General features: G+C 41.1%; 7 protein-coding genes across 16 annotated transcripts in view; 4 read left to right on the plus strand and 3 right to left on the minus strand.

Moving 5' to 3' along the window:
- The first annotated feature begins 7,900 nt into the window (after positions 1 to 7,900).
- LOC117727726 (glutamic acid-rich protein-like) lies at positions 7,901 to 18,237 on the plus strand. The gene is made up of 3 exons (XM_034528154.1): positions 7,901 to 7,973; positions 9,662 to 9,961; positions 15,179 to 18,237. The coding sequence occupies exons 1-3, from the start codon at positions 7,901 to 7,903 to the stop codon at positions 18,235 to 18,237; spliced, it is 3,432 nt and encodes a 1,143-aa protein (XP_034384045.1).
- Positions 18,238 to 22,905: 4,668 nt separating this feature from the next.
- Positions 22,906 to 30,008, plus strand: blk (BLK proto-oncogene, Src family tyrosine kinase). The gene is made up of 14 exons (XM_034527813.1): positions 22,906 to 23,107; positions 23,559 to 23,645; positions 23,789 to 23,879; positions 24,058 to 24,088; positions 24,584 to 24,674; positions 24,758 to 24,856; positions 24,981 to 25,084; positions 25,184 to 25,333; positions 25,746 to 25,898; positions 25,997 to 26,176; positions 27,163 to 27,239; positions 27,941 to 28,091; positions 29,098 to 29,229; positions 29,342 to 30,008. The coding sequence occupies exons 3-14, from the start codon at positions 23,790 to 23,792 to the stop codon at positions 29,542 to 29,544; spliced, it is 1,461 nt and encodes a 486-aa protein (XP_034383704.1). The 5' UTR covers positions 22,906 to 23,107; positions 23,559 to 23,645; position 23,789; the 3' UTR covers positions 29,545 to 30,008.
- Positions 30,009 to 37,240: 7,232 nt separating this feature from the next.
- Positions 37,241 to 56,295, plus strand: fndc4a (fibronectin type III domain containing 4a). Its single transcript, XM_034527915.1, has 6 exons — positions 37,241 to 37,763; positions 44,445 to 44,560; positions 46,341 to 46,545; positions 51,320 to 51,409; positions 52,910 to 53,043; positions 54,998 to 56,295. Exons 1-6 carry the CDS (start codon positions 37,688 to 37,690, stop codon positions 55,037 to 55,039), a joined length of 663 nt encoding a protein of 220 aa, XP_034383806.1. The 5' UTR covers positions 37,241 to 37,687; the 3' UTR covers positions 55,040 to 56,295.
- A 5,661-nt stretch (positions 56,296 to 61,956) lies between these two features.
- On the minus strand, positions 61,957 to 99,779 carry si:dkey-71h2.2 (low density lipoprotein receptor adapter protein 1). The gene is made up of 9 exons (XM_034527642.1): positions 99,409 to 99,779; positions 81,153 to 81,295; positions 78,846 to 78,958; positions 71,559 to 71,673; positions 71,035 to 71,107; positions 70,196 to 70,282; positions 68,009 to 68,136; positions 66,413 to 66,447; positions 61,957 to 62,990 (listed from the first exon to the last, which is right to left on the minus strand). Exons 1-9 carry the CDS (start codon positions 99,491 to 99,493, stop codon positions 62,885 to 62,887), a joined length of 885 nt encoding a protein of 294 aa, XP_034383533.1. The 5' UTR covers positions 99,494 to 99,779; the 3' UTR covers positions 61,957 to 62,884.
- Positions 99,780 to 102,400: 2,621 nt separating this feature from the next.
- si:ch211-278j3.3 (E3 ubiquitin-protein ligase RNF19B) lies at positions 102,401 to 121,449 on the minus strand. The gene is made up of 11 exons (XM_034527852.1): positions 121,236 to 121,449; positions 114,997 to 115,113; positions 114,490 to 114,669; positions 113,320 to 113,813; positions 109,762 to 109,967; positions 109,485 to 109,632; positions 107,309 to 107,471; positions 106,748 to 106,862; positions 103,882 to 104,013; positions 103,090 to 103,360; positions 102,401 to 102,840 (listed from the first exon to the last, which is right to left on the minus strand). The coding sequence occupies exons 3-11, from the start codon at positions 114,640 to 114,642 to the stop codon at positions 102,564 to 102,566; spliced, it is 1,959 nt and encodes a 652-aa protein (XP_034383743.1). The 5' UTR covers positions 114,643 to 114,669; positions 114,997 to 115,113; positions 121,236 to 121,449; the 3' UTR covers positions 102,401 to 102,563.
- Positions 121,450 to 123,028: 1,579 nt separating this feature from the next.
- Positions 123,029 to 132,851, plus strand: znf513a (zinc finger protein 513a). Of its 7 annotated transcripts, none has more exons than XM_034527724.1 (6): positions 123,283 to 124,126; positions 124,264 to 124,345; positions 124,446 to 124,575; positions 126,332 to 126,466; positions 129,338 to 130,108; positions 130,249 to 132,238. In XM_034527724.1, exons 3-6 carry the CDS (start codon positions 124,536 to 124,538, stop codon positions 131,208 to 131,210), a joined length of 1,908 nt encoding a protein of 635 aa, XP_034383615.1. In that variant the 5' UTR covers positions 123,283 to 124,126; positions 124,264 to 124,345; positions 124,446 to 124,535; the 3' UTR covers positions 131,211 to 132,238. The 7 variants fall into 7 exon arrangements, with proteins under 7 accessions (XP_034383611.1, XP_034383617.1, XP_034383615.1 ...); XM_034527725.1 differs by having other exon boundaries at positions 123,283 to 123,850; XM_034527720.1 differs by lacking the exons at positions 123,283 to 124,126; positions 124,264 to 124,345 and adding an exon at positions 123,029 to 123,255.
- Positions 132,852 to 135,152: 2,301 nt separating this feature from the next.
- The window catches only part of snx17 (sorting nexin 17), a 21,694-nt gene continuing 12,667 nt past the window's right edge, over positions 135,153 to 144,179 (minus strand). For 2 of the 4 annotated variants that reach the window (XM_034527486.1, XM_034527485.1), the window contains 9 exons: positions 143,291 to 143,378; positions 140,653 to 140,722; positions 139,994 to 140,086; positions 139,501 to 139,704; positions 137,036 to 137,164; positions 136,768 to 136,845; positions 136,564 to 136,638; positions 136,422 to 136,463; positions 135,155 to 136,298 (listed from right to left, as the gene is read on the minus strand). In XM_034527486.1, coding sequence (XP_034383377.1) covers positions 136,179 to 136,298; positions 136,422 to 136,463; positions 136,564 to 136,638; positions 136,768 to 136,845; positions 137,036 to 137,164; positions 139,501 to 139,704; positions 139,994 to 140,086; positions 140,653 to 140,722; positions 143,291 to 143,378 — 899 coding nt within the window. In that variant the 3' untranslated portion in view covers positions 135,155 to 136,178. Of the gene's footprint in view, positions 136,299 to 136,421; positions 136,464 to 136,563; positions 136,639 to 136,767; positions 136,846 to 137,035; positions 137,165 to 139,500; positions 139,705 to 139,993; positions 140,087 to 140,652; positions 140,723 to 143,290; positions 143,379 to 144,179 lie in introns of all 4 variants that reach the window. The other 2 variants (XM_034527487.1, XM_034527488.1) reach the window with 2 other exon arrangements.

Raw genomic sequence — 144,179 nt, forward strand, 5'->3', positions numbered from 1 at the left:
TTGTGGGAGTGGGCGCTCCTGTGATGAAGCACTTCTTGAAACTCCCGGCATCATAGGGAGGGATCAGCATGCCTTCTGTGAGCCTCTGATAAGGGTAACCCTTCATGTTTTCTGTGGCAGTTCTTTTGTCCTTGTAAAAAGTGAGCTGACCTCGAGTGATATTTAGATGGGGAAAGTACAGCCTCTAAAACAGCATACAAATGCAGGCGAAACTTGTAGGATGACATGTTTTGGGCCCTGTGTGCATTTCACAACCAACAGTATGAAGAGACTTTGCCAAACAGGCAGCTATGAGGATGTAGGCCAATTAGCCGGGGGCAGTTCCTCTCTCATTAGCAACACAGTGGAATGGAAAATAAATAAATAAGTAAAATGCTGAGCAATGAGATGACTCTTTGTTTCCTGTCTGTGATGATTACACGGCATGACAGGTGTGAAATAGACAATGGACATTTTTGGCTGAATATCACTGGAGAACTTATTCTAACTCACACAGGCTCAGCCCTCTACTGGACTCTATGGGTAATACTCTTCCAATCACAAGCATGCATTCGTCCACTGAACATTTGAATAACCGTAGCCGGCTAATCAGGACGTGCCTACCTGAACACGGAGACCCCAAAGCACATAAAGCTATTATTGATATTATTGGCTAATCCCTAAGGCCACTCTGAAGGAACATACACTGAAGCAGGCAGTTGGCAAACTCACAATATGATGCTAATTCAGCAAGAAAGTCTATAGTTTTACAGAATAAACTGATATTTGACAGGGACTTAAAAGAACAACAAACAAAGAAGAGGCCACTGAAAATCTTGGGGTCATCTTGTTCTCAAGATATTGAAACTTAACACAAGTTATTGTAATAAGAATAATGTTCACTGTTACAAGGCCACTTGGTATATACAAATATTTTTTCATGCACAACTCTGTTCAGACCGCATTATGTAGTGTTGGAGACAAAAAACCAGCATAAACTGCAACCATAATGCCTGAAGGGACTAAAGGTGGCAGGTAAAAGAAGCACCTTTATGCCTTGTCATAGATTGTCTCTGAGCCTTCGACTGCTTTCTAAAAGTGTGTTTGATTCCCTTTATGCAACGCGGAAGTCGAAGTCATGTGTCCAAAGCCTCAGCAGATTTCAGTCCAATCTCAGAGTGATTAGCGAGGCTTTTCATTCTATCCTTAGCTTCCCATGTATGTGATTAGTTGGTAGGCCCGCTTCTGGAGGGAGGCTTTTAAACTGGTTTCTCGCTTCTCTGCTCGCAATACCTCCAAAGTTTCTTTGGGAGTTAGTAGCGTACACGATGTGGCTTTGGGACTATTTATTTTCACTTTGGTTCTTCAATGGTTCTGGATGATGTGAGTATACATACTTGGCTGGTCGACAATGTCTTGTGTACATTAAATGTGATTTGCATGGCAGCAGAAATAGGCACTAATAACTGAAAATACGACACTGGAAATCTGCTCTTGCAAACGATCAAATTAAGAACTAAGAAAGGGTGCAATAATCCATGTTTAACTGGATGAACTCAGGCTGGCCTGTATGCAGGATGTACCTTTTATTTTCCTTTGAACTTGTTTTATTTGCCTCTGTTGGCAAACACGACACCATATGGATGAATGGCATTATTCTAGGGATCCAAGGCCACATACGTTTCCTGGTTATGGTGAATAAAGAAAAAAGAGAAAAGAAGTTTGCATCCATATTCAGCAGTTAGTATTTTACTAACCAGATTATGCAATCTGTAGTCGACAGTACTGCCTTACAGTACGGTTAGTTATCTTTACACACAAATATAAAATGTCCCTGCAACTTTTCTATTATGATCACAAAGCATCCTGTTGCACCTGTAATGTGGTCATCCTGCAAAACAAATCTGTATTATTAGCCATGCATTTCTTTGGGACGTTATGCTTTGGCTTGTTGCCGAGATCATGAAACATACCATGGACAACGTCGGCATCCAATGTCAGAGATGAAAGAATAACTGGTGCACACAGATGATATGATTGATATTATAACATTAGTTAGAAGAATGTTTTCAAATATCAGAATTCAGTTAATTCTCAGATGCAGTATCTGAGACTACCCGTATCCATTTATAGCCTGCACTTTTTTTCCGCGGGCTATAAATGGATACTGTAGGTTCACCCTGAAGACTTAAAGGCTGATGTTGGCAACGCGTATTCACAGCGATCAATTACTCTTCTATTCTCTGGCAAAATGATCAACTAGAGTAAACACTTGCTGCTTTACTTGTCCACACCATTGCTAATACAAAAAAAAAGCCTGTTCTTTATATGTGTCAGTCAAGCTTAGCCTATTTTATAGCCACCGAATTGGACGCATTTGCATTTCATAATGGGCTTGCATGCCTTTCAATCAAGCGACAATGAATTATCTTTACCTCCTAGTATTGTCACAGTAAAAAAATGCATTGTGCTTAGTGCAGATATTGCTGTTTTTTATAGGTAATCCTTGTGTTATTGATTGCAGGAAAAGCTGGCTGAGGATGTATTTCCTTCATTGACAGTGACACTCACCGAGGTAATGTCCACTTTCCCTGGTAACAGGGACTTAAGCTTGTTATTTAAAGTCACTTAGAGGATTTATTTGTGGCTGTGTGCTCATTATCCCTGTCTTCATTAACTCTTTGATCTTCTCAGCAGACTGTACATACAGTATGGAACATACATTTAAAATGATTGTAACAGCTGCTCATCTGTGAATGAATCTATACTTATATATATTTGATTGCTTTGTGTCAAATATAATAACATAGTGGACATAAACATCTATATACACTAAGTATGAAAAGTAAATTAAGTGTATAAAAGCAAGGTCTGTGACCTTATGCCAACAAAATAAGTGTCCACACATGTAATGTCTATATATACTTTCTTAAGAAGTAAATCAATGCCTTCGACTTAGTTAGATAAACGCCGAACAGTATTGTGCTGATTACACCTACAGCCTTAAAGGTGTCTCTTTGGAACGATATTTAGATGAGACTTATGTCAGCCTTCAAACATGCTTGAGTACTAATTTAGACTTAAGGACTGAGGAGCTTGGGTTATCAGGGAAAGCTAAATTGGCTGTGCAAGTTCACGAGTCAAAGGTCATAGGAATTTCCCTTCAATCATTTTTTTAAAACCTTTTGTGTTACATTTATCTTTCAGCCTGGGGTGAGTGGGAGCCACACAGATGTGCGGTGCAACACCTTCCCCTGCGCAGGAGAAACATGACTACCCCCTGACAACCTGCCCTCTTCTTCTGCTCACCTGAGACCACCCTTCAACCAGAGCAGGGAGATTACCCCCTAAAATGTCCTCCCACAAACGCAACTTCGAGTGCTTCAATGCTATAGGTAGTGAAGGCTCACACAAGTCTTCTCTCCCCTTCAAGCATTGCACCGACCGACTCCCCAGGATCCACCACCATGGCATGGTGGCCCACCATGAACCTCTTGAGGAATGCTACCTCTGCTCTCAGTGCAGACATACCCAGGCCCTGGAAGAGATACAATCTCAGGTGACACCTTTGTATCACACTCATACCCCATATCACCACCAGTATGTTCTCAGGGGACCGACCAGGCCTGAGGAGCACCCTGTGGCACACGCAGGCCTCATCCATCATCATAGGTATAATAAGACGGTGGTGCTGGTGAAGAACAGCGACCCCTCATCCAGGAAGACCATCGTCTTGCACCGCAGGAGTCTACGAAGTTTTGGGCTTTTCTTGGAGGAGGTTTCTGAGCTCATGCAGTACCGTGTCAGGAAGTTATGCACTCTGGAGGGCCACAAGGTAAGGTCAACAACACCTGGAACGAGAAGGTTCTGAAAAGGGATGTTTTATTTTTTAACTTGAAATTCTCTCACACAACCTACAGAGTTTGGGAGTACAGGGGTTGTATTAGATTGTATTTTATTATGTGATCAGGAAACTTATTTTTCCAATAAGAATTTCTGTTTAGGACACAAACATAAATTCTGTCCATTATGCTTTCCTGAAATTAAAGGATGGCTGATTCTGAAACGGACCGTAGTAATATGAGTTGGGTTTGGCTCTAAAAAAGTACTACAGGAAATATGTTTGTTTAAAGTGCTGCTACACATTTATGGCTGAGATTGAAAACCAGAGTGAAAGAGAGGCCTCTAGTGACGGGACTGATTCCCTACTCAATCCCAGCTGAGAGCTTTGGAAACTATTGATTTCCCAAAAAATTGCTTAATGGCAACATTCAATTAAAAAAAACACATCTCTTATTTTAATATACTGAGTGTTTTTATACACATTCCAAATCATATATAAACACATTTCCCTTTTTATTTTCTATTTAGGCTTTCTTTGAAATATTTTGCCATCTATCCCATACTGCAAAGAAATTATTTATGAGATAGGAGAGTCTACCCCATGCACTAAAATCTCCATGAAATGTATGGAAACATCCAACAACGGATGTTACCATCCAAATCAACAGGATATTCTGTTTTATTTTAATTTCACCGAGGCTAGCACTGTCTCCTCACAGCGAGAGGAACCTGGGTTTGATCCCTTCTGTGAGGAGTTTGCGTGTTCTCCCAATGTCAGCGTGGGTTCCCTCCGGGTTCTCTGGCTTCCTCCCACAGGCCAAAGAATGCAGCTTAGGTTAATTGATGACGCTACATTGCGGTGTGGATGTGAGTGTGAATGGTTGTCTGTCTTTGTGAGTCAGCCCTGCGATAGTCTGGCGGCCTGTTCAGGGTGAATCCTGCCTTTGACTAATGTCAGCTTATGGATAATTGTTCAGTTTCTTTTATCAGAATAATTTCATCTCGGAGAAAGACTGCTGTAACTAATGTGCAATTGCTTGACATTTACACAACAGATATATTACAATATCCGTTTAAGTTGCTTTAGATTTAATAGTTTGTTATAATCTAAGTCCAGTGGAATAAATATTTTGAGTGTGTGCATGAGAGAATGAAACGAGGATATTCCCTCACACATACATTCATCAGATTGTGTGTATTTCTCCAAACCTCATTAATCTTGGTCACATCAGAGCTATTTTTGAGAGAGGGAGGAAAAACAGGTCAACGTTGAAACTCCACTCCCCTACTTTAATACCAGAGGTGTCTCAGAAATGTGTCTTCCACAGTGGCAATTAATTATCTTCACCTGGGCTATGTGTGACCACGGATGAAGCCATTCATCTGCCTTCACCAACATCGGATTCAAATTCAAAAATGCACTGCTTACTAGCAAAATAAAATCAACAAAACCCTCACATTTTTAGTCTATGTTTCTCTAAATTACCTAGCTGTCAGTAGTGAACAGAAGCAGCGGTATTCAATATTATTTATCATGAAAACGCAAAAGCACACTTAGTAACAAAAACAAATTGGGATGCAGTATTTTATACTATCTTTTTGCTACTTCACCACACGATAGATACAAATATGCAATAGAAATTATACATATATATATATATATATATATATATATATATATATATATATAAATAAATAAATTTAATACAGTATTATCTGTGTTTCATTGTGTTTTTAAGATAGAGAATATGATAAGTAAGTTGTACCTTTTTAACCTCAGTGAAAAACAGTGGTTCATTAGTAATTAGTACTTTTGCATGCTTGGGAAAACAGGTCAATACACACTCACCCTCAAGATTAGCATTCAGCCATGGAGGCTAATCACCTGTGAGACAAGTGACTCATATTTTAATTCACCCCACTGTCATGATGAAGATGATTAGCATTCATGACATCAGCCATCCACTTTTGTCAATCACGTTGCAATACCAGCGGGCATAAAGAGAGACTGTTACATTATACATTTTATTCGGAGGACGTCTCCTAAAGCAAAGTAAATCAAAGTAATGATGTTGCATTCATAAAATGTTTCCCTATAGATATATAATTTGAGTAAAAGAACAGGCATTCACTAAAATCATAATTACAAACTAACATCAGTTGAACAATGTTTAAAACATGGTTACTGGACACTTTTGATATTAAACAAAAAACCCAATGACCACAGTCTCATATATGCATTAAGTTGCACGGTTACAAATGATCCACCCAATGGCATATTATAGATTATATAAGAAACACAAGGCAACAGTAAACATGTGGTCCCTGTTATTGCAGGAGGCCTCTTTACAGGTACAATAGTAGGTGCTAAAGTTGTAAAACTCTGCACTCTTTACACCTTATTCTTACTCTGCATTTAGTTTGCTCAAACCTACAGTGCCTATGAAGCTGACCCTATATCCCGAAAAAAACACACACAAAAAAAGCCTGAAATCTACTTGGTGAAATTCCCCATCTACTTCAAATTATGGCTTGCCTATGGCATTTAATTCAAAATGTTTCAAATCAAACATGCTTGTAATCTCTCTGTCTATTAGTTGTTGTTTTAAACTGTATTCAGTAAACAGGTTCACTCTCAACTTATATACTTCCTGTTCTTCTGTTTTAGATTGACAATGTTCAGAGTCTCATGCAGTGCCCCAGTGTGCTTGTCTGTGTGGGACGTGAGCCTTCTCACCAGTCCATTGTGGAGAATTGTCAGAAAACATCTGATGACAAACCTTCGAGTGTGAGGTCACGCTCCAGCGGCTGCAGAGAAAAACATGGCGGTAGGAGAAAGAGTTCATTGTCACTGACTTCAGTTCTGAATTATGTTTTTAAAGGAATTACTAAATACACTCTAAGCAGTGTTTCATTGGCGAAGGATCTACAATATACAGTACAATCGTTTTACACACTGCTATGTCATTTATTCTTTTGTCTGTCTTTTTTTGGGTCTTGATTGGAAACCAAGGACTTCCAACAAAGAAAAGTATCACCAATCAACAACTGGAAACAGACAAGTCTACCAGGCAATCTGCGCCATATGACAAGTCGTTACCAGATGGAACCGACTCTCCGGAAAATGTGGACTCTTACCTGCACAGTGGTGATGAAATGAGAGATGATGATATAGAGAAACGGGTTCGTGTCAATAAAGATGGCAGTTTGTCCATGGAAATGAAAGTGCGCTTCCGGCTTCCAAACGACGAAACAATACATTGGTCGACAGAAGTAAGAAAGACTACAGGTGGGACAGGTGAATTCCTACAAAGACACAATAACCCCTGTTTTGCACAGGTCAGTGATAAGAGCTATTCAGAATCTGAAAACATCTCTACTGGTGAGCAAGATGAGGCTTACATCCCAAGGCACTATCAAAGACATACAGAGGAGCCTCACTGTCCTCACTGTTGCAGTCACTGCCAGGATTATGACATCTGGAAAAACGTCACAGGAACACAAGGGGCAACTCGCTGCATTCGAACATCCAGCTCAAGTGCATCCTCACATACAATGGTCTCTAGAAAGACAGTGGTTGAAAGGCAAACTAGTGAAGAGCATATAGAACAAGTAGTACAGAGAGACACTTGTGTGGAGCAGACTGTTGAGGCAGCGGAAATTGTAGAGTACTGCACCATCCGGAGTAGGACTTGCTCACCAAAGTGCAAGATGCCATCCTCCACACCGGACAACTGTGAGGTGTGTGTTGACAGTTCCCCAAATGATCAGGTAAATGTCAAAACTGCTCAAATACCAGAGCAAAAAGAACAAACCGAATCTTCTTGTGCTTCCTCTGAAGTTTTAACTGACAATGAGGAGCATGTTCCACTGAGTGCTTCAAGAGCATCTTCTCAGAATAGTAAACCTGAAAGTGAAGAGACCACTGGAGGGTTAGGGTTAGATACAGCATCATCAATGCAACATTCATCGCTGAGCCCTACGGATAGAACATCAAATGCTTCAGGACACTCAAGCAAGTCAAGAAAATCCACAAGATCCCACACTTGTAATTGCGGAGTGTCTAAAGGTCTTGAAGATGACTCAACACGACAAATCAATGCCCAATCTGATGAGGAAGGTGGGATACAAAGAGATCAACCAAGTGCCAAGTCTGTCAAATCAAATACCTCTCGCAAATCAAATGAATCTGAAGAAATACAGGATTCAGAGTCTGAAGACGTAGAGGAGAAAAGATCCCAAAGTGCCATGTCAGTTTGTTCAAATGCCTCTACAAAATCCGATGTTTTAGACGCAACGGCTGAAGAAATGCCAGCACATGATGACCAAGAAACCCAAGAAAGACCATTAAGCAGAAGGTCTGTAAAATCCTCTAAAAAGGAAAAATCAATTAAGTCAGAAGTGGCGGCTGAAAAACATAAATCGGAGGCGGAGGAGGATGAGAAGGATGAGAAGGAGGAGGAGGAGGGGGAGGGGGAGGGGGAGGGGGAGGGGGAGGGGGAGGGGGAGGAGGAAGAAACTGTGGAGAGAGCTCCAAGTACCATGTCAGAAAAATCCATTAGGTCAAATGCATCCGCGAGATCCAGAAACTCAAATGTATCTGAACTATCAATAGTGTCTAATCTTTCACCTGAAGAAAAACAGGCTGAAATTAAAGAAAGAGCATTGAGTGCAATGTCAGCCAGGTCTTTCAAGTCAAATGTATCAGCAGCATCTAGAAAGTCAAAAGGCTCTGGAGGAATGAAAAGAGTAAATGCTGAAGAGCCAATGAAGAGAGCAACTAGTGCTATGTCAGCTAAGTCTAATGCAGAAGAGGAAAGTGAAGGGAGACCACAAAGCACAACGTCATTAAATTCAGCAAAGTCAAACATTTCTGCAAAATCCAGCAAATCTAAATCTTCTGAAGTTCCGAATATAGAAAGTGATGACAATCATGAGAATGGAAATGATGAAGAGCTGACTGAAGATGATGAAGCTGAAGCGAGAACATCTAGTGCCATGTCAGAAAGATCCGTCAAGTCCAAATCATCTGCAATATCCAGTAGCTCAAAAGCCTTTAAAGATCGGTCTGAGGAAAACAGCAATGATGACAACATTGCAGAAAGAGCACCGAGTGGAATGTCAGCAAAATCTGTCAAGTCAAATGCCTCAGCCATATCTATAACATCATATTTGTCAGCCAAAGCAGCCAAATCACGACAGTCAAATATTTCTTCCGAATCCAATATGTCAGAACATGGAGAAAGAGCTCCAAGCAATTGTTCAACTAAATCTGCACGGTCAAATGTTTCGGCAATGTCTATGAAATCGAGAGGTTCTGCAGTTCCGTCTGAAAACGGTGGTGATGCTCCAGAAGAAAGTGTTGTTGAAGAGGAGGCTGAAGGGAGATCAGTGACCTCAATGTCAGGACAGTCAGGTGAGACCAGCATTTCTGCGAGATCAAATAGGTCAAAAGTGTCTGCTCATGTTCCAGCTGAAGAAGGCTCTGAGTCTTCTGAGGATGTAAATGACAAAGAGCAAACTGAAGAAAGAGCAGCGAGCAGCATGTCAGCCGAATCAGTCCAGTCACACGTTTCTGACATATCTAAAAGTTCTGCAAAGAGAGCACCAAGCAATTTGTCAATCAGGTCTGCAAAATCAGCAAAGTCAAACGTTTCTGCAAAATCTAGAAGATCAAAAAATTCTGAAGTTCCCTTGGAAGACGGTGTTGACAGTCCTGAGGAAAGAGTTGTTGAAGGGGAGAGTGAAGGGAGAGCACTGAGCTCAATGTCAGCACAGTCTGTTCAATCAAATATTTCTGTGAGATCAAATAGGTCCAAATGTTCTGCTCATGTTCCAGCTGAAGAAAGCTCTGAGAGCCCTCATGAAGAAAATGACAAAGAGCAAACTGACGAAAGAGCAGCAAGCAGCATGTCAGCCGAATCAGTCCAGTCACACGTTTCTGACATATCTCTAAAGTCTGCAGAGAGAGCACCAAGTGCTTTGTCAGCTAAATCAGCAAAGTCAGATGTTTCTACTAAATCAAAAGCTTCTGAAGTTCATTCTGTAAAAACCTATGGCACTCCCGATGAAGGTGATGATGAAGAGGAAGCTCCAGAACGACCACAGAGTGCCATGTCCACAAAAACGGCAAAGTCAAGTATTTCTGCAAAATCAACAAAGTCAAGAGGACTGAATGGTCCAGCTGAGGAACATTTATCTGATCATGAGGAACATGCAGAGAGAGCTCCAAGCCACATATCAGTCAGATCAGCAAAATCAGCAAAGTCAAACGTTTCTGCAAAATCTAGACAATCAAAAGTTTCTGAAGTTCCCTTGGAAGACAGTGTTGACAGTCCTGAGGAAAGAGTTGTTGAAGGGGAGAGTGAAGGGAGAGCACTGAGCTCAATGTCTGTCCAGTCAGTTCAATCAAATATTTCTGTGAGATCAAATAGATCAAAATGTTCCGCTTATGTTCCAGCTGAAGAAAGTTCTGATGAAGAAAATGACAAAGAGCAAACTGAAGAAAGAGCAGCAAGCAGCATGTCAGCCGAATCAGTCCAGTCACACGTTTCTGACATATCTCTAAAGTCTGCAGAGAGAGCACCAAGTGCTTTGTCAGCTAAATCAGCAAAGTCACAAGTTTCTATGAAATCTACAAAATCAAAAGCTTCTGAGGTTCATTCTGTCAAAACATATGGCACTCCTGATGAAGGTGATGATGAAGAGGAAGCTCCAGAAAGAGCACAGAGTGCCATGTCCACAAAAACGGCAAAGTCAAGTATTTCTGCAAAATCAGCAAAGTCAAACGTTTCAGCAAAATCTAGAAGATCAAAAGTGTCTGAAGTTTCTGAAGTTTCCTTGGAGGACAGTGTTGACAGTCCTGAGGAAAGAGTTGTTGAAGGGGAGAGTGAAGGGAGAGCACTGAGCTCAATGTCTGTCCAGTCAGTTCAATCAAATATTTCTGTGAGATCAAATAGGTCCAAATGTTCTGCTCATGTTCCAGCTGAAGAAAGCTCTGAGAGCCCTCATGAAGAAAATGACAAAGAGCAAACTGACGAAAGAGCAGCAAGCAGCATGTCAACCGAATCAGTCCAGTCACATATTTCTGAAATATCTATAAAGTCTGCAGAGAGAGCACCAAGTGCTTTGTCAGCTAAATCAGCAAAGTCAGATGTTTCTACAAAAACAGCTAAATCAAAAGCTTCTGGAGTTCGGTCTGTCAAAACCTATGACATTACCGATGAAGAAGATGATGAAGAGCAAGCTCAAGAGAGAGCACAGAGTGCCATGTCAACGAAAACTGCAAAGTCAACTATTTCTGCAAAATCGACAAAGTCAAGAGGACTGAATGGTCCAGCTGAGGGAAATATATCTGATCATGAGAAACATGCAGAGAGAGCTCCGAGCCACATATCAGTCAGATCAGCAAAATCAGCAAAGTCAAACGTTTCAGCAAAATCTAAGAAATCAAAAGCCCCTGACATCCCTACTTCACACAGAGCTGCAATCACTGACACAGAGGTTGAAGGGAGAGTGAGCTCAATGTCAGCTAAGTCGGTCAAGTCAAATATGTCTTCCAGATCAAAAGAGTTCAAATGTTCCGACGTTGAAGCTGAAGAAAGCTTTGCGAGCGCTGATGACGAGAATGACAAAGAACAAACTGAAGAAAGGGCAGCGAGCTGCATTTCAGTCAGATCGGCTCAGTCTTGTATTTCTGAACGATCCGTTAGGTCTCAAGCCTCTCGGGTTACGACTGATGATGTGGAGGAACACGAGAAAAGTACAGAGAGAGCCCCGAGCGCCTTGTCAGCTAAATCAGCTAAATCATATGCCTCTGCAAAATCTATGAAATCGAATGCTTCTGAAGTGTGTTCAGTCACAACTATTGGCATTTCTGATGAAGGGAATGGTGAAGAGGAAGCTCAAGAGAGAACGCAGAGCGCAATGTCAGCCAAGACCATGCAGTCAACAGTGTCTGTAAAATCAAGTAAGGCAAAAGTCTGTAAAGTTCCTTCCGAAGAAAACATGTCAAATGATGAGGAAACTCTACAAAGACCACCACGCACAGAATCAGCCAGATCTGCCAAATCAACAGACGCAAATATTTCTGCAAAGTCTAAGAAGTCAAAAGCCTCTAATAATCGAGAGGAGAGTATGGAGCGAGCACCGAGCAGTATCTCCATCAAATCAGCAAAATCGAGAAATTCAAACGCTTCAGAGGTATCAAAGAAACCAAAAGCTGCTGATGACGGCGCTTACACTGCGGATGAAAACACCGAAGAAGATACCGAGGCAAGAGCAATTAGCTCAATGTCTGTCAAATCAGTGAGGACAAATGTAACATCAATATCTACAAAATCAAGAGCTTCTCATGGTCTTCAAAATGCAAACGGAGAAGACGAAGTTGAAACAATTTCAAATAAATCGATTTCTTTAATAGCCACTGAAATTCCAGCAGATGAAAATGTGGCTGATTGCGAGGAAACTGAAGAGAGAATTCCAAGTCCCATATCAATAAAATCATCAAGGTCAGATGTGTCCCTGAGGTCAAGGAAATCAAACGTTTCGCAATGGACAGCTGAGACACATGCCGAAGAGGCGGATCCAACAGAGAGGACTTCAAGTGTTTTGTCAATGAAATCAAATGTTTCCGTAAGAACCACGAAGTCCAACGTGTCTGAATCGACCCGTAGTGAAATGACTGCACATGATGAAGTCAGAGCACTGAGTGAAATGTCAATTAAATCAGCAAAATCCAATAAATCAAACAAAGTGAGAGTTTTTGAAGTTCCTACCATAGAATGGTCGGACACTTCTCGTGAAGGAAATGCTCAAGAGAAATCTGAGAGAGCGCCAAGTGCCATGTCAGCAAAGTCAAACGTGTCAGTGAGATCAAGGCAATCAAAAGTATCTGATGTTCCCGCTTATCCAGAAAGGTTGGGCACATCTGAAATCCCTGCTCTGACAGTTGAGGAAAGTGAAGACAGAGCCCCCACAGCCATGTCATCAAAGTCTAAGGTTTCCGCACGTTCAAATAAGTCAACAGCATCTCAAGAAAAGAAAAAGGAAGGGCGGACAAAAAGTTCTTTATCTGTCAAGTCAAATCGCTCTGTGAGATCTCGAAAATCTAAAGCAACTGATATTGTAAAAGCTGAGTCTGTGGAGTCTGTTCATGTTCCTGCTGAGGAGAAGACAAGTGTTTCTCCAATAACTGCAGGGGAAGACCAGAGTAAGCCCCCATCTAGTTTGCATGAGGAAGTGAAACCAGATACAGTTGATAAAAGGAGTTGTAACTCTATGACAAGCAAGTCAAGCAGGCTAGACACGAAGCATAAAACTGCAGAGGTTACTCCCAAACCTGCAACATCCTCTGTGTCCGAAACCCATCAAACAAGAGGAAATAAACGTAGAGTGGTGTGTCACGCAGAGTCAGAAGAAAGTGATTTGTCACAAACTCTGTCCAGTTCAGATATGGTCAAGGAGATGGTTGAAATCCCAGCATCCGGAGAATCTAAATCCCATATTTCTAAGAGAATGACAAATGGTCAACTGGAAGCCGCAGACATTGGGAGCGCCAAGGAAAACACAAGTGACAAAAGCAGCAAATGCAAACACAAGAACACAAATGCTGATGACTTTGATCTGGGCCCATCTAGCCTTCCAAATGCATCTTCCACTGAGGTTGTGAGCGAATGGCTGAATTCAATACCGGAAGACGGCGATGCGTGTATGTACGACGTGGACGAATTTAATGAGAACTGTGATGGACAAAACAATGTTCACACAGCAGAGGAAATTAACAGAATGGACGATAATGAAAATAATGACTCTGCAGCTGCGACTACAAAAGACACAAATGAAGGAGCTATGATGAACAATGTCCCGACTGATGACATCCAAACAAGCCCAGAGGCACCGAATGCAGATACTGTCTGTACTCAGAGAGATGAAGCCTCAAAAGTATTCAACTCGTCCGTACAGGTGATGAAAGTACTTTTAAATCCAAAGCTCGACAGATGTAACAGTTTGCCAGAAATTTCTTCAGTGTGTGGACGTAAACTAAGCACTTCAGCTCGAGGCCTTTTGGATTGCCTTGTGAAGTTGCAGTTGATAGACCACACCCCCGAAAACGCAAACGAAAAGAATGAAAGATACCAAGAGCTCATGAATATTCTTAAATCTCTTTGGCTTTGTGAAACTCCAGAAAATGAACAGAAAATTTTAAAGAAGGGTGATCACCGTTCTGTGGATGACGAATTCAATCACACCTCATCCTCTGGGGTGGATGTCAACAGTGGCTCTACGGGCTCCGGGAACAGTAGCGACAGTGTGAATGCTAACGTGGCTAAACCACAAACAAGAACAAATACGGTAGGAAAAGTACAAGAAGTCTGTGAAGATGAAGATGAAGCAGAAGAAGAAGCCAAAACTCAGTGGACATCTGAGCAAGATGTGGTAGGAATGCATGAGGAAAAACAAAAGGAAGATGATCCGGCATCAGACGACACCATTAGAAGCAATGGTAGTCCAAGAGAACTATCTGAAACACCGCCCTCCTCAGACAAGGGTTCGGGAAATGACAGCAAAAGTATTTCTCAAACTCCAGATCCTGCTTGGGTCTTAACCTTATTAACTAAAATAGAAAAGCAGTTCATGGCACACTATATTGAAGCAATGAGCGAGTTCAAAGTCAGATGGAACTTGGATAGTAATGAGCAGATTGACCAGATGATAAGTGAGCTTAAAAACGAGGTCCAAAAAAGAATCCAAACAAGTATAAACAGGGAACTGAAGAAAATTCAAGGTCAAGCAGGCGCACCGAGACCCCCTAAAGAAGCGATGTCCCGTGGTTCAGCCACACGAACCGAAGGGAGAAGACGGAGGCTGAAAGTTATCTTCAAACCATCCATTGAGCCCCAGGAAGAAAAAAGGGACGATTCAACGACATGCACTTCTTACAGTGACCAGCGCACTGAGAACGAAGATGAACATTGTCCATGTGATACATGCATTAAGATAGACATTTCATCTCGGCCACCACTTCCCGCAGAAGTTATGAATGTTGCACCTATCTTTATGGACTTTGACCTGAGGAGGATTCTGGTGATGAAGAATGGTGATCCTGGCAATACATCTGCAATCACCTGTACATCTCACTCTGACAATGAGACTGAAACAAAGGCAGCAGAAACATTTGTAGAAAACATTATTGTTAAAGCTATAAGAGAAGTGGAAAGAGATGAGATACACCTTGATACTAAATATGATTCAGCAGAGGATTTGAGCCAAGATGCAGGTCAAGAAGATGAGTCAGAAAACCAGGAAGCAGAAGAAGCTGTCAATGAATTGACTCAACCGATTGTTTTTCTTGTAGATAACATTGAGGAAATAAGCAAAACAGAAGACGAAGGGGCAGAAAATGAAATTGTGGACATGGGTACAGTTGAAGATGAATCCATTGTAAATAAGAGATGGTTGTCGAAACAGAAGAGATTGCTGCCAACAATTAAGCTCATTCTGCAAGGGAGAAAGACGACACAGCAGCTGAAGACAGATGAGGACGACGCCACATCAACAGCGGAGGAATTGTCAAAGGAAGAAGCAGAAAATGAAGAGGAGACTGACGTGGAAAGAGAGATTGGAGCAGATGAGTCGAAGGAAGAGACTGATGAAGAAAAACATGCAGAAGAGGATGATGTGGCGGCCACAACTGAAAACGAATCTGTGGAAGCAGAGATGGTTGATCGTGACGAAGAGATTCCTGCCACGAGTGCAGATGAGTCGGAGGATGAGAACGATGCCATGACTGATGCATCAACAAAAGAACCAGCTGAAATAGCAACAACTGAAGATGAGCTCGTGGTAGAAAAGGAGATTGCTGTCACAAGTGAGGACGAGCTTAAGGAAGAGGCCGCTGTGGTAGAAACTGAAAATGAGTCTGACAGTGAAGACGCTGGGGAAGAAGACATTCTGGCCACCACCGCTGATGAGTCTGCAGATGATACCACGGCCATAGCTGATCATGAATTGTCTCAGGAAACTGAAAGAGCAGAAATTGAAGGTGAGATTTCTGTTGAAAAGGAAGTTGCTGGCACAAGTGAAGAAGAATCAAATGAAGAGGCGGCTGAAGATGAAAATGCAGAGGAAACCACGGTGGCAAGTGAACATGAATCTGACAACGATAAGGCTGTGGAAGAAGGGGCAGTTGATGATGATGAGGATATTGCTGCCACAAGCGCAGATGAGTCTGCAGATGACAACAACGACACAGTGGACGAATCGTCAAAAGAGCCGGCTGAAGAAGTCGAAACTGGAGACGAGACTGCTGTAGAAAAAGAGATCACGAGTGAAGATGAATCGAAGGGAAAGATTGCAGAAGATGACATTTCGGCAGAAGAGACTGCTGAAAAGGAATCTGATGACGAGGAAGATGTGGAAGAAGAGTCCAAGATAGAGCTCGCAGAAGCCGAAGATACCGCAGATGACTCTCATGTGGTTGCCACAACTGAAGATGAACCCGACGAGGATGAATCTGCCACAAACGATGGAAACGAAAGTGCAGGTAGTGCAACAGCTGAGGAGGAAAGTGTTGTAGAAAAAGATGTTAATGTCACAAGTGACGCTGAAGATAACAGTGCAGCAGAAGAGGCAGATATCGAAGCTACAACTGAACATGAATCTGACAACGATGACGCTGCGGAAGCCACCAGTGCGGACGAAACCGGGTCCGATGAGAAGGAAAACGCTGACAAAGCAACAAGTGAAGATGAGATTGCTGAAGAAAACGAGATTGCTGTCACCAGTGGAGATGACATGAAGGAAGAAGCTGGTGAGGCCATGAGGGCTGAAGAGGAAAATGCAGCGGATGATGTGTCCGTTACAAGTGAACATGAATCTGACAAAGAAGAGGCCGTGGAAGCAGGGACAATTGAAGATGAGGCTCCCTCAGACGAGGGTGACACCAAGGAGGAGCATGCTGAAGTAGTCACAGAAGATGTAGATGAAAAAGAAATCAGTGATGCTGATAATGAACCGAATGAAGAGGAGTCGGAAGAAACCACAGACCTTGTGGAAAAGGATGAGAACGTAGCAGCTGAACCTGCAATAGAAGAAAGCTCCAAAGCTGTGACTGAAAATGAGTCAGAGGAAGAGAGCGATGAATCAGCCACAGATGAAAATGAATCAGTACATAACACCACAACAGATGCCAATGAGAGTGCAGGAGAAGAGGAGCATTTAAAAGTTACAAATGGCAATGAGTCAAGAGAGGAACATTCAGAAACCAAGCCCGAGGATGAGAATGTAGATGAGAGTGCAGGAGAAGATGAAAATGCAGAAGAGGATAAAGAGGCTGGAAATGAAAATGAGACTCTGAGTGAGGCAGAACATGCTGAAGGGGCCTCAGCTGGAGAGCTCCATGACACAGTGTCGGATGTTATTCAAGAAGAAGAAGAACAATGTGAGGAGGACGGCAAAGGTAGGGAAGACAAGGAACTAGACAAAGGGGAAACACCTGGAGAAGAATCGGAAGAGTCTGGAAGTGACGGCGATGAGTGCGCTGGAAGTGAAAGCGCTAAAGAGTCTGGAGCTACATGTGAAGATTGCACAGAGGCCGCAACCACAACAGGAGATGATATCGAAGAACGTGACACAGCGGAAGAAGAATCGGGAGAGCTCGAAAGGACAGGGAACGAGATGACTGAAAGTGACGGTGGAGTAGAAGGTGGAGCAGAAGGTGCATCTGCAGGAGGGGAGGTTGGGGAAGTCCAAACAGGAAAGGAAGATGACAGTGAAAATGAATCTGCAGAAGATAGCGGACAGCAACTTACAGAAGGAGAAGAAGAAAGTGACGTGACTGAAGAGCATCGAGAAGATGCTATTATCGAGACAAATGGTGAAACAGCGGGGCCCGATGATGTGGTGGAGCTGAGGCCAGAGGAGGATGGGGAGGAGTTATCAGAAAACAATGGCGAAAACGATGTAGAGGAAGATACTGCGGAACAAGGAACACACGTCACACAATGTGAACGCATTAACGTCACAAATGATAAAGACGAAGACGTCGGAGCCTCCGAAAAAGAGGAGGAGGAAACTGAGGCAGCCAACGAAGACTGGAGAGGAAACCAGGGAGATTCGGCTGACGGAGAAGACGAAGCAGAGGAAGACGAAGCAGAGGAAGATGAAACGGAGGAAGATTCAGACAAACCGGGGGAAGAAACTGATCGTAGAAAGCAGGATTTTGTTCCAAACATGGCAGAGCGTCAAGACGCAGTTACGAGAGCAGCTAAGGAAATGGCATCAATCCCACTTGATACTTTGATCAAAGGGAACACAGAATCTGAGGATGGCGCTTATGCTGATGTTGAAGATTCTGAGACTGAAATAAACAGCCAAGAAGACGCGAGAAGCCTCGAGTCAAAGACTAAGGAGTGAGATGCAGGAGTAAAACTAGGAGTCCGTAAACTGTAAAGTGAAGAAAGCAAACGGATTGTTCTGGATTGTTCCCATTTTATCTTCTAGTTTTTCCTGTTTAGAAAGCACTAAAGAATAAAGCACTTTGTTCCAGCATATCTAATGATGCGACTGAACACATGCACAACCAGTACTGATCATGCAGTTGTATGAAAAAGGAATAATTAAAACTTGAATGTATATATTACACTATGTAGGTAGGATGTTTGTATAGTCTTAATGCAAAACTAAATGGGTCTTACGCACATGTACTGTAGTTTTTCTTAAAATTACTGCAGTATATTTACACAATGTTCGCTGCTATACATTAATTTGTGGAATTTAGCAAGTCTCTGAATGTATTTCATTTTAACCAAGAGTATTCTTAGAAGATTTTTGGTTCTAAAATTAAGATTACATATATATTTTTCTAGTTTATATTTCTGGAAAGCCAGAAAATGCTGATAATATTTATGTTGAATGTATAACTTACTATTGTGCATATATATATGCTGTTCACTGCAGTATTTTAGCGTTGGCTTTAGCAAAACTTGATGAACATCAGTTTAAAGTATCTTCACAATTCCATTCGGTGTTATAGCTTTAAATTGACTTCTTTAGCAAATGAACAGGAACATCTGGAAAGTAACAAATGGCAGGCTTTTATGCATCATGACCGGCTCTCCTATTGTTCCTTATTTTAGACCATTCAACAGTGTTTATCAGTAAGAAAGTGCACTATTATTTGTGGTACAGAGGTTACTACCATGGCTGAATGTATGGTACGTATTGTCTCTGAAATAAAAATAAATAATTAAAAGTTATTATTGCTAGTCGTTTGTATGACACAATTCCCCCAAAAAATCAAACTGAAGCGGCACACTTTGTATGGAAACATCTTAATTTCTAATTATTAAAAATCTATTTATGTATTGAGAGTCACTGAGTAAGTACAACGTGTTAGTGTTTTAATATTTTTTGAAAGATCATATTGAATGCTACTATAAAAAAAGAAACTTGTTGTAATATGGTGAGAGATGTGCAGAATTACAACCACATCATGATGGTTGATCGTAATCAGTGAAAACTTGATACTTATTTTACACCACATGTTCCATTGTTTGAAATGGCCTGTCACCACAATCACAAATATTTCCATCCAAAATGAAATTGTGTGTTAAATTAAATAAAATTGTAATTATCAATATCTGCTGCAGAATTGACATCAACAGTGTCATCCAGAGGGACTTTCTGCACCCTATATTTGTGACAATCAGTGAAGCGCTAACTTCGTGGGCTCGGCTTCTTTCGGGGTGCTGTAAGATAGTTGAAAACATAATATATATTCAACACAAGTATGATCAGCTTCTGTGGAAAGGCATACTGAATGAGTGTGTGAGGCGGCGTTCACACTCTCCTTCTGCTGTGAGCGCCATTAGACACAGCTGATGGATGTGCCTCTCTCACAGATCCCATTTGCAGTCTCTTGGGGTCATGTGACATACATAATTGGTGTCACTCTGATTGACTGCATAACATCACAGTCAGGGGCACGTGAAGATCTTCTTTTTTTTCCGACTTTACCAGCTACTAACTAACGCGTCAACAATGTGAAATTGTTCCTCAACCAGGAAGTGTGACAGTAACAGTAAGACGTGTGTTAACAGTGACACTATTCCTCTCCTCGATATCTATCATTACCTCTTTCATATAGCAATGCTGCATTCATGTTTGACTTGATGAGATGAAACCAATCTTCAAATCTTCTGGAAAAGCAGTGTTTTTTTTTGTTTTGTTGAGGAAGCACCTGCTTGCTGGCACAGAGCTATTTCCACGGTACACACTGGAAGAGTGAGGAACGCCATCCGGAGCACAATAATAAGGGGCTTTCCCTCAGCCACATGTTTACCTCAGAGCAACCTGCTCCTGGAACAGCTGCACAGACTGTCTCCCGTACTGCAGTACTGCAGTCGTGTGTCTTTTAAACTACGACTATGACAGCTACTGTACACATGAAAGTTAACAATTACAAGAACTCATGAAATAATAAATACATTTAGCACATTTTTCCTGCCTTTGAAATGTGCAGTGTGCTGACGAACGGAGGAAAAGCATCAGGACAAGTGAAGCTCTTCCAAAACCCATCAGAACATCCCAGAGGAACAGTGGCTGGTAAATGCATAAGGGAGATCAATTGTTCCGTGTTTATTGACAACCACTTTGCCTTTTTAAGGCAAGAGCGAGACCTTCTGTCACTGCATGTGTGACAAGAGGACAGAAATGGTTCCCACACAGACAGGAAGTCAGAGAGGGGCCTCCTGTGATGTGGAGGGGGATCAAAATATTTAAAGAAATGTGTGTCTGTGTGTGTGTGTGTGTGTGTGTGTGTGTGTGTGTGTGTGTGCTTGCGGGTGTGTGTATATATGTATATATGTGTGTGCGCGTGTGAATGAATCAAAGCTTGATAAACACTGACTGAGCACTTCTAGTAAATATTCTATGTACAATCAATACTTTATATCATGAATGTCGAGTTTGACCACACACTATCACGCACATCTGCATGGAGAGACATTTTCAGACGCACGCACAGCGCGCTCACATTGATGACGGGAATTAAAGCGCTCATCGGCAGCCTTCACAGCTTTTGGCCAGGACGGCGCTATAGTGAAGGAGACCTACGCTCCCTTTCTTTCCCACCGTTGTTCAGGTTATCCTGTGGGGCCACTTATGACCCTTCTACAGGCAGGATGCAATGTCTGGGGACCCCAACAAGGCTGTGCACAAGCATCCGCCAAGCCCTGGGAAGAAAACAAGGGCTGATGGAAAACCAGAAGAAGTTAAGTAACCAGGACGCACTCAATAACACTTGCCATGCACCTGCAGCCTGTGTGTGTGTGTGTGTGTGTGTGTGTGTGTGTGTGTGCATTTGTGTGTGTGTGTGCAGTGAACTACAGCACAGCACAGTCCCCACACACAGCACAGGTGGTCCAAACAAAAACCTGTGAAGTGTTGGCCAGAGAGTAATATCCCACATTGCGTGTTGTATAAAGCCCCCCATAGGAAACAAATACTTCCGGTGCTGTAAGATTTATTGTTCCCCGCACTTATAGGTCACAACATACTCTGAATGATATCTTCCTCACACGGCTCTTTGATTCATCCTTAATAGCATTTAATAGTCATTTAGCAGGCAAAGCAGAAACAATAGGGGCATAATTACCGCTAGATAACTCAAGGACATATTGTTTTGTGTTTATTGTTTTCATCCCTGAAGAAGAGGGGTGAATTCCCTCTTCGGGGCATTGTGTGGTGAGAAAAGGAAAGAGCTGGTTAACAGAGCTGTATGGTGTGAAAACCAAAAGCATTGTTATACTTTGATAGATTGACCGCACATCAGTTTGCGATTTTTTTTCTCTCCCAATGCCACTGACTTTGCATCTGTATTATTCACATCCGCACACCTTCCTCTGCACCAGATACAGATACACAATCATTACGCAACAGAAGCCCCCGAAGTTCAACACTCTATTGAATCATTTCCACATAGGAGGTCAGTGTGAGGGTTATCTATTAATAGAAATGGCATGAATCTTGGGAAAAGATGCAAAAGTGCCTTGAAATGGACCTACTTTAATAGTCAGGCTTTAAAAGAAGACTATCGACGCCCTCTAGTGTCGACGTCGGGGAACATCAACAAGCAAACCACAAAGTATGGTCAAATCTGTAGACTTTAAAGACATTTTACTTTGCTAATTTAGTGTTTATAGGTAGTTTATTGCTCATGTGTCTAGTCTTTCTCCGGTTACATGCACACTCTTCTTGGTGCTTTTTGCCTCTGCTGCTGTTGAGTTTATAAACACACACACACACACACACACACACACACACACACACACACACACACACACACACAATCACCTCACAGAATTCACACCATACACATTTGTAATTCAGCATTAAACGGTCTTGTATGTTCACCTGCATTTGACTAACAGAGTGACTAACAGAGAATAGTAACAAACAATACCTAAGGGTAAAATTAAAAACAATTAAAAATGGTAATACGAATATATTCAGGAGTAGCCTATTAACCATGTCTTCACCGTAGAATGGCTGTCCTCTGCCTGACAGTACATTAGGCAATAGTGGTAAAAAGAGGGTTGTAGGGAGAGAAGGACACTTTCGTTTAAAATGTGTGCAGGTATTCCAATATCGTTGCTCAATTAGAGGGTTTCAATATCAGTTCACCAGTCCACCTTGTGGCAAGAATGCGTACTGCTTTACAAAAGTACCGAACAATAAACAATACAGTGGATAACACCACAAGAGAAATGTTTCATTCGTCAATATGTATTACATACATATTACATATTTTGTAACAACTGTTAAAAACTGTTTGTTTACAACTGTAAACGTCCTTCTCTCTGTAATTTGACCTCTTTTGTGGTGCATTTGTGAGTCTGAAGACCGACAATGAATTGCCTTCATCCACTTCATTCATTAACTAATCGAAGTTTAATCTGCGAGTGAGGTGATCTTTGTGCTGTTTCGTTAGAGGATACACGCTGCAGAAGGAGGGAGGGAATTATGGGACAGAAATAAACACACAAACTGTTATCTATTTACGGTAAACTCAATTAAGTCCTCCCAGGGGAGGCCCTGGTCTTCACTGAGAGAGAGAGAGAGACACAGAGAAAGAGAAAGAGAAAAGAAAACAGAGAGAGAGAGAGAGAGAGAGAGAGAGAGAGAGAGAGAGAGAGAGACTTACAGACGAGCAAGTGAGAGGGAAATTGAAGACATTTTGCATCTGGAGTACTTTTGAAGACACCAGCCAGGGGATAAGTGCAAGGTATTTATCTGCTTTATGATTATCTCACAACACAGAATGCTAACAATAGTGCAGGCAATGAACGTGTGTATCAAAACGTGTCACATTTTGAATGAATCAACTGTTAAAATGTTTTAAATGGAAGAAAATTGAAAGGTTGAAATAATAGAACAGCTAACATTAGGGGACAAAAACATATAATTGATCACACAAGCAGTTATAAACAACATTGCGGCATCATACATGAAATTAAATGTAGACTGATAAAAATACAATTCCTAGTGTGTGTGGAGAAAGTGTGCTGAAAGTATTCGTATGGTAGGGAAATGTTGCTATGTTCTATATTTAACTCGGACATGTTCATAAACTGTACATGCAAATGATAACAGATGAAAAACATGTTTTCCACTTCCTGTTATGAGAAGCAATTTGTTTTGAGCTCATTTGAGTCCAAACCTAATTTTTGTTTCAGCACTGGGCATGAACTCACACAGCGGGCCCGGCAGTGGGAGAAGAGGAGAAGGAAAACAGTTCCAATAAGACTCACCTGCTCCGTCAGGTGAGAGCACAGCAATGACCGCCATGCTGTCACTATGCGGAGCAGCCACTGCTGCTATTCGATCGCTGCGCTGCGTTGTATTGTAAGTACATTTAGTTAGTAGTATGCAGAATTACTGAAGAAGATTGTCATTACGAATGCAGGATGGGCTGCGCTTGCAGTGGCCAGAAACAAGTAAACGAGTTCCACAAAGGAAAACACAACTCTGAGGCCTCCAACTCGTCGAGTCACACAGTAAGCAGACAATTTAAAGGGAGAGCTTTCCTAACTTGATCTAAGATGAAAGTGTAGTCATTTACTGTGATTTGACATGAATCTATCTTTATTACCTTGATGTATTTGCCAGTGTTTTTCATTGACTTACTGTACATTCTGAATATTAAAAAACTTTATATGTTTTTCTGTTCTTTAGGCACGAAGTAGAAACACCTATTTGGATAACGGTAATCACTGAACACAAAGCATACAACAAACTTTCTACAAACATATCAGGCCTGTGCTCATGCACATGAGCTAGAGAGACATTACTTGAGTCCGAGGCGGCTACATTTAGAGATTGAAATCTCGGTTGTGTTTCCTCTGTTCTCTTCTGGGGGGGGGAGATGAGATTGTAAACGTAAGACATGCAATGTAAAAACTCTGCTGTACTGATGCTCTGTGCTTCCACTATATTAACTCATGTGTCAAAAGTAGTAACCCAAAAAGAACAGCGGAAAAAACTAAATGTCGTGTTCTCATGAGCAGATCCCATTTTCTTACCATACGTAACAATGAGACACTGTTCCTTTTCACTTACATTCAGAGATATTCATGAATAGCGTAAGTAGCGTGATGAAGGTCTATCAACCAAAACATTGGAACGCACGTGAAGAGGACAGTGTGTGAGGCTCTTTATTGTTAACCATAATTATTCTGCTATCCTCTAAATGAACTTTCAGATGAAGTGTTTGTGGCACAACACGACTTCAAAGGGACCAACGACAGCGACCTACCTTTCAAAAAGGGAGACAAACTCAAGGTGCTGCAAGAGTAAGTAGCCTCGTCCTGCAGTCCCCAGAATGCAAGGCGCATCCAGCCGAGTAAGAAATGTAAATGCTGTGCACTGTTTGTAGAAACGGAGAATGGTGGGTGGCTAAATCGCTGGCGACTGGACAAGAGGGCTTAATACCGTGGAACTATGTAGCCAGAGCAGATACACTGGAAGTGGAAAAGTGAGAGACTATTTCATACATACTCCACAAATTCAAAAATGGTTACAAAAAAATGTTCAATACATTTTGTGTAGGTTTTGAATTGGTTACATTAAGTGTGTTTTGTGATTTATCTCTTCTGCAGATGGTTTTTCAGGGACATGAGTAGAAGAGAGACTGATCGACTGCTCTTAGCCCCCGGGAATAAACCGGGTGCCTTTGTCGTTCGAGAGAGTGAGACCTGTAAAGGTGACTGCCATCAGACCACAAATCAGACCTTTAGTGGCAACTTGAAAAATATTGTGGATATGTACCATAATTATTGCATATAATATATTTCCCGCTTAGGTTCCTTGTCACTGTCAGTCAGAGATTATGTACCAGAACAAGGAGACGTGGTAAAACACTACAAGATCCGCTGTTTGGACAAAGGTGGATACTACATCTCTCCCTCCAACACGTTCCCATCCCTACAGGAGCTGGTCAAATATTACACTCGTGAGTAAAATACTGCATCATTTCAAAAGAAGCAGATCTGGATACGCATAGGTTTTAAAATTAAATGTATTAGACAGCTAATTAGTAATGCTAAAAAATGGTAAAGTTAAGTTAAGTTCAGTTCAGTTCCCTGATAATGGCAATATTGCATTGACTTTGAATTGAAGGGGTGAAGTTAGACCCTTGTGATAAGTTGTTAATTTCCTGTGTGAGATGAGTGATACTCTTTCCACTCATGTGACTAAACCACAAGATGAGAAGGTCAAATCTCTAGAATGGCTACCAATGCACAGCAACTCATACAAAAAAAGGAGTACATATATTCAAGGGAACAAGAGCTCATCAGTCACTATATTTAGGAGGCAAAAAAAATTGTGTTTATGACTTCCGCATGTTTCTTGTTTGTGTGCAGGTACGGCAGACGGTTTGTGTCAGCGGCTGTATGCCCCTTGTAAAGGGAGGGCGCCCGAGCAGCCCTGGGCACAAGATGAATGGGAGATTCCCAGAGATACCCTGAAAATGGTGAAGAAACTTGGGGCCGGGCAGTTTGGAGAAGTGTGGATGGGTGAGAGAAAGCTAACAAGTTCATCGCGTGATCGATAACTTTATAGAAGTCGCGATCGGTAGAGGACAACGAGTTTAATGTTTTAATTTCTACTGCAGGTTATTATAAGAACACCCAGAAGGTTGCTATTAAGACCTTGAAGGAGGGAACGATGGAGCCTGCGGCCTTCCTGCAGGAGGCCAACCTGATGAAGCAGCTGCAGCATGAACGACTGGTGCGCCTCCACGCTGTGGTTACCATGGAGCCCATCCTCATCGTCACCGAGTTCATGATCAATGGTGAGGCAACCAGCGAGAGGGGAGATTTCTTTATGGTTGAGTCACTTCAGTGAAGGGTGATGGATTGCGCTACAAATATATGATGATGAGGATCGTATAAGAATCAGAATCAGAATCAGAATCAGAATCAGCTTTATTGGCCATGTACGTGTGCACGTACATGGAATTTGACTACGGTTACACGTACGCTCTCATCGTACAACATATTTAAAATACAATTACAGGTGAAAGGGTAAATATAAAAGAGACATTAAAGACAACAATATCAACATGTATGTACAATATAAACAACAAGAATATAAGAAGAATTATCACATTAGAGGAGCTGGGACCAGAGAACATATTTGTAATTTAGCTTGAAAAAAAATGTAACTTTGAATTGATCATCAGAATATTTTTCGTACCGTCGATTGGCCAATTAACTAAATTGATTAATCGTGGCAGCTATAGCTCCGCTTCAATTTTTTTTTTATGTGGGCAAACCATTTACTCAATACATTTACTTTGACTTCTTTCAAAACAATTATATGGAGTCACCATAAAATAACTAAACAAGCCAAGGAATAAAAAAAAGTGTGAAGCTTACAATATTAAATGCTACTTTAATTCATATGGTCCATTTTGAGTACACGACATGAGGTATTGAATTATATTAAGATTTGTTGTGGAGAGAACAAACAAATAAAAAAAACCATAAAAGTAAATAATGACCTAAAAACTCTTTATTTCAGAGTTGTTGAATTGTATCTGGCTGGTTTTATTATTGTATATAAAAGCAATGATCGTACCCTTATCACTTCCTTATGTCACACTCAATGTGCAGCAGCACCACACACACATGGTTGCTTCCAGTTTGGTATCCGTCTTTCTGTGTGACTTGTTTTGAGTTGTGAGCTTCTACCAAACAACAATATGTCTTTGAAAATGATGTCTTTAATTTATGATTCATGGTGATACAGTTATCCTTCCCCTTTTCTCCTTTGCAGGATGTCTTCTGGACTTTCTGAAATCAGACAAAGGAAAGACTCTAAAGCTAAATAAGCTGATAGACATGTCAGCGCAGGTGGGACACACAATTTCAACAATATGATCTCTGTGAATATTCAGAATTGCATCTGGTACGCAGCCTTTTCATAACCCACACCTCTCAATAATACAATGAAAGCATTTTCAATGCTTTTTTTAATTTATTTTTAAATTTCATAAATACAGGAACTTTATTCTTCATTTTGCTTTTGTATTGTTAACGTCGGAACATTTAATTTTTACTGCTGGTAGTTCAACAACATGATCTTAGTATTTGAAAACGGAAGCTCTCAAGGGCTATTAATACGCACAAGCTTCTCTTATGAACGTCTGTTATAGAATGGTGCTATGACACACGAGGAAACTTTAGGCCTTAGCTGTGTGGTTTCTGTGGTGGAGCTTTTGCTCATCTAGCTTGAAAAGCCTCATGCTACGTCAATTATTAACATCCGGACAGGAAATCGTGCAATTTATTTGTTTCCATTTACAGTAAGCTCCCTCAGAACTCTTTTGCTTCCCCCCCAAAAAAAAGCCTTTTGACTTCCTGAGAGTTGCCGCATCCTGTTAACCCCTCTTTGCTGCCATTAAAATACATGCAAACACAACTAGTCACACGCAGACAAATTGAAACACACATCTTTCAAATTGTTTTATTCTTTCGGACAAACTTTTATCTGGTAATTCCTTTAAGAAGCTTTTTTTCCACCAATATTTATCTCTTCCTTCTGCATATGACAGATAGCTGAAGGCATGGCGTACATCGAAACGAAGAACTACATCCACCGAGACGTGCGTGCAGCCAACATTCTGGTCAGTGACAGCCTGCACTGCAAGGTAGCAGACTTTGGCCTGGCCAGGATCACCGAGTCAGAATACACAGCTCAAGAAGGTGCAGTATGTGCAGTGTTTCCCCACTTTTTAGAGTTTTAGAAGTACTGAGGTCACAAGCTAAAGCCCACAATGCATCCCCTTCCCCACTAAAAAAGTGTTGTTTTTTTTGCATTGTATTGATAGAGTTTTGATTAAATTGCACTTGTTTTGGTAAAGTTAGCCCTATCCTGGAAAAATGAAGGTATACATTACATTACATTTAATTTGGCTTACGGTTTTGTCCAAAGGGAATAAGGGCCCTCAAACTCCAGAGATACAAATATATTTAAATGCAACCATCTTGAATTTAAAGCTAAAAAGTCTTTTTATTTATTTATTCAGAAGAGCTAGCATGTGGCATAGTCATGCAATACTGTAACATGTTTTAAAGTTTTTTCTAGACTGCCTGAAATAAGGCCTTGAGTCTTGAAATACTTCGACAAGCCCAAACACCCAACATGTGCAACCTTTTACTGTGGAATGTTAACCCTCCCCAGGTTGCTAAAACAATTCACAGAATACAAATATCAAAGACCTCAGTGTCCTCAATAGTGGTCCTGAATGCATCATTAATAATAATAATATGCACATTATCTCAACTATTATTCTGACAAAATGCTCTGATTCTCATGCAAACATCTTTCTAATGCTAAAGTATAGATACACAGCAGAGGATGATATGGATAAACTATCCCATCACAGTATATGTAATTTTATACTTTCATAGCAATGTACATATTTGAGAAATATATTTGAGAAAACTGTTTTTGTAGATACTGATCATATCAATCATTGCCAGAAAAGCACAAATGCAACCAGAGAAGATAAAGACATTTTCACCTCAGCATAAATATTAGTCATATCTCTATCTGTATTTCAATCGTTATCATGTTGTCATATTACGCCACAATAAGAGGAATAAACACATATTCAGTCACTCACACCCACACACACGCACCTACTTTTCTCTGCAGTTCAGTAAAACTATTTATTCCGCTTTTTTTAACCCTCTTTCTGTCTACTAGGTGCCAAATTTCCCATCAAATGGACGGCTCCTGAAGCCATCAACTTTGGCACATTTAGCATCAAATCGGATGTGTGGTCTTTTGGCATCCTGCTCACAGAGATAGTCACCTATGGAAGAATACCTTACCCAGGTACGAGAAATTAGATGAAAAATGAAGGAAAAAATAGGAAATTACCTATGTGATGACAAAAAAAGTAATTGTATTCTTATATGATATTCTAAATATTATTTTTCTTAATCAGGGATGACCAACCCAGAGGTGATCAGGAGCCTGGACAAGTCGTACAGGATGCCGTGTCCGGACGGCTGCCCCGAGGAACTCTATGACATCATGCACATGTGCTGGAAGCAGAGGCCAGAGGAACGACCGACTTTTGAATTTCTGCAGAATATTCTCAACGACTTCTTTATCGCCACGGAGGGACAATATGAGATGCAGCCGTGATGAAATAAAAGGTTTCCTGTTGATAATCAAAAGACAGCTTAATATTCTAAACAGAGATGTGGGACTTGAACGGATAGCGGATGAAGACCAACGGTTTAAACAGACAATATGTTAAGGGTTTCTTTTGAATGACTGTAAAAGCTCTTCATGGCTTCTTCTGTCTCTAGCAGCTAAAAACATCTGAAACACTTTAAAATCAGAAAGACGTTTTGATCAGGACTGATGTACGATGGTACGGAACATGGAAGTACAATTTCAGTACATGCATGACGTAAAACGGACTTTGGACCTGAGGAAGTCGGCTCAGGTGAAGTCACAGATGAAACATTTGCTTGGTACAGAAACAAGCAGGCTGAGATTATATGCACAATATTTTGCACTTTTTAAGAAATAGGCTTTTTTCATGAGAATATATATATATATACACATACATGCTCTTTGTAAATAAAAAAGTATTTACGTTACTTAGAACTTTGGTTTGTTATTTTATTTCAATCCACTTAGTTTTTAAAGTGCTTCAAAATATTTTCCAAATGCATTTCAAATCAAAGTTTTAGAGATTACAATAACTTAACATATCGTAACATAAAAACTTTGCAAGGAGAGAAATGTTTTTGCTTTAGCACGGTCACATTAAAAAGAAGATGGCACTCTGAGTGAGACTTTGCACGCACAGGATGTCCCATACAAAGACATTAATCACAAAATTAAAGTCTGGGATTTAAATTTTAGTTTTAGTTTAATTCTTTGGAAAATGTGTGAATGGAGGAAAATGCAAGCGTTGTGTGATAAGAACTAAAAGGTGTAACATTAACTTTATGACACGTTTGTGTGAGAGACGAGTGCTGCCTCAATGGAGCCTTTAAAAGCAACAGACTCTAAACTGCGTTGGTTTTGACCCTCGGGCTAAACCATCTGTTGGGGCCCCGGACAGTCTCTTGAAGATAAGACATAAGTGGAATGGCCGCAGCAGCCAGAAGTAAAACCCTGCCACTTCCTGAGTGGACAGGAAACAGGAAGTGTGAGTCAGCATTCCTTAAATGCCACACAGATACAACACCCTCACATGCCACATTGGTCTTCACATTTCTGTGTAAACACATTTGTTTGGTATTTGGTGGTTGAGTAACATACTTTTTTAAATTTTATAATCATAATATAATATCTACTGCAAATATTATAAATATTCACCGACTCTCATTAATCAAAAGTAACACACAAGATGCACCATCATCACGTTAAGTGCTGTCTGTATAGAAATATCATAACTTATACTATATCATCATCATTACAGCGTGACTTCATATTCATGACACTGGCCAGCTTGAACAGTCTGTAGCGGTGACAGCAAAGGCTTTTAAAAATGATACATAAACTTTAGAGTTTCCATCTGATACAACAATAGGAGAGCTCTGAATCAGCAGCATCCATTCCAAAAACTGCATGCGAGCATCAACTAGCTGCCACATTGGCAGTTTATTTATTATCAATCTTTCTTATGCAAGAAAAGACCATGTAATGGCAGTTTGAGCTGTGTAACACCAGCAGTCTTACTGCAGGATGTTTAGCTTCATTCATTATGGAAAGTAACAATTCCCCTTAGTCATGTGGTTATTTTTATTTTTCTGATAAATAAACAAGTTTAAATGCATACACATTAGTAAAATAAAGTGGAACATTTGAAAAGTAGAAAGTTAGTGATTGCTATACTTTTGTCCACCTGCAGAGGTCAGTGTCACATAGTTTAACATGGTGTAAGTCAGAGACAGTTGTACCACGAAAGATGTATGAAGGCAGTAGAATACTGGTCAGTTCTTTATTTCATTCAAAATAATCTGTAAAATGATCATTCAATTTATATGTCAGCACTGTGTCTCATATTTAAAATTATTTTGTGTCATCATGTTTTGTGTATTTTTATGGAATTACATGCAGTCAAGCCCCGAGGCAGATAACAACTATTTTCCTTAAATGCAGTGTTTTCATTGATTTCATAAATAAAAAAATGTTGTTAACCTGGAAGGCTCAAACTGGATTATTATAATGATATAAGTATTATTTCTTGTTGAACAATTGCATTAGCCTGTTTGTCACATCTTTATTAATTTATTGCATTTTTCTTTTCTAATTCTGCTGTTTAACCAAATATAACGGTGGTTGATTATCCAATAATAATGCTAAGAATCCATCTGTTGAGCATCAGCTGAAATATTTTTTAATTCAGTGCAAAATACTGTAGATATTATGGGACGCAGCAATACTATTTGTTCATAGTTCCTAAAAAGAACATTGCAGATCATTATAACATTATTCTGTCAGCGTATGAACTGAGAGGAACTACCATTCATCACGTCTCACGCTGCCATATGATTGATAAGCAGCCTCACCTTGAAATGAGCCATGATGCTAACACAAGATGACAAGACATGTGGGGTAAAGGTCGGGGGGGCCTAATCACTCTCTCCCCTCCTTTCGTCAGTGCTGCTCGAGAGGAATGATGACGGGAAACGGCGGCTCATCCACAGATTGATGAGTGATCTCTGCAGAAGGCGACACGTCATTAGCATCCTCTGAGGGGAACCCGGCGCTGCCCTCTGGGAGAGAGAGGCGAGCGCATCAAGAGATGTGCTTTCATCTTCCAATAAGGCCGTTGTTTTCCATGGCGTTCAATTGGCTCCTCATAAACATCTTTTTCTCTCCTGGGCTTTGATGTCATTATGTTAATGTAATCCATCAGTCAAAAGTGTCTTGTCCGATGATGACAGAAGATGCATTTCGGAAACAATTTGCAAAATGAGCATTCGTAACATAACACAAAGAGATGGATTTTGAGAGGGAAACTCGGGCTTTTAAACTCACGTACAAAACATTGAAGGGTCACACAATTCACAGATTTAATTTATTACATGTAGTCTTGTGTAAACACAATTAAATTACCTTTTCTCTGACTTAGACTAAGAAAAAAAGAGCTAAAATTATTACTGTTGTAACTTACTTTGCAAAAAATGCCCAACTTCATCAGCTCATTTGCACTAAATATAAAGTTTTGTTTGCATAACTTTTAAAATTGACAAACAATTCAAACAAATTGTACTTCTACACCTCATCTGTTAAGACTGTCAACAAACACAAAAATAGCTCTATGTCAGTCGTGAGCGCTCAATGCTGAACATAAAACAAAGGAAAATGATGAAGAGGCCACTTTATTTAATGTTATTATTATACTTATGGTGTACATAGATACACAGTTGGCTGATTTCTTTTTTTTTCTCACCAAAGTGAAGTCTTGTGGAAGCCATTCTTACTAATGGCATTCACTTTGGTGAGGCCAAACTAAAGCACACACAGGCGTACTTTCTGGAGACCGATTTCCTTTTGTGTCAGGCTGATTGGGAAAGATTTAGGAAACCATCTTGATTGATATTTTCTCTGATTTACGAGTCTATGTCAATTAATTTACTTTAGGAACCCTTAAAGCCATGAGGTAATTGACCACTGTAGTTGAGCTCAATGATAAACCAAGGGCACCAGTGATTACAAGGAAATGTAATTATATGTGTTTGTGCAGTAACACGTACTGAAGGATAGCTCTGGCCTCCACTATGTGGGCTGAAATGTAACCATTTAATAGTCTCTTAGACGTTCAAGTCTTTGAGAACAAAATGATTTGATTCGTTTGAAGAGAATATTAAGTATCAGACTAATAAATAAATTATGGTACGAGTGCGAGCGTCATCTAAATCAACTTTACACAACTGCATAAACCTTTCACATTTCACACAGCTGTGGACTTACATAATATCTGGTACCTTGTGTCATGGACATATGAGTTTATAGTAAGCTCACCGACAAGTCACCTCATCATCCCTGATCGGTATGCAGCACTGCACTCCGGCCCAGTTTGAAGAGCCCTGCTGTCACTACATCCCTTCACCCGGTGGTCTGTGCACCAAATGTCAACGTAAATATTCATGTCTATGGCTTTGACCTTGTGTGGCCGTCTCTCCCACTATGCTTTCTCTTTGCCGTTTTTTTTTTACATCCAGTGTCATAAAGAGAAGAATCAAGAAGGATACGTTGTACAAGTGGAGTTGAGATATTTTGCCAATGGGATCTGGACATTTTCAATGATTTCCATTTTGTAAACTGTGTTTCGATCTTCTTTTTGTCTTCTTTAAAGCTGCTCTGAGCATATATGGCGTCCACGTGGCTCTCAACATGATGACGGTTGAGCCGGCGGCTAGCAGCTAACATTGTTAATGTTGCTAATATTGGTTATGTTGGGGAAACAGAGATTGGGCGTGATGCTTAAAAGCATACTTTACTCTTTTATCCTGTCATGACATTTTACTTAATGGTGACTGATAGCGAACTTCTTCATCTTCGAGCCAGAAAACCTTTTGGACCTTGGAAAGTGTCGGGGTGGGGCGACTGTGGATTAGTGTGAGAGCAGGGTTGTCCTTCAATCAGAGGATCGGTGGTTCGATCCCTGGCTCCGCTAGTCCATTAGGATGTGTGAGGCAAGACACCTAACTCCAAATTGATCCTTCAGAATAGTTAGATAGAGTCCTGAAGGGTCAAGTACAAGTCCACTTACCATCCTGCATAGTGATTAAAATCGTATTCTGTAACAACCTGAGAGTCATCAGGAGAATGAACAAAATGAACTATAAAAAGTCTCAGTCTGCAGTCACTTACATCTTTGTCATCTTTCTGCGTTCTCATTACTAATAAAGTTATTTTACTGCACACTAAACACCAAGCAATTAACATTTTGGGCCTCTCCTCCTGCCAGGTGAAGTTATCTTTTACTATTTTTAACCTTTCATCTTGTTAGAACATAAATTAAATGAAATGATGACTGGGGAATTCTGATAAAAATGTGATGTAAAAGCAGGTGGGGTGGGGGGGGGGGGGGGGGGTCAAGGATGAAGACGGTTCAAACCCCCAGAAGAAGTTTGAAGGTGACCTCTCTCTTTCAAAAGGTCTCCTGCACGTTTACTTGCATAATTTATTCATTAAAGACGAGCTCTTTAAGACACCTGCAGGAAATCATTCTCATGATGTTTGAGATTAATCGGACAGGCCTGCAATAGGAAGGCGACGCATTCCTTCCAGATGTGTGTCGTTCACATGTTTACACATAACCACTAAACATTCTATGTTAAAATAATTTATATAATCAACAGTGGTAAGTAACAACACCTTGACGTACACCCCCAAACTGCTATCATGATAGAACTCCACCATGTCTACTTTTAAAGTACTTGACAGCAACGAGATTGACGTCGACAAACCGCTCGCCTTTGTCTATGAAAAACAAAATGTAAAGCAAAAGCAGCTGACATCTGACTCTGAGTGTAAAGATTACACATCAGTTATGATAAGTAAAACAACGCAAGCATAAACTTTGGTGCACCTGAGACATCAGCTGCTTGCAGGGCAGAGTGTCTTTAATTTCCAGATACAGAACTACACAGACAATTATAAATAAATGCTCTGTTTCAATATTCCAAACCCTGCATGGTGTATGTGTTTATAGGAGTGTAACTCTGATACGGTATCACACAAATAATCGGTCACAAATGGTCGATCCCCCACAGAGAGAGAAAACTGCTTGTTTTTGCACAGCGCCTGAATACAATGAGCAGAACTCTGTGTTTTACCCAAATTACACACAACATGAACAAATACTCTCTCTGAATGCAGTAAGCTGAGCAACAGGGGCCACTGGTGCAGTCAAACAATTATGACGAAAACAAACAGCTCAACCCAAAATTAGAATGAAGCGGAATTGAAGTGCAGGACGTGTTTCGAGCTGCTGTGCTGCAAAACCTAAAAACCATAAATAAGCCTCGAGTGCAGCTTGTATGGATCGCTTTGGCTCCATTGTGAGCCGTTCATTACAATTCCTTGATTAAAGCACACTTTCCAGAGTGATTGACGCTTTTGTTATCGTTCCGACATTCTCTCGTTTCTTTCATTGCTGCTATGAATCATTCCCGATGATCATCTACACCACTTTGATCAATTGTGAAATATTTGTACTTGAAATATTAAGAGGTACCTCTAACTCCCACTTAATTCTATTGACTAAGCAGCTCGTTCTTCTGACTGCTTTTTCATTACAGTGGACTCTGATGCAACTGCAGAGAAAGTTCTCTTATGGCTGCAAGATTTATGTTCGATCAAGAGAAATATTAAGCAGAAAGATGCTCCCTCCATTTCTGCTCTTGGCATTGCTCAATATGTTGATTTGTGTTAAACAATGAATATGTTGTCTGTTGCCTGTTCCCAGTGATATAGTAGATGCTCTTTACTGATGGAGTTGTTTTTAAAAAAAAGAAGAAGCTTTTTATAGGTTGTCAGTAACTTACATCAAGTATTGACATCCTCTAATACTTGATGGTTAAAGTATTACAAGAACTGCTGCTCAGACTTTGCATACACTTTGGCTCATGATGGATTGTGGGGCTAGTACATTACTCTATGTTTGCCTAATGTGGGATCCCAGGATGGCTAACATCTTACAGGACTGAAAAGAGATCGCAAGAGGATTTATTTGGGGAGTGAACTGAAAACCTCTAAACTTTAAAATTACATTTACACCAAGAACATTACGTTGGATTTTGTCTTACAGAGGAACTCAATAAATAACTGGAAGGAGGATAAATCTTCCTTAATACACACAGTGAATAGAAGGTTTTGGAGCCTCGTTTTCACAATTGAACCTCTATCATACTCAACTCGACAGCTGCCATGGTAATTCCAATATCTAAAATCTGGCTTTTTAAAAGCAAAACTGTGTCACAGAGGACCCTGGTGAGCACATAGAAACCATGGCAACGCCACACAGAAAGGGAAACGATCTTTTCTTCACTGTGCATTAAAAGGTTTTGAGTGGTAAATGGAAAAAAGAAAGGGGCAACAACACTCATGTCTTCTGGGTTACTTTACTTTTATTTATTTTTTATTTTTATAACAGTCATAAAATGGGATTCCAATATCTTCCGATTCACAATTCTCCCAAAAGTCTCCAACACATTTGATGACTTCTTCATTGTGCTATTAATAAAGACTGCAGGAACCTGCGTGTGCTGTCAGATTCCCAATAGACAAGCACTCTGATGTGAAACGCTCGTCCTGTGCACAATGCACTCAGCTTATCAACATGATTCACCTTATTGATAACAAACATGGTGTGTCTCAGGAAGGGGGGGAGGTGGGGGGGCAGCTGCTGCCTGCTGGGGTTGTATACAGAACACAGGCGGAAATAGGGCTGAATAGAAAAGATTAATGCTCATTAGATTTATCACCACAAGTTCATCATGCACTATTTATTGAATGTTTAATGGTCTTTTCTGGTAGCCATAAACACTCTGGGTCCCTCAAATGTCACTGTCATTCCACACAACACGAACACACTCAAATATATGAACACGTCACCTTGTTGGGATACATATTATCTTCGGGTGTCGCAAGTGGAACATTATTAGAGCAGCATGTATTCCAGGATAAAGGCGCATGCACTGCTGTAACGCTGCTGACACGTGGGACATGAATCACGGAATGCTGCTGCGCGTGCACTCGAGGTGAAAGGCAAAGTGTTAGAAACCCGAGGGTCTGGTGGGCTGCTTTAGGGAGGGGGGGTTACCGGAAGAAGAAAAAAAAAGGAGTGAATAAACACGTAAACACTGAGCTGCGGAGCACGAGGGCAGTCTGACAACTTCAGGCGCTGTCCGTGGTGCTGGATCGCCGCGCGGCGTCCCCCTCGGTCCGTGAGGGGACCGACGAGCCACGTGAGCGTCATCTCATCCACGACCTGTTCATATACCTGAGCTCCCGCGGGGATGATGGACGTCTCCAGTGTTCAGACCGCACATTGAACTCGGGACACCAGGATGAGGGACTTGTGGATTTAAAAAAAAAAAAAAACCTAAATGAAGAATCCGGACTCGACAACATGTGTGTGAGGACGTCGTTTGTCGCGTACTTTCACTGGTTATCTGTTTAGTGACCAGCTCGAGTCCGATTCATCCGGGAATTCATCAACATCTTATGAAGATGAACTGATGTTTATTTAGTTGCCCTTCGAGCAGATCTGCGTTATAATCTTAAGAAGAGCAACGACACCCACGGAGACATGGCTCGCCTGCTTGTTTTGGTCAACTCCGTGGTCCTGTTGCTTTTTGGCAGCGACGTGTTCTTGGTGGCAGCAAGTGAGTATGAGCCTCTTTAGCCGAGGAGCCAACCCAATTACTGTCCACTTTGTAGCCTTGTATCATGCGCCATTAGCCACGCTCAATGTGTGTTTGATGGTCGAACGAGGCTTTTTGTAGGATTTTAACCACCCAGTGATGCACTTAATTCCACCTTTCTTTCATAAACATCAAACAAGACATATCACCTACTATCACTCATCCAGGAACACATGCATAAAAGGGGATTATAATCATGTTTAGGTTCAAGATGGGCTGTTATACCTTGACTTTCATGTCTATTTTAAAATACGCAGTATATTTTACATTTAGCTATACGATAACTGAGACCTTGGCAGTTTGCACTCAGTGATGCACTTAATTCCACCTTTCTTTCATAAACATCAAACAAGACATATCACCTACTATCACTCATCCAGAAACACATGCATAAAAGGGGATTATAATCATGTTTCGGTTCAAGATGGGCTGTTATACCTTTACTTTCATGTCTATTTTAAAATACCCTGTACGTTTTACATTTAGCTATATGATAACTGAGAGTAACCTTGGCAGTTTGCACTCAATCGTGCTTGAATAAAGAAATAATATGTCATTCTTAAATCACGGCACCACTGAATAATGTAAAAATATGTAAAAGCTCTCGGAGGTGACCGACATATATGGGTATTCACTTTTCTATCATGATGAACCATCGAAAAACTATTTGCAAAACAAACACCGTCTTCAGTGAGATCAAATATGAGAGGGTATTCAACTGTAGGTGGTCTCATTTACAACAGTGCATATACTCCCATAATAATGTATCTTTCTTTCCATTGCCCGCTCAGCTTCAGGCTTAATGTGAATGAATCTTTCCTATTGTTTCTCTATCTGCTTCTGCATGATGTGCATCTCCAGTATCTCTGTCCTTCTATCAACCTGTCTACCTCTATCACTTCCCCCATCGCCTCTCAAGGGAACCGAGTCTTGCATGTGATAGCGCCTGACTGAAAATCAGACTGGTACTTCACTGCATCCGTGGGCGCGTGCACCGTCTGATACACATACCCGGAGCTTTTGTCATGTTTTGCGCTGACATGTGATACGTGAAGGCATCTCTGATCTCAGTGGAGTTCTTGTGCATGGGGCTGCCAAGAGCAGGAAAAGACACTTCAAATAATAAACGTGACACTCATCAATATAAATGTGGCTGTTGCGAAGAGCTTCAAAGGAAAATTAAATAAATGCTGTATTCATTACTGCCAGCTTCATGCATGCTATGAGACTATATATGCACAGTGACATTCAGATGCAGCTCGACATTAATAGTAAGCTTTTTTGGTTCAAATTTCCACGGAGCAGGAAAAGGTAACTTTTCAGTCAAGTCTCTCTTTTCAAATTCAATAAGTGGAATTTGCTTAAATAAGATGCTTTTCAACATGACATTTGCTCCAGATGATCATGCATTTATGTCAGAATTTAGCTTCCAATATGTAGAGAACAATTCTAGCGTGATGCAATCTGCCCAAGAAAAACAGTGTAAACCCACACAAAGGTTATTGTTTTTTCAAACCTGTCAAAAAAAATATTTGCATGCGGGAAACAATATTTACACTCACACAGTCTGAAAACGAGAATGCTCGAAAATAAATCCCAAACAACCATGAGCTTCAGGCACACGACACACGTGACTTAGAAGTTATTGGATTCATTTGGATGGCCGGGCTCATATCATTCTTGAAATTGGCAATCTGCTCTTCCTATACCTCGTGACACATTCTTGACAAATAGACGTTCTGCATTAGAGCGGAATCCATCAGCGCGAGAGCCGACGTTTGCTGACGTTGTCATCAGTGCATCTGCGGTCACATAGAAGACCCTTTTACACACAAGCAGAAAATACAGACCATAGTGTGTGGGGGAAAAATGGATTTAGTTCAACCCTAAACACTTGTTGGTGTCTCGTAGAACCAGTGAATATACCACTATAGACAATAAAATGAAATATGCTACTGCATGCTAGTCGTTACAGTTTTGGCATGAAGGAATGTTGCTGCTGGAAAGCATTGGGCTTTGGCCAGTGATTACATTAACCTTAGACTGGCACCTGGTCCCGTCTTGTTGCCGTTTCGCAGCCTTTGAGTGAGTGAGAAAGAAATCAGAGTGTACCCAAAGGGAGGGATAGTCAGCGCCTCGACTGTAGAGAGCCTCTGAAATGTAAGAAAAAGCATCGGCCTTTGCTACGACTGGCTGGACAAATCCATCCATCTTTATCTATCTATCTCAGAAGCTACTTCATACTGCGGTTGCTGCACTAGATAGATAGTAGTGAAGTACAGTAAGATGTTTATTCACAGATCACATGAAGTCACTCCGCCCACACGAATAGATATGTGAAAGAAAGGCAGGATCTCAGAAGGGAAAGGAGTTCGAGATGAAACAAGGAAAATGATCTTAAATAAGGTAATATGGGGCCAGAGAGCGCCGAGGGTGTGATACAACCAGCACAACATTGCTTAAGAGCTCTGCTACCAGACAATGTGCAGCACTTGGGCCGGCGAGGAGCTGTGTAACAACCTCCTGCTGGGCAGAGAACATTTAGACTGAAACACATCCAAATGAAGCCGTTTGAAGATTCACTGGACAACACATCAAAATTCACGATACTTGTTATGAGGTATTGCCTTTATGTATAAGATGCCGGTGAACATATTATCTCTCAATGGACTGAGGCATTATACAGTTTAGAAAAGGATTACAGCTCTTCAACCTGCCACCAGCTCAGAGCTAATTGAGACTGAAATCTGATCAATATCACAGTCCGCAAGTGTTTGAAGCAATATTAATTAGGCACTTTTGAGTTTAGTGTGCGATTACTCATTTGGAACACTAATTGTGAAATAATGAGCCGAGCACTAATTTCTGTCATTGGTATTGTTTGTAAAATGAAGAAGTAGCAAAGCAGACATGCATGAATAAAACACAAATAGGCAGATTTATTGCTTTTTGCATCGGCCCTGCATTTCCACCGTATTGCTTTTCTTCAGGCGAAATTAAGGGGATGACATGTCATCTGTCAAATTTAGTTCCCGGTGAATCCATTTGTCTACTCGCATCAAATCTTTTTTCTGTTTCATCAATGCGTCATGGTAATCCAAGGTGGCGTTTGATCAAAAGCTGCACAGGTTGTTATCCCTTATTGGGATGAATCAAAACATTGTATTGTTTGACCATAAAAAATCCGGTGCATATACAGTATAAGCAACCAATAAACTAATCATGTGTACTGTAAATCAGGATATATTGAGCAATTGTGCTTCGCAAGCAAATATAGAGGGCAAAATATGAGATAGCTCACTCTAACTGATCGAAATGGGCTCTTTTTCCACGAGGCTCGTCAGCCATTCAGAGATTCAACCGGCACTTTCACTATCTCGCTGCGGCGTCGGGCTCTGGCTTTACGCTACGATTCATCCTGGCACTGCGCCCACACCCAAAGAGGGTCTTACCATTTGTTTGCACAGACGCACGCCTCGGCTGTTGTGACCTATTGCTGTTTGATCTCAGCTTTTACATAACGCAGTGTGAAGTGGGGCTTACTCGGGACACGTAACACATATTGAATTTCCCACGGTGACACTCGTCACTGCAGAAGGGAACATCAAACAAGCTGGAAGGGAACACGGGGAAGAGGATCGGACTATTGGACTTCACATCAATACAAATATTTACATCAGAAAATCACGTCACCATGTTTTCTGCTCTTTTCATTTTTTCTGCGCATCTAACAAATAAAATGAATGAATACAACAATGCTAGTATTAGTTGACTTCATCTTATAAATGTTAAGATTGTACAGTGCAAAAAGTCGCTTCACCCAGTTAAAAAATATACTTGTCCTACTCAACTGCCTGCAATGGCATCTTATATGAAGGAGGCACTTATATATTAGTGATGATTCATGGTCTGCCTCAACTGAAGCGTCACTTCCTCCATCACCAGTAAATGAGCTGCTGACAATGCATCATGGTCACTGGCTGCTTAATGTTTGCCCATGCGTGGCTGTCTGTCACCCCCATTACCGAAAAGACAACAGGCTTCAGGAGAAATGAATGTGTCGTGTCTTAGATAAACGTTACACCTGATTCTGAAGTGTGTGCACTCCAAGACACGTGCACGTCGGCAATGTAAGCTTCATATTGTGTACCCGTCGAGGTGTCGGACTTTATCCAATAAATAGCCTTGTTATTTTTAGTAATGCAGTTGCAAAAATAAAAAAATAAGCTTCTGTGTGGCTTTTAGAAATGCAATGCTGTCCATCGTGGGCATTTTGAAATGAGATATGAAGACACAAATCTAATCCTGGTGAGTCAAAGCCATATGCAAATACTGAGCGGGGATTTATTGATTATCTTTTTTAGATTTCAGCAAGTTATTGTGACAGCATGTTGTGATGTAAATGTACGGACAACGGATTCAATTATAAGATCATTGGCATGATCTTCACACGTTCATGGTACAACATATGAAATACTTTGGAAACAAGGACAAAGAAGCCTTTATTGTAAATACATGTATGACTCATTCTCATAGCTCTCCAAAGATCAAGGACAATATATAATATACGTGACTTTCCCTCTTAACCTTCTGTACGTCTATCACACACATTACTACCAGCTCCATAAATACCCTTCTCATTAAATGGACAAAATGAGACAGAGGTGACCTCTTAACCTCTTGATACCATCAGCCAACCCCTCTTCTCCCCCCACTCTCTCGACAGTTAGAAAATTAATTTCCTCTTGTCCTCCCTACTGCAGGCTAAGCTATAGTCTGGCCTTTTGTTCATCTCATTCACTCCCATTCTCAAACCAATCTTTGAGTGTGTCATGAGCACCAGGAACTGGGCTTCATGCCTGTGTTTGACCTTGACCCCCTCCTGTGGTTCCTAATGCCACAAGGGCCGAGGCAGGAAGAACGATAACCTCGTCCGACCGGAGGGTCTTACGATATTCCTCAATGTCACCTTTTGCACCCAAGACACAGGCCATCATTGATTGTTTTTCCGAGATAAAAACAGACACAAGTGCAAGAAGGGCAAGAGAGAGCGAGGGAGAGATAAAAGGGGAGACATTGGTAGATAAGAACAGTGGGATGTAAGAGGGAGCTAGAAAATGGCAAATCATTTGAAATGGCTCTCAGTTTCATCATCTGGTGTTTCGTCTTTCTTTCTCAAGTGCACTTTTTGGACGACATATTGTGTAGAGCAGATGCCTTTCGCTGTCATCTGAAGATAACTGTGATACGGGTTGTTACGCCCACGCTACATGGGTTTGATGGAAGCGGTTACACGTTGACTGGACAACTGTGAAGTAACACTTGTATGTCGTGAATTGCAAGAGAAAGCTGTGACTAAAAATCGTACCATCGATGAGCAGCTGTGATAATGTTACATCTCATTAGGAAAAGCATTTAGGTGTTTTAGTATTTATTGTGTCCTCTGATGCATCCCCATAGGAAACTATTATTCTTGTCATTATTGTTCACATAATAGCTCAAGATATTTGCAAACACTTGACCGTCTCAACATCGCTTCAGTTGCTTTTTGCAACAACACGTGAAGTCCATTAACACATTCCCTGGGTATGGCCTCTAGGTCCCAATCTACCCGGCCAATCCCATCTTCCCCCGAGCGATTGCTTGGAGACTGAAGCTGTACAATGCTCTCTATTAGATCTGTCGCAATCCGTTTCTCCTGCCCTTTTGCTTCTCGGGCTTTTGTCCCATTTTGCAATCAACGCTTCCACCGACATCCAAATCATGATAGATGGCTGCAAAGTGACGGGGTGAAGGAGGAGGGAGCTGGACCTGAAATAGAGACTGTGGTTGCTGTGTGGTCGGGCTGTTAAGAGACGACGAGGAAAAACATGAAACATGTTTACATATCTGGTGTACATGTCTTTTGTTACTATGGGGTTTTCTACTATTTGTGCAGGTTCACAATAACATGCACGCATGCAGTTTATTTAAACATGCAGTGACTAGATAACTGAGTTGTTACCGTTAATATACTCATTTGTAATCTAATTGTTTGGTCAGAGGAGTTGAGACAGTAATGTGTTGTTATCAATGGCTGGCCTTTCCTTAAAAATACATGTTATTGGCCTATTTCCAAAGAGTTCTAATTAAAAAAATATGTTTTATTGGCCTTAGAAAACAGTTTTATGACAGTATGAATGTCTGTTTGTTTAAATGTGAGAGCTAGCTAGAATCCAGTAGCATCGGATAAGAAAGTAATAACAGTGACGCTGCTGCACAAAGCCCCTGAGGTGGTTTATCGGTCTGAGGGTCATAAAACATTGACAGTGGTATCTGGAGACGAAAGGAATAACAGGAATGCACCTGAGTGAAATTCGTCCTTGATCGCATTGAGTCCCTCCAGTTTATTGAAGATTACACAACCAGCCTGGTTTGCCAGAGTGCTGCTGCATTTTCCTGTTTCCTAATTCATCTACAAACATGAGAACATACGTTTTAATACTTCACTTTTAATTAAAAAGAGACACCATGTGGTGAGCTCAGAGTGCCAACACAATAGTTGAGACTTTCCAGGTGCAGTGTGGACACATATGGCTTGGATGATTTAATATGTAGCGGGTGGATTAACAGACCTGTCTATTTCTGTTTCCGTTCCTTCAGACCGGCCACCGGCTCCCGTCAATGTGTCGGTCATGCACCTGCGCGCTGACTCGGCAACGGTTTCCTGGGAGGTTCCAGAGGGAGATATAATAATTGGTTTCTCAATCTCGCAACAGGTAAGTCCCCCCCCCCCATGTATTAAATGCATTATAATCTTCTTATAGCGCAGTATAATACAAGTTCTAAACATTAATAGCAATAATCATAACACGTTATAAAGCAGTATATTATGACATATAAGGTCAAGTATCAAAATACTTTTTATGGAAGGGTCATTTTAATTACTGTTATAATGCATTATAATGTGATTATAAGTTACTCATATATTCACTGTTTGTTTTATGTGAAGTAAAAAAATATTTTTAGATTCTAAATATTGTACAATAAATGTGTACTTCATGCATTATAGAAAGATTATAATGTATATCAACTATGAAAGTTATAATACACAATGATCCTTGCAAAAATACAGTCAGTGAGTTGCCAACAATTATGATGTATAATTATACTTGACCTAAGAAGTGCAATGGGTATTCTGAAAGTATTATGAATATTAATGAGTGCTTATAAATTATAATTATACAGTGCTCCAAGCATTAAGTATAGTGTAGTTATAATGTATTATAGACATGGGAATCATACAAAGTGTTACAGAAAAGTGCATTTGTTTTATTTTTGGCTTTTGCCCTTTATGGTTTGGCATCGATTCGTCATGTCCTGTTGAAATGTTGTCGCACCACGAAGCCGGTATGATCCATTTTCTACCGTGTCACACGGTTGCGATGGCCCGTCGAACACGTTGGGATCAAATGGTTTGGAACGACAATTTTTTGAAAAGATAAAATATTCACGGATTGAAGTCCGTAGAGGGTTTTTGTGTGTTCAGCAAACGCTTCGTATCTTGAGTTTGTCCAACATACTGAGTACTGTACACACAAGTTCCGGGGAGAATAAAGAATTCATGTTTTTGTCTGGATGCATAATCTTTGGAAGCCTTCAAAGCTTTGCTTAGCATGCTGCAAGGTTGACTGAATATTGCCTTCAAGCCCCAAATCAGAATAAAACAAATTGTCAAGAGAAAACAAGAGGTGCAGCTGGACTATGTGAAGCTGCCAAAAGGCTTTGATTTTTTTGGAGGCTAAAACGATTTCAATAAATGCTAATCCTGAATGGTTAAATGGCATATGGTGCCATACGTTTATGCAACTCAAAACAGTCATCATCATGCAGCCATTTAACTCTGCTATTAACTCGGTGCGACTGATGGACTATTTACGACACCTCAACGGCTGTTCGTCACGATATGCAGCTGAATCTGAACACGTTTGGTATGGCGGTTTACGAATGACATGATTCAATGTTCACGGAGAATAACAAGTTGTTTTTATCAGATCTTTCAGTCAAACAGCGCCATAAAACACAGACATCTGGCCCAAAGCCACTTAAAGTGCAGATAAGAGTGAGGGCTCACATAGAGAGGAGCTCTGCATGCAAGCAGGAGGGATAACTTTCAAAGCTTTGGGTCTTTATTGCTCCAATAACGATCAAAGACAAAGTCTGAGGCTCTGAATGTTTGTGGTTCAAGGCACTTGCAGTCTAAATTAATAAAAATATTGACTCCACAGTCAAGACTCCATATGGTGAGACAAAATTGGCAACTGTTAATGTGATAAAGTACCCAGCATGTTGCTCTCCAACACCTTGAATATTTTCTGGTTGGTCACCTCTGTCTAACATTAGCACGGCCCAAAAATAGGTAGGCTACATAATCGTTATTAGCTTTTTGTTTAATGCTATAAAGATTTAATTTATACTACGAGACCCTTTCCTTAGGGACACATTGCAGGGCAATCACACCATTGACCAATGTATCGATTATTATTATCTGATCCCCAGAGACAGGAAGGACACACGCAGCGATTCATCCGTGAAGTCAACACCACCAGCCGCTCTTGTGTCCTTTGGGACCTCGAGGAGGAGACAGACTACATCATACAGGTGCAGTCGATCGGCCTCTATGGGGAAAGCCAAGCCAGCAAGAAGGTCCATTTTCGCACCCTCAAGAAGACAGACCTCTTCCCCTCCAACAGCTCCAATCAAGGTGAGCTGCTCTGAGATGCAGGGAATGAAAATCACCTGGCGAAGTTCAATTGAAAGAAATGGTCTCCGTGTGTGATCAAGGACAAAAATAAAGCGTTATTCCTGTTTCCTCAAATACTACTAATCTAATACACTTTTAATGATTTTATCTAGTCCTTTGACAACACTAAAACCAACAATTGTTGTGCAGTCAGAGATGCAGTTTATAGCCCCTTGTCATGGTACTCTTTAAGCTACATGCTAAGTCAGCATGCTACCAACGACAATTATAACACGCTAATGTTCAGTCGGTGATATTTACTGGGTGCTCCATCTATTTGGTAATTTGCACTAAACGCAAAACGGCATGAATGTCACATGTTGCCAAAAATATTGAGCAAATGAAAACGATGATGGCGCGACGTGTATGAAAAGTCAAGAGATAACCAAGGCTATGAGGATTCATCCACTGGAGACCATGAATGTCGGTAGCCAGATTCATGGAGATCCGTAGCTGCTGAGATATATTTGTTTGGATATCGTGAGATATGCAGCTAGCGTGACCAAAAACGAAGGCTGCACAGAGTAACATTTATCATATCAAAAGTGCAACTAACATTTTTATTTGAATGAAGAAATACATATTTGACCGAGTGCAGTGGTGTGGTTCTGTTATGTGTTTTTAATAGTTTTCATAATGATAATGTATAGTTCCATGGCAAAGATAGGCTTTAGATACACCGACAATACTTCTTAGTAGGATAAAATATTTTTTAGTGTCTACAAAATGGCAATTTAACTGCCAGATATTGTTTTAGTTTGTTAGTTTTTTGTTTCAAGTCTCACCTCAAGTCAACTAGATGCTATGAAGTTTGTCAAAATGCTGTATAATGGACGAGGTCACAAACTGGTCACCGCAGCATCCGTTCACAGTGTTGCATCTCACTGTGTTATGGAAGGCGACGCTTTGCTGTTCGTTCTACAGCGCACGGTGCAGCCGTGGGCCTCTTCTCCCCCCCAAGGCACAGACAGGAGCAGCCGATTACAGATGCAGTTCTGCTGTTGCTCTAAAGCTTCCTCTGGCTGTTGAATGCTTTCACATTAATAATAAAAGGTAGAGTAAAGGCGAGGGCAAGTAACCTGAAGCCTCTCGCGGCGTCTCTCTGAGGGGGCTTTATGCAGGTTTATTTCCTCCAAAAACCCATTCATTATTGACACACTCTTCAAGCACGGCTGCAGGCAAGCTCCTCTGAATTTCTGCAACAGGATCCGGATCCACTCTGAAGTACTTTGGATTCAGTCTCCATGCTCATGGGCTTGGGGAAATATGACCATCACCAATAAAGAATAGGTTAATTTTCTAACAACGCAGACGAGGAAAGGGTGAGAAAAAGGCTCTTTGCTTTATATTGTCAGCAGTTGGGAAAAGTTTACATTTCTTTGGATATATTCTCCATGATTATGGGATGGGCCAAATACATCAACAATAATGGCAGCTTACATTTGACGTTGGTCTAGAAACAGGTCTGTACAGGGTCCATTAAGTTAATACAGACTCTGACATTATGCTGGAAATGTTTCTGTACTTATATTTGAAATTGAAAATCAATGGACTTCAGAAACCTATCTAACCATCAACATGAATCAAATCCTGATTAATGTTGCACAGTGACGTTTTTGACTAATGGTCATTGCCAAGACTCTTGGAAAAGATTCAATGTGCAACATTAATGAGGATGTGACCGAGTTATCCAAGTGCTTTATTTGTAGGTGTTTTTGTTTTTGTAAGAGTATAAACAATCAGTGTCAGCTTTCCATAAATCTAATGCCCCAGTTTAAAAGTCTAATCACATTTTATTTACGTGCCTCTTGTCAAGTTTGGTACTCAACTTCTCTCTTCATGACACTGTGTCGTCGTAAACTTGGACTCGGATGCTGTCTGCAAAAGAAACCTGATTAATGATGTGAATTGACCCCACTAGTGCAGTCAGTAAAATAACATAAAGAAGTAAAGTGCAGTAAGTAGATCAGCCACACATAACTAACCTCAGAGGTAGAGACATGTTCTAAAGCAAAGCTTTCAATTACACAAATTAAATTCTCCTCCATCCGTGTTTGAAAACCCTTTTTTGAGCCAAAATATTGATTCCCAACCCCTGAAAACGAATTTCCTTTGTTTTATGAAAATGTCATTTGTTTCTTAAAGAGCCTTTTCCACTTTCTGAAAGGATGTTTTCAAAGCTTCCTCCTATAATAGCAATATATGTATTCGTCATAAAACGTAATGTAGTATGGCATTTTTGTTCAGCATCTTACCGTTGACCATTGTTCCTTAAAAGGTCTTTTTAATCTAGTTGGCAACACTAAAACCAACACGGAGCCATTCCAGAGATCCTTTGCCACAGCCAAGTGCCTCCGATTGAAACTAAATCGATGTGCGGCATATCACAGGTATTCCCAAGAGATAGCGCTATGATATCCACGAATCGATGTTGCTTCTTCTTTTTTTCCACAATGCAATTCTCTTTGATAATGTGATTACATATTAGTGCCACTATGCCACTGACTGTTCACCTGGGCCGAACTAGATTCAGAACCAATCTTTTTCATATGATTTATTTCCTGCCAGGATATATGCCACATGTTACTGTGATTTTTTTTATTTTCCCAGGATCAATATGTCTTTCCAATGTCTACTTCAATTTCATTTGTTCCACAGGAAGCTTTTAATCAGAGTATATATGTGTGTGTGCTTTGACTGCCCTTCAAAAGTGAGGAGCAGGGTTTCTTTAAGATCAATGTATGTCAGCAGTTTATTAGTATCCCACTAATTGAAGCACTGGCTTTGTATTACATTTGCAAGCTAAACATATTTTGAAGAACTCAGATAGAATTAATTTCATTGAGGTTTGATTCCAGCATAGTGAAGGGACTTTTATAAGCGAGTTACAATGTCAGATTAATTATACTGAAAGGGATTCTCTTTTGCTTACAGACGGAGATCTGTGATTAAAGGGGGTGGGGTGGGGGGGGGGGGGGGACGGACGCTGTATTCATTAGCATGAACAGTGATGCGACAGTGAGTGCATACAAAAACATACCTCAAATAAAAGGCGGTATAAATGCTGCCCGCTGTCACTGAGCCGTCAAACGGTTTCACTCAGAAAGAGATGGATGCCTTGAGCAGTCAAATCTAACTATAGGTCGTCCCTATAGACACAATTACTGTGTGATACTCCACCTAGGCTCCCCCATTAACGGCTCTGAAACAACAGGTACGTTACACGCAGAATATTCTTTTGACTTTGACTGATACTCACAACTCATCTGTTGTTCTTGTTTTATATGCACATACAATACGACTGCACAGTATTCAACGGTAGTTTAAATCACGTTGTTAAATTGCTCAGCTTGCAGGGAGACGTAATGCCAGAGGAAGTCACGTTTTTGCATCTCTGTGACACCAGTACTGCACGCCCCTGGTGTGTTGTCACAGGGTTTCCCGACACACTTCACAGCCACTAACAACACTGGGGGATTTTGGGGAGAGCCGAAGAAAGGCCAACTAATGATCTCAAAACAAACTCTTTGGTGAACCGACAGCACTCGGTTACAGCAGTTAGAATCACACGGCGTATCCGAGTGTGGCGCCACAACATAAAAATATGTATGATTTCAGCAGCAGGACATTATGTTCACTCACTCTGTGGTAGGAAATACTGCATATCAGCATTCATATGAGCATTTATTTTCAACATGAAGTAGTGTCATTATCTCAAATCGCAAATGGTAAACAAGAGCAATAAGTTTGGTCGGAGAGTGTTGCAGAATACAGACGCCCCAAAGAGTAAATGATTTACTCAAACAGCCTCCAACAGTGGTTTCTCTACGCATGCATGTAGAAATACTTTATGTTTCAGTTGGTTAGGTTCAGACAGAGAGAAGAGATGTGGGATTAATAAAGTGGGGAGCAAGTCGCCGGAGGCACCAGTCATACTTTGCGCTCACTTGAGTCCAGACCGGGCATTTAAGTCTGACTTTAACTTTGGAGATCACAATCAATCAATCCTCCGTCCTGACCTAAAGATAAACGTTTGTCGAGTGAAATAATTCATGTAAAACAATATGTGATAAGTTGTGAGAGTCTTGCGCTGCTTGCCTGACAATTTTTTTTTACAGATAAAAATCAAGGATGTTTCTGTAATTTGAAGCTGTGATGTTCTTCTTCCCTCTCTCCGCTCACATTCCCATACACACGACAACCAGGACTTAGAAAAACACAACAGCATTAAACCCAATTCATAATAGCCATCATGTGACGAGAGATGAGAGTCTGGCATTCGGGGGCCAGTTTCTTGACAACTTGATTCACTAAAAGAGGCAATTGGGAAGAGTGGCGCTCTGGAAGAGTTCCATACAGAAGAGATATTAAGAGATAGTTTGGAGGGAGGAAATGGGCCCACAGCAAATCCACTTAAAGGAGGATTAATGCAGGACTTATTTGTGGTAATGCCCACCACATTTAGGAATTTTCTTTGTGAAATGGCATAACATGGTTTTAGATCTGACATTATTAGGAAATTCAGTAAAGAGCCATGCGACTAATACTACTTTGGCAAAGGGCAATGTTCAGTCTTTACTGACAGCATGTCAGGGTGTTATTTAAATTCTTGTTTGTGATTGTGGTCAACTGGACTGCATGTCAATGTATTTCATATGTTGTCATATGAACAATATGTTCTCGTGGCATTTAGAGGGAGTCTGTGTTGACTGTACCTGTCTGTGCTCTCTCATAGATGACCCCACTGTGCAGGGTCTGGACAAGGCCCGTCACCTACAGATGGGAGAGATGATCATAATTGTGGTGGTCTTGGTCATGTGGGCAGGTAGGTTTGCAGACCGAGTGTGGTAATTAATGATTGAGAGGAAAAACACACACACACACACAGTATATGATAACTTAAGATAACAGAAGTGCAATGTTATTGTCAGCCTGAATGATATAGACTAATGGTGCTCACCTGACAGAGCTTTCACACTGTTTATTATCTCGTAGTACGCATCTAATACATTGACACACCAATCAATAAGACAATTAATGGACAGTCATCCAGAACAAAACCTATAGGACCCCTGTGAAGTGGAAAATAAATCTGCCAACTCTGCGTGTCTTGTCCTTTGCAGGCTTTTTAAAAAAAAAATTGCAGTGGCGATGTCAAAACAACATCACGCTTTACTGAGCACCGAGTACCGAGCTCTCCATCCATGTCGGAGTTTCTACTCCTTTGAGGAAGTGTGTGCCGATTAATGAAGTGTTGAGGGAGAATGAGAAGTGGCATATCTGACAGGCTGCCAGGAGCCGGGTTTCCCAACCTTGAGCACCAGAGTGAGATGTTAAATAATACTAATGAGAGTAACCAGAGTAACAGGCTGTGCGGAGTGGGAGTGCATGAATAAAAACACCTCGTGTGGAGCATTCATCATGGACCGCTCATTTGCAGCCAGTCCAGTTTAAAGTCAGCTTTTTCCCCTGAAACATTCACAATCTACAAAAGATAGTTGTTTACATCTGCATTTATTCTTGTATTTGCTAATTCCTTTTCTCATTCAATTTATTTTTTATATTTGTGTCCTTTTATCTTTTATATTTGTGTTACCTGTCCAGGAATAAAAAAGTACACCATGCAATCTCATCTGCTATATTGTATACTGTGTCTGTGTAGCAATGTTCTGTTGGTTTCTAGAAGTGCTTAAAATGTTGTGAAGACCTTATGAAACATCCCCGAATTGGCAAAGCAGCCGACGTTTTTCGCTGAAACTTTGACAAAAGTGTCTCATTAAAACAACATTACAATAAACGTCAATGTAAACGTCACAAACGCTGCTGTATTATAACCACCAAACAAACCAGTGGAAATGTGGAGATGCCTACCACGAATGTCTCTCAATGACATGGAGCTGCAATATTGCAAGGGTGCTCACGAGATGCCTGAATAAATAATGAAAAGAATAACTTTTATTTCTCACAGCTCCATAGTTTTTATTACAGTAACCCCTATATCAGCTTTTGAATAAATAATGATATAGCCTTCTCATAGAATTCCATAACCTCGGTGAAGCGGGGAAGCTTATTGTGAGCACACAGTAAACTGGAGGCACAACTGCATTTGGCATATTGTAGCAAAGCAAACTCCACGGAGAAGCTTTCAGATAAAGGCCCCGCCATCACTCTCCCTAGGGAGCAACATTCCATTATCAACTTGGCCTTTCAACGTGCTCAGTTAGAAGAAGCGGTGACGTGTCTGTGAGTGACAGTTGCCACCCCAGCACTGAATTCCCATCCTCATTTGTGTGTGTGTGTGTGTGTGTTACACATCTCCCCACAGCCGTTATTGCCCTGTTCTGCCGGCAGTATGACATCATCAAGGATAACGACTCCAGCAACAATAAGGAGAAGGCTAAGCCGTCGTCAGAAAGGAGCACTCCGGAGCACCACAGTGAAGGGCTGCTGAGGAGCAAGGTGAGCCTGAAAAGAGAGCCACATAAAGGCTCTTTCAAGCTACTGTGTACGTAAACACACTCTGAGTGACAGCGAGCCAGCACACACAAACACCTCGACCCTGAAACTCAAGCAGCTCGATGGGGTTAATGGTTTTATTTTTATTTTACTTTTTATTTTGCGTCTAAGGAATTCCTTTTCTTTTGACTGAGAAATGTCAAAATGTCTTCCGTGTTGTGCACCTTTCTGCAGAAACAATTTCTTCCAGTGAATAACATTAATGTCATGCAATATTTGTGCTCAGCGGACTCCCACTGCTGTCGAGTGCCCACCTCTTTGGCACTTTACAGATGCAAATGTAGGCATTAACATGATTACTGTAGTTTTGTAGGAAACATTTGGTTCTACTGTACAGGCTGGAAGACAAAGAGCTCAACTATGCCATGATTAATGGTGGATTTATTGGGAGATGATGCTTGATCAATAACAACAATATCGCCCTGTGAAGCTGTAGCAGGTCCACACATACTTCTACGAGAACCATCTCTCTTGTGCTTTACTCGTCAACACATTCTCACATAAAATAGATTAACAGCCAGCAGCAAGCTGTTGCCTGGATTAAAATGCAAAACATGAACTGACATTTGATTAACAAATGCGATTTGCATGCGGAGAATACGTGTGTATGATTCATTAGGAAAGAGGTTTTCCTATTAAAGGAACAAACCAAGGACAATAAATGGTTATTGTTTTCACAGGTAGCAATACAAAATATATTTCTAATTTCCTTCAGTGACATACATCTGTTCTATTACTTTATGGTATATCATTTGTAGAGTGATCAATAAAATTAACGATTGAAACTTCACCTTACTTTAGTTTAATCCTTGAATTTACCGTTACTGTACATAAACACATCGCAACCATATTTGTTAAGCTTAACCTTTTATACTGTATTGCAATTCCTTTAATCCATTTCAAAGAAGAAAAACTCTTATATATACTGTTGTAATTCTATAAAATGCAACCTTCCTCTTCAAATAATAATCCTCCCGGGAAAGAAATACATCTAGAATTCAAAACAGCACCCTAATTGGAAAACAGGATATTTACTACAGATGTAATCACAGTAATCTCCAAACCACAGTATGTGCACCGCTATCTGCTCACTGTTATCTGCTGCAGTCACAGCTCAGTAATGAGGCCGGAGCTGATCGATAATCAAGGTCATTTGCATTGCGAGTGTTGACCTCTGGCTGGAATTTAATGGTGCAACATGTTGAGTTTAAATCTAAGTTAGCTGACAGTCATTGTGGGGTTCCTCATTGTGTTGGCTTATCTCTTCTTCTTCATTCGGTGGCCGGAGTTTGATGCAAAGCTTCTGTCAGAGAAGTTCTGGTGAGGACTTCAGAAACTCTCTCTCGTATCAGTCAATAGTGTACACGACTCAGCAAACGTCCTGAAGGTGTTCAGTCTGCGGCAGAGGGGACGCAGGGAGGCAGATCGGGGTCATTTGAATAAATATATTCATGAAAAAAAACAATAATAAGGTGTCACGATATTAGATTTTCCTTTCAATATTATCTAGGCAAAAATAATTCACAATAACAAAATTATCGCAGTAACTATAGAACATTTTAAAAATAAAAATTGCTGTCAAATTAGTCAAACTCATCTTTAACTTTGTTTATTGTTCATTTTGACACTTTTCTGACAACTAAATTACACTCCAAATAAGAGTGTAGGTAGGTGGAGAAAGAGTATGTGAACATAACGGTTAATAAGCGTTAATATTTAGATGACATATGTAGCTAAGAGATACACATATGCTCTATATCTTTAAACGTGATGAATTTGAATACAAAAAAGTAGTTTAAATTTCCAATGTTCTTCAATTCATCCAAAAAGTATGTCTTTACTGTGAAGGAGAAAGTAAAAGAGTAATTATGATTTGTACTTATCTTCTCGGTTGCAGTTTCATCCTTCCGTGCCGTCTATCAACATCATCGAAGTTTAAGAAGAAGGACGCCACACTCTGTCCTCTCTTCTATCATCAATGCATTTAACGCCTTTCTCGCTGACGAGGAAGAAAGCTGGAAAGAATGTGTTTGTTTCTGTGGGTCATCGTCGGTGAGGCTGTCTTTGCAAAAGACATACATGCATGTACATAGCATTTGTAGGAAAACTCTAAAGTGCAGGGTACACACCGATCCACATGACCCAACACACACTACATACCCTAATACACACACACACACACACACACACACCACATACCCTAATATACACACACACACACACACACACTACATACCCTAATATACACACACACACACACACCACATACCCTAATATACACACACACACACACTACATACCCTAATATACACACACACACACACTACATACCCTAATATACACACACACACACACACACACTACATACCCTAATATACACACACACACACACACTACATACCCTAATATACACACACACACACACACACACTACATACCCTAACACACACTACACTACAGTGTAGTAGCTAACAGAAACCTATTCCTGCAGGTTGATAGTACATAAACTAATGTTAACCCATGGTGCAGTTAACATGAAATGTAACGTAACATCGATGACTTTCAAAAACACGCAATCGTCTCTGGGATGCCGGTCTTCGTGACTTTAAATTCAAAGTGTATTTTTTACATTGGCATGTGCAATCAGACACCACGTTCACCTGTTATATAGGCAACTCAAGCTCGAAATAATCAAAACATGTTTCTTTTTCCAAATAGTGTTAATATATTACTTCATCACGAATGTCTATATTATATGACTCCCGTGGGGAGAAAGCAAATTAATGTCTTCATTTGTAAAACCCGCCCCAACGACATGTTTTAATGTTTAATGATAGTCTTAAAGTGCCATTTTCTGGATAACATTGTATTTTTTCATAGTTCATAAAATACAAACACGTCTGTACATTAAACATTCATTTAATAAAGTTGCATGCAGGTCCTTTGCCTGTAGAATAGCAATAGATGTGCATTCTAAGTTAGATGCCAAAAAATGGAGAAATAAAACATGATTGCAGTGCTGTGAAGAAGCTGTTTATGTTTTCGTCCATTCGGCCTGCTTTTAGAACGGGGCATTGTCTTTTATCATCCAGCGTTTAATATCACATCTTGCACATTCCCTGACAATTGTATTTCTGGAAGTGTAAAATAAACCTTCTGTAGAACTATACCCATCATGAAGTTGCAGCTAATGTAATGGAGTTTCTGTGTATAACTCATTTCCACTGCGCACAAAAAGCACTTTCACACACACACTGTCACAAAGATGCATTTGGTGCATTATATGCTGACCTGAAACTTACAGTACTGTAGAAAATTGCACTTCGTGGACAGAATGCTGGCCAAGTAGTCACAAAAAAGCGTTTTTAACGTAGGTAATACTTCAAAGTGGTACCGATAAATTTTGGTAATAAAACTATCATCACTCCTTTTATTCTGAGGGAAAGAAATGCAGAGAAGTGACACATTAAATCCTGACAATTGCTAAATTTATCCACACAATGAAGGGGAAGTTACGAGACGAGGCTTTGTGCTGCAGTACCAATTTAAATAAGCCATTTCACCTGGCCTTTAAACTAGAACGTTCCTAATCAAACATGCAATTACACGTACCTAATAATACAGCTCATCCTAAAATAGAAAGTAATTGCAGCCTCCTGGGGATTAATAGGTAATGCTGTAAACGTCGCTTTTATTCCCCACCTAAACTTTATTGCCGCAGACTTCTTTCCATTAGTTGTTGAGGTGATTTATGGGATGTTGTTACGGCTGAGATAAGCTTCAGTTCGAAGGGATTCAGAGATCCAAGTATATGCTGCATCTAAATAAATGGATTTATAAATATATAAAGTTTGCATTCCAGTCCATACTTGAATTATTGTACTCAGTCCCAATGTGCAGCAATATTAAGTACTTCACCTGGAGAAGCAATGGATTAACAAGAAGTCCTGGTATTCAAATAGGCGTCAACATTAACATAATTATACATTTGCTAAGAAAAACAACATATTACTGTTAATGTTTAATGAGTTTCAGAGGTTACGGTTTGTTTATGTTGTTTATAGACAATTAGCAATTAATTAATTAATTCCTATAGGAGAGGCAGCAGTATACAATGTTCATGCACATACTACGTTTACACTGAAAATATATCACACAAATAGCAGAAACTAGACGGATGCGTCACTGCTGTGCATTAAATAACCTGCAGTGATATCTCTAACTGTAATGGGAAAACCTGGAACAATATGGAAGTTATTTCCTTCCATCCCAGATGAAGTAATTCAGACTTTAATTCACGTGACCTCCACAAGCCAGTCTCAATAGATTCTCAATATAAATGGTACGACCACTGCCAACACAACACTACGCCGTTAAAGAAGAGTCAAACATCTTATCAGTAGTAACTCAAAATAGTATTAAATAGACAATTAGCAATTAATTACAGTTATGAATAAATGAGCGGTTCATTCGCAGATCCTAGGGCACGGACACATTCAATTAGTAAAGAACAGATTGCCCCAAAGTTAAACAAAAAAAAAATCCTAAAATAGAATCTAATGAATTATTAATCAGTTGTATCGTGAGAATATTCTTGTAATAGAGCAATATCGTGTTTTCAGTGAGCTGAGAAAATATCATCAGAAAGAGCAGTAACCTGCTGAAAAGGCAGGAAGCAGATCATCATGGACTCACCGTCTCCTTTCAACAAAGCCAAATATCAAAAGCATTTGAAAAAAGCTAAAATTGTGAATTGGTGTCGCCACGCAGATGTATTAATGCCACGGAGCGAAATGAAGCAGCAAACAAGCAGCAACGGTGCCGTGGTTGTAACACTGAGTAGCTCTGAAAATATCAAAGTGCTCTTTTTCTACAGCTTTTCTTTGGTGCTCACTGCCGGCTGATGTCCCTCCTGGAGACCTGCTGCTCCACAGAGCCTTGGTTCAACCACAGGGGGCTCACATTGAGCTTCCAGACCAGCCTTCCAGGAGTATAAATCAAACTGTTAAGGGCAAGAGTCCTGCAGAGGCTGCAACCACAGTCTGGTACAAGTGGACAGGTTGATAAATGGGATATAAATAATGTACGTTTAAACATATTGTTATTTCATTAGGCATTTGTATGGACCACAAGTGATCCTACAGATACAGATTGCAGACTGATACTTTTCAAACCCCTGTGTTGGTGCTGTGGAGCCTGACAACGAGATTGAAGGCATATGCCATGATGTAGCCTCCGTGTCTAATGTTTGCATTCCTCTCCAAACATTCATCAGACTAAACAAACACTCTGAGATTACTGCCATCTCACAGAACAGGCACACAAGTTTGAGTTGATTGAGGTTTACACCTACAAAATACGAGTAATATATCTGAACCAGACGGCAATCTCCGGTTCTGACGAGCGAAGCCAATGCAGGCGTCTTGTATTCTCTCTACTGGCCAGCAGGGGGTGACTCCTCTAGTGGTAAAAAGAAGTCTGATTGTATAGGAGTCTATGAGGAAAATGACCCTCCTCCTTACTTGATTTATTACCTCAGTAAACATTGTAGACATGAGTTTATAGTCTGAATTGCTAGTTTCAAGTATTTTAAATACAGCATAATGCAAATATGATACATTTCCATTCACTGGTTGCAAATACTTCTGTTCAGAACCAAAGTCCATATGATCGTTTTTTTTTTCTGATTGAGAGAACAGAAGACATATTGTTGCTTTGCACATGGTATGCATTATTTTAGTTTTCAACCACGAGCCGTGGGCAGAATGAAGACACGTCGATGTGCTGGTGTCAGTCAGACGGGCAAAACAAGAGGCTGCCTTTGCATCGACCAGTCAGCCGCGAAGTGTTTGAGAGAGAAACAATATGGATTAAAACTCTATTTTTAAACTAAAATGTTCTGGATAGATCACGATAAAGAGAGCGCTAGTCGGCACAGTGAGCTGTTGTGGTTTAATTGGTTCTTTTTCAAGCCGAGTAGTTGAAACTCATTATTGATCAAATTATAGAGCAATTCTGGAATCAAATTGATTCGCTGAAGGCCGAACTACTCTGTCAACTTTACTGCGAATGAGAGAAGAAGCTTTTTGACAAAAGATCCGCTTTTTCAAATGCTATTCTAGATTCGAAAAACCACAATTGAGTGCAATGAATTATTTGTACAAAGTATTTTATTATGCAGAAGTATGTAACAAACCATAACAATTTCCAAATGCTGTACTCTTTTCTTTTTAAAAAATTTGAAATAGTTTTTTTACACAGTTTAGGACAACTGCGCGTGGTTTATAAACACATAGCTGTTATCATAATAACACAACACTATTGAAAACCCACTAATTGCATAGATAGAAATGAAGCACCTTCTTTGAAAGGTAAACCGATACAATGTAAACATCAGTGGTTCATTTGGGCAAGAATAGCTTTTCTGAAAGTTTCTGGAACCCTCAAATGTTTTCTGGCCTCAAGCCTTCAGTCTGATTTGTATTCAGGGCACTTCATACTCAAAGTGGTATGTTATACCTCCAAGAGCAGGTCGGTCTGACATCCCCCCCCCCCCCCCCCCCCCCTCCCTCCTCCTGCTGTGCACAGAATACTAGATACATGAAAGAAAACAATTTAGTCCAGCAGATCAATCCCCTCCATGGTGCAATGTATACATGGATAGATCAATTCTACATAATAACCCAGAGGGATTTGGCTGCAAAATGTAATCATATCACACTGATTTCTTTCCATGAAAATCTATTTAAAAAGGGCAAAGTCTAGGTGGAGACTATATGTGTGACCCGTATAGGTCTCTGCATTGGGTTGCTTGTGGTTGGAGCTGTGCAGAAGCAACTCTAGATTTGGTCCTTTTAGTAAATGTGGTTCAAAACTCTGTTGGTTGGTGGTCGTTATTGAAAACCATTATTGAGCCCCGAGAGCTCCTGGACAGCAGCCCATCTCCAAATATCACTCAATAGCACTGAATCAGCTGATACTGAAGCTCCCGCACATGAATCAGTCAATGATGGAGCAGAGGTGGTGAGAAAATGTGCAAAAATCATTTCTATACGTGATGAAAGATGAGAAAGTTAAGATCAAAATGACGATGTTGCGTTTTGACGGTGCACTCTGTATAAATTATATTAAAATGCAAACGTGGCTTGACAGATCTTCCATAGGCGAGCTGGAGGCTTTTCATGACAACCGAAACAGTAAAGAACTCACTTTTAAAGATGTAATGGAGGCGCTATTTTAGCCGAAACAATCCAATTAAGCTTCATGGCGTCACCTGATGAAGCCATCCAATTATTCTGCAGCGGGTGTCATGACAACGACACTGAGCCCCCCTGCTGCCTCCGCCTCATTCGTAACCCATGAATACAGAAAGAAGGACAACTTCAGACGGACTGGGGAAAAGTATAATATCCTCCCGACAGAGAACTGAGAGTCATCTAAAAATGAATTCGCTGAGTCTTAGCAGAGCAATAATTCATATATAACAAGATTTTAGGACGAAGGATGTTTTTTGTGGCACGCACTGCAGTTAAGAGAGAAAAATGTTAAATGCGTCAATCAATGTGAGAGGTGATTACTCAATTGAGGAGAGGATTTAGACTTAATAATTGAATACTGTACATGGGTTACTGACGGCTATATTGAAAAAATAAAGCAATTCCTGCAGTGATGAAATCCACATACGATTATATTTGTACAAATTGTCTAACCTAATGCAAAACATACAGCCATCTACACATTCACATGATAATTATTAAAAACAACCTTTGTGAAGCCCTGAATCTATTCATCCTACTTCTTCTATAATGATACCATATGCATACATAAATTACACAGCTTTGACATTGAAAAAATACAGAATAAGGAAATAGGTTTCTTTTATTTGGCCACACACTTGTCCTCCTAACCTTACATCATCGCTACTTTTTAACGGTAACATCATCTTCACGTTCAGTGGCAGCTGACTGATTGAGGAGACGGAAGAATGTAAAATAGTCAATGTATTTTGGTCACATAAGCCATATTCATATAGAGGGTGTTGAACATATTGTCTACAGGAAAGTCCACATGTTTCTGAGGGAGAAAGGTCTGCTGTTGTGCTGTGTTTTCTGTACATTGCAAACACAATCTATTGACATTGTTAACATAAAGCAAGCAAGCAAGCACATAGGAATACAACAGAATATCAGTTTTGATCACTGATAATAAACATTTCTCACAATAGTAAGGTTGTTTTTGTGTGTGTTTTTGGAGGATTCCACATTTTTTAAACCACATTAAGATGCATTTACCTCAAAAGGGCATTCTATTGATTTTACACACCAAGTTCAGTTGGTACGTCATGATTATTACTATTCTAAGACTGTGACAACAGTTTTATTAGGTCTTAACACTTAAATCTGGGGAAATAGCCCTGATGACGTCACTATGACATAATTAGGAGCATCTTCATGTTGACTCACAGCCTGTCTTTCAATCTGGGTGAAGCTCGGCATTTGTGGGTGTTTACCAGGCAGGTGAGGCTCTCATAAAAGAAACAAACTGCATTATGAAATATATATAGGATCCAGTGGTTTTGGAGCTTGGCCCATAGAAGGGAGAACCTTGGCCTCAGCTGCTTCCGTTATGATCATTCTTCTTATAAATCGCTCTCTTTTGAATCACCCAACATTATGGAAGTGCAATACTAAATTGGGTAGATCACTGAGACTAAATGTGTGACTCTATTTTCGCAACTTCTCATAGCCTTCACCAGCAGATAAAGTTGCTCTGTTGTCATGGCGATTGGTCAGTTTGTTATCACACAACCTAATAGATCTTTAATTTATTATTTATTTCTCTGTTTTTTATATTGTTTGATGCCACCCACCACCCCGATGCATATATGACCACCACTAAACCATCTTCATGACAACTGAGCAAATCAATCTGCTGAAGAAGACCAAGATATGTTGGTTTAAAGTCCCGGATACACAAAGTAAGCAGCAGTCCTGTGTTTGATGTCTGTGTTTCATGTGATGGTAATTAAATATATACATTGTATCACATTCTGTAAATGTCACATGTATGCCCCATATTTCCAAGGTGGATTCTGGTCTTTTCTTTAAGACACATTTATGTTCCAAACAATAAAAAGAGGACATATGGGGTATAGGTCGCCCGTGTCAAGTTACTTTATCACATGCCGTCTCATTATTCAAAGAACCTGAAAGGATGAATACGTAACGCATAAAATATCATGACTGAAGACGTGTGCCAGCTTTGCTTCCAGTGACGGCTGAGACTGGCAACTGTTACTTTGTTTAAGCAAACGACGAGATCAGAGCTTTCACATTTTCAGAAAGACACGCTGCTTTTATGTACACGCATCTCGAAACTACTTGATGCCGAGAATATCTTCATCCAAATTCCACTTATGCAAGTGTCGTTGAAAGTGTTTTTACAAGTTCAGATTTTTTAAAAAAAGACAGACTCCCATCTTCTCACAACCTAGAAATATGTAATGTGTTTCTTGCAGTGCTGCGTTGCATTTCATCCGGCAGTTTGAGAGAGTAGGAATATGGTGGAAGATGGCATGGCAGTTTATAATATCAATGCATCCATTCTGACTTCTCCTCCTCCGCAGCCACAGGAAATCAAGCAGAGCCTCAGCGATTCGGGTTGTGCACCGGGAAGCGTGATATGTTTTGCTGTCGGCTCAAGTGATGCGTGCCGTTTTGTGTTTGAGATCCCTTCTATTTTCTGTGGTCGCTCTTAAATCGGGCAGCTATATTTTCGGCGCGTGTTATTCAAACTCATTGTTGGAGACAGACCACAGATTCTCGCAGGAGACCTCCCGGGGACTCAGAGCTGCATTGTTAGAGCCGGGTTCGGAGCCGGACTCGGCCAGTCTGACAGAGACAGAACAGAGAGGAAGAGAGAAAAGTAATATTGCTACAGAGATCAAAAGGCAGGAAATATGTATTCATCCAAGGAGTTCACAGGACAGAATGTGTAATGATTGGAATGACTGTAAATGAGTGTGCACACAAACAGAGAGCCATTAGTGGCAGATAGGGAGGATATTTACAAGATCACCCATAGAATTACAATCAGCCATTTTACTATTAAAACTAGAATTCTTTGAGATATTAAGAGAAAAAAAAACGTAAAAACCCAGACACGTACAAATATCTTCTCCAAAGTTTGCAGGAAAAAAAAAGTCTAGCTTTCTTTGTTTTCATTCCCGATGTATTCACAGTCTGGAAATTAGTAGTATTCTGAACACAAGGCCTCATGCAACATGTCAAACATGCAAATAACATGCCGGTCACGTCACTTACCGGTGTCCATCTCCTCTACTTCCATGTTACTGCATGAGTGAAGAAAAAGGAAATCATGACTATGTGACTATAATAGTATGTTATACTAAAATGTGTTAAAACACTCGTAATGTGCCGTAATGTCAAGAAGCTTAAAATGAAATAAAATTGTAATAACTCATCACATTTCGATGAGGTTAAACAATGATTAAAATAATTAAATTGCTTCATTCCCATGCTGCAAATAAGGGTCAACTCCAAGGTCGACAAAGAATGAAGATATCTTATATAGAAATTAAAGCATTTAAAATAAACCTATTTGATCGGAAGTTGATGTCAATATTTGAATATGCTTGAAAAACAATTTAGTATTCTTACAATCAGATTTTTTTTTTCAGAGGCTTTAACCCTGACCTGTGTTGTTACAGTTAATTAAAAGCAATGATTTGGCAAGTTAGAGGAGTGATAGAGCACTGCAAGTGACCCCTGCATACAAATAAAATGGAATAAAGTAATTTAAGTGAACCACCAACTGGCCCCCAATGCCATCTTTCTTGAAGAGGCTAGGCATGACATTAGCTAAAGAGGCCTGGTGGTAATGGCTTTCTGTACAGGAGAGGTAGTCGACAAAAAAAAGGATAAAAATGACCCCTCTTTAACCTTCCTTTTTAAATGTTTGATGTTAAAAACTACACAAAGCTCTGAAAATGGAAAGAGCAGTTGAGGGCCAAACAGCTCACGGCTGTGGGAACAAAATGTAAACAAGAGATAGGCAGTGACAAGTTCTTAAATCTTTCAGTGTGTCAAACGCTGGCATGCTTCTTCGTAACCAGAGCAACAGCTAAATGTTTGCATATTAGCTGGATTAGATTTAAAAGTGTGATCTCTGAACATTTGGAAAGGTGCCCCGAAGAGCAGCGAACACAAGGAGGTGTGACAGCCATGACAAGTCAATGTGACTCAGAGTCTTCCACATCTCAGGGCACGTCTCATCCACCAGTCTTCTACCGCCTCAGCAGAGCCTGACATCCTTGTTGACCTCTACAGGGGAGGTCCGCTCTAGCATTCCTGCATTCATTCAGCATTTCCTGTAGGATGTTGAATCTAGATCCAAGTGTCACACCTTCCTCCATTCCACACTTGAGGTCAGTATTTCCTCGACCCCGCTCAGAACAGCCTCAGGGATGACCTGCCTTCCTCTTCTGATCCCCCTTCACACCCGACCACACTTATCATATATACCTCTCATTTACCCATTTGCTTGAAGCAAAACGTTGCATGCTCCAAAACAACAAATGTATATTAGCCACTTAATGAGCTGCGGCCTCTTTAACGTGTGAAGCTGCTCTTCTCTCTTTATGGATGGACAAAACAGTACCGCAGGACACATACACACATATCAGCTGGTAATATGAGGACCGTTTGGCCTTTATATTCCTAACAGTTTGTTGTGCACGGAGGCACATCATCAAAGAGGGACCACGTGCATGATGTTGTACGCGTTGATATACATCATGTTTTGTGTCTTTGCAAGTCTCAGAAGCAAGATTGATATGAAACAAAGTCGTATAGTCACATTTTAGTCTTTCTTCAGACTGTAGTTACCAACTTTAACTAATGTAATTACATTACATTTCATTTAGCTGACGGTTTTATCCAAAACGACTTACTTATACACCGTAGACACAGCTACAGGGAGCAATTCAGGGTTAAGCGTCTTGCTCAAGGACACACCGACTAGGGCGGGGATCGAACCGCCGATCCCCTGATTGAAAGACGGACCTGCTAACCACTGACCCACAATAATTTTAGATCTTACGTGTTGACTTATTCTTTCTATTGGTACTACAGGCTTTTCTTAGAGTTAGGAGGCGGCGACCTCCGTCAAATTCCGTCCCGCCTCCAGTTTTTTTCCTCAATACATTTTCTTTAAAAGTGTTGCATTTGGTGGATTTATGCCTTCTGTAAGGTCAGCAGCATTACGCCGATGTCGTGGCACTGTATCGTAATCAGCATAGTGAACCGGGGAAGGCGCTGCCAAAACTGCCAAAGAGGAAGAAAACAACCGTCTGCTTGAAGCTGGACGGCAGCAAAGCAGGAACCAGCCCTATAAATGTGGAAGTCTGTCACTGACTGACTGACTGAGTGCTCCGGCGGAAGCACTCAGACGGTAACGTCTTTGCCACCACAGCACATTCCCGCAATCAATCGGCACATGGAAAGCCAATGAGGTCATTATTAGTCTCCCATTCCAATGTGTTTATGACAATTTTGTACAGCTGGTGTTAATGTGTGCCTGAACTACAACGCCAGTGTGCGTCTGTTTACACCAGGGAAATAAGGAAATAAAGTCATTTTCTTAATGTTTGATCAACTTTTTACCATTTTATAGAATACAATAGTTCAAACAGACATCTGTGGGTCAAATTACAATATATCTGAGAACATCTGATATATCTGAGAAGTGGCTCTTATGACAATTTTGGTTAAAAAAAGATTTAGCCAGTAGCAAGATTCTTATTTTCTTAGTATTTGTGGCCATATTCTCGGTGTCTAAAAGCTGTCGTCAACACCTCACCGGTCAATGATGACTTGAACAAATAACTTTTAGGACACCAAATGAAGTTACCACACAATTATGATGTGCATCCTTTCTGTATCAGCTCATTGCCATGGGTGTAATGCCATCTTTTAACACCGTTACCTGAGAAAAGGAGACTATTGCATATCCCAGGCTGTGTCTGTGAATTTCAATACATATTTGTGTCAATCAATCTGTCCTTTTTCTTATTTAAAAGAGTCAGAACGGTTACTGACAGCTGACCATCACTCTCAGTGCAACTGTCAAAATGACTCGACAGCATTCAAATGGTGATCTACTGCATTTCTGTTTGGAACTGGAATCAACATAACATTTGTTTCATATTTTGTTTGCCAGAACAATCCCATCTCTTTTCCTAAATAAAAGAATAAATGGCCTGTGTTCAGCAGTAGTCATATCCAAAGGTTACCTTGAGAACGCATCATCGAGGCCATCGTCCACGTCCTGTTGGGAAATGAAGAATATGAATCAATACACACTATACACAATCAAATTACCTATTCCTGCTGCTCCTGTGGATCTTTACTGAGTCAGCTGTTTGTCATAACATATTTTATCCAAGTGATACACAAATTAATTTATGAGCTAAAGAATCAAATACTGCACAAGGCAGGTTTTTGTTTCAATCACGGACTGAAAGGCAATATTGCACAACTAAAATATTATAGTCTGGACACATATGGATAAGGATGCTCTACATTATCTGCAAAAGGTTTGGGAATGCAAGGGATCCAGCCAATTTAAATGCATTGTTTTAATTTATGAGATGCTAATAAATATCATTAAATAAATATCAACCTGTCCAATTTACACTGAAAATAATAAACAAATTAACCTGATGTAAGGCAAACATGGAGGGATTATAAACAGCACAACACAGAGAGAGGAATAAAGGTCAAGTTGGACTAGCTGATGAAATCTGACTCAATTAAAGAATTATTTATACCAATGAGAAGTCCCATAAAAAGGGAAAATATGCAACAAAGAATACAGATGAATTTGTGAAATCAGCCTTTAAGAGAGACATTCAAATGAATATGGTGCCACCTAGTGTTAAGAATCAGGAAGTGATCACCAGGATGGTGACTGATGGTGAGCCTCTGTAGCATAAACATTACACAAGTTTGACATGTCACTACATGTAACTACTCCAATGATGATCAGTGTCAGAAATCATGTGTAATTATAGGTATCTTCCCCATGAAACACAATAAAAACAATTGTTGAATTTTGTATTTAATTGAAAATTAAAAAATTAATTAAAGTAAAATAGCATTGGTACCGTTTTATGGTCAGGTTGAGCATATTACTTTACTGTGCTCCATCAGCCTGGCTAAAAAAAACGATATTAAACATTGCAAACTGACTCAGTCTGTTCAAACTGCACGGACAACCCTTTGCAGTGGCTTATGTCGTCTCTTCAAGTCATCTTGCTCGAGAATCATGTCAAGTTTTATTTGTCAATATTTTGTTTGCCAATGGACAACCCTGCTCTCCATACATAACCCCTTACTTTGGAATTCATACTACAAGCCAACACAAGGACTATTTTTAAATATTTGTAATTTAAAACTTAACGTAATAAACAGTTTTAGATATTGTATATCTAAAACTAATTAATTGATTTAATTACAGAAAGACAGGTTTTAAGTCAGTGGTTTGAATAAAAGGAGAGAAAGGAAATGAAGGTGGGATTTACAAAAACACAAATACAAGACGCAGTAATCCGATACACTGGACTGGTATTGACACAAATATTGACCAAATGAAGCTTATGTGAAAACATGTGACGGCCTCATGTTAGCGTGCATACAAAGTATTCTTATACTAGTGAGGTGTACAAATTTAAACTCTAGCATAGGACCTACCCCTGAGTTGCTGTCTCGCATTTCAGTATCAGGAGAGAAGAAGTTGGACAGGTGCCTCTCTGTCTACAACCACTTTAACCTTTTGTTTCGGCCCAATCTGACCAATCAGCAGTCGGGAAGCAGATGGCGTGACCTACCCAAGAGTCGTGTTTGATTGGTCGCCTTCGAGTGGGGTTGCTGCGAGGCGAGGGCGAGCTGAGTAAAGCAGAGAAGAAGGGCCTCCGGAGCTTCTCCTCCAACCCGACGGGCTTTCGTGCCTCTGGATCTGAGGGAGGTGGCAGGTGTGGACGAGAGTTTGACAGGGACACGGGAGGTGAGACGGAGGAGGACAGAACAACGGGAAAAGACAACAAGAAAAGAGAGAAAGAGGAATTGCTCTTCTTCCTTTACTGTCTCTTTAAATCTCCCAGTCTGCAGCACAGACGTGAAGCGTCAACCGCCCGTGGCATTCACAGTTTTCTCTGCAACGGGCAGAATTTAATTAACCTCCAAAACTTTCAGACGGTTCTCTGTGCCGAGTTAGTCCCTAAGTCCTTGAGGCTTTCACAACACATTTTTCTCACTGGGCCACTAGAGCTGGAAGTAGAGACACTTTTAATTGGAAGAAGCTGGGAAAGCCAGCCATTATCTAACAACAAGCTGAATGGATGATTAAGTCTCATTTAGCAGAGCCTTTGACCCCCCCGAGGAGTGGAAAACATTTTGACCTATAAATGTCACGGCTAAGGGATAGTACTTAAAAACTCACTCCCCTGAATTACTAAATAAGTGGCGTATAATTAGGAGATTTGTTCTCAGTGAGAAGTGATTGACAGCAGTTGTTAACTGTTAACATACTATCTTCCGGAGGTTGTAGGGGGCCTAAGTTGTATACGCAGCTAGAAGATGCTGGATGTATATGGAACTGAAAAACCTAAATAATTGATCGCTACCAAGGGAAACACTGTCATGTTGAGTTTCGAAAAAGTCGCCTTGACCCTAAGGGCTGAATGAAAATGGATTCTATGGATACTCACAAGTCTCTCCTTTCCAGAAATGCCCACTTTATGCTAATCCGAAGCAGTTTGGGGTGAAGAACTAAGCTGTTTTTTGCATGCAGTATAGAGTTTGAGGATAAGAGGTTAAATGTGTGTGTGGGAGGGTTCTTTACGAAATTACAAGGCTCCTTGTTGTGTACCAACTCACACAAGAAAGATCATTTCAAAGTCATTAAGCCAGTGTCGACTACAGAAGCATTTACTTCATCATGTTCACTGGAAACTGTTGCGTTTGGGAGGATTATGAAAAGCCTCAAATCTAAAGGAATTTGTTCTTTACTCACTCTAAATCTGCATCTACTTACCGTCTCATTTTAGTGACTGCGATATAATACAGTTGTAATTTTTACAAAACTAAAATCAGGTCATCGTAATCTCATCAGCGACAGGCAGTTTTATTTCTCACCAGGCTCATGCGGTAGGTTGAAATAACACAATCTTTATCCTCATCTTCCTAGAAAATACAACACCTGGATTATCCCAGGCCAGTTCCCAGTGTAACGTTAACCCCTGCAGCAGCAAACACCCACCAAGAAGCGTGTCAAATGTGAAGTATATTTCTGTAATTATGAAGAGATAAATACAGCATCATTTAAGGAAACAGCTTAAGGAAAACGGTTTGAAGAAACTCAAGAGGAAACTCTCATGTCTGTGTGATAAATAAAAAACTAAAGACAACACATTGTGTTAATCAGACAAGCCACCAGGAAGAACGCTGGGCTGAAGGCAAATGTTACATTGTGGCCAAAAGGTAGAATTACAATTTCCAGGACCGTAATGTGATGGCTAAAAAGATGATTTTATTTGAGATAAATCAACTTCCCAGTACAAACACCTGAATAACTCATTCTTAAATAATTCAGTCCTAAAAGTTGTAAAATACACTTATAACCAAATCCAGAGTTATTTTCCTTCCTCCATTCATTTGAATGTGGTGGATAACGAGGCTGGACCGAGGGCTGTGAGGCGGGGTTAAAGTTAACGCTATGGACCAAAGGATCCTGGTAAATTTGCTTCTTGCGACCACGATGAACCTTTATAGTTATGAACAGGGTAGTAAGTAAGTAAGTATTTCACAAAAAAGTTCCAGTCAAATCACCTGAAGAATGATGAAAAAAAGGTTAACGTTTGTCTGGAAATAAAGATTCATCTTGTCTTGTATTATTTATCAGCAAGACCTTCTGCTGAGTCCAGATAAATTGTTCACCCTTTTGAAAATAAATACATAATTAAATAATTGATAAGCATGAATGCACTGTGGATGAGGACACAATGAAATGAACTCACCTGCAGGAACACACTGAGTGTCTGTCGCCTGTGTCTGCCCTTTGCTGGCTGCACAAGAACAGCAGGTCCTGGCTTTTTTGTTTTTGTCTGCAGATAAAGAAGAAGAAAAAAAAATGCTAAATGCAAAAAGTAAGCCCAAAAAGAAATATGTGATGTTTGAAAAAAATGTTGTTGGTATTTTTACTTTTGGTTGTAATGAAAGTTCTGTGGCAATTTTACATGCAAGTGCAGTAGTGTGACATTCGAAAAGCTCAGAGGAGACGGTGGAGGTCAGAAAAGTGCAGCAGCAATGACGTATTTTTGGAGACAAACCCGGAAAATAAACTTTGCACCGGTTCCCTCTGTAAAAATACTTTGGGATTGTTGGGGAAGATGAGCTCTGTGGCAGACACAAGTTCATGACACTCACGCGTTTTAATAAAGCCGATAATAATTTTCACAAATTAACTTTTTTGTAGCCCGAATACAAAATCGGCAAAAATCTATACGGTAGCCTTAAAAACAAACTACAGCAGTTTATTGAGTCACTTCTTAGCAACCACCTTTTTTTTAAAACATAAGAGGGGTATTTAATGATGTATATTTTACAATATTTTAATCTTGTGTAATCCACAGAGCTTATTTCAGGCTTCTAACCAGAGTTGAAACTGACTCATTTCTGGATTTGAGGACTTATAGCTGCAGCGCATTAATCTCGGTTATTTTGATTGTTGAACATATTCAATAGCTGCCCCCGAACTTAGCTTACAACCCAAAAGGATTCTTCATCCCAGACTCGATGTACAGCCTCTCTTTACTCATACCCGGGTTCAAACCTTCTTCCTGTTCAGGGAACTTACCTTCCTGCGCGATCTCCCACAGATCGAGGGCTACTTTAAAGGCCTGGGCCACCGTTAATGTCACAGCCTGAGCCTGAAGAGGAAAGAAAAGAGGACAACACTCATGATGAAACATTCATTGTGGAAATATAAAACATATGGAATAGTTGTGATTCAATTTGGTGCTCAAGAAAATGTTTTTCTAAAGCATCTTTAGTCTGATTATTTAACCATCCAAGGTGATAATACGTTTAAAAAATAAAAAAAAGATTCTATCAAACTATTTATATTTCTAAATATCTCCAAATACAGACTGATGAGCGTGGAGGTTTCCAGCCACAAGATGGAGCCATACTCCATCTACATTTGAGCCACTTGCTTCCCCAAGTGAACTCGATATATACGCACTCATTCCTCAAACAATCTGACTCTAGGACCTGCTAAAGTCCAAGAGCATGTATACTCTTGGACTTACTGTATAATGTCAAGCTAAATCCAGACAAACACAGGTACACGCGACAAAATGACAAGCGATGCACACTTACAATCTTCTTCTTTTGGCAGAGAAATGCATGGCACTCCAGGGTCTCATTGAACGGACTCTGAGAGACATATGCGAAGACCTTATCCTGAGTTTTATCTGCTGTGCAGTACGAGATTCTGGGAGAAGAGAGACAGAACACAAAAAACACTGTTCTTAATTTTACTGACACTGTCAATTCTCCTGATAAAAGTGCATTTATGTCGATAAATGAGCACTTGCACCAATAAGGAACCAATTTACGAGATGAATGAATGAATAAAGTGTATTGCAGGTTTTAACCTTTTGGCCTTACACATGTCTGTGTGAAAGGGTTTATTCTCATCTACCCTTTTTTTTTTTTTTTTTTTAACAAAATCAACCAAAATGGTAACAATAAGGATATTGTTCCAGTTTTGGTTAATTTTGTAAAAAAAAAAACACCAAAGTATGGTTAAAATATTGCACTACCTTTTTTTTGGCCCGTGCCTTCATCATTCCATCTGTTAGTTGTAAATAGAAATGCGACTTCACCGAAAAATGTAATTAGAAATAGAGTTGTGGGTTTTAACCTTCTATATATTCGGTTTCTGGTAAACATAGACGAGCTTAGACAAAGGTCACGATGTGCAGACAAACTGCTGGCTGTTAGTTTAAGGGAGAGAACCGAGGGCGTTTGATGATGTTTGTGATGAAGTATTGGTGTCTGAACTTCTTTTCTCCTCATTTCAAACATGCTTTTTAAATCCCATGATCACACATGCGGAACAAAGGGACATCATGCTGTTGGCCTACAGTCACAATCAAACCTCATTCATCAAAGTAAGCTACAGGAAATGCATACATGTCAATTGAGGCCACGACATTGCTTTTTCTCTCAACCTTTTCCATATTCATAAGCAAACCAATAATAGCGGAGATGAGAGCGCGTTGGTTTCGAATATTATGCTGATTAAGTCCCACAGCTGGGAGAATGGTAGACAAGCAGGAGACAAATGAGCAGCGTTGTCGTCCGTGAGAGATGCTTGGAGCGCTTCGATACTTCATATTTTCAACTAAATGCCGATTCAAAGTTTCCATGCAAGGCTCAGATGTTAATTGAGCCCACATTGCTTTAGTTAAGCGTTGTGCTAATGAAGCTGCAGGGACAACCTGTGCATATTTTGTGTTGAGGCATTTGTTGAATTTACTGTAACTTGTATGCTATTCCTCAGAGTTTGGTTTTATTTGTCTCTTAAGAATATCGACCAATCTAGAAAGGCATGTGAAACTGCCGGAAATCTGATAAAAAAAAATAAAAAAATTATATAACCTCTTGATGTATTGCAACTTGTTGAAACATCTGAATTTCTACCTTCTTTCTACCTCTAAGTCTTGGATTACAAACCGCTCTCTGCTGCGACTATATTGCGCATGAGACCTCATTCCCAACAGTCCCACTGAATCTCTACTGAGCTTATATCTGGTTTTCAAGAAATCCAATTGCCCGCAAATCCAGTGGCAGCCACAGCCAGTTATTTTCAATGGTAATCTAAAACCAATCTAGACAAAAGTCCACCGAGCCCTTCGGCTCCCCCACAACAGCTCGCACAGGTTTACTGGAGCGACGGACACAAAACCGATGGATTTGTTTTTGTCAGATTTTGTGCAGGCTATTAGAAGCCGTATCGATTGAGAGTCACCCCCCTGTGTCTATCTGGGGTTGTTAGCTAAACCAGCAGAGTGCGTCATGTCCATTGCTTTGAATATATGTGTGAAAGAGCCACCGTGAGTGACACTTGTCACTATAATTAAATATAAAACCTACATCATAAACTGCACAAGAACCACATTGGATGCTTTCACACGCATACTGCAGGAATAGAACTCTACAGACCAAAGTTGCTGGTTTTTTTCTTCCGAATAGAACACAATTTAGATACTCGGGGTCACTCAATGCATGTCCTCGTCGTCGGTATGGAGGACGCCACACAACTGCGACTGCCGTCTCTGCAGTAACTTGTAAACTGTAAACAAAAAAGGGATCTGCAGCTAACAGCCGCTCATTTGCTGCACCGCTTCAAGGGGAGCACTAAAAATAAAAAGTAATTTATTCGGTCAAACAACAAGCATGAAAATCACCAGCGCTCGGATCTCCCTCTCAGATTGTTTGCTGGCTTGCTCCGCTGATGATGACCCACATTGCAATGCCCATGACACCCAGCTCAGTAGTTCCCCATCTTCTCCGTCCTCCAACATATATTTGGGCCTTAATTGCAGGGGGGTGGGGGGTGTGGGGGGGTTTGGTTTCCAAATGAATTATCATCTTATTGACACATTATGTACTTTCTGCCTAGAATATCTGCCGCAATCTGATTTCACTCATTTCTGGGGGCTTTTATAGTTTGAGCCTCCACAAATTTGCATTAATAACTGAATACATTATTGATAATAAAGTAATGCATTATACACTGCACAATGATTCATACTGATGCTTTGTCAGCAGCACTACAGTAGCAGCATTATCAAAATATATAGCTATGAAATCAGTTTGTGTGGTCATAGTAAAGCAGTGTTCTTGTCATTTAGGCAATCAGCCTTAGCATAGGTTATTCTTTTAAACATTTTTTCCACGCAGTTGAAATAAAGGTTTACAATCATCATGGGCAGTCAGATGAGGTCTGAAGCCTGAAGATCCAAAGTCTGCAAACTGGAACTCATCATTCCTCTCTCTTATCTGATACTCTGGTAGAAACTCAGTTCTGAGACAGAGTTTTGTTCACAAGATGGTGTTAAAATGTTCAGCAGTAAACATACGCAAGATGAGCAAATAGGTCAGTGTGCATACCCGGCCTGTCTGACGAGCCAAGATCCCCAAATAAATAGCAGCAAGAATCTAGGGCTGAAATTTGAGAATTGAGCAGTGTACAACTCCTCTCAACAATAGCAACTATTTCACAATCCATCCATCCATCTGTGATGCTGAGAACAGCCTGCGGTAGGCCCTGCTTTCCCTTCATGAGCCGTCGGATGGTTTGCCAGAACCTCCTTGAGGCCAACCAAAAGTCCTTCTCCATGGCCTCCCCAAACTCCTCCCATGCCCTAGTTTAAGCATCCGCAACCACCGCAGCTGCAGCCCTTCTGGCCTGCTGGTACCTGTCAGTTGCTTCAGGAGACCCCTGGGCAAACCAGGCCTGAAAGGCCTCCTTCAGCTTGACGGCTTCCCTTACCCCCGGTGTCCACCACCGGGTTCTCGCCACGACAGGCACCGATGACCTTCCGACCACAGAACCTAGCGGCCACATCCACAATGAACATGACCAAATTTGAACATGGTCCACTTGGATTCCATGTCCCCAACCTCCCTCGGGATGTGTGAGAAGTTCTTCCGGAGGTGGGAGTTGAAGACCTCCCGGACAGGATCCTCCGCCAGACGTTCCCAGTTCACCCTCACGACACGTTTGGGCTTGCCAAGTCTTTCTAGCCAGCCACCCCGCCATCTGATCCAACTCACCTTCAGGTGGTGATCAGTTGACAGCTCTGCTCCTCTCTTCACCCGAGTGTCCAAGACATACGGCCGTAGATCAGATGCTACGATTACAAAGTCGATCATTGATCTCCGGCCTAAGGTGTTCTGGTACCAGGTACACTTATGAGCCACCTTATGCTCGAACATGGTGTTCGTTATGGACAAACCGTGGCTAGCACAGAAGTCCAATAATGAAACACCGCTCGAGTTCAGATCGGGCAAGACGTTCCTCCCAATCACCTCCCGCCAGGTTTCTCTGTCATTGCCCACGTGAGCGTTGAAGTCTCCCAGGAGAACTATGGAGTCGGCTGGAGGCGCCCTTTCCAGGACCCCTCCCACCGACTCCAAGAAGGCCGGATACTCCAAACTGCTGTTCGGTACATAAGCACAAACAGTCAGCACCTTACTCCCCGCAACCCGTAGGCGCAGGGAGGCAACCCTCTCGTTCTCTGGGAAAAACACCAACACAGTTATTTCTTCGGGCTGAGCCCGACCGGGCCCAAAGGGCGAAGGCCCGGCCACCAGACGCTCGCCGGCGAGCTCCCCTACCGGCTCTGGCTCCGGGAGGGTGCCTCGGTTTCCCTTGTCCAGGCGAGGTAGCTGAAGTCCGTGGACCGCTATCCATCAAGGTTTTTTCACAATGTATGTATTTATCATGCAGTATGGCAAACAAAGAAAAATGTTAATTATAATATATCATCCATGTGCAAATAACGTGAATCTCTAAACATACAAATCTCATTGGAGTGAATACACATTTAAGATTCAATCTTTTGGCAAAGAGACACAAGCCTCATTTACAGTCACTTCTATTGTGATGAAACAAAGGTCTCTTAAAAACCCTTGTGCATGCACATTTCATTTTATATAAAAACGTTTTAATAAATACAAAATAAGTTTAATTACTGCCACCAATGTGCCACAAAGTGGATTGTATTCACAAAACTAGCCTTCATCTTAAAACAACAACAACAACAGGAAAGAAAATAATTGACAGCATCACATAATTTTAACTAAGCTTGAACAGCAGAAGCTGAGCTGTCAGTCTGCATCATATCTCCAAAGGGGCTTCGTGGACCGCAAGCCTTTGATCTCCTCACTGCGTAGAGCCCCGGTGTTTGTGAGGCAGAGAGGGAATATCAATGGAAATATTAAAATATTTACAGTACAAAGCGTGAATGGAACTTCAAACACCAAAGCTGCGAATTCTCTACGTACACTGAATAAAGCAGGTACACTAGTCAACACAACAACGTACTACTTTTGTTCAACTTTTTAACCGGACATGAGTGCATTAATGAAACACTGAATTTTGCTTTTGCTGTGGGGAAGCGGGTATCAACCATTTTTGTGTGTGTGTGTGTGCAAAATGCTGTAAAGAATTCAACAAAAAGAAAATGGCAAAAAATATATTCATGTACGGGAGAGAAAAGATAGAACATTGTTCATGGGAACCGACGGACACATCTCAAAAATCCAATGGTGTGTCAGAACAGCGTGCATCATTAACAGGTGGAGTGCCAGTTATGGTTTCTGACCGGTATGGTTTTGCTCATTGATATGCTGGTCGGCCTCTGAGAGCTCCCGTCAGAATATGAATCGGTAACAACCGTACAGGTGGAAGCTGAACACCTCACAACGCTTGCTGGGAGAGGCAAGTTATACAGTCTGTATGTTGTTGTTGTTTTTATTTAGGAATAGTTTATGTATGATCCAACATTTTCTGACTTAAACGAATATTTTGGCAATTTGGGAACTACACTTATTCACAAGAGTCAGATGAGAATAAAAGATATCACATTCATTACATGACATTAGATATCACTGGGGAGTTCGGCCATCCTAATAAACTTGTTACAGCTGAACTTAATTTGAAACTTTATTGATTGTTGTTGGGGGAAAAAACTCCAGTGGCTTACATCAAATATTGTCCTATGTGGTTTAGTCCTTGACATAATACCCGCCAGCAGTTAGACCTGCAGCAGCACTATAAGGCAGACTTGATCATGTTAGAAGATCAAGCTCATGATAATATAATCTGAGTGGCTGATACTGCAAATTAGATGCACTGTAAAAATGGGCTGCCAGGAACTGAGGGACTGTCAAGGCTGCTGAATTCAATATCAGTTTGAAAAATTAAATGTCACTGATACGGGATGAGATTCATTGTTTGTGTCAGTGTGTGTGTGTGTGTGCGTGGGTGGATGGATGGGGGGGGGTGGGTGGGTCATGGCTGTGAGGATATCTTATTTCCGATGCGATGGCACGATGCCTTCCCGTTTGTTTTCTATTCCTCACTAAGCTTGGCCCGAGGGAAGCAGCCCGGCCTCCAGTAAGTGTGAATACACAATTAACTCGACAAACACACACATTTACATACACACTTGCTGCGTGAGGTGTACACTCAAATGCTCATATGTCCATCTATGGACACATTGACACGGGCCTTTTGTATTTACCTCTTTTCTTCCTTACTTGTTATGCACAACAAACACACATTTGATCCATGCCCTTTACATCTACACTTACTTTCACACTTGACTTGCTGTCTTGGCCAATAAGTGGATTATGTGCAACTAAAATAAGACATAGGAAAGGAGAGGGAAGAGGGGGAATGGGGCTGTAGGGAGGTGGGGGTGGGGGTCTCATGAGGGGGATAAACCAACCCTCGGCCAACCCAAGCGCTGCATGTGGCCCTTCTCTCCTGTATCATTACTGGAGAGTATTGGCAAAGACTGGCAGCGCGAGTTTCAAAGTGGGCAATTAGTCGTGGGGTATTCCTGCATTCAGAGCTCTGTTTATGTTAATATGTGCAGAAGAGAAAGATTTCTTTCCAGACATTATAAAAAATGAAAGGCAGGGAGGAGAGAAGGGGGAGATAAGGAGGGAAGAGGAGGAGATCAAAGACGAGGCTGATTCCCCTGGCCTATGGTCTGTTACAGCTGATAAGGTGGATCAGGAACGGATGCAGACCAACACACACCAACCACGCACAGACACACCAACCACGCACGCACACGCACACGCACACACTTTATCACAGCCTGTTCTGTAAGTACAATACAACCATATGATATTTAGACTGTAATCCTCAATGACACACGGACAAGTCAATATTACAGGATGCTATCCAGAGAGGGGAAGCCAGCCCGCAAATCACACACACACACAACTACACACACACAACCAGACACATAGTTCACTGATTCGGGAGACTAAAAGAGGTTAGCTCTCATTGACAGAGAGAGACAGTATCAGACGACCCCCACCTGCCCTCCCATTATTGCTTTACCAGTGAATTGATCAAAAATTAGACTGAGCAGGAAACTGCTCGGTTTAATCCTACGAAAGGAGTCCGAGCAATGGACTGAGAGCAAAGTGACCTAGATAGAGAAGATCAGTTTTTTCATGTATCAGATGAAGCCACTTAGCATCAACAGCATCGTTATGCTTAGATGATGACACAAAATCCAATATGGAATAGCAATACTTTAGTTTATGAACCGTCCATTGCATATAATAATGCACGCCCATCCCTATGAAGTCAGACATATTCTCTCACACTTCTGCTTGCAGTCCATTGAATTCTTAATGTTTTGCAAGATGTATCCAGTAGCTCAAAATGAGGTGTAGAAGCACACTTATTACATTACATAATAATTCTATAGAAAAAGTATGACATAATGACAATCTAAAAATACTTATATTGAATGGTAATCTAAACAAATCTTGAACAGGTCAAAGGTGTCACTCATCCCAGCCACAGAGCAGGTTTCCCTTTGAAATCAGTATTTTTTTATTTACCTGTATATGGAGACATTTTCTATGAGGTCTGTCGTCTCTGTGTCTGTCATGATGATGCCCTTCGGTGAGACCGTCAATGTTACTTTACGAAACTTCTTAGCACTGGCCCTGGCCTGTGAACACGAAATATAAAAAAATACATTTACATCAAATAGAGAAACCATCTTGCCACAGAGCTACCCCGTCACTCTGACATAAACATAAGATGATCTTACTTCTGATGCAACACCAAAAAAAAAAAACTCAAACGCTTCAGTGGCTGCCGAGCAAAATTAGGCAGCGTGCATAAAGTTGTCCCAGAAATATGGGGGAATTTATAAAAAGGTGACAGAGCTTGCGAGAGGAAAGCGGCAATGTGTTGCCCAGAATCAAGGCTACACATTGCAACTCGAGGTTGGGCTGGCAGCCTCTCACTCCCCCCCGCCGCTCCGCTCCATCTGGAGTTTCAGAAAATACGGCCATAGTGCCGAGCTTGCGGTCTGTGAGAGCGCCATTCGACAATGACAGTGACCTCCTTAACATGCAATTAGCAAGCAAATGAAAGCAAGTTTCACATCCAAATGATATCAGGTTAAGAATCAGTAGAGTGACATTGAATGAAAACAGAAGGGGAAGAAGAAAGAAGTTATTTCATTGTCAGACTGCACATTTCTACATTCACCCTGCACGGGAACCCTTTCATTTCAGAAGGTGAAATAAAGGCCAACGGGGGAAAAAGAAGCCGAGGATGAAAAGAAGTGGGATCTTTGCTTCGACCGAAGGACTTCTGAAGGACAGCAGGATCTGTGCCGTGGCTAGCTGTGGGAGCCTAAATGCCCTGGAGATGGTTACAAGGAAGAAGCACATTCATAAAACTACAGTATTGGGAAACTTATAATAGAGAGAGAACGATCGCCGCGGCAGACTGCGGCAGCTCCTTCGTGTAGGAAGTGCTAACAACCACATTTTCTTCGGTCATGTTACTCGTGTCGTGCCACAAGGCAGAAACCAATCTGTCAGCTTGAGATACGCCAAGTTCAGCCGTTCTCTATTCGTTTGGTCCCTCTGTCTTGTCTTATCACGCCTGAAGGAAGCATGAGGCAAATGGAAAAGTCACAAATGTATTCAGCAATCCCATTCAGGTTGATTGGTTTCCAAGGGAACAGACGGAGACAACCGAGTTGCTTTTCCTGTCCTGGTATAAATCAATTGAATCTTAATCCTGCCATTAGGTTTGGTTCAGTCTCTAATTGAGAAGTCGGGGGTTTATGATGAGGCCTGGCTTTTCTTTCTGTAGAGAAAGCCTTCCGGCAGATTAGACGTTCTTATTGTTGGCAGCGCTCGGTGAGAAGGTGTGCAAGTGTGTGAGCGTGTAAGAAAAATGGGAAAAAGGGAATAAAATGTGAGCGAGTTTGTGTTCACAAAAAACATGGCAATTAGTCTTTTGTGTGTCTACAAACTCGGCGGTTGAAATGCAACAGTTTGTTCACAACAGACAGGATTCAGAATTGATGTTCAGAAATCCCCCGTGTGGCTCAGTGTTGTTAAGTAAACATCATATCGCTGATTTGACTGCTCCACATGTGCAACCACTGATAATCCTGGATTAGCAGCGATGTTGCTGACCTTGGTATAAACTTGACTCAACTACGACATGCCAAGAGACTTACAGAAAGTTAAAAAGGGGAATGACACCGATTGTGCAGTTCAAAAAAGTCATTCTGCTGTTCAATTCAATATTTTACAGAACTTTTAAATGTTTCCTTTTTCTTGTTTGTCCATCAGGCTAAATTGAAATGCAACATTGAATTGGATGATTATGATTATCCACAATGGTTTTCTTGCCACGAGAGAACATTTGCTGAGGTGGGAGGGACTTCTGTTGTCGTGGTACCCCAAGTGGTATTATAATGTAGAGAGGGTGCAATAATTTACCAATTTATATGTGAGCATACTGACAAAATATTGTCCTGCATTATCAGAATAACATGCATGACAATCTACATTTGACAAGTACTCGTTCAGATAATATGTATTTCAGTTTGAGGCGGTAATTTCATAAATCCCCAAGAGGGTGTCTATAAAAAGCGGCGGCGTAATTGAAATCTTCACAATGTCACTCCTGAAAGTTCACGTTGCTATTGAAGTTCCTGACATTGCTTACAGATTAATATGCAACACTGTTTGCAAACATCAGAATCAGCACTGTCATGTGTGTACTGTATTCTGTAAACACAATGAAATTGAAGTATAGTGCGTCAGATTTGCATGCAAGCGTGTACGTTCCATTATAAGGTTGTATGAGTCAGAAGGAGACCAGTGACTCACCGTGGCAACAATTCTGCGAATGGCAGGCGAGGCCATCTCCTCTCCTTTGGGCTGGCCCACCAGAGTCATACCCAGGTACTTCACATTGAACACCATCCCCTCCAACAGAGTCTCCTTGGTGTCCGTCCAGTTCTCTGGCAGCTCTGGTTGGACAAAAACGCAAAGGACATCGGGAAATCACAAAAAAGTAGTGGAACAAGGTTATATGAGTAAAAATAATGTGAAATGTGCTTTAGTAAATATAAGACCCAGAAAGATATACAGAACAATTATCAGCTCAAACTGTTGTGAATGGCTGCTTGCTAACGATAGCTGAACATGTCACATAATCCATTTTGTCATGCGACTCCGTGCATGGGATTAAATTCAAGAAATATATTTTAAAAATGGGAATTTACATGTTAGGAAAGATTACACTTGCGCTCTGCAATATGTTTTCTATTAGACTTGTAGAAGTAGAACATCATGTGTGCAGTGGAAGATACAATTAAAATAATAGAATATAACATGGCTTATGGTTTACTTTGTCTATGAAACCATCCATAAGTGATTCTGCCGTTCCACACCATGCTTACATTTTCGGAATTTGATCACATCCTATTCAACTAACATCTGTTATCATTGTCTTCTCAGAGAAGGAGTGCTGCACAGGCCCCAACAAACCCAGTATCAGCGGCGCTGCGGGAGATTGAATGGCTGCAATGTCTTGCTGTTGCCATGACTTCCAACAGGTAACACAAAGCTGGAGGGAGACTGTGTCCATGCAGAGAGCTGGAAATATCTCCCAAAGACACCTGGACAACCCGCAGCGGAGCATCAGGAGACGGACAACTTACAAAACTAGACAACCGACCACATTCTGTGATAAATGTAATGCGGCGATAAGTGAAACCAGTTCCAGATTTTAAAGCAGTCTTTTTTAACACCAATGTTGCTGCGATAAAGACAACCACACAACGCATGCGTAACCATCTGATAGTCATATAGAACTCGCGCTTCCCTTCTCCAGAGGTATTTATGATCAAACACACACACACATACACACAATATAAAATGATTGTGACTTTTAAAAAGAGAGAGAAAGAAAGATAAAAGGGACACAAACACAATGGCTGTCTAACACTCTACTGGGCTTTACTGGCAAATTCTCCAAATGGGCCGAGCCATCTGTCACTGGCAGGCCCCATGCAGCTGTGAAGGCAGAGAACACCATCCTCTTACAACGCTTCCAACAGCTCTGAATTATTAACTAATTTTCGAATCATACTATGGGGGCTGCTTCAAAACTAGTGAGCGCATTTCATGTTATTAAATGGTATCGCTTTGACGGTGGGCAACGTGGTTGTTTGCTTTCCACCTGTTCTGGATGAGAGGTGTGTGATGATTAAAAGTCTCATAGAAATTGTGACTAATACTTAAAACAGTTCATGGTTCGGAGCCTGAAGGTTCACACCATTTAAGGACGGGTCTTTAATGTGCTTTGGATCCATCAGGGAGAAATTCATCTTTTCTCTTTCCCCTCTCCACAGGAGCTCGGAGGTCAGGGTTGGTTACTGAAGACAGTGGGTTTCAGTTACGGCTCTGTGATTTCCGCAATGCGGAAAACACAAGACAGGACCGTGGAAACTGACGATTAAGATGGAATCAGCTGCGAAACACGGAAAATCGTAACATTTGATGATAGTTTTTGGAGCTTTCTAACTCTTAATTAATAAAGAAATTAACATTATTCAATTCACATCTACTGTATTGTGGTGTCAGCTAAGTGGATATTTTACAAACAAAATCAAAACTATCTGCACTTTTAAGATGCGAGTGTAAACGCTGTGGAATCTTTCAGCTTTTGACAGGTAGATATAAAAGAACACAATGCAATGAACATATAGAAAATAAAAATGGAATAACCAGGCACCACAGACCAGGATTTAGCCTTTTCCAAACCCATAAATGCAAAAGTGTAACAAATGGATTAAACAGTATGTATATGTGATTACCATAAGCTACAAACACTAGCTAGCTAACATTACCATCTACATTTATACCCTAGTTGGAACATCTGCCAACATCAGTTTTCTCCTGATGTTTATTTGTTTTGGGAAAACTCTATTTAAAAAGCAACCGCAGTGTAATGTGTGTGGCTGGTGCAAGGCCTGTGTGCGTGTGTGTTTTCTCCCCTCCCCCCTTGTTTTTCCCTTCAGGTGCCAATTAGGTGATTGGTTGCCACCGGTGCAGGCCAGTCATGCTGCACCTGGGTTCCTCAGAATTGGCCAATCAGCAGAGTGGGGCCCAGTTGAAAAGGAGGAAGCCTGAAGAGTTCGGTGGCCCCTATTTGTTAAGTGCATTTGAATATCAGGAAATGGAAGTATACACAGATATATACGGATGGTGCTACGAAACCTGAGACAGGAGTGACAGGATTTGGGGTGGCAATACCAGACAAAGGAATAGGAATCAACAGAAGATCATCTGATAGTCTAGGGGTCCACACAGTGGAGATGGTGGCAGTGTTGGTTGCACTACGGTGTGTAGAAAAGGCAAGACAGGAAAAGGTGTTAATACGCTCCGACTCATCTTCAGTGCTAGCAAGCTTAAGATCTTTTCATTCAAACAGTCGTCAAGACATACTGTCTGAAGTCCTTCAGTCAGTCAGGGAGGTCAGGTTAAATTCCTGTGGGTTCCAGCACATGTAGGGAGGGGTGAGTGGGAATGAGAGGGCGGACAACTTGGCAAAGAGAGCTTTAAAGAAAGTAAACAGCAATTAAGATTAGTATCAGTAAGGCAGAGGCCAAGTGTATCAACTGGGAAAATATCAACCAAATGTGGCAAAATAGGTGGGACAGAGAGGAGAAAGGGAGACATTTAAATCATGTTCCGCATGTGCACTAAACAAAACACTGAAAATGATGATAGGGAAAAACCAGACAGGGTTGTGTGAAGGATGTGGAGAAGAGGCGTCCGTTGAGCATGTAGTGGTGAGTTGTAACTGGCGTATGAGACGCAGAGAGAGATGATGAGGAATAATCTGAAGGAATTAGGGGTACATGAATGTACACTGAAAGGAGTACTGAGCATGGGTGAGAGAGCACAGGTTAGAGTACTAGCGTTCTTAAAAGAAACACAGGGGTTTATTATAGGGTCTGATTGAAATGTAGGGATATGGTACAGGGGTTATTTATTTATTTTATTTTGGGGTAAAGAGTGTAAGTCTATTGTCTGATCCATATTCCGGAGCAGAAGGTGTAAGTAAACTGACACCGAGGTTGCTAAGAGTGAAGGTTTTTGCAACATTGTAATTTGCATTTAGAAACATTAGGTTTATTGGTTGGTGCCCCCTCTGTATTTGTTTTGGTAAAGCATTAGCATGTGTTCTCAGAGGTAGGGAGCCAGGCCTAGTTTTGTTATGTTGATTTAATTAAATTAAATGGCCATGAGTGACAATAAATCTTCGTTGAACATTACTTCTTTTGTTTTGTCACTTTGGCTGTCATGTGTTCATCGTAACAGCAGTCAAACTCATTGGTTGTTCCTCATCATAATTCAGTATTTTGGTATGTGCATGCAGTATTTAAATACCCTTTTACATTGTAATGGTTTTAAAATGAGTCAACTGCAAAAGTCCACTGACGCTAGGGCTAAGTCCTGGAGTTGATTGAAAACAGCACCTAAGGATGGTGGGACTTAAAGTATCAATTCCAAACAATTAAAAATATGCTGCAACATTACTTCAGTATAGTTGGGGTCGGCCCAAGCTGTGATACAGCAACTCTTGGCCAAAAGATTTTATCTTTAAAATGTCACATCAATGCAATGCTGAAGTGCTACAGTCCATGTTGTGTCTTCAGCAGGCTACACACGTGAATTATTAAAAAGGGCTTCATGTTGATGCTGCAGGGTTTCCAATGCATCATCCCCCTAAAAGAGGATTGCCTAAATTTTTAATAAATCCTGTGTGAGTCTATAGAGGGACTGCTGATAAGATTGACAGGCGCACAGCAGTGGGAGGCTAATTGGATTTTAACATGTTTCGGAAAATAATGAGGGGGATTGAACAGTGCAATTTTAACTTTTATTTTCCTTTATGCTACATTTGCCATCTGTGCGACTGTCTAGATCTAATTTAAAGAGCACAAAACAAGATTAGTGAGGGCGAGGCCATGGTGGTGCACTGATCACGTTTACATCTTTATTAAACGGATGCCTTGGCAACACTTTCACACCCAGGCTGTTGCAGCAATTGCACTGAATCCATGATGTTCACACAAAAGCCTCTCAGTTGGGACACGCACTGAAGGAATCAATGCATTACAATGAAGGCACCGAGCAATTTGATGACATTTTGCTGTACTGGGCCTTAAGTGTATTCACATAAAAGTTACGATAAGAGTTATAATGCCATCGCCCGGAGATGTTGAACGCTGTAAAACATATTCAGCTCTTTTGAACGAACAACTGACAAGTATAGCCATTTCATAGCCGAGCTGACTGCCGTAGCATAATAATAGGTACCGGGTGCTCTGTGCGCCTTCAGCTACATGCAGTGATCACCAGCTGTTTCCTTAAGCTCCACGCTTAGTAATTGAATTTGTGAATTCTGCTCTGGATGAACACACTGACGGTTAATTAAAAACACAAACAGTGGCGCACAGATATGAACACAGGCACGACATAGCAAGTAAGAGCAAATGCACACACACACACACAAAATAAAGCAAGGAATCTCTGTCCGAGTATGGTCTTTGCATATCTCAAGAACCGTCCATGCGATCAATTTGACACTTGGCGGTACGTGCGGTGTCAAATTTGGACACTCGACATGTTCTATCAGTGACCTTTGAATAAACAATTGAACAGTGCTCTGTTCAGCATTCAGAGGTGGGGGTCCGGGGTCTTCATATCACTGTGGACCAAGAGTCAAGCGCGTCGTCTGCAGCGTGCAAACCGCGGTTTATAGACTGCAGCTCACTTTTGCTGCTGGATGCTGGATTTACTTAGGCTACAACTGAACTCTCCTTCACTGCGCTGGAATCAACGAGCAAAAGGAGCAGTTCTCGCCGCAAGCAGCACATCCGGGAGCCGAGCAATCCGCCCACACCGACTACGACCACCCGCTCTAAACGGGCACCCCCCACATCTGACAGTGGTGCAAGCAGCAATACCGGAATCCGAACTATCAGCCTGTTACGAACTCTTGGAATAGTTGGTGTGTGCTCCAGGGTCAAAATAACAAAAGCATTCCCTGTTTACGATTTCCCTACAGGTCAGTGAGTAGGCCGTCTTTCTCACAGCATCTTGGTTTAAATCCAATGAAATAAGTACAATACCAATATGTGAGAAAGGAAACATTCATTTTGCTTTTTAGACCCAAGTGACACCCCCATCCACATTCTCATAACATAATCCCTTTGCCTTACTGTTTTACTCATCCGATAGAACTTTGAATCTAGGACACCACCTTGACAGAGAAAATAGGCCGCACATTCAGGGAAGATGGTGGGCTGAGAGGGTGTGTGTGAGTGTCTGTGTGTGTGTGTGTGTGTGTGGGAGGAGGGGGTGTAACTGGTTTCCTGATTCTGCCTTGAGGGGGAACAGAGTAAAGCTTAGTCCTTCCTTTCAAACTCTCGCTCTTCTCACCATTTTCTTAATTCTATCCCTCCACTCACCTATCTCACCCAGTGCATCTTATTTTTAACTTCCTCTGGCTGTAATTGAACCCACACAATAAAAAAAAATTGTAAATCCCCCTCTTCACATATAAGAGACTTCTGATTATCAATCAGAGATACAGTACAAGCCACTTTTGGTTCTTCTCGTCAACAACAAAGATGGAGTCATGGGATCAAACAGCCAATGTTGCTGAGCAACCGCTGATTCCATCACTAACAACCCGGCAGCAACATGGAGGTGGTACCTGCACATTACATTACTGATTACCTTGGCAAGGTATCAAAGGAAGTGTACAAACCACATTAAAGTGCTCGGATGAGGTGGAATTACCTCGCGCAGTACATCAAACTCCCAACTCTGAAATGTAATATTACACATCCAATGGGCTCAAAAACAAAACCCACGTCAAGCTATTTCAAAATCCTAACACCTCAACTTTACAATAGTGAAAATCACTACCATCAGATTGCAGCTACCCACAGATTGTGAAACGGTCACCGTTTTAAACACATGGTTAATGTTGTGAATTCGTAAAAAAAAAAAGAACAAAGAAATGTGAATCTGTTGTATAACTTGCATCGTGTCACAAAACAAAAAGGATAGTTTAGGGAGATTTGGGGAAATAAGCTCATTTGCTTTCTTGGAAGAAGTTACATGAGACGATTGATAACACTTTCATGTCTGAACAATAATACGCTGCTATGAGCAAGACTCAAAACGGACAGAAACAGCTAGCTTGGTTCTGTCAAAAGAGAACAAAGTTGACCACCTCTAAATCTCACTAAATGACATGTTACATGTTGTTTGTTTAAACTGTACAAAGTGTGAAAAGAACATGTATGATTGTATTTAGGGTCAGGACAGAGCTAGGCTAAAGCTGTTTCTCCCAATTCTGGACTTTGCTAGCTAGCTGCTAGCTGCAGCTTAATATTTAGCACAAATTACAAGCTTTTTCTTGAACTACACCAAAAAGTGTTGGTAAAATAAACGGAGTTGTGTCATTTTTTTATCCATCCATCCATCCATTATCACCCGCTTATCCGGGGTCGGGTCGCGGTGGCAGCAGGTTCAGCAGGCCGACCCAGGCTTCCCTCTCACCCGCAGCACTTTCCAGCTCATTCTGGGGGATCCCGAGGCGTTCCAAGGCCAGCCGGGAGATATAATCCCTCCAGCGTGTCCTCGGTCTTCCCCGGGGCCTCCTACCTGTCATTTTTTTATGTGATAAGAAAATCAGCTTTCAGCTGTTAAGGGTGCCTGGAAGCATGAAAGACACAATGTGATAAGTAAGTTATAACAAACTTTTCAGACGCAGCAGACCCAGAGAAACAGACTTCTAAAATAATAGATTTGAAACAAGAACTCTATTATTCTTTAAGCCTGTATCAGCCTGAAGAAAATACACCTTAATCAACAGGTCACTTGCACTTTTGCATTTAAAAAAAATCTTATTTGAAGTGGTTTCAATTTTTTATTTTCTTTGACTTCACCCTTTATGCTGTCTCATTCTGAACATGGTCAAATGGGTTTTATTTGAGTATGTTGTGATCTTATTGTGTACTTTATGGTATTGGTTGTATTACGTTTATTGTAGACTCTTTATTGGAGCACTGAACCAAACACATTTACCTGTGTGGAATAATACAATGTATCTGAATATGAAACCAGCTTATGTTTTCTTGCCATGGGACCTCTATACATTGAACCACATGGTTTCTGTTAACTATGACCACAATCCTCTACATGTATTGTATATCTTTATACTTTTAACCATTTTTATTCACCCACTGAGGGGCACTTCTCCACCTGGTGACCCGATTTGCCATCGTATGGAACCAGCAGATCGCCAGCAATGAATATGACTGACAAAAACCTAAGCAGCGTTGAGCCCGTTTACAACCTCAAGGGGAAAACATATGAGTAAGACACTGATGAGCAGAGGCATGGGACCATTGTATTATTCCCCCACCCCTAAGGCCGAACCAGCATCCTTTTAATATCTTGTTTAGTTCCGAGTGGATTAGTTATGTATTATTTTACATGTGGCACCGCACTACACCTCGGGATGTAGACCGCCTCCCTTTTGACCTAACCGTGAACCGTCTTTTTAGTTGCCTAATTTTGCCAAAACCATAACAGTGTTGAGGTCTGACGGCTTGATGGCCCGTCCTTTGTTAAATGAGGGCTTTATTCAGTAAAGCTTGTGAAAAGCTATTTAAAAGCTAATTTTTCTGCGTCACCACGAGCCAATTAATCAAACACAACACTGCCAGAGGAGAGATTGCTTGTTACACAGACTGTTTACAATCTCTTGACAGTTATAGTTTATCATTGACCAAAGGGCATTACATAGGGAGGCGACGCACACAGTAAATGTCCATTTAAAGTACCTTCGATAATTTTTTATGGAGTGACACAGCTGTTACTGTTTTTCTATGTTAAACATGTAGACTGCGGCTCGCTGTTAAATTAATACTTTTGAGATTTCCATATTGACCTTTATGAGGCCATTCTATTGCTAGGGCAACAACGTTGGTCAAAGTTTACTTCCTGTCAGCAGCTGCAATAACAAACACTGCAACAGGAAATACAAAGGGGCCCATTTCTAATGTTTACGTTGTCAAGGGTCTAAGTATGAAGCACCAAGGTACATTTTACTACCCAGTGACCTCAAATCTGTTTCTATGGGTAAAAATGGGAATTTTAGACACTAAACCACTGAGGGAACAAAAATATATGGTCATGTATGAAAAGAAAAAAGGTTCCTATTGACATCTAAATTATGATATTTCAATACAGCATGTACTGAAATACACACAGAAAGACTAAAATCATGCCAAAATAATGTAACCCCATTAACAATGCAGATACTGAAGGAAATCTTTCCTCGCAGCTATTTATTCATAAAGCATAATTGCTCAAAACCGTAGAAGGATTGTTTTCATTAGCAACTCAAACAGGGTATGATTCTCTCTTTGCTGATACAGATCTTTTCCCCCTGGAGTCTGCTGACTCCCTTTCAACATTTTCATCAACTATAAATAGCTCCCTCGACAGAAATCCATTCATGGAACAATAGGTTTACTTTTTATATTTTGTTTTCTATTCAAAAGGGTAGAGCTGTGACTTGTAAAAGAAAAAGAAAATCCCAAGGTTTCCCAGTCGTGATCTCAAGCTGAGTGCTAGGAAAACACCACTTTGCCTGTGCAATCATATAGCTTGCCCATCCATTATCACAGCAAAGCAAAACAAGTCACCTTCAAGAGCTGCTAATCTCATTTATTTATCTGTGCCCCTTTCACAGATGAGGGCTTCCCAAGGGAATCCCCTCTAATGCGCTAGATCACTTTAGACCCTTCCAGCTGAGTGATGGATGCTGGTCTGACAAAGCCAGATACCTCCTGGAGTATCAAAGGTGATAAAGGGGCAATCGATGTGAGTGTTTGAGCTGTACCGTACAGTTGGGATATGGCTTTTTCTAACTAATGTATACATGTTTTCTTTATATACTGTATTGTTGCCTTTACTTAAAAAAGGTGCATAATATGAGATAAGGAGCATTTAGATTGTCTCTCATCGGCTCTCACCATTGTGATTTGATAGTTGTTGAGATTGAGAACAATGTGGTGGACAGACTGTATATGTGTACAAATAACATTGCGTTCTGTTTCTTTAACAGAGACCTCTACATTTAAAAAACACAGAAAAGGTAAAAGTGCTTTTATCAGCTTTTCCAGCCTGTCAAACATTGCCTGACAGGTCATACCCAGGGCAAATACAGTTTGTAAATCACCCCAGCATTCCCAGTGGAAATTAGACCCCTGTATGAATGGTATGACCTTATCCAACTTATCCAACGGCACCTACATTTTATTTTTATGTAAAATACAAAAATGATAAATAAAAATAATTCATAAGGCAACAAAAGAGCAGCAGCAGATGTTTCCGTCATTTGCTTCATAATTAATATTTAATGAATCATATAATCATTCAAAGGAAACCGTTAAAAAGGTAATTCACGAAACTCAGCTGGTTTGAGCATCATGAGCTCATCTCAAATCGTTCGACAACCAAGTACATCAAGAGAACTTCTACTGGGCTTTCTGGGTTTTAACCACAATAGCATGCACACTACTCAGGACTACAAAAGTTCTCCATTTTCACTTTGACGGTACAAAGTTATATTTAGGAGTGGGTACACCTCGGCTCTCGGTGCCGAGCTCAGACGGGGACATGATGTGTCAGAAATGGTGAAGGGAGTTTGAATTTTTCAGAGGAACAGAACACGGAGATGGGATTTAGCACCACAGTGGGGAAGCAGGTTCAGCCGAAACACACGCACACGCACATCAATACTTAATCTCTCTTTCTCTCACACACTCCCACAGAATGACAATAGAAAACCTGCTCAGAAAAAAACTCTTACACCGGAGTGACAGCATATCCCACTTCACAGACAGCCGCCACGGAAATCAAACAGAAAGAGGACTCGGGTGTTAGGACTTTACTCTGAACACTGAACAGGATGGTGTGTGTGTGTGTGTGTGTGTGTGTGTGTGTGTGTGTGTGTGTGTGTGTGTGTGTGTGTGTGTGTGTGTGTGTGTGTGTGTGTGTGTGTGTGTGTGTGCGTGCGTGCGTGTGCGTTGCAGCACCTCTCCCAAGATAGGGTCTCTCAGTTTCCTCGCGTTGCATAATTCACTATACTTCGGGCCGGGGAACCTTGTTGGTGCTAAAAACACTCCAGAGAGACGGCACAGAGCAGAATAATAATGAGCTGCATATAGGACACTAAAACCGTGGAGTGATTACAGGTGTCGGTGTTTATGGAGGTGAAACAAGGAGCCAGACATGAACTTAATCTGTGTTTAGACTGAAGGAGTGAAGGATGCCCTTTGCTGTCAATGTTAAATTGGCTAAGTGAAAAACATGTAGTCTTAGATAACCTCGAAGACTTTAAAAGAAAAACAGATGAGTTACCAAACATAACCACTTACAGCACGCATATATATATATATATATATATATATATATATATATATATATACACACACATACATACATACATGCATACATACATACAGTCTCGCTAAGAAAATCAATAAAGAATATGATGTGGAGCAGTTTTTAATAACATGAGGTTGAGGCTTTAAAAATCAATATTTGTGGAGTGCAACAGTAAAGAAAATATACTTGCAGCTTCAAATGTAACAGGCGCAAGCATGTGATTCTGTATACATGAGGCTGAAAATGATCCTCCAATAACTCAATTTCAACTAAATCAATATGGCAGTTGTTTTTCCTGACAGACACATTTTAAGTAACATGTGCAGCGACCTTTCCAACAAAATGAAAAATAGGCTTTAAAAGATGCAACCAAAGCCCCTGATAATATAGTCAGCGCAGCACAAACACGCACATCTCGTTAGATCCTTCTTACATCCTTATTCCAAAGCGTCCTGTTATCCTTCAACCACAAGGAAGAATTAAGGTGACTCTCCTTGGCACATTGGGGATTTAAGGTATTAATACAGAAATTATACTTGTGGAATAAAGCTCAAAAGGACTCCCACTAAGCTTTGATTAAACCCAGACAGGACAGAAAAAGAACGAGACATTTTTCAATTTCAAAATACCCAAAGCGAGCGAAAGGATTAAAACATGAGCAGAGAAGTTGGACAGGAGGAGCATCAAGTGTGGCGAAAGCACTTCACCAAGCACACAACCCGGTGTCGGGTTATTCAGCCTTGTTCTCACCCGCCCCGAATAAACCACAGCTTCATTTGACAACAAAAAAGCCCCTTTTGTAAACCGAACCGGATTCATAACAGGTGATGGAAACAAGACATTTAGGTTTTCGCGATAATAAACTCACACAAAAGTCTACATGCTAGCAGTACTGTGAGATTGTAACGGATACAATCATTACCATGTTCATCATCTAAGTTTAGCGTGTTTCCATGACAATATCTGTCATTTAGCACAAAAAAACAAAGTACAGCTAATGGACAAAGTGAAATGATGACCTGATGATGAGGTTAGATAAAAAGTCAGGGTCTCAGTAAAGTTATTACAATTCATCCCGAGAGGAGACATCTGATTAGTTAATATTTCAGGCTTTCTACAAAAATTTAAAAAACAAGTGTGTGTGTGTGGGGGGGGGGAAGAGTCACAAAGGTCACGCACCTACATAAAACTCAATTTTAACATCATGTTCACTGAGCCAAATTGCGTATGGGAAAAGAGAGATGGCTGTGAAGAACCTTTTGAAGGGAAAAATGTTTATTAAATCTGGTTCAGACTGATAAGTCTTTTTATCTTAATTGTGAGCTTTTGGGAGTCACGCATTCTCAGGACCTTGAGGAATACACACTGTGTTTAAATAACTTGAATCTTCAACGATAACCTGTTTAATTGATTTCCTATTTCAAAGCTCGTTCCATGAAAACCCATTAGCAGGCCTTCCTCATCTTATCTATCCTCAGTCTGCGACTGGTGAGACTGATGAGTGTGCGAGCATGAATTATGCAGCGTATAGGTGGGAAATCTGCTCAGTTAAATCATCATCCGATACACTGAAACTCAGCTAAGAGCACATATTGACTTTATTTGGTCTTATAAATGACTGGAGGTATACACACTATATAGCATGTAGTGACTGCAAGACGAAATAGCTGAGTGTTTCTCTTTTAAGATAGAAAACTTAGTTTTTTTTTTTTTAAATCTTCAAAGTGGTTGATGGTATTTTACTTTTACAAAGGTTATCCTGTATTGGCTCCAGACGTGATGCCTTTATTGACCCTCAATAAAACCATCATAGGAAATCCTGTACTGTGACTAATATAGCCAAGATTTCCCATTTTACTGTTTTGGCGCATCAGTTGCATGGAATATTCTGGAAAGCCACTTTAAAAAATGAAAAGAAGAAGCCAGTCTTTGTATCCTTGCTTTTTGTTTCGTATCATCGTCTGTTTTGTGTGTGTGCGTGTGTGTGTGTGTGTGTGTGTGTGTGTGTGTGTGTGTGTGTGTGTGTGTGAGAGATATATATATATATATATATATATATATATATATATATATATATATATATACAGGGGATTGCTGTAAAAGGTCATGTACTGTATGCAAATTGAACCTTTCCTGTAGGCATGTAAAATAAATCCAGGACCCATCCACAGAAATTATCGCATTCAGGGGATGCAAAGATAATGCAAATTAGTTCCACTGTAAAAAAAAATAATTTCAAAGCAAAGTTTTAGTATTGTAATGTATTGTGGTGGCAGTGGGAAACTAAGAAAACGTACGTCTCAGACAACAACAGATAATGGGCGGATACTAACTAAGTGTGTGGTGGGAAAATGGGTTTTCTGTGACTTGGGGGTAAAATACTCTTTTTTTCCTTGTCTCCACATTCAGTACTCAGAGAAGCATTGATGACTGCATCAGAACACCAATACAAATGATTGATTGATAGAGATAGATAGCTAGATACTTTATTCATCCCCAAGGGGAAATTTGTTTGTAGCAGCAGCAAGCGAAGTTACAATATATACACAATACAATAAAATAGCAGAGCAGGACATTTTTTTTTTATATTTGAGAAAATTAAATAATAAAGAAAATGAAAAGTATGTATAGCGTATATGAAGTGAAAGCGGTGCGAGGGTTATCGATGTTTATTCAATGCTCCATCAGCCCACCACATTCATCAACACAAATTAATATAATTTTTTTCACATTCAATTTTTCACATTAATATTCAATTAAAAGCAGAGGCATCTGCTGTAATGTGCTCCGCACTAACCATACCACTCATCCCTCTCTGTCCTACTGTATTGTTGACGTTCCCTCAGTCATTATCCTGTATGTTCCATTCCCTCCCATTGTTCTGCTCTCTCTCTCTCTCTCCACTGGTGTGTTCCTGACTCAATGGTTACTGAGTCTTAACGAGCCATTGAGAGATAATTGCTCCTCGAGGGTCAGTGCTAACTGACACCGCTGACTCCTGCAAGTCTTTCAGTCGAGCCCCTGTCAGCTGTAATAGAACTGCAGGCTCTACTCGCTGACAGAGTTTCCAACCAGTCGAAGTCGAGTCCACCAACTTCAGATCAAGCTCTTCTCTGGACTGCACAGCAATACACTTTCCCTCCGTGCAATAAAACACACTTGAAATATGTATTCAAGAATTAAAAGAAGCTACTTATTTTTCTCCTTTGATATTGATAACACAGCCGTGCAGCAGAAGCAAGCTTTGATATTTACACCACGAAAAGAAACGAGCCTAGACCCATGAATACAGCCTGACTGGATTCAACTCGGTGTGTCCCACATCCTCGCGATTCTAAACTGAGGCAGACTGTCCAGCACGGACATCCTTGGTGCCAAGGGCAAATATATGTATATGTGTGTGTGTGTGTGTGTGTGTGTGTGTGTGTGTGTGTGTGTGTGTGTGTGTGTGTGTGTGTGTGTGTGTGTGTGTGTGTGTGTGTGTGTGTGCGTGTGCGTGTGCGTGTCCTGAGATACGGAAAGGTCTGCACTGCTTATACATGATGTGATCCAAAGGGAAGGCTTGTACTCCGGGCACATGCTGTGTCCTCTTCCCTCCTGCCAGTGGCTTTGACCTCAACAGATGACAACGGACGACCACGAGGGGCGACGGGGACGTGTGCTACGTGTCAGCTTTGTGTTGGCAAAAGAACTGAAGACTGGCTTCATGCATGTCCATAAATAGATTTTTTAATGTTGGTGAGGTAGAGTGGAAATTTAATTATTCAGTCTTCAGGTGCCTCTTGACGTCGGTGGTGTAACTTAATGTAGCAACGGATCGTCATGGACGTGACTTTATTTCTCATGACTAATCCAGAGGTGGGACGCATACAGAAGAAAAGATTTGGGTGGAATAATTCTCTCAGGTGCTAATTATTTTTGTCAGACTTGCACACGGTCAGCAGCAAAAATGCACATTAGGAATGCCACATCCCTGGTGACGGTACTTCAGAACCGAACATGGCATTTCGAATCGTTTTTCAATTTTAATTCTTCACAGACAGGAAATACAAAACATTGCTGGCCTTGCCTTCTATGTAAATTGCTTTTGGTCATTCAGACATACGTGGCCGTTACCTAAATAATCCTTATAGCTTTCTGCTTGCAGGACCTTCACAAAGAAAGACAATGCTTGCATAATGTTGTATCACCCACTGCAGAAGAGAGAAAGCTGTGAAACTGCAGGAAGAAAAGTGTTTTTTGTTTAAATCACAGGCTTCATCAGCGTTGCATGTCAAAAGTTATTTTCCTGTTCAAGCCTTAAATCAAGAGCGTTGTGTGCGTGACAGACACTCATCTCCTCCTGAATATATTTTCTCAGCAATTTCACCAATTTATTTCACAGCACATGACTACCAGAGAAACAACAATATGTGAAGTTGGGACTTGTAATATCCGTTCGGTCACATGATGCATGCGAAGCAATTGGCTGGATATTCATCGTTTCTTACATGACTTAGGGAGGGAGTGCTGATCTGATTATTACTGTGGCTGGAGCCTCTTTTGCTCCACACAAAAAGGGAAAATAATTTGGTTTTAAGACTCATTTCAAGAACTTGCTCAACAACAACATAGCATTGGCTCATTAGCAGTGTTTTCCAGTTCATCAACCCACTTGTTGTTTTCTTTAAGTGATGAATTCATTATACGGGCAAACAAGACTTGCATTTAGTACCTTGCTGCTGCAGCCTTTAAGTTGACCTGATGACATTGAATTCAGTCTTGTGCTGTATTGGATGTGTTACTTGGTGATCGTTATTATGGCTTTAAAATGTAACGCACTCTGGTGCTCAAACAGATGACATGTAAAATGTCCATTAATCTAATAAGGTGCGCTGCGTGTCTGAAAGGGCCTTTGGAGACACATCTGTCAAGGGGAAAGTTTGACCTTACAGTGATGTCAGCAGAAAGGTCGGGCGGCAACCAAATTAATCACGTCGGTATATTTAGCTTTTTTCCGTGACTTTTGGCTGCCCCACCTAAAAATTCAACACCCAAGTCATCATCGTCCTATCAAACGCTTCTGTCTCATTTAACCTTCACACTACACTGTCACAATGAAGCACGCATAGTAATGCTTCACCACGTGAACTTTCAACAGAAACTCAAAAGTCGTTGATGACAGTTACAATGTATCGTGATATTCATTTCCCCAGCATGCTCTCCTGAAGGTTTCTTCCCTTTTTTCCCTGTGAAATGTTATTTTTGGGGAGTTTTTCCTGATCCGATGTGAGGTCCTGGGACAGGGATGTCATATGTGTACAGATTGTAAAGCCCTCTGAGGCAAATTTGTGATATTTGGCTATACAAAATAAACTGAATTGAATTGAATCATTCGATGAAGCGAGTTTATTATGTCTCCATATCATTGCTCTATGAAACAAAGTTTTAAAAAAAAAGCAAGGCACAGTTATTGCCAGAATTTCCCACAAATTAACTGTATATTTTCATTCGATGTGGTAATTTAACTAAGTTGACCGCTCCTCCCATCCACAGACACATGCCACATGCATGTCTAAATCGCAACTATTTGCGTGGCTGTGCCAAGCAGCTGCAATGTTTCCTCATTTGCATTCCGACAGGCAGCTTTGACACATCGCCACACGCTGGCACACAGACGCTGTCCTCTCTCCAAATGTCCTGCTAAGTAGCTCGTGGACATCAGCAGTCTGGACTGTCTGTCTGTCTGCGAGTGCCATGTTCACATTTTTTCCAGCCTGATTCCTCTGGTGAATTCCTCTCAAAAACACAACCTGCTTCTCTCATCAGGTGCTGAAATACAGCTGAATTCTGCTCCAACAATATAATATGGTCTCCCCCCCCCCCCCCTCTCTCTCTCTCTGACAAAAACAACAATAAGAGAAGAAAAAAGCACAATGCAGAGGCTCCTCCCAATAATGTGACACCGACAATGTATTTTCAGTATCAGATGTTGACGGTTTGTTTGTCAGTTCTTGTCATCATAAAGTCGCCATGGTAATGATGAAGAATATGGTGGCGTTGGGGGGGAAATAACAACTCCCATCCACTGATGTTTGTACAAAACCCAAGATCAGAAGTTTTAGTCCAACAGCCATCAGCAGCCAACATCCTAACCATGTAAGACAACCTCATTAAAGCCCTCATCCAATGAGAACACTTTGAAATCCTAACCTCAACATCAAATATTCAATAATTGATGTAGAACATAGAGAGTACAGATATCAAGGTTGTGAAATTAATCAGCCACATTTAATTAAAGCTGGCATGGGCTGCCAATTATTCACAACGCATGAATCCACGATAAGGTAAGAAAAAAAAGGGAAAAAAAGCAACAGCATGCTAGCATTTAAGGCAGCGAGAAGCTCACAGGCGTTGTTGTGGCTGCAGGGAGGGAGCATTCAAGACAACACTTCACACATCGGGGAGACAGCAGAGCTGCAGGCCCCTCGCTCTGCCCTCACCAATGGTGTGAGGGGGTTTGTTGCTCTGACCCGTCACTCAGCACTCGCAGCCTCTTGCACTTTATTACACTGTCATGCATGGCTGAGGTGCAACCTTGCACATGAACACTTTCTGAAAAATCTATTGTTTTGCTACATGTAGAGGGGGTTTGTTTAAGATGCCTCATTGTTGTGTGCTATAGGAGATAAAGGAAGTAGCAACCGGACCAATAAATCACTGTAGACTCAAATCTGGATTACACTCCAATGTATTCAGTACAGTCTGAAACTGTTATTATCTATCTATTGTTGTAGGATTTTATTGTACAAATCGCCTGATTATTAGTATGTATAGTATTTAATTTTAGGGCTGCAACAACGGATAATTTTAATGATCAATTGATCTGTAATGTATTTAATTGGTGATGTGTTATATTCTCTATGACGTGAAAAAGAGAAAGAAAAATGCTCATCACAAGTTCTAAAATGATGCGTTCAATTGTCGTGGTGTTCGACCGAAAGGTCCAAACCCCAGAAATATTAAATATTTAAAAAACAATTATATTTAAAGAAAACACTCACATCCGAGAAGCTGCAACCCAAACAAAATGTAAGTAATTTTAGCATGATTAAACAGAACGACTGATCAAATATAAAAAACTTTTGTATTTGTGGATCGACCACGGGCTCGACGTGCTCGACTATTCACCACATTTCCGGGATCGGTTTCGAACGAGCTCGTTTTAATTCATGCTCCAGTTAGCCCAGCTGTGTTTTTGGAGGTCAAAGACAGTTGACAGTGGGACTATAACCAGAAGGAAGTAAAGCAATTACAACTGAGACTTGAACTACACAACAGTCTGCAGCTTGTGATCACTACACTACATGCAGCTCCGCTACAAATTGTCAACAAGACAAACAAAAGCTCCCCATCCCTGAAACACAACAGTCCATCAGAGGCACACATTGCTGCCCCCCTCATCTCTTTGACTGCCTTTGCTCCGGTCGCCAAGACCTTCACAGCCCTGTACCAAACCCAAACACACACACGCACACACACACACACACACTCTCACACACACACACACACACACACACACACACACACACACACGCGCTGCCTGACTCACTTTCGTGCTTCGAAGTTCCCCATGTGTGTCGCGGAACTCCGGGGCTCTTGATAATCGCTCTGCCGGCGGATTTCAGGGCATCCATCCCGAAAGGTGCGTCTGATCTCCGGCAGGTGGATTCCCCAGTCTCCGAGTCCGGACCACGGAGGGAGGAGGGTACAATACAGCAGGCGGGGCTCGACCCAGAGGGATGCGCCAAAGAGGGGAGAAAGAAGAAGAAGAAGAAGAAGAAGAAGATGAAGAAGAAGAAGAAGAAAAAGAAAAAAAGAGAGAGCCGACTGATAGAAGTTCCCACCCCTGAATCGCGCTGGTTCTCTTCACCCCCCTCACGGAGACTCACTCTGGTGACCAGCTGAGGGCGAGCACGCGCACCTACTGCACCGTCTCCAAAGTTAAGGGCGTGTCCCGACAACCTTGATGAGCTGCTGGTCCTGAGTGCTCCAGTTTGAAGGCGCGTCCTTGAGGAGATCCATCAGTGCTGTTGCAGTGTGACGGACTCATATTAATGAGTTCGTGGCTAATGAGCGTATTCGTGCTCTGTTTCTCTCAAAGGGGGATTTTCTGTGGTTATTGGACCTGCGATGGATGCTCTGGTACGCCGAGGTGTGTTCTGAAGGAAGTGCTTGTTATCCTTTCAACGCGTGTTATTAAAAAAAAACAATACGCTGTTGTTGGTTTACAGCAATGTAAATATTGGATCAATTCGTGATGGACTATGTCAAATGTATGTATCCCATTCTTCACTTTATCCAGGCTTCGTTACATCAATTTAATTTGATTAAAAAAAAACAATGTTTGAATAACACAATATATTTTGGGCATGGATGATAAACTATAAAACTACGCTTCTTTTTTTAAGGAAATGCTTGCATATTTGTTTGTATGTTGGCGCCCTCTTTTGATTACAACCAGTTATTACAGCGTGGCTGTCACCCTTCTTTAGCGTGGTCATATTTGTGGATATCAGTACTGGTAGCTGTTTTTACAAAATAAACTATAAATTGATTCTTGAATCATCCGTTTAAAAAATAGATAATTATTGGCTCCCTGGTAACCTAAGACAATATTTGCAAGAGATGAATCTAAAGATGTATTTGTCACAAGGTGATTACCAGTAGAGGAAAGCAGAAAACTATACACATTTCAGCCACACAAAGTTATGTTTATCTTTTTTAGATTTTCTTTCAATATCCAAATAGCGTAACGTAAATCTAGAATTACACAACTTCCTGCTGCATTCCTCTGCCAACCAGTCAAGTTGCAGTTTACGTCCATGTTTGTCCAAAATTCATCATTCATCTTATTAGACGTTTGTTAGAAATTGTCATAATTGTCATAATTAATTCTTGAGTTATGGCCTCAAAATGTTTTTGTAATAAATTATCATCAGTTCATCCTTAAGTGCAAGGGACGTTTGTGCTAAATTTAGTAGTAATATTCAAGGTGTTCCTGAGACACAGTGACCTTGACCTTTGACCTCCAAATTGTAACCAGTTTGAATTCCCTCCTGGCGTTCCTGAGCTATTGCATTTACGAGAATGAAGCGGGTGGAAGTACACAGACGAGCCGTAAACCTGATGCCTCTGGCCGTGGCTGTTGGCATGGGAACATAATCTGCAACATCCCCAGTTAAATATTCTTTGTATGACCTTTGCTTTCTCCAAAACTTCCTGTCCGTTTACTGTAAAGCTCTACCATTGAGGCAAAATGCCCCCAAAGAACAAGTGTGCCATATTAGGAAACAGGAAACTCTCCACTTTTTTCTCCACAATTTCCACAGAAGAAGAAAATCTATTTGTGACAGACACAAAATATTTGTTTTTGTCCTTCATGGTGAAATCTTTATTTAATTTCTCTCCAAAACCCATCAGCACAGGTTATCATTTCACATCAGAGTTCGTCTCTCACAAGTATTTCACACTCAGGAAGCTAAGCAGAGCATGTCAAGTCATGTATGTCTCATAGATCATCTAGTGGGGGTTATGGAGTTTATGGAGGTGGCATGCTGCGGTTGTAATTTTGGTGCTCTGTGATAATTTGAGAGGGTCTTTACTTTATATTTAATACTCTCAGCAGCGCACACTACAGCAATTACACTGACTGCTGTGTGTGTACGTGTGTGTGTGTGTGTACGTGTGTGTCGTCCTGAGTACACAGCAGGTAGTAGAATCATGCAGCTAATTTTAAAATGTAAGTCTTTTTCGAAAAAAAGACTGCAGTTTAAAAGGAAATTGAAGGCTCTGCACTAAAATGATGCAATAGTGACATTGCCTCCTGTCTGCTTCCATTGAAGAGCCCAGTTTTGAGAACAATAGTTATAATTAATGTTATTTAAAAGCCATCCAGTCAATCGAATCGCTACCATAATGTCACAGAGCACTTTTTTCTCCAATAGAGAGCAGCAGTTACAGGCGTCAACAGTGTTCAGATGTCATCTTCAACTGGTTCACAAAAGAGTAACAGTGCAGCATGCATCATCTGTTTAAAGTTGTCCAATTTAGGTGTGACCAATGCATCTTAAAATGCTGGAGGTATTCTTTAAAACAAAAAAAAGGTAGAAGAAGAAAAAAAATCAGCCCTACTTTTCTGCAATTTGGCCTGGGAAGCATGTGATATGTACTCACCGACACAACAGTTGTTAGATTCTTAATCCCCCATGAAACAAATCATGCTTTTGGGTGTCTCTTTATTTGTAAAGGGAGAGGGATGTGAGGTCCCTAAAAGAAGTGAAGTACAGCCAAAGAGAGAGTCTCATGAAATAGATTTATGACAGATGTGGTGTAAGGTAGACTCTTTCAGCAAGGACAACAAAGAAAGAAAAAAACATGCTCCCAGTCAATTATGCAATGATGTATGCTATCCTGTCTGCTTTACAGTCTATCCCCCTCCAATGCTTATGTCGTAGTCTCATGCTATTTGTCTCATTCACACACACACACACACACACACACACACACACGTTTTCATTTGCTCTCTCTAAACCCGCGTTTCCTTAGAGGCTGGAGCTAGAAGGCAACTGGTGGGAGGGCCGGCCTTGGAAGCAGGAGGTGGCCTTGGCCAACCATTTAAAAGGTCAATCCAGTGACATGTCAGCTCATGGATTTCTTTATTTCCATAAAATCTCCAACCAAGTACAAAGCCTGCATTGGAGGACCTCATACACCGTCTACTTCAAAGACCGGGAAAACCGTCCCTTCATCTCCTCCCGCTTCCCCTCCTGGTTTCTCTCTTCCCTCCTGCTCCTCTCCTCCTTCCCCGTCTCGACTTCCTTCCAGTTCTGAGGCACACAGGTAGTCTTGGGACTGGGACTGCGAGTGTCCCAGGGACTCCACTGACAAGCTTCGGCTAGACAGGATGCTACTTAGGCTGGACTGGCGGGCGCCTCTGGGATGGGTTTCAATTTCCACACGGACCTCAAAATTGGTTCCTTCCCTGTGGCGACAGCAGAAAGACAAAGAAATCAATATGAAGTTGCCAGGCAATGGAAATTGAAAACGGAAATATGTGCAAAGAATGCCTCGATTGTGAAAATCTGCTAAAGTCAAATGATAGAGCAACAGCAGGATTATATGCTCAAAAAGCAGGTATACTGTTTACGAAGTTCACCATCTTAGTTTAGGGCTAAATAGCACTTAACACAAAGTACAGTAGAAACAGAGAATAGACAGAGGCTACATTTACCTCAAAGGAAATGCTTGTGTGTCATCGAGCTTGCTGTCAGGCACAATAACCACCTGGCAGTCTGATTGGCTGTCCTGCTGGGTGTATCCGAGGTGTTTTGTGGCTTCATCCAATTCCTCATAGCTGTCTAACTCCGGGGGCGTGGTGCTTGTACTGGGGAGGACGCCCACTTCCTGTACACTGACTCGGACTTCCTGGACACTAGTGTCGCTGGGCGTTGGCTTGTTCTGACCCGTCCAGTGGTCACTGACTACATGAGAGAATAGAAGATCTATAAGAGAAGTTGAAACTTCATCAGATCAGGTCGTGCTTTGGAGCAAGAATCACAATGCACCTGTATTGATGTCAAGAGTCCTTCATTTAGGTAAATTACAAAGTTAGAAAAGGAATAGTTCTATAATTTGGGATACGTGCGCATTAACTTTCGTTATTATATATGAAGCTAAAGCCAGGAGATGATTCCCTCCGCTTCGCATCAAGACTGGAAACAGCTAATCTGGCTCTCACCAAAAGTTAAAAAACATGCCGACCAGCTTTTCTAAAGCATAGACACATTGAATCTTGTTTGTTTGAACAACACACACAAACAGTAACAGTTGCTTTCTTGAGCTGGTTCCCGCTGCTTCCAGTCTTTATGCTAAGAAAATCAAAGCTAAGCTATTTGCTTACTGGCGTTCATGGTTAACGTAGAAAAATAAGAGCGGTAGCCATTTTCTCATCCAAGTCTTGGCAAGAAAGCGAATGAGCGTGTTTCCCAAATTGTCAAACTGTTCCTTTAAATTCTGTACTCACAGCTGGCTAAGTCCTCCAGTTGGATTTTGTGTGTTTCGGGCGGCTCACTCTGCGGTCGACACCAACCGTTCCTACAGAGCGACATGGGGACGACCCCATAGACATAAGTCAGCATTAGCGGCACACCCACACCTGCAGGAAAAACAGAAAAGTATAAAGAAACAATTCATAACACATTTCTCATTATGATTGGTCTTGAGTTGATGCCAAAGAAATGAATATCATACAAATTGTTAAAAAAGTACTCTTGCAATTTAGTATTGCACTTCAATAAAGTAGGAGGGGAGGGACTTGCAAGAGAAAATGGTCAAAACCAAAGCAGCAGATGTAAAAATATCCAGGTGTGTAGTCTCTGGTATAGATCAGGCTCCAAAGACACTGGATTCTAGACTTCCCACAATGCAACAGGACACTATCTTTTGGTAGGCCCTCCAATGCCCAATACATCCTCCACATTCCCAAAGTGTCAAGCAGTCTGTTCTGTTTTTATGTTTTAGTCTCTTAGCCAAAACTAAGATGTAACTTGAGCAATTGACAGACTTGCACATCTGATATAATAGTACTTCCTGTGACTGATAAATACATTTCATGTGAATGGCTTTAACATTTTACTTCATGTTAAATTGATGGACTTTAAACAGTTTTATCATCATACTATTTCTGCAATACCCCAAATAAACACAAGAGTGATCCCCGCCTGCTTCTCTGTACACAATAAAGTTTCTGGAACACACTGATCTATAAAGCTTTTCTGCATCATGGCCTCTATATCAATGCAACTGCATCTTTTCAAATACTGGGAGATATTGCTTATGCTCTGGGAAGTTATGTCTTCTTTCAGGAACCGATTTCCTTGCACGCTTATGAATCCATTCTCTTTTAATTGGATGCAAGCCGATCATGCATTTTATGTTTTAATTTTAATCTGCTGCATATCTAAATGGTTTGGTGTATTTGTTGCCGTTATTAATCATTCTCATTTCATGCCTTTGATCTTATGGGATTTGTGAATCTTGATTATTCTCTTTATATTTAATTAAAATCCTTTTAAGTCAGTGTTATCTGTTTTAAAATGTGGTGTGTTCAATGAGATGTTGTTATGCTGTCCTGGACAATTCAAGTTGTTTGAACTTGGAACTGTAAGTTGATGGGAATATGTAATTATTACAATGAGAGGTAGACAAGAGTGGCCCTGCATTGGCCACTTAAAAAGTAAGAGTTCGAAGCAAAGCAGCAACCTGTTTATTGCAAGAAATGACTGCATCTAAAAAGCCCTTTTCATATTTGGTTATTATTTGTCTTTGGAATTTCTGACACACTGACAAAACAATAAAATAAAAGATGAAGTGTTTGTTTGCGATAGATCATCAGCCTTCATATTAAGTCAAAATAAGAATATCACAAGTTCGATTTTCTCCCCAAAACCGTCACAAAAGTACTTTCAACCAGTCACACGGCTCGATGGGCTGCAGCCTCCCTACGCTGCGGTGATTATGCAACCTGTGATTGAGATAGGAATTTGGTAACACAAAGCGGTGCCGACCAAACAAAAGGGACATCATTAACACAGCGGGAACACCGGGCCGCTATTGACTCAGCAACAGGGTGAAACCAGGGCAAGAGGATGAGCATGCCAACCCAAAAAGTCCACAGACAGAGGGGATGTGTGTGTGTGTGTGAGTGTGTCTGTTTGAGTCAAAAAGAGAGAGACAACTAATGAGACTGAGGGTACGTAAGGACAGGGGAGATATGGGTATTTATATGTCTGTAAAGGTTTACGCCAGCTTTGGCCTGGATGCATGTTCATCTCATTTATTAGAGGGGACATAAGACTCACTTTTTCTTGTGCGGGTACATTTGGGTATCTGGAGTGGCTAACAACCCAAACACTGTAAAATAAGACAGTATTTTGTAGGCTGACACATGCGATTCCACAAGCAATTCAGATGTGGCTCTCGTTCCTATGTCACAGACTAATCAAAATATACCGCCCCAATCTCTACCTACAGCTTTAACTACCTTTGCCAAAGCAGTGCCATGTTTTTCTTGCAAGCCAATCAGTGCAGACTGGGCTTTTTTTCGGGAGGGAGACATACAGACAAAAGGCAACAGTACGAGAATTTATTAAAGCACGTAAATATGTTCAAGTATAACACCAAAATACAAGTATAAACCTGGAAATAAGCATGATCAAATATCATGCTTATTTTTCCAGGTTTATACTGTACTTTTATTCAGAGTTTCAAGTAATAGTTTTACATTTTGGAAAGTCTATTCATTTGCTTTCCCTTCAAGAAGAATTATATCCTTTTCGTATGGTAATCGTGACACTCCTGCCAGCAGCTCTTTAGCTTAGCTTAGTTTAGTACAATGTCTAGACTCTAGAGCATGGGAAACAGGTAACCTGGCTCTGTTGAAAGGTAACACAATCCGCCTCACTGCTCACTGATAGAACACGTTACATGTTGTTTGCAAATAAGCATATTTCCTAAAATGTTGAACCGACTCTTTAATTCTATTCGTAAATGGTGTGTTGAGTGTGGAAAAATGTGGTATTTCTCTGTCTCGTTGATCCCAGACTCCTCACTCATTATTATGGAAGGGATTATCCGAGACTGGTCAAACCCACATTAATCATCTTTTCTTTAAATCCGCATGAATACCACCCTCAGATATTAGACATTTTGGTAGAACTACAGCTTTATTATTCAAATAAAAAAAGATGATTAACACATGCTGCCGCTTTGGTGTCTGACCTAAACTGCTCTGACTCAGGATACGGAGGTATTTTGATCTCCTTTTACACATTTACACTCTTCTCTGTGTGCAGTACAGAAGGTGGCCATGTCTTCGTTTTGTTCCTTACCCACAGTGATAGCCGCTATGACCGGCGACACGAACACTGACATCATCACCCCACTTGCCACAGTCAAGTAGTGCTTACTTCCTGAGATAGTGTTTTTCTTACAGCGACCATGGACCTACAAGGCAATACATAGAACACAAATTAATTAATTTAATTTGATCCTCGTTCTCTGCAACAACTTATTCATGACACCTATTCATGTCCACTAATACATGCATCCCAACATGCGTCAGGGGAAAGGAAAACAGCCTCATTGACCTGCACACGCTATCACAGAGCTCCGACACAAAGACAGGCACAATTAATGAATATTAAGTGCATGCTTAAGTTGCATGTGTGTCATTAGTTTCCAATTCAATGACGTGCAAAAATGACCATGATGTTTAAATACTACTATATCTGATGGAAAATGTTGGTTGATTCAGAATAATTCTACTAGTCAGCCATATGGGAGCATTCTGGACTGTCTGCTGTACACATGCACAAACTAAACCAGGCGCTCAAAAGGTAAGTGCATGAAGGTTATTTGACGTGACAGAGGATTTACTGGCTGTTTCGCACCTTGCGGCCCATGTAGATTGGTATGCCCACGATGATGACTGGGATGGCGATGCCCGCTATAAGGGAGATGACCACCGGTGCCCCGAGCAACATGCCCACCTGCCACAGAACCTTGCGGGTTTGAGACCACGGCTTCTTCCCCCAGAATGTACATCCTGAGGGACTGAGACACACAGGAGACACAACATGGGAGATCAGACAGCAGCTCAATCATAATGCACACAGTTCAGAAAATGAATGGGAAATGAGCGTTATGGCTGCGTGGGTGGCAACGTCCTTGTTTCTGTCCGCTTGTCATGAAAACTATTGGATGGATCACCGCAGAGCCTGAGGATGAATCTTAATAAGTTAAGTGATTTATAGATGTTTCTTCTAGCGCCACCATGAGGTTGACATTTTTGACTGACTGATTTTTATTGGATGGATTGCTTTGAAGATTTGCTACAGGTATTCAAGGTTCATATTCTTATGACCTCCTCTGACTTTTGATCATTCATCCGGTCAACATTATTAAATTTGCCCGAATACATGCAAAACTAATGACATATTCCAATCAGCTGTACTTAGTTTTTTAGGGCAAATTAAGAAATATTAGGTTAAACTAAGATGGTGAACGTGGTAAATAATAATAATAATAATAATAATAATAATAAATATCAATACATGTTTACCTGCTGAATATGTTAGCATGAAGCTCAAATGTCAAACTTCATTCTTAAAATATACACAAATGGCGTGTACACTTTCATAGACACTCATAATGATCATCACCCTTAATGCAGCCGAGTCCGACTCTGACACAAAATTTCAAAAGCAGGTGAAATAAAGTACTGACAATATTATACATTTATCATTCTAGCTTTGTCCTTTTCCAAACAATTTGTCTTTTTTACGGCTACCATTCACACACACACACACACACACACACACTTATCTCACATGCGGCTGTTAGATCACTTGATGTGACGCCAGGTATAATAAGTGTTGCCTTAAAGTGTTTCTTTAACGTAGTAGCAGCCTTCGGGGTGTTTATTATAACTGCCAAGGAGAGCGGTACAACACTGAATAACACGAGGTTGGTCTTAAACAAGTAGCAATTACCTTGTAGCAGCAGCGATGACAATAAGGGCAACACAAATAGCAGCTCAGGGCGACACCATTTCTGAAAGCATGCTTTTGTATCACAACAGCAAATGTCACTTTGAGGGTTCTAAAAGTGAGTGGGTGAAATTATGGGAAGGCATTAAAGTCGTGCTCTGTTGCTCGAAACCGGTCGATTTGTTGTGAGATGCTAAAAGCTTTTTCCCCTTCTTTAGGGTGTTCACTATAATGTGAAGTGTGACAGACAGACAAGGATGAGGGGAGAGAAAAGAAGAAGGTGGTTCAGACACGATGAGGCTCATGCTCCCTTTCTCACCGGAGACATTCATCAAAACATATGCATGTGACACCATGAAAATGATAAATACATGAAAAGAAATCCATCCACAGACACACATCTTTTAGCGAATCAGCTTCTAGCTAGCCTCATAGCTTGAGTTACATATTCTGCCGCATGGAAAGATGGATGCAGATAGAGCTTATTAATTGATGACAGGTCAGCAGTGACTCCCTTTCAGGACTGAAAAAAATCAATGGAGGCCCAGACGATGAGTTTAAAGCAGCGTGGCCTTTAGACAATGACATAATGCACGTGCCTCGCTGAGTTTCTATCTCCAACTGGGTATTGCTTTAAACAATACAGATGGAATGCATGTTATATAAACACAGGTATACTCGTTCTAGTGAAACTCTTCCGTATTTTATTATGCTGAAGTTACTTGTGCCGCAAAGCACTTTCTCTCCTCATCATGTTGCTGTGAGACGAGGATCAAATTCTGCTGATTTTTTGGTCCATACTTTCACTGTGTACAGTCGTGTCCCACACACCAGAATAGTTTATCGTGCTGATGCAACTAATTATTATTTATATACTTTTGATTATTTTGAGGATTTCAGTTTGATCTATAAAATGCCCACGACAACAGCTTCAAAGATGTTGTAAATCCTCAATTCAAGCAGCTGAAACCAGCATGTTTTCTGTCATTATATTATATTTGAGGTGTGCCGACTGTCTGATCTCAAGGTAAATAAACGCACATTGTTTGGCTAGGTGTGTTCATGTGTTCATGAGTACCTGAGGTAGTGCACGTCGGTAATCTCCTGCATACACAGCCAGCAGAACTGACAGGCACACACAGTGCAGTTCATACGGTTACAGCTGCCGTCGTTGGTCTTCATGATGTAGGCACCGCAGCGAGGGCACGCTTTGATCTCCTCTGCATCTTCAGCAACAGAGTAAATATGAGAGAGGTGTCCACAATATGTATTCATCCATGATTACGTGGTAAACTTAAAAAGGTAAAAAAAAAGAAAAAAAGGGCACAAAAAAAACCAGCAGCTGCGACTCTCACCTCCTCCAGGTTCTTCATTGAAGACGTACAGCGTGGAGGCATCGTGGCCCCCTGAGGTGTGGCGGGCTCGCTGGCGCCGGGCCTGATCGCACGTCTGGTTGGGGTGCCACAGCTGGCGACAGTGGTAGCAGAACTCGGTGTCACATCCCTCACGGCCACAGCTCAGCTTGGGACATTCTGCACAGCCGTAAGCTATCACTGCATAGCTGAGGAGAGAGATACAAAAAAACATGAAAGAGGGGACATCATTAATATGTCCCTGTAGGGGAGTTCTTTGTTGTTAGGGGTTCTTCATAAAAGGTCACCAGAGCACCAGGCATCATGAGAGGATTAAATACAGGTGCTCTCCTAACTCACTGTTCCATCCTGCTTCGGCTGAGACTCACCGTGGCTGCAGTTTCATTTTAAACATCACAGCTTTGGTTGGCTGACTGGAATATCCGTGAAAAGCTCAGTTGTTAATTGTTGCCTTTGCTCACAATTGTTGACCGTGTGCCTCAGTAAATCACAAAGAGAGACACAAGTGTCTGAGGGACTGCTTTCCACAGTTCAACTCCTGAACCAGAAATAATTCCACCCTTAGATCTCTAGAAAGTCATTATGACGAGAACAAGGAGCTTAAAGCCCGTGGACCTAATCGCACACCTCAAAAGGGACATTAACATAAGTTTGAATATTCAATGCTCCTCTGGGGCTTTTTTTCTGCAGCATCTCCAACCGTATGTGGCGTTCAGGTTTGTCAGAACGGTAGAAGCATCAGACAGGCTGAGGGCCACACACACATCAAGGGGATAATTACGCTGCTGCCTGGATCACGAGATTTAAACAGTTTGTGTGTGTTTTTCAAGTTAAATCCTTGCGGGTGAAAAACAAAGCTATAGCGTGGACCAGCTCGTGCATAAAAACATTTCCAGGTATCTGTGAATATCTTCATCAAAAATATGCAGCATATTAATGCCATATGTTTATTAAATATGTTTGCACCCTTTGTCATGCTAAGATGTTTAATGAGGCTCCGACTAAACATACAGCATCAACAGTCAACATCAAGTCATATCAACCACATTTGGTAGGCTTGAATTGCTCGACCTTGTAGATCAAAATATTTTTCCAAAGCCTTTTGGAAAACACATATATTACAATATTAAGATGCCCCCAGAAATATGTTAAGACATCTAAAAACATTCTGCTTTGAATAATAATTCAAAAGTTTAAAAAAATTTAACTACTGGACACAAGATAAATCCATTCTCAGTGTGTGTGTGTGTGTGTGTTTGTAGCGCAACTTCCATAAGTTACATATTGGACTATAATTGACTTAATCCTCTTAAAAAGGTACACCATGATACTGCATTTTTTTTTTAGCAGGTTTGTATTGTGTGCACAAGGACGCACATGCATGCGCACACAAGCACTTGGTCACACAACACACAGATCTTTCACACACAACTTTGACTGAACTATTTGAACTATTCTGACTGTACTGTTTTAACTGTATGTTTTAGGTCACACGTATTGCGTAGTCTTTTCTGTGTAAGAGGCATCAGACAACACATACAAATAACAGTGTGACAGCAAATGGTAGAGAATAAGAAGAGTTTTAGTGGATGTAAATAAAGTCTTAAAATACTTTAAAAAAATCAGCTTGGCATGTGTTCTATGCGAAAGGAAATGCATTTGACACTTGTGAGGCTTAAAAAGGATACATAAATAAATAGAAACAGTACTTTGTTTGTTACTACTATATAATTCACAAACTGTATGTTTGTCAAAAGTTCAAACAAAAATGTTCTGTAACTCTATTCTATGAGCGAGCTCTGCAACGGCATCGCGGTTGAGAACTTAATGTAAACTTTATGCTCCGTCAACCAGACTACATTTCAAGGCAAAGACAGAAACCCTTCCATTAGAGTGTGGTCAGGCTAAATATAATTGCTGTTATTTAACATGAGAAACAGGCACAGAAATATTTACACTTGAAATACTGGTACAGCCGATTCTGTCCGTGAAAGAAAATCGAGTAGCATCACATATGCAGCAAAGACATGACAAAGAAAGAACCACTTTTTGCCACATTTTCCCCCAGAGCCGGCATAATCTCCTGCTAAGCTTCCATCACTAAGATCTCGAGGAATGTGTGTATGTTGGGAGCACGGGAATACACAAACCATAACTGTGACCAGTTTACATAATGGGCCACATCTTCGAAAAAGGCCCCTCTATGTGGGAAGTATTTGTTATTTCAAATATGAAACTGCACTGACCTCCACGTGTAAATGTGGAAGTCATAATTCTGCTGATTTGTAGGAGAGGCTCTCGAAATCCGACCCCGTTTCTCTGAGTTATATTTAATTCACAACCGCATCGGACAGATTGGCGAATTGATTTTCACTCCACTCATTCATCATGAGCCGGCTGTGAGCACCGACAGCCGGGGAGACACACAGTCTAGCGCCGAGTCCTGAACCCTGGCGCTTACGTGCTTTTGACCACAAATATTCATCATCATTATCATCTTGAATCAGATCACTCTCTCTCTCTCTCTCTCTCACACACACACACACACACTTCCCGTCAGCAGCCCTATCCTGTTACCCCTCCATGGACATTAAGGTGATCCAGCAATGGATCCGTGTCTGGACATTTTGTTAACAGCAGCAGAGAAGATGAGTTAACTCAGAACATGTCTTGTGGTTGCATTGCATTGTGGTCTATTGTGGGAATGGAAAAAAAATAAAAAATGATCCCTGAATCCTTCATGATGAAGTCTTCGATCGATTCTGCCGTGACATTATGTTGTAGCTTTAAACATCTCTATGTAACATGACGTCATCCACATATCAGACATGTCAAATGTTATGTCAAATGGACCCAAATATGAAAGGCACATAACTATTTTACTATTTTCCAAGTGTCATTGTAAATCGATTAAAAAGGCGAGTTCTTCCTTAATCTCCCAATGCAACATGTATTTGGTGTTACGATACGTAGTCCCACATTGATTATTGTCGATGCAAAATGGGGAGAGTGCTTGCTTCATCATTCACGACATACAGTCCGTTCCGTTTCAGGATATGCAAACATATTTTGGTTGCATCAGACTCTTCACAGCCTTGGGATGCACATGCAGCTCAAACTGAGCTTTGCGTCGCTGTCAGTTCATCTTTTTAAAGCTCCGTCAATCATTCTGACACTGGAAAACTGCTCAGAGAAAAGTGTTTTACAACATAATGGAAGGGTGGGATGAAAGGGTTTTGACAAGAGCTGCCATGTTGTAACACTGGAATAGGCCCCTCTTGTGTGCCTCAAGGTAATTACAGTACAGGGAATTGCTACTGTGTGATGTAAGATGTTAATAAGAAAAGTACATTTTTCTACAAGTTTAGACAATTTAGGGAGAAAAAATTGTTTTCATTAGTCAACCCTCATTAAGTTATCTTCTCTCAATGTTGTTAGGTAACTATCTTTTATTCCAAATAAAGTTTTTGTAAGTATTTGTGATTGTGAAGTGAATCATTTTCTGGTGCAACTGTAGAACCAACTTGTTCTGATTCTCACCTGCAGTCGGGCGCGGGGCACCAGCGCGTATCTGGATCAGCGGCCAGGAATCGCCTCAACTGGTACTCCTCAAAGCGCTCCAGCAGCGCCCGGTCATCCAGGATGGCGCGGACGTCCAGCGGCGCCAGCGTCTCGGGGCACTGCGGGCACGCGATGCACACCCGGCTCTCCGATATCTCGATGCGCAGGTACTGGCGGAGGCAGTCGGAGCACGTTCGGTGGGAACAGGAGGTGAGTCGTGGGAAGTGGCAACGTGGTTGACTGAGCAGGCACAGCGGGCACTCCTCCAAGTGTTCATCCAAAAGCTGCTCCTGGCTGGAGGTGGAGACGGACAGGACGCCGGTGGAGCCGCTGCTGACCCCGCCCACGCACTCAGCTGTGGCGGCAGCGTCCTCGCCTGCCTCCACCGCCGTCGCCGCCGCCGCTGCCGCTGCTGGCGGACCTCCTCCTTCTCCTCTTTCTCCTCCAGCCTCTTCTGCTGTGAGGCTGAGGTCCTGTGAACCATTGCCGAGCTGCTGACTTACTGAAGCCAATCACATATATGAAATATACATACAAAATATCCTCATACACCGGTTGACTTTGGTATTCTGCTGCTGTAAATGGAACGGCCTCACATTTCTAGTGAAAATCCTTATCACTATGTAGGTGGATAATTGGTGTATTTGGTTTCTAGGCAACATCATTTCTCTAATTTACCAATTAATTGAATAAACACTCTAATGGATTTGGGCTATAACAGTATGAGAAAGGGAGGAACCAAGCATAAGCTAAAGTTAATGATCTACATGCTCGCTTCAAGTTCTCCTTTCTTTGAAGAGACATTTCGATTCTGGCGAAAATGACATATACTGTATGAATAAATTAATAATCTGTGTCCTCATGTGTAAATCATCTTTGAGAAAGAATAATGAACCAAATATATAAACACCGGACATTATTAAAATGTCATCCAAATGCAAATATCCGACCGTGTGTTTGCAAAGACAGCAAAACAGATACAACTCCAAGTAGACTTGTTAACTGGAATATAATAAAAACAAGATCACACATTTCACAACAACTTTTTTTTTAAAACTGCTAAAACTAAAACTAACCAAGTCGACTAAAAGCTAAAACAAAACTTGGAGGAACAACACGATAAATATGGGACTACTTGCTCAGCCTCACCTGCTCGGGGTGCTCGCTCGGGGTCAGGGTGATGGCCACCTCCTCTCTGGGCCAGGCTTCCACTGGCCTCTCGGGCTTTGGCTCCGATTTGGGCTTCCTGCTGAAGAAGTTCAGGAAGCTCAGCGGCCCCGTCTGCTGCTTGGGCCTCTTCATGGTCTATGACTAGAGCAGTAGCAGCAGCTGAGGAGGACAGGCCAACGACCATGAGCAGGATGCAAAAGTGTGTGTGCGTGTGTGTGTGTGTGTGTGTGTGTGAGAGAGAGAGTGAGTGTGAGTTGTGTGTGTGTGTGTGTGTGCGTGGGTGGGTGGGTGTGCAGCGGGAGCTCTCACGGCTCAGAGACTTGGAGCTGGGCGGCGGCTCTGCTGTGCAAGGGAGGAAGAGCAGGAGAGATGGAGAGGCAGACGACAGGGAGGAGGTAATCCCTGCCCGAGGGGAACATCACTAATTTGGAACCTTTTCGAGGTCTGGTCATGTGATTTACTTTGTCTCTCTTCGGGGCTTCTTACCCTCCTCCTCTTCTTCCTCCACCTCCACTGCGGTTCCCTCAGGCTGAGCTAGTCCTGAACTGGCCGACTGGCCGTCATCGCTTTAGGCCGCCTCTTCACGGCGAGCAGTCCCGTACCCTAAAAAACAAACGTCACAAAATGACAGTCGCTCAGACATGATGGGATGTGCATTCTGCCCTTTGGTCAGGAATTATTTTTTGTTTTACAAAAAAATGTCCCTCCAGGAGAAAATGGAGCTGCTAAACAAATTTAGAGGCTCTGCGATTAGAATAATAATTTAGCAGATTTCAGTGGATTGACGTGATGATTACAAGACAAATATGAAATGTTAAAAAGTGTTTCTTTTGTTTCATGCATTACAGCAGAACACAATGTATTATGTGTACATATCCATATCCAAAAAGATGTTGCCTTAATATTAATATTTTGAGACATCTGGAATTGGATATTAATTTAATTGTGTTATATTGATCTAAACCAGTGGTTTAGACCTGAGGGTCAGGGCAAGGGTCACAGGATGATTAGTAGGAGAGGGAAGCAAGAACACCATATTTCTGTTTTACAAAATTATATATATTTTCCTGACTCTTGTGGATGGGGATGTTCAAAACTGGTCGACCAATGCGACTGGTGACGAAGACTTACATTTATTTGTTTCAGGAGGTCACGGACCCAAAAGGTTGAGAGCTGATTATCTAAGATACTTATTTTCCATCCATGCTGTAACAAAATGTAGTAATAAATATAATGAAATATTTAAAATTATTGGTGTTTACCATGTAATCAACTCCAAATTACTTCGATTGAACTTGTATTCTACTTATTCTTGTAGAAAACACTCTCTGTGAACCCCATGCACATAAATATAAAAGTTGTCTATGAACTTTTTCCCCTATGGCTGTAAATTCTGAATCCTATTATACAGAACAACAGCAACAGCTCTTTTAAGCAGAAACATATTTCAAAAACAAAAACACAAGCAATGCCATTTTACAGCGGAATAATATATTTAAAATCCCTTGAGAGCCATTTATATTGAAAAAAAAGACACTGAGGGTCTCTGGGACCCCGGCTTGGCCGGCGTGCCGTCTGAGACATGAGCAATAAGGTCACGGCCATGAGACACCAAGAGCAGATGGACGAGAGCGTTGCGACTGGTTGGACACAACGGACCGGGGGAGATGCAGCGTGAGGCGGAGGAGAGGCAGTGATAGACAGCAAAGACGACTCATTCTGTCTCCATTAGGCGAGCTTTCATAATCAGGCCCAGAGAGCAAAAGAGAGAGGAGGTGATTCATGCAACCCCAGACCAATTAAAAAATAGCTGTCTCCATATTGACGCCGCTTCAAAAACACCGGACCACGAAACACGGCGTGAAATATGATGTGATGAGAGATTGCAGTCTATTTAAAAGATCGGTTTCACGCTCTCGAAAGTCAAATAGTTTTATCTCGAAAAGTTTTTTTTTTTTTTTTCCCATAATCAAATGAATTGGAATGGCTGGAGGCTACAGGAGCGATATGCCTCGTCGTTTCTTCTAACAGGGATGCACAACGAATCTGGATTTATGTAACACTGCAGTGGCTAACCTGCCATCTCGCATGGAGACAGAGTTGCAGTAGTATTTATATTCTAGTCTTGTGGATATGTTCAAATCTCTATGAATAGCAGCAGCACATCATTATATACCGAATGGTAATTTAAGAGTGCGGGACATTCTTGCCCTTTGAAAAAGTTGGCACCATAAACTGATGATTATCGTTGATATTTTAAATGCAAGATATTCTTTCCACTGTAGCTCTGCTGGAAATACTGTATCTATGTATTTTGGCCAATTTGCCGCTACAGAACAAAACTAGTACTGAAATGTGCGGAACATCGCAAACAGCTGTTCATTTTTTGAATGCTGGAATTATCTGTTAAAAAAAAAAAAAGCCACAGAACTTTACGATCTTCTTTGAAAGGATTTTTTTTTAGGAAATCTCATAAAAATGTATGAACCAAATATTCAAATAAGTTAACAGATTTAAAAAATAATGGTCAAGAGAACAACTGAATGGGGACATACTACATATTTAGGAGGTAACAAAAAAAGCTCATAAACACAAATTAAAATCAACATCTTTCAGTCCTGGTCCTCTTCCAGACAATTATGGGAATATGAGCAACAAGATGTTTGTGAACACATTCAAAGCTTTTTGTTTTACTCGAGCAGACAACACAGAGGATACAATAACAAAGTCACCGCTACAACGGTTTCCTGTGCGGACTAATTCAGCTCAGTGTTTGTTTTATAAGGTCTATTTGACTTTTTCCATCATGTAGTATGAGAAAACTGTTACTTAGTAGTTCCTATGAATTCAGACTAACTTCTCTCATGAAAACGGTGTTTGCAGGCTTTACATATTTCATGTTTCATTTGCACCAAATGTAGCTTTTCAGCATCGGATTCCCAGCAACTGTGTTGTACATGAGCCTCAATTTCCTCAATATCCATATTCCACTGGTACTAACTTTCTTAGGACAAGAAAGCCAAGAACAGGTTCCAAAGCACCGACCTTCGGGATGAACACATCACTGCGCTGCTTTTTTATTTATAGACAGAATTCCCACGTATGAAGACATCAAGAACACACACGCATAACATATTCAAAAGAGCTCAATGCATGCATGCAATGCACATACGGCCCCTGCAGTGTAATAACACGTACAGAGATACAAGCTCAAGCACACACAGGCATACTGATGCATGCAGAGTAGACACATACACACACACCCACACACAATGTTGTGTTTCTTTTAATTGCTTGGTGTGCTCCAGCCGTGGCTTATCCCTCCACACTACAAAGGCAGATAGCCGAGTAATTATTCAACACTATTAGCAGCTTAACTTAAACAAGTTGTCACTGAGGGAACGTTTCCCATCGGAAATTTTCAGAAATGTTTGTTTTACACAAACGTCTTGCTCTTACATAGCTGAGCAAAGATAAAGCCACAGGCCGACAGTGACTTTGTGCAGACTGTTCATAATCAGATTGGAAAGAACATTACATCAACAAGAAGTTAAATATCTTCCAACTGAAATGATAATATTGCCATACACAGAAATATAAATACTGAAGGTCTTTGGACTGAAATTTAGGCAATTAATTAATTTGAAGATAAAACAAATAGTTATATATGACATTATACAAACATTGTATTTCACTGTTAAGTTTTGGCTAACTTTGCTGAGTTTTGGCACCAAAGGACCAAATATGAGGATTTGGGGGCTCAGGATTGATCTGGAAATACATAGTCAGACTAGCTTTGGACCAGTTATGGCCCTAAGAATCGGCCCAAGTGTTCTGGAAAGTCAATTTGAAACTAATTGTGCCGAAGTAAGGCCAAAGCTGGGCCAAGCGCCTCTGGCTAAAACCTTCCATTTTGTCTTGTTCACAATCTGTGCAGAGAATCCTTGCAAGCATCATTATCATCATCATCTTGAATCAGATCTCGGGTACGATTTAGGGAGAAAGAAGAGACCTGTTGTATTTAATGCCACCCAATACTCAGGGGACCATAGTTAACAACACGAGGGATAGACGCGGATGCTGTCCAGAAAGAGAGAGTACATCTTCTGTTAACAGATTTATATTTTCATGTGAGTGTGTGTGTATGTGTATGTGTATGTGTATGTGTATGTGTATGTGTATGTGTATGTGTGTGTGTGTGTGTGCGTGCGTGTGTGTCTGTACAGCACACCGTAAAATGCTCCTGAGGCCAAAGACACACTTAAAGATATGACCTACCCTCTTTACACGAAAGGACGCCGGTGCTCCAGAAACACGGCCTTAACAGGATTATGGAGAATTAAAACGACAAATGCCAAAATCTGTCCCAGGACTTTTTTTTCTGTGCCTGAACACATAAAAAAGGTCATTCTTGTGGAAATTCTAACCTGAAACATTGGATGAAATGACTTTGAATAACTGTGATGACGCTGTAAGTATTCATTCAAAGCATGTGTCATACGAATGGAGTAAAACTGCAAAGTGAATCACACTGCAACCTGCTGCTCAAGGTTTGGGAGACATCCAGTCAGGAGTTGAACAGCCACACTGGAGATGGTAAGAATTAGTTATGTTGAATCCAGTCCTGTGGTAATTAAGATAAAGAAATAGCCCACAAGTCTTGAAAAAGAAACCCTCTAGTACCCATCTGTGGGTGTATGCTGTATAACAGACTGACCTTTTATAAAACATACTTAATAATGTACATATAATGTTATGGACTTACTGAACCACACATCATGTATCGCCACTACAGTACGAGGACAGAGAGGAGAGCTGTGTCTCCAGGATGTGGGTCTCTGCCGTCTAACTTAAGACGCTTTCAACAAGATGGCTGTCTGACCTTGTGACCTGCTGAAGCGCTCTACACCTGACAGACACTTATTCTGCGTGTCATTATCTACGCCAGCGCACAAAAACAAAGGCTTCGGTCTCATTCTTAATTCACAGCGGCAAACCCCTCATTTTTTATTTATTTCCAAACAGCCAAAAGAAAACTGATCCCCCCCCCCCCCCACCCCCACCCATCATCATTACATAATGTGCAAAGGTTCTGGCTGAAGTCTTGTTGACACAATTCAACATGCTGATTCACACACATTTTAATCCGGCAACCAAAGCAGCACACACTGAAAATACAGTTTTACAGAAAATGTAGTAGAGGTAAACACTTTTATATGGGGCATAACCTTACACATGAATGAGGGTTTAACCCTTATGATGTCACCAGGGTTATCTCAGCCTGAGCTTGGAGAGTTTTTACAGAACTGTCCCTTAGAACCGGCCCACGTATTCTGGCTCAACATGTGTTACAAACTGGAGGCATGGAGTTTGAAAGACTTGGGCATTTACTGGCAGGGAAGCTCAAATGAAATTGTACTATTTGGAGCATTATTATTTGGTAAAAAAAAAACATTTTTAAAAAGCACTGTAATCCTGTGCATGTGAAAGTTAGTCTTGTGTTAATATCGACTTTATGATTTCACAAATGACTTATAGGTCAGATTCTATCGTGACACTCTTTCTATTGATGACAGATACAATTACAATGACAGATGGGATTATTACACAACCAGCATCTGCCCTGAAGCATTTTCCCCTCTTTTGAAAAGCCAAACGGCATCTTGTTTTCAGTGTGTTGTCCCTTGAATTAACCATATCATCACAACCGGGTTATCTCCTCAGTTTTGAGGTGTTTTTAGAGTGCACTTGTTATCAGGCTGTTGCTATGCAATCACTGATCAGAGAGGATGTCTCATGTTGAGTCCTGCCTCAGCTGAGGGAAACCTGATGATCCACCCTATTAAAGATCTCAGTCTCTCTACTGGACACAAGCCCACATCAGCAATGCGGGTTTCAGAGGCATGAGAGTGACCTCAGTCTGTCTGTCTGTCCACACACACACACACACACACACACACACACACACACACACACACACACACACACACACACACACACACACACACACACACACACACACACACACACACACACACACACACACACACACACACACACACACACACACACACACACACACACACACACACACACACACACACACACACACACACACACACACACACACACACACACACCTGCACAAAATGTTCTGTTTCTGCACCATGTGGAGTGACCTCTGGCAGCATGCAGGCTCCTTTATATTATTAAATAACCCCAATATAAGAGATTACAATTTCTACATGATATTAAACAGTAGCCTTTATTGGTGTGTGATCGCACAACAGTGCTGTACGTGTCCGTAGTGTATTGTAACTCACTGATGTTTTAACTCCACAGATTAAATAAGAGAATTTTCATTCAACCAAATAAAACAATAATAAAAGGACAGGCAATTCATTGGAGGTGCAAATGTAAACTAAACGGTAGTTATAATAGCATACTGATGCTGAACAGCCTTGAATAACCTTTTAAAAAATATATATTTCCACATTTTCCCACTTCCATTTGAATCATTTAAAGAGGGGTCCTTCCATGCAGGGCATCAGTGTGCTATTGCAGGGAGTGGCATGTTTAATAGGCTACGTATTCGCATTCACCTCCACCTCCAGATATCCCGCATAAACACGAGTAATAGCGAATTTCGAGTCGTCCAAATGCGCGTTGCAAAGTCTGCATGGATCAAACACACAATATGTTGTATTACGTAAACGGTATCTTACCTCTCGGTGCGGCGCCTTCTCGTTGCAGCGTAGAAACAACAACTGGCTCCTCCCCCTTGAGGACCAAACAGTAGCACATAAATCTCCCCAGTCTCCTCTTCTTCACTGCTGCACACAAAACATAGCTGGCCGTCAGAAAGCTGCAGAAAGGCTGGGTGCGATGGTCCGGTCCGGTACGGTGCGGGAGAGAGCCCAGGAGAGGAGCTTCGCGGTAAAGGGGATCCTTTCCCCCCCCCACACACACACACCTCCCCTCCCCTTCACCCCGGTGCAGCAGCAGACTGATAGCTTTGCTGTGCGGCGGCCCGGGGGGGGGGGGGGGGGGGGGAGAGGCACACTGCAGTGACATGAACCAATGGGATGACGCAGAATACCAGGATCTCCTAGGCATAAAAAAAATACACAGTGGTTCTCACATGTTGTCAGTGCTAAATAAACACACACGGCATCTCTTTTTGTAATGTGTCCCAGTTAACAAAATATTTGTGTTATTAAAAGCATATCGTATGCCCACGAGAGAAAGATTAGTTTATATTGTGTAGGTCTAATAAAACATAGTATTAAAAGGTCAAATTATAATTGTTTTAGATCAGCCTAATTCCAAATAAAGCTATAGGCCATAGATGCACAACCCTGTCTTTGTCACTGAACAGCGTATACTTATTTTGTATTGTTCCTATAATGTAAGATTTAATTATATAATTATCACTTACAAGCTTAATTTACTAATTTGTTGGACTGGGAATTATAATATAAATATAGAGAATGCAATTAATTTCAAGCAACCTTGGGACGGATGAAAGTCGTCACAGTGGGCCTATACCCTCATTATATTTGTATTATTATTTTGTGAAATTCAGATAATGACCTAATATAATATAAGACATAACCAAAATGATGCAACATATGAATATTTGCCCACAATTAAGGCATTTTGTTAACACTACATTGTATCTTAATCATTTTGGATCCTCTATTGGGCTCTGAGTTTACAGTTAAAGCGTTAAATAGCTTCTTTTTTTCATACTGTGAGGTCACAATCTAAGAGTAGACTGGTTTCTACTGGTTTTTGGAAGTATGCCTGCTGTAATAATTAAATGAGTGCATTGTATTTTTGTAGGACTGATCCAATTATTTGTTTGAATACCAGACACACATCATAATATGGATAATTTGATCATGATTGTATATGAACTACAATGATTCAGTTAGGGGTAGCAACCGGAAGTTGTTTTCGGAAACGGAAACGGAAACACCCATCCAACAGAGAGGGGATGGATACAACACAATGGAGTCAAGATATAGCCAACCAGCAACAATAACACGTCCGGTTTGCGCCCCTGGCCTTCAGGATAAAAGCAACGAATTTAAACCGTTTAAAAAAATAGGTTCTGAAATAGTGATTTTGATATCAATAGTAATAAATAAATGCTAAGGCTGGATATAAATGGGACACTATCCACATATCGTTGTATTCTATCCAAAGAAGTAGTACATTGTCTGGATGAAAATAGACAGCCACAAACAAGTTGAGCTCTCATTTAGGACAGTGGCAACAAGAGTAACAACTGAGTAATGCTAATATAAATAAAATAAATACACAAACACATCTTACAATCACCTCAATATACAGTGTAACATATAATGTACATGTTTATAATTTTTTTTACACATGCATAGATTAAATTACCGAATAACAAGAACGTTACGTCCGTTAATTATAAATTATAAAATATGTTCCGTGTTTTGGTTCATTTAACTTGTACGTCGTCATTCGTGGAGCCGCGGCTTTTATTCTGAAGGACTAGTGCCGGAAGTCGTCTTGTTGATGCTGCCGCTGGATCACAGGCGCATCAGAAAATCAATTAAGTTATGAAAAATACCATTAATTGCCTTTCTTTGTCACCGCAGCTCATGAAGAAATGGCGGATCTCCAGACGTTGTTCATTTGAGGGGAAACCTTTCGCACCCAATGGCGACAACCAGCACCTCAACCGACAGGAATATTTACGTTTTTTAGGTGAGTTAGCTCGATGGCTAGCTAGTGAAGTTGACATTAGCTGCTCGGCTAATTTAGCTGCTCGGTTAACACGTTCCGCCTTATCCTCACTGAAGAAGGCACTTGTCAATCATGACTACGTGCTGACAAGGACGCGTTTTTCTTCGGCCACTCATTGGGCTGCGCCTCGCCAGTTTTGTCCAAATCTTGCTGCCGTTTCGCGTTGTGCAACATCTGTTAGCTGAATGCTATACGAAGACGTCTTTCAGTTTTAAATTGCTCGCTGATTCGCTTGATTGCGCTCTGCAGCACCAGAGCTAACGTGATAGCCATTTTGCTAAAGTAGCACGATGGCTAAGCTACATACATGGTGGATTTCGTGTTTGTCTGCAGCGTAAATGCACCAGATGATACACTCGTATGCCGCCTGTGTTTTGTGTTGTTGGTGTTTTAACTACAGCGTGTGCAATGTCGTCCAACTGGCTTTACTGAGACGTAATAGCTTGGCTGATAAACGATAGCGAGATGCACTGCAGCAAGACTCATGACTGGCTTAAACGGCATTTATAGTTAGCAGTTTTATATTTGTTTTATTTAAGTAGGTGGCTTAACAGAGGTGGGTGATCTACACACGTAACTGTGAAATGATGAAGGTTGCTCTTCAAGAGCCTTTATGTGCTCCGTATGTGCAGTGTGTGTCTTGATGACACCATCACTCACTACAGACTTGACACTCTGTTGTTCAGCTCGAGTCATTTGGTCCAATTCAGTTTCAACCATTAAGCTTTGGATAATGGCAACTGAATTGTGTGGTAATCTTTTTTTTGTCTGTACCTTTTTGGAGCTGAAACTATTTTTTAATTCGTCAGTTGATCAAGAGAAAATATATATGGTGCCGATTTAAAATTATTATTCATCCAAGTACTTTTTTTTCCAATCAAAAATGCCACAAATTCACTGGTCCAAACTTGTCAAATTCGAGTATTTGCAGTTCTTTCTTATTCTTTTGGGATATTTGTGTGGGTTTAGGGTTATTGGACGGATACAACAGGCAATTTGAAGACTTCACCTTATACTTTAGTAAATTTGTTTTGGGCTTGAATTTAAATGGGTGGGTACATTTAAATTTTCTAGACTAAACAATTAAATTAATCTACGAAAATAATACCTACCTTTAATTGATTTAAATTGATTTTGTCTTGCATCTATAGAAATACTACAGAATATCTTCCAAACGGATGACAATGAGCTGATGGTTTTGGAAGTCTGCGAGAAGACCAAAGAGAGAGGCTGTCTGGAAGATGCCAAGGAAAAAACAACAGAATCCACAGCCAGTCAAGTGTAGGTATTCAAAAATCTTTTTAACTTTGGAAAGTTGATGCATAGCTGAGCTTCAGAAATCGTCTGACATCTTTATTTTAACAACATACAGTAACTGTGGCTTCACAGACCTCCGATTTAAATCCCTGTGAATGTTGGCCTGGTCGTTAACGACGTGTGTCCTCTTTCTCCGCTCACATCTGGACACCAGGCGTTGCTGTACGAGTACTGGAAATGTTTCACATTCTGCATACATTAGAAAGTGCATATTGTAAGTTAGAAATGTACAGATGTAAAAACGGACACGTTAAGAGAGCAGATTCTACTTTTCTTCAATTCTCTGTAGAACCAGATTCAGAAAGAGGTGACTGATGTTACTCATGTTACTTTAGTTATTACTTTAGCCGTTCCCAGAGACGTTGCATATACTGCTGTAGCACGCTCACAATGTGGCCTAAACCAATTTCTGAAACCTCAGTGTGGCTCGATGTTTGTGTTGCCAATTAGCAGAAGGATAGTATTTGCTTAACCAACTTTTTCATCGCGCAACATTCACACTTAAATTATTGTTACAACATGTATAGAGAGACACTTCTCCATGCTGTTACTACCACTGTTTTGCTTTGAAAAGGACAGGGATTTTAGAAGCAAGTATTTCAGTGGTGGCCAATATGCAATGTCAACACCATAAACTCACATTCTCGAAATGGCTCAGTTAATCATTATTTATTGATTAGTATGTACTTAAAAATAGAACAAATGATGTCATGCAAACAAAGGGTTTGCTTTTAATATGCCTTTTTTAAAGAACGTCCCACCTGATATTATTGTCACCGTGTCGATCCCCCAAACCGCCACTAGATGGCAGTGTGGCGCAGTTTCTCAAGGATTTGCTCAGCAGTGCTGATGAGCACAATGCCCTTGAATTGGCCTGGTGAACAGTGACAGCTGTGTGATATCTGTTTGGATTCCATCAAGCTTGAGAGACAAATTTAGAATTTCAGGGATCATTAGCTGGAACTGCGGTAAAGATGCTCCATCTGTTAACTATAAGCACTTCATTGTGTGTGCATAAGATGCTGCATGTATTTACTGAAGTAAATAAGATTGTCTGCAGAGATAATGTCAGACTTTTACTATTATCCAGTATGCTAAACAATTAACCTTGGAGTGTAACTGAAAGGATTTTCACCAGCAGAACTACAGACTAATTAATGATTACATGGTTGATTGCTTTTAAATACACCCCTTATGTGTATGCTTTAAGCAACTTAATTTACCACTAAGCCTAATTCCATGCCATGTACAGTCGTGCCCTGAATTGTTTCACAACTACAATAACTGCATGGAGCCTGGTGACCAGCTAGGTAGCAGCTGTGAATGCCCTTGGATCAATGCTTTACTTTACGAAATGCAAACAAAGCCGTTTGTAAAGTCTGCAGGAAAGAACAATGCGATTATCGGTGTTATTAATACTGTTCGTTGACACTAAATCTAATGTTATGGAGACCAAGCACCTAACTCCCCTGTTCCAAATGTCATCCATTCTCACCTGGTCCCCCGATAAAGTTTACATGCCCTGGGCCAACATTAATGTAACGTCCTGGTCGGGCTGCCGATGATTGTGTGCGACTCTGGGCTGTGGAGTTTTTCTGAAATGTTGCTCTGTGTTTCATTGCCATTAGTAGCTTGCCAATAACAGGGAAATATTCCGCCACGTTGATTTTAAATTGCCCCCTCAGTGAAATGTTGTTGATTTTCTCTTTTCTATGACTAGTGGATTCTGAAGATGGTGTAGCCATTGAAGCGCCAGGAAACCTCACCTTAGACACAGACTTCCTTCTCGGACAAGACCTTGAGTTTGGTGATCCGGATCATCACCACAAGATTCTAGGCCTGGAAAAGTTCTCAGGTTTGTAAATATTTTTTAAGAAAACAATTCAGCATTTAAAGTTATAATCCTTGAGGTGTCTGTCCTGGTTGAAGGTTACAGTGGAAACAGCAAGTGCTTGAGCTTTGTCAGAAATACAACACGAGAGCAACTGGCTCATGATAGTTCAAGACAAAAAATGCCAACAGTGTAAAAATGATTTTACATTATTAATAATCAACTGCAGTCAGTCCTTGTGACAAAATGCACTCGTTCCTGCGTTTGCTTCACAATAAACGGCAACCATGCATTTCACAGTAAAGCCGGCCTTCACTTTGGGGAAACACGGTCAAACTAGCCCCCACGTTGTTGTGTGGTTATTGCATATATATCAGGTGTTATGGTAAGATTTTTTTAAAATAAAAGCAACACTCTACCACCTCAGCAGAGTTGAGTTTCACTCAGACAATATCGGTACATTCTGAAAGTACAGCTCTCTAAAATGTCATGAGCTATGTTCCCTCTAAATTCTAATTCATATTGAAAGGGATCATCCTGTTTCCATTTCACTTCAGAACGTTACACCACCTCAGCGTGCAACTCAAGGCGGCATCGAGACATGCTGATGTGAAATTTCCAAATTATAGCCCTCAAAAATGTAATATTAGCCACGTTCCCTCTAAGTTCAGAATATAAATTAAAAGGAAACCTCCCATTTCCATAGACCAATTTTACTTTGCAATGATGGCAGACTCTCTGAGTGCAACTGGACATTATTCTGTTGAATAACTAGAACCAAAGCCATCTAAAATGTTGCTCATGACATTTTAAGATGGCTGGATGCCCAAGCTGGGCTGACTGCACTCATTTAACCAGGTGAATGCTATTAATGTAAATCCGCAGCAGTAGGACGTGTTCAGTTCGCATTAGCAGTAAACGAATACAGCTCTGATACAGTGAAGCTGCTCTGTTGGATATATACTCTGCATCGTTATCTGGTAATCTCAAGTGTGAAAGTATTTTAATTTTAATCTGGCGTGACTTTCCTACTGATGAAAACTGCTATATAATTACAGAATGGAAATACATTAAAGGGTTGTGGCAGAAAAATATGTTGACCATGAATAGCATCTAGAATGAGGTTTGATTTTGTTCAAATTGAATGGATTATAACTTTTAAAAAGTGGCTTGTGCTGTCTGTCACTCGTCAGTAGAGCAATTCAACCATTTTATTTTCTCTTAGTGTCGAACTGTTTTTCTGTTGCTCAACTTCCTGCTTGCGTTTGTGTTTCTATAAGTATATTTCCTAAACATCTATGGTAAATTAGTATTGATTATACAATAAAAGGGAATGGGAGTATTGCACAGCCTGAACATCACAGAACATTTCAATTGACAATGGTATCATTATGTTTTGTAGAAGCCAACGTATTAACTTGCTGCCGTTACTATGAACACATTTAATAAATCATGGCACCGCTAAAGGAAGCGGTGGCTTCATTTGCAAAGACGACTCGTGGGTTTTTACAGTTTGTTTGTCAGCGAAACCGTCGCGACATTAAGAGAAATGGAACGACCGGCTCATTTTTCCCCCAGCATGACTCTTTGTTGGAGAGAATGATCTGAAAAATGGAAAAGTAGAGAAAGGAGCTGAGACACCATTCCATTATTATAGAAGGGTCATAAAAACAGAACCATTACCATCAAGGACACCATTATAAGAGGGCATTTATTCATCATCATCATCATCATCATCATCTGCTTCTGCTGCCGCCTCCTCTGCTCCCACAACCCTACTGCCATGACCATTCCCCCCCCCCATCATCATCATCATCATCATCATCTACATCTACCCTCATCATCATCTACCCTCATCATCATCATCATCATTATCATCAGCCGCAGCAGCCTCACCATTATAGTCATCATCATCATCATTAGGCTCCGTAATCATCCACGAGGGGTTTCCGTGGGGCAGATAAAAGGGCAGTGTCGACTCTCGCCTTCCTCACATTTCGGCTCGGCGTCGGTGAAGGAGGGTGGTTTTTCTCTCCTGGCTTCTTGTTCGCTCTCAATAGAAGACGCTGAATCCCGGAGAGTTCTCCGGCTTCAAGCTTTTCTTCATAGCTTCTGGGAGGGAAAAGTGTCTGTCTTTTTTTTTCTTTTTTTTTCTCCATTTTTTTTCCTCCTTTTTCTTTCTATTGCCTGGAAAAACCCCGTTGTCCTTGCAGGTAGCGCTGTGAGTATGAAATGTTTCTCTGTTTCACTTTTTTTTTTTTGCTGTGAAGAGAGATTCTGTCTGCAGTGGAGTCATGTTACTCACAGTGGGGGGAAAGGAAACGGTCGTTATCTGGAACAGATTGTCGTTGCCGGCTGTTTTCTTCATTTGAGTTTTAAGTCTGTTAAACAGATTCAGTTTGAGTTGGCCGTGTGCCTTCGGGTGTCAGTGTGACCTCAGTTCATTTGTATGTAAGCGAGCGTCTCGGTAAAACTCTAATATAATCATTTATTTTTATACCAACTGTGTAAACAGGAAACATTTTTGTTATCACACATGTAGTTTGTATTTTTCACAATTCATCAGTCATTACAAACGGTTCTTCTGTTGGATTTAGAGGAACAATACAAATAGTCTTACTGCATCATAATAGATGTGTGATTGTCTCTGATGTTGGTTGTGGAAGTGCTTTTGTGTGACTGGCTGTTTGTCTTTCTGTATTCTTTCTGCTGTACTCAGATCTCTATTGTAAAAAACATTTGCAATGACATTACCTGAAATATAAAAGCCATTCTGGATTTGAATAAATAGCAGTCTAGCCCTAGGCTCTGGTTTGTCAGTCTCAAACGACGTTTAGAGGGATTTGGGAAGGTCTTTGTTCTGAAAATATGTTTTTCTGTTTGTCTCCTGTTCAGAAGTAGCTGCCGAGATCGGTTTCTCTGTGTATCCTCTGGGTGATGAGGTGAGCCCCGCCTACAGCCAGCTCAGCATGGAGAGTGAAACAGACAACTCGCACAGCGCAACCGACAACGGAAGGGAAGACGAGGGCGGTTCAGCCCAGTCCGAGCCCACCTTTCCTCCCTACTTGTCCTGCAGGGGCTGCGGACAGCTCCGCGATGAACCTCTGGGGCCGGGCATAGACCTGGTCGGCCCTTACTGCCTTAGGTGCTGCAAAGCCTCCCGGGAAGCCAAAAGTACGGACTTCTGTTCCCCTTTCGGAAGCATCAGCGGGATCCGCGGCGGTTCCCATTTGCAGCTCGATGGCGACGGGTTGGGAAACGGGATGGGTGACAAAGCACTGACGGCCGAGGACAAATTGGCCAAACTGCACTCGTGCCACCTCTGTGGCTTCTCGTCGCGCTACGCCAACCACGTGAAGCGCCACATGAAGACGCACAATGGGGAGAAGCCCTTTAACTGCCCTCTGTGCACGTACGCCTCGGCCCAGCTGGTGAACCTGCAGAGGCACCTGCGCATTCACACGGGGGAGAAGCCGTACAAATGTGACATCTGCACGTTTGCCTGCAGTTCCCTTGGCAACCTCAAGAGGCATCAGCGCATGCATGTGCCCTGTGCAGGGCATGGGCAGGACGTCCCGCCACGGCCTGCCATTGGACAAAACAGCCTGAAGAGGCATGTGACTGGGCAAAGACCCAATGAAGAAGTTTCTTGTTCTTCGGCTAAGGGTATGTATCATGTCCTTCATTCATTATTTCATCATCGCCATACTTTTTTTTCCCACAATACACGATCGTGAAACAGGATGCACCCTTTTGAAAAGTCATAATCCGTCATTTAGTATCTAATAATTTTTTATTTTTTTAAGTTTCAGAAGTTGCAAGACCGTCTTCAAATCTGAGTTTGGGAGCCCAGAACAATGACTACCTATCAGCCTTCGATGGCTTAAAGGGGGCATCGCCTCCACCCATACCAGCCTCGAACCCGGCTCCCGGCCACCAGCCTCCCCCGCTGCTGAACACCACCGACGGCGGCGGCAGCAGGGCGACCAGAGGGGGCGGAGCGGACGGTGCCGCCGCCATGCCCTCGTCACTTTTCCCCTACACTTGCCGGTTGTGTGGCATCGTCCTGGAGGACGAGGACGGCTCCTCGGCCCAGATTTGTGCCAAGTGTACCCTTGAAATGCTGACTAAAGACTCTTCGTCCTCTCCCAACAGCCCTGGCGAGCGCAGTGACAAGGTGTACACCTGCGCCGCCTGCCCTTTCCTCACACACTACCCCAACCACTTGGCGCGCCACATGAAAACTCACAGCGGCGAGAAACCGTACAAGTGTCCGCAGTGCGACTACGCCTCAGCGCACTTCGACAACCTCAAGCGCCACCACCGAGTGCACACGGGCGAGAAACCTTACAAGTGCCATTTGTGCGACTACGCCTGCGGGAACCTCGCCAACCTGAAGCGCCACCAGCGGGTGCACTCGGGCGCAAAGCCCTTCCAGTGTGCCGTGTGCAGTTACAGCTGCAACCAGAGCATGAACCTGAAGCGCCACATGCTGCGGCACACCGGAGAGAAGCCGTACAAATGTCAGGAGTGCGGCTACACGACCGGACACTGGGACAATTACAAGAGGCACCAGAAGAAGCACGGCCTGGCCACAGACGGATGGGTCAAGGTCCCGATGACTGGCACCGATGAAGACGAGGACCTGAGGAAGGGGATGGGACTCGCCGTTCCGAGTCACAGAAAAGAATCGGGCGTCGACATGCAGTACATGTCGAGGGAGGGAGGCCAGACGCTACACTCGTGCTACAAACTTGAGATTGCATAAAATATAACTCAGCAAAACTAAGCTACCAGCAACTTGTTTAGTTTGTTTCCACAGAGCCTTTATATTGTTTGTGTGTCAAACTTTTCGTGTTGTCGGATGTCTTCAGCGGCTGCTAATCGTTTATTTGTAGAATCTCGCACAATTTGTTCTGAATATTTCGATTTAGTGGACGAGTGGACTTGTTTTTCTACTCTGCTTTTTGTGTCGGGACAAATGGACGTCGTCTACCGTGGAAGCCCTTTGACCGTCTCATTCTGTACGTTACACCCCACGAGGTTGATTACAACAATCTCATCTCATATTACAAACGCATATCTGGTTATTCCTGCGAGGACAGAACATTACCAAATACTCCTCAATACACATGTGCACATCTTTGCCTGAACTGTTGAGCTGCACTGTTTCATGTGCGTGTGTATATATATGTTTGTTTTGTTTAATAGGGGGAATTTGCTTTAATTTTTTTTTTTTTAATTCAAAGTTGTTGGTCTTAAAGGTTTAGCTCAAATCTTTTAGTTTTGTACCAAAAATCGTATGTAATAACTTAAATGTTACTGACCGATGATCACATTTACATAACTTGACATACTTGCTTCGTGAGGTTGTTTTACGTCGGCTACACGGTGCAGCTTTAAGTAAAGACGGGTCCTTGTAAGGGCCAATTGTGTGCTTTGTTTGCATTGGGGCACAAGCAGCATGCCTTCAGATTTATTTGCTAATGTATGTACTACTAGCAGAGTGCTATTTAATTATACTGGAATTGTTTTACCCCCCCTGAATGACATTGATTCATTAGGTTGTGTTAACCTAACTCGGTGATATCCCGTGTCTGGAACGGCATTGACATTTTTGCCAAACCCCCTCAGGATTATATCTCTGATTTGGAAGACCTATAAAGACTATTTTAACACTAAAATTGCATGCGCGAGCATTTTGAAAAGGCCCTCCTCAGTCCTCATTTGGTTGTATGGTTAAATTAAAAAGCACAATCATACACACGTGGTTTCATTTAAAAAAAAAAAAAAAAATTAAAAAAAAGGTTTCAGACCAGGTTGTGTGGGGTGGGGAAGCGTTGGTCGACGTTTCCGGAGTAACGAATTGTAACCGAGCATGTTGTTCAAAGGATTTCTTTCCTCTCAACCTTGTACTTTCTACAAATTCATTTAAAACGTTTAAAATCATTCTGGGTCTTTTTGTCACGTTGCTTCTGATTTCCGTTCTACTGTCGACTGTGAAATTAGCCCATTCTCGTGTTTTTTACTTGAAAAAGATCACACTATTAGTAAGCATGTGAGTGTGTAATAATTGTTTTATTTTTCTAACGTGGCTGTAATACACTGCTAGAAGTGCATACTTTAATATATAGAAATGTCCTTTTTTTTTTTTTTATCAATTTGAATGTGTCTTTTAGTTCCCATGGGAAACATAATAGGGACTGTGATTTAAGTTTACGCTCTTTTTCAATTACTATTATATGCAAGTGAGATATTTTTCAGGTCGCCAACTTGCCATGACACAATGGAGAAATGATTAGTACCGACATCCCCCAAGTGTCTGTTTTTGTCTTTATGCAGTGTCTCATAAATGCCTTAAGTGAATATTTTGAAATAAACACATTGAATTCATTTCATTGAATGTCAACAACAGACTGGATCTCAGCTTTTTTCCACACATCTCCAACTGGCTCGCACGCGCACACACACACACACAGATTTGGTCCTGATGGAAATATGATGTTAACATTTGTGGTTGAGTGAAAAAAATTTTTTTTTATGGATTTCCATAACATTTGATGACCAATACCTGCAAAACTGGCTTTGCTCAGCCAAGCTGTATTTTGATTTAGTCCCATTTTAAAGGAGCAAATGTTGACATGAGTAAACATGAGCATGTTTGTGTTGGGATTTATGTAGTTTAGCTTTTCAGTTTCTAAATCTCCTCAAATATGACGTTGGTATTTCTAACCTGAAATGTCTTGTTTCTTATCGACAGACGGATCTGCCGATATTGGTTTAGCCGTGCCAAGAAAATATCAGCCAATTTTTGGGCCTGACCAATTCATCAGTCTGCCTTTTTTTTAAATCGTTTTATTCTTAGACGTGTTTGCCAACATTGATTTAGCTGTGCCCAGAAGATATCAGCCGGGTTTTTGTTTCTTTTTGACAGTTGCGTCTGCCGATATTGATCCATTTGTGCCAAAAAAATGATCAGCCTGCTGGCGACATCGTACGGTAATGACATTGAATGTAATATTGCTCAACAATTGAAGGCACAAAGAGCCAGACCGATAAATCGGCTGACATAAATCAGAAACTGTTGCTGTGTATTTGAGAAACGGTGATGCAGTTACAGAATTTGTCCATCAGAGAGCGCCAACGTGTTTAAATTGTCAACTTTAAAATGTCCCGCACATTTCTGTTTTGTGTAAAATCTGAATATTTGCTGATTTCCCATTTGGTCAATAACTAGATAATAATTAAAAGAACAATAAGCTTCCCTTTTTAATTCCAAGTAAAATTCAAGGGCTTCTGTGGTACTAAGAACCAACCGGTCAAGACAGGAACTGAAAATAAAATGGGTTGGCTTTTAAATCCCTCATGAGCCCAACAGAGGAAACTTAAGAAAATAACCCGTGTTGTCCTATTAAAAAAGAAAACGTAACTAAACAATTAAACAAAAACGGGTTCAATTAATTTGTTTACCATATTAAGCCCTCTGTAGTGTGCACACATATTGTTCCTTTACATTGGGGGGTCAGACACTTTCCCCTCAGTTCTAGATAATATGAGGAGAGTTCTTCTCTCAGCTTCAAATTATTGTTAAATTGTTGTGATGTTTGTGTCGTACATCTGACAACATGCTGCCGATGAAGAAGCGGATCATAAACAGACGACCGAGAACCACAAGATCACCTACATTTGAGTTTATTTCAGCATGACAGTCGTCACTGACCTTACCACTAAAATCAAAATGAAAAGTGGAATGAATCACGACAACACAATCATCGTGACATGTTGACCATTTTCTGGAAAAGAAATGCTGATGATAAATGCACTTTAAAAAAAATGTGGCACCTACACAGTTATTAACACCCAGGACCTTGCAGCATCCATGTACGTGCACAGGAATAATGGAAATAAAAATTAATAGTGGCGTCCGCGTCCCCCGACTGTCGATGCAAAAGAAGCACAGCAGCGAAGGAACGAGACATTTTAGTATATTGAGAACATTTCTTTCTACAGTCCTGGCTACCAGTGAGAGTAAAGCTGTTGATAGGTTGGCATCCATTTACATTTTAAAGGCTTCCAAACGAGCCGAGACGCCCCAGCAATAAAAAAAAATAAAAAATATGGAACGATGTGTCTTATAAAAACAGCGGCACGTGTTCATTTTGTTGCCTGCTCCTCGTGAACTTTGTTCACTCCGGCACTTGAGATCACGTGAGCCGGTTCTACTGACTCCTCTGAGATGATTGGCACAATGTACGGACGCGTTACAACGAACCGAAGCCCGAGAACACCGCCGCTCGCCTTAAAAGGAGCGAGACAAAGAAAATCAGATGTTAAATGTGTAAACACTTTACATTTAAAACTAATAAAGTCCCCTAAACATGATGTAAACAATGATACGTTAGTTTCATTTACACTTGTTTTGTCCTATGCAGCTTAGATTACTTTTGATCTATTTGATTACAATAAGCTATTGGTGATAAAAAGATATTAGTAAATGTTCAGAATACTTAATTGCATGTACATCATATAAAAAGTGACATTGTCATAATTTTTTTTTAAATGTTTATTCTGTGCAAAATGCTTTAGTAAACTATAATTTGGCATTTATGAGAAACCTTTAAAAATTGTTTAAAAATAAATTTAAAATAATAATCGTCGATGGATTTACATAGACCAATGGGGGAAAAAAAAAAAAAAAAAAAAAAAAAATATATATATATATATATATATATATATATATTCTCCACACGATGTTTGAAGTCATGAATGCTTCCGCCCGAGCATTCACCTCCACCTGTAATACTGTGCAAAAAGTGATGGTGCAAATCCCCCCCAATCGACCAAGTTCTGCAAGATTCTAGGAAACACCGGCCGACACCGCCGCGTATTTGAAGCTTGGACCAAAGTCTTGTTGCACGACGAGGCAGAAAAAGTAAAAGTTAAGGCATCGGACTATTTCTGAAGGCGGCGTGAGCGACTGAGCCTCGAACCGGCAACACCTCTGGCATCCCGCTGAGATGTTGACCGACTTGGCACACGAGTAGCATGACACACACACACACACACACACACACACACACACACAGAGGATCACTGACAGTATAAAAACATGACATTTTGGTTCATAGCCAAGCCAAACATTGAATATTCTACCGTTTTGAGATCAATGTCAACACATTCACCGGACTCTGGGCCGAGTCCAGTTCTGCTGTATTATCACTAGTGCCAGGTCGAACTGAACGTTTGGCTCTCGCGTTGGTGGGGAACATGCAGCCAGCATCATGTAGTTCATAATATATTAATTTACTTTGTACCTCATGTATTGAACTGCATTATAGAACCTCACATATACCGCCGATGGAACAGTAATAATCCTTGTGAGTGAAACTGAAGTAGGAATTTGTCAGTAACAAACGATAAAGCCTTGCGTACCTGTAGCTTTACATGCCATTTACTGTACGCTGCCACAAGTATAATAATATAGGGACAAAGTTTTCATTGAATATGATGATTGCAACTAAAACACAAATCAAGGTGGGCGTTTTGTAGAGTCTAAAAGCACGGACATGGTCAGAGATTAAATGAGAGCTTAATAAGGCAGCGGTTTCTCCAGGAAGAAGCTACAATCTTGCAGAATTGGAGGGGTGCGTGGCCCGCTCGGCCCGGCTCGGCTCGTAATCTTTGTCGTCCCAGTCGCTGACAGTGGAATGGAGAGGGGAGGAGGGCGGATCGGGGGTTACAGGTCATCGTCCCCGATTCCCTCGAAAGCGTAGTTGCCATGGAAATCATTGCCGCTGATATCATTTGCTGAGTTGGAGGCACTGATCCCTCGAAGGGACACCGAGCTCAGCTTGGTCTAAATGGAATAATTAAGTAAATAATTATTTAGTATGTGTAACACTCGACTGACTTGAAAGTTCTGGGAATACGTTTTATTTTGTATTTAGTATTATTTTAAGATTTGCAAAAATATACTCACTGAGAGTTTGACAATTTGTTCACGGTTCGGGTCAGGGGAGTCCTGCAGGCAAAACAACAACAACAAATGATCCTAAAATCAACACTAAAGTCCAAATAAAATTCAAACCATCAAACTCAGGGCATGTTGTCCCATATCTCACCAGTAGAGGGGGAGATTTCACAGCTTGCTGACTGTCTGACCGGTGGATGGAGCCGTTGTGTCGTTTCCTGAGCATCTAGAAGGAGACAGAGGACAGTAAAGTGTCACATCAAACTATCCTCTGCAAATCTGTGTATTAAATATAAGCAAATTCAAAAGAGCGTGATCATTTTGTTGCTCTATGAGGATTATAGGAGTGTTGTACCTTCTTGATGCTGCCACCTGACTTCTTCACCATTAATTCGTCCACCATAGACTGAAGGCAGATACTCATCATGATGGCCTGAAATCACAAACTGAAAGTCATTTTCATTTTCTTTATTATTCAAATGTCTTACATTTAATACGTCCTGCTCCGCTATTTTATTGTATTGTATATATTGTAACCACGCTTGCTGCTGCTACAAACTAAATTCCCCCGGGGGATAAATAAAGTATCTATCTATCTGACCCCGCCCCCCGTCAGTTCCTACCTGTTGACTCGTGATGGTGACCCACTGGAGGCGGTCCTTGCTCATCAGATACTCGAAGGCCAGCTCCAGTTTGACGTCGCATTTGGACGCGCTGCAGGGATTGGTGGTGCCGTTGGCTATGGGGACCTGCTGCAGAGTCAAGTGGGTCGCATCGTCATTCTTATGATCCTCAATACAACACAACTATCTGAACTGTTATCAACAACCACGTATGACTTATGTGTGTTCTAGTGTGGACTTTTTCCTCATTCAGCATTTGAGTTAAATATGTCTTCTTGTGTTTAAAGTGCATGGAAGGTAAACATATTATTAATGTTTCCTAACCAACATCCAACTTGCTTAAGTCGAGGATAAGCTTGGTATTCTACCCCATGTCTAGAGGGGGTCATGGAAGCAGCTTAAATCACATTTCCTCTTGTGAAGCTACTGCATCACCGGTGACAGGCAGCCGGATCTTAAGAAGACACATGCTGAAAGATGAACACTGGTGCAAAGAAAGAAAGCAACATGTACAAATACAGAATATCAAAACCCCTGCAGAATATGTTACGCTCAGAGAGACGCTGCTTCCCTGGAGACAAGCCCTCATTCCTCATTTACAGAGCCCGTGCTCTTCACTGAGACGATTCCCTCTGGGCCAGAAACTAGCTGCACCTCCCACCCGCCTAACCACACACACACAAAACATAACAAGAAGAAGAAACACACACACACACACACACACTGTTTATATATTTTCTTGCGGATGCAATCGTGAGCCGTGACTGCAAGGAGGGGGGTGGGGGGTGGGGGGGAGGTGGTTGCAGCTCTGCACCAAATGAGATGTTTTGAATAGTTTATTCAGAAAGGAACCGGCTCATTAAAATGAATTTGACCTCCGAGAACGAGCTCAGAAATTAACCACCCTGCTGGACAGCGCGCGGGCTCAGCCTGTAATCAGGCGAGCCAAGATGCATCTTAATTTTAGAAGTGTACAGATCTCTGTGCAAATTAACTTTTGGAGAATCATAAAAAGCTTCTGTGGCACACATAATGACTGTGCTGCACGAACACTAATGCTGAAAGACAAACATGTTCAGACCCAAGACCTCATTTAAATGGAGACGGAGAAAAACTGTTCACTTTTGTATTGATGCTAGCAGAAATGATGTGGGTAGAGTTGCATGTACAGGTTTTTTCAGTTATTCACAAAAGTGAAAATGTATCCTTCAGCCTTTTTTCAAGAAAACAATGCGTAACATTGCATGATGGTTTGAATTTATGCTGACACTCGGTGCCAATTATTTTCATTCTTAAATAAGGATTGTTCTAGATTTCTTGCCAGTTACAGAGCTCCACATTATAAAACCGTTTTAACAGGAGTACTCCCCTAAACTGACGCGCCAGATGGTTTGTTACACAGAACAAGACAAGCAAACTATTTGGAAAAGGGCCGGCACTTTCAAAAACTTACTCGGCAGGTAATTGGACGAACCATCTGTCAATCAAACAAGCAAAGCCAGTCGGGAAGAAGAAAAATCTTTTCCTTCCAGAAAATCCTTCAGTGCCGTTCTTTACGCTTCCTTAAATAAGGAAATGCTCTCCAGTTCTGATATGTCCTGTTCCCTGCTGTGAAAGGTCAGTACTTCACGTATTGAGGAAACTGATCTAAAAATGTCAAAGATTTGTGAATAATAAGTCAAATAAAACAGATATACAAGTCATTTCTTTTGACATTATTGTTATTCGGTGTGGCACGTTGTTGCTTTTTTTACTCAAATGCCTGGCTGACTGTGACTAATCGAGTCCTGTATTGATTAATTAGTGAAAACCGAACCTACGGTGTGTATCCGTTCAATGAATCACTGTCATCTGCCGAACCGAGTCTGACGGATCCCAACATCACCTCATGTTTACTAATCAAGGTGATTAAACAGTAGCCTTGGTGAAACAACATATGTTTCTCTTTGGTTTTATCCTAAATAAGTCTATTATTCTCTTACGATGCTCGCTCACTGTACTGATGTATACCGGAGTGGCGCTTCCTCGTGCTCGTGGATTCCCTTCTCGCCAACAGACTCTTATCAGTTGGAATAAAGGATGCTGCTCTGTTTGTGAGGCTGGAGGATCAATACAGCACTCTCCTTGTGCGGGCTGCGTGTTTTGGGTAATTGGACCGATGAAGATGAATGGTGTGGAGGTCAGCACTTTAAGAGAGCACGAGGAGTAAACAAAACAAATGCTGGGCAAGTATAAAGACATTTGTTTCTGGTGCAGTGGTGAGATGAGCTTTGGAAGCCCTCGCTGGTTTGAGATGGACTCGAGCCAAAAGCTGCTGCATCTCTACTCTGCCAGCTCACAGTCTCCGACTAATACGGAGCGATTCCAATTTGATTACTTCGCAGCTTCGGAGACGCAAGCACGCTTCAAGGTGAATTCACTCATCCTCAGTCTGTCACTCGCAAAGCGCACACAATTCCACTTACAGAGGACGTGACTCGCCAACACCGCATGCGCGTGACCTTGAAGCTCCCCTCCTTTATCTGTTCATTGGGCAGCTTGACGTGGAAGTTGAGCTCATTGTTGCCGGCACTGACGATGACTTGGCAGCCCTTCTCGGGGAAGTCGGTGATGCAAGGGTCAAACTTGATATAGCCATAATATTTGAGAGTCTGACCCAGGTGGATGAACTGTAAGGAAGAAGAAAAAAACCATTTTTTTAAGATGAACAACGTTTTTTGGGGGGGAAATTCCATCTTTGTCCCTGATGCTTGGAGAAAATAACTATGAATTCTCAACTGGGTTGGTGTAATAAAAAATTCATATCAGGGAGAAAAAACTAGGCTAATTGCATCACAGAATGCATTAGAAGCAGTTTTCTCTCCGGTCTACAGATTCATCCTCGGACAAAGACGTTTCAGAGTATCCGCTGGACTCCAGTGAGGCAGACTCATGGAGGAGAAGATGGCCTTTGCTTACTTCTTTCTTGGAGCCTTTCTCCTGCAGGGATTTGAGCTGCCTGTGCTGGTCTTTGTTGACGAGTATCCAGCCTCGCTCGATGTCAGACACTGTCTGGTGAAGCAAAAACAAGAACTGTAGTTCATCCCTCTGCACAGATGCACAAAACAAAGCTGCTTGTTGTGTTTCCTCCAGTCCGTGTGGGAGAAATCCACACATTCCTCAGCCGTTCAGTGAAACAGTGCAGCTCAGCAAACATTACACAGAAACAGCATCGAGTTTGCTTTGATTTCCTCTGCTACACTCAGCAAACTTGTAGCCCAAAAAGTGCTTCATACAACAGATCACAGTTGTCGCAGCAAAGGGATCCGCTATTAACAGGATCAGAGAGGAAAGAGGTGCAGGGTTCCAGGTGTCGCAAAGTCAAAACAATCATATAATGGAGACCCCGGGGACGGACAAAAGCATTCGGCAGCGCTTGATTTAGTGTTCTTGGTGTGAAGCTGGCACCAGGCAAGCTCGACATGATGCAAGATCTACACAAACCCAATCATATCTATTTAGGATTGTTTGCTTCTCAATGCAAATTTAATTTTAAATGTTTTTTTTTTTTTTTTAAATCACTTTTGCAGCTGAAAATAAGCTTGAACAAAAGCACCTTCATAATAAAAGCCTGTTACCTGGGCGTATAGCAAATTCAGGCCAACTCTGTTGTCCATGACATCACCGTCGTACGCCATGTCCCAGTAGCTGCAGAAAGAAAAGGACGTCACTCTTTACAAAATCCATATCCAAACAAAGTGGCAGAGTTACAAAACCCATTTGTTTGAGTGACTCGAACAGACATTTGCCAATTAAGAATATCCTCTCCTGCAACTGTCTGCATACCAAGCAGCACAACGCAGCGCTGCTATCCCGTCAAGACAGCACCAACTTTAATGAATAGAAAGACGTCTATTTTCAGCTTTGTGGCGGAAAGGAGATGATCAACTAAATCCGGTGGTTTGATTGCCGGCTGCTCCAGTCAAAGTGTTCTTGGCCTGCCATCAGAGTATGAATGGGTGAATGTTGACACGTAGTGTACAGCACTTTGGAGTGAGTTGGGCGCCATATAAATGCATCTACCATTTGAGCAAATGAGATCAACTGACCACAAACTGACACTTGTGTGGAATGAGAGTGACTTGTAGACTAAATTCCTCAACTCAATGTCAATGAGGTCGCCGTGTACGAGAATTCATCTCAGGGAGCATCTCCTCTCGAGGTTGAAGGACAGCTGGGGAGTGAGACGGTTTTAGTCACTGGAGGTGAAGTGTCTTCTTTGTTTAACATTGGTTTTAACATTATCATTGTCAGAGTTACTGAAGCACTGGATTGTGTTTCTCCACATGTGCTCTTTGGCTCGAATCTCATTGCATTCGTGTCTCTCGGCACTTTATGGCAGGTGTGAAATGTTATATCTCGTTAATTGCATGACACGCGGCAATTAACGAGATAAACGGGTTATTTTGCCGCTTTAGTTTCAATTAAAAGTGCACTGAAAGCTCCAGCTGAGACGCATCGTCCTTGAATTCCCTTAATGCATATATACTGGCTACAAATGTCCATTAGCCATACGTTTGCATTATAAATAAATAAGTGCATATTGGTGCTGACCTACAAAAACCTCCGCTACTATTTTAAATTCCCGTTTTTATTGCGTGACTACTCAAAAAAAAAAAAAAAGGTTCAAATTATGTTCATCCAGTTTGTTCACTGGACAGAATAAATCTCCTCCATTTTTAGCATGTGCTTTTAGCCAAAAAGAGCTTTTCTATTCATTTGAAGCTGATCCTGCCCTGAGTCTTGTACACTGGGGGTCTGTTTTCCCTCCACCTCCACTTGTTAGTTCTACATTCATCCTTTGCTCGCTGCTCTACGCTCCACAGAGAAACTAGGTCAGGAGTACTTAGACTTTCCTTGAGGCAGAAAGAAAGTAAACATCCTGTGTACCTCAGTCAGTGGGAGGCTGGGTGACGAAAGAACAGACATAGGAGGAAGTAGAAAGATGTTGCATTTGAGAGGGAAACGGTCACTAACTTCAGGCTTGGTGGGGAAGCAACTTTTGTTTCATGCATACACATGAATTTGCTGCCACCCAGGAAGATTGTGCGGATTTCTGACCCCTTCCCTTTCATTACAGACATATTTATGTGAGACTTTTAAATGTTTTCAGAAAGGATAAATGAGCCGTAAATGGACAAGAACCAGAGCATTTTTCTGCAAAGCAAAAAGGAAATATTGTTCAAATACACCACATGTGCTCGAGTTGGTACATTGGTTAGTTTTATACTGAAGTTTAAAGAAATGGTTTTGCTTCATTGTGCTTGAGGATGCTTTGTATCTTCAAAATACGCAGAGCATCCAATACAAGAAAAAAAACTGCCTTTTCAAACCGTCTAATGTTCAGATGTTGTTGGGAGACTATATCAGAGACGTGGTGGTTCAGTGTCATGGGAATTACTGCGGCTGTTCATCTCTCTTCGAGATTCAAGCTGTCCAGCTCGCTCCACGTCGGGTGTTTACTAAAAATAAATCAAGCTGTTAATTTATCAATGAAGACAAGTTGAAATATAATGAGAGTAAATGACCCGTCTGATTCAGTGGCCATAGCTGAGGATGATATTACTTACAAAGAGCAGTAGGGCTGAATGATGAGACCTAACATTTTTAATTATTAAATATATATTAGTATGTTATACATTAGTGCATGTACTTCCTTTATCGTGTTGGCTACTTTCTGGCTCCTGTTTGTACCGTTAAAGTACAGTATGACCACTTCAGCTCTTTGGTTGGTTAAACTTCAGGTTATTGTCAGTTTATAGACAGTAATTTGAAAAATGAGAGCATCAGATTCATGACAACATGCCTGTCGAACGCGCAACACCATGTAATTAAATTGTAAACCAAATGAATGTGGTCTCTTTTCCAAATGAACTGCCACGTTGTCGAAGCTGTTGAAGTCAGGTTGGAAAACTGTTGCTCTGACAGATGACGTGGGCTTCTCTGCAGATAAGGAACGAAATGAGAAACACCCGGAATGAATAAAGAAAACAGCGTCTACTGGTTGACTGATTAAAAATGACATCAAGTACAGCACACGCTGTTAACGTGCTGCTTACCAAACCGAGGATAGCTGACCTGCTTCTTTACAGGTTAGACCAAAGAGCACATGAATACTCTTCACAGTGAATCACAGCAATAATTGCATGTTGAGGAGAGCACTTTGGGAAGAACATGATCAAATCCGACATCATGATGTGAGCAGGTGGTGGGTACCTTTTCCGTAGGAGTATGTGAAATTCAGAGCTCCGCAAGCTGGTAATGGATACATAAGGAAGCTCAAACTCCTGCAGCTTTCGCACAACTAAGAGAGGGAGAGACGGGAGAAAAAAAACAGAGAGAGAGAGAGAGAGTAAGGAACAAGGGCAGCTCGAGTAAAGTGAGTCCCAAGGACATTTGGATAATGAGGGTAACAACAAACAATGAGGGATGGGAGAACTCCATCTGGACAGCAGGGTGGTTAAACTTTGTGTGTGTGTGTGTGCGTGTGTGACTATTTCAATGTGAAAAAAGGATAATGGGCTCTACGTGTGTGTTTGTGTGTGTCCCTAATCTGCAGCTGTTGCATTGCTGCCCGTTCCCTAAGGAGAGTGAAGGGGTGCTTAAAGAGGCTTCTGCTGTGTTTTCAAGCATCTATACGTGTTCACAACACAATGAATCTGATGACTAAACAGCGCCTCGTTTGCCGTTAGGTTTGTGAAGACTGTTTAGGACTTTATGGGCAGAGATTATAAATCAGGAATCAGAAACACATGCTGGTTGGTTTGCTGTTGCAAACGTCTGCGGGAATAAACAAAAAAATTGGACACAAACTGAATGGCTTAAAATGTTTTGAACCAAAAGAATGCCAAAAGAACTCCAAAATAAAAAATAAAAAAAACGGCACTGCCATTTCAAACCCCATATTCTTGACATGCTGTTGCATATTTAAAAAAAAAAGGCATACATTGATTTTACACACAGATGTCTGCAAACGTACCGCCTGTCAGAAAGGAATTGAATCATTCTAGCTCTCCTGTTATGTCAATACACCCACCAGCAGTTGGGTTTGATCTGCGGCCTGCTGCGCCGGATTTATTCTGGTAGTCGAGTCGTATTCAACACA

This window comes from Cyclopterus lumpus, chromosome 24 (assembly GCF_009769545.1).
Source record: "Cyclopterus lumpus isolate fCycLum1 chromosome 24, fCycLum1.pri, whole genome shotgun sequence".
In the NCBI taxonomy this organism is placed as follows: Eukaryota; Metazoa; Chordata; class Actinopteri; order Perciformes; family Cyclopteridae; genus Cyclopterus; species Cyclopterus lumpus.

Excerpts from the sequence above, each read along its gene's own strand:
- LOC117727726 (XM_034528154.1), top strand. The coding sequence starts at position 7,901 with ATGACTCAACACGACAAATCAATGCCCAATCTGATGAGGAAGGTGGGA. Across the intron at positions 7,974-9,661 it reads AGAGATCAACCAAGTGCCAA|CTGAAGAAAGCTCTGAGAGC; the intron begins GTCTGTCAAATC and ends CTCATGTTCCAG. Across the intron at positions 9,962-15,178 it reads CACAAAAACGGCAAAGTCAA|ATAACATTGAGGAAATAAGC; the intron begins GTATTTCTGCAA and ends TTTTTCTTGTAG.
- blk (XM_034527813.1), top strand. The coding sequence starts at position 23,790 with ATGGGCTGCGCTTGCAGTGGCCAGAAACAAGTAAACGAGTTCCACAAA. Across the intron at positions 25,085-25,183 it reads AGAGAGTGAGACCTGTAAAG|GTTCCTTGTCACTGTCAGTC; the intron begins GTGACTGCCATC and ends TTTCCCGCTTAG. Across the intron at positions 28,092-29,097 it reads AGAATACACAGCTCAAGAAG|GTGCCAAATTTCCCATCAAA; the intron begins GTGCAGTATGTG and ends TCTGTCTACTAG.
- fndc4a (XM_034527915.1), top strand. The coding sequence starts at position 37,688 with ATGGCTCGCCTGCTTGTTTTGGTCAACTCCGTGGTCCTGTTGCTTTTT. Across the intron at positions 44,561-46,340 it reads GTTTCTCAATCTCGCAACAG|AGACAGGAAGGACACACGCA; the intron begins GTAAGTCCCCCC and ends TCTGATCCCCAG. Across the intron at positions 46,546-51,319 it reads CTCCAACAGCTCCAATCAAG|ATGACCCCACTGTGCAGGGT; the intron begins GTGAGCTGCTCT and ends GCTCTCTCATAG.
- si:dkey-71h2.2 (XM_034527642.1), bottom strand. The coding sequence starts at position 99,493 with ATGGATGCCCTGAAATCCGCCGGCAGAGCGATTATCAAGAGCCCCGGA. Across the intron at positions 81,296-99,408 it reads GGGAACTTCGAAGCACGAAA|AGCTGCCAGAGAACTGGACG; the intron begins GTGAGTCAGGCA and ends TTGTCCAACCAG. Across the intron at positions 71,108-71,558 it reads TCTGCCAAAAGAAGAAGATT|GCTCAGGCTGTGACATTAAC; the intron begins GTAAGTGTGCAT and ends TTTCCTCTTCAG.
- si:ch211-278j3.3 (XM_034527852.1), bottom strand. The coding sequence starts at position 114,642 with ATGAAGAGGCCCAAGCAGCAGACGGGGCCGCTGAGCTTCCTGAACTTC. Across the intron at positions 109,968-113,319 it reads TGCCCCGCGCCCGACTGCAG|CTATGCAGTGATAGCTTACG; the intron begins GTGAGAATCAGA and ends CTCTCTCCTCAG. Across the intron at positions 109,633-109,761 it reads CAATGAAGAACCTGGAGGAG|ATGCAGAGGAGATCAAAGCG; the intron begins GTGAGAGTCGCA and ends CTGTTGCTGAAG.
- znf513a (XM_034527720.1), top strand. The coding sequence starts at position 124,536 with ATGCCAAGGAAAAAACAACAGAATCCACAGCCAGTCAAGT. Across the intron at positions 126,467-129,337 it reads AGGCCTGGAAAAGTTCTCAG|AAGTAGCTGCCGAGATCGGT; the intron begins GTTTGTAAATAT and ends TCTCCTGTTCAG. Across the intron at positions 130,109-130,248 it reads TTCTTGTTCTTCGGCTAAGG|TTTCAGAAGTTGCAAGACCG; the intron begins GTATGTATCATG and ends TATTTTTTTAAG.